At 43.0% G+C, this 144179-nt stretch overlaps 1 protein-coding gene across 1 annotated transcript; it reads right to left on the bottom strand.

Annotated features, from left to right (window-relative positions):
• Positions 1-24661: 24661 nt before the first annotated feature.
• On the bottom strand, positions 24662-60942 carry EMCN (endomucin; the record flags this gene model as incomplete). Its single annotated transcript, XM_084263252.1, has 12 exons — positions 24662-26382; positions 27592-27654; positions 30512-30625; positions 37835-37896; positions 38899-38923; positions 40611-40706; positions 42213-42506; positions 45602-45634; positions 52038-52160; positions 59675-59788; positions 60734-60829; positions 60900-60942. 11 exons carry the CDS (start codon positions 60940-60942, stop codon positions 27596-27598), a joined length of 1059 nt encoding a protein of 352 aa, XP_084119378.1. The 3' UTR covers positions 24662-26382; positions 27592-27595.
• Between the last annotated feature and the right edge of the window lie 83237 nt (positions 60943-144179).

The following is a 144179-nucleotide window of genomic DNA, read 5'->3' on the forward strand; positions in this document are numbered from 1 at the left end:
AACTTCATCCCAATGGGGTATGTCAGGACATACTCCTGAGTATCCAAAGCCAACACATTTTTGGGAAATTTTTCCTTGAACACTTGAGGCATTGGGAGGGTAAGGCATGGTGTGTTCCTGCCCAACCTCCCCTAGCACTGTGGATAATTGCCATCTGTTTTCCAGTGTGCTCATGAGTAAGTAGAGGGATTGGAGAAAAACTCACTGCGTGCCACACAAACCGTCTGGAAAACACCTACCTGGGTCACGGTCTGAATCCTAATCAGCTGTGACCTACTCCTTCCTTTCCAGGAGGGGGTGAAGGTAGCAGGCTTGCAGCTGTGGACACTTCAATTCACACCTCTTTGCTGTGGCAAAGGGACTGCAGTCCTTCACCTGTCCATCTTTGCAGAAGAGCTGGGGGTGACTCAACTGCAAAAATCCAAGGACAGCTTGGGCAGGCCATGAAGGCGGGACCCAAGCAAGCTGTTAAGAGCAGGAGAAAGGCAAAAATCAGAGGCAGAGGAGGGGGATGGGTTGCAGCCATAGCAGTGACTTCCCAAGAGTGACTTTCTGTCTAGGTTTTCTGTAAAATGATCTCTAGATTTATAAGCTGCAAAACTTCAAGTGTTGTGAAAATTATAAAGGTACTACCCTAAACTTTCAGCTGCTTTCATCAGTGTTAGTTTTCCATATGTCAGTCAATCAGAACTTACTACATAAAACAGTATTACATCCCTGTAGTGGCTTCTAATTCCTGCGAAAATGTCCCCAGTTATCTGAAGCCATGATCAGGAAAATATTCCACATACAGGCAAGTCACTCAAATACAGGTAATCCTGGGCCTCCACTGACACATAGCCAAAGCTCCATTGATTTCACTGGACAGGGACAAAACAGGGAGGTGCAAGGTACAAAGTGGTGACTTGAAGTGTGCGAAATGCTTCACAGAGCACTCCAGATGGGATTCCATCCGGGTTTTGGGGAACTACGGCAGTATTTCATGGAATATAAATATGAATCCTTATAGAAAGCCGTGACCCTTCTTATCGTGTTTCTGCCTTACGCATAACAAAGAAGAAAGGTGGAAGCAACTACTAAAATAAGATGCCTTACAAGATCCATGCAGCAGCAAAGCACGACCATAAAGCAAGGCCTTAGCGCGTCCTGCAGCCTGAGCCTCCATTTTATGGTGCGAGACCCTGCTGAGCTGGAACCGAGGCGGAACCGCAAGCGTGGAAAATAAGAGCAATATAAAGCATGATGTCTGCGAGAAGTGAGCTGCTTCCTGCAATGTATCAATCATTGCTCTGACAAAACGGCTCCAAGCCAGAGTGCATGTTATTGGTATCGGAGCAGAAGATAGCTGATGTTTGTAATACCTCGTCACAGTGAGGGTTAACCACATAGTAAAACATCCGTGCGGCATTATTACCTCTGAGACGTAGGCACGTGTTGTGTTGTGCAGCACCTTCTGAGGGTTCAACATCTCCATAAAGCCATCCCCTGGCACAAAGCCACTGTAGCAGTCATTACCAATGGCACGGCCTAAAGCGGCAAGAAATGCAGCACGCTAAAGCGGCGGCGCTGTGGCTGACGCCAGGGGAGGGCTTTCCCCACCAGCCTCGCTGGGCTCCTTGCTGAAAGGAGCTTTTATTTAACTCGAGTTACCCCAACAGCTCAAGACCAGAGTCTGCAGCACTTTATAAACTCCCAAGACAAAATAACACTCTGTCCTCAGGGGATGGAGTTATAATCCTCTTAAGCCAGACAGTGCTACATATGGGGCGAGGGGTGAGCAGCGCTGGTAATTAATCAGCAAGGAGGTGGCTTGCAAGGACGGGTCTGACAGTACTTGAGGTGCTTGAAACCAGTCACCCCACTGCAGATCAGCCATAGGCACTGACTAGACAGAAGTGCCTCCAAAGTTACCAAAACGAAGGATCCAGCTGCACAGGGGTTAATAGCAGACAAAGAGAAGATACTTTATCTGTCTTTCTGGACAGGTATCCACCACATAATGTATTGTTTTGGCCAAGAGCAATGCAACAACACGGAGCCTATGGCTGAGGAAATCCTATTTTAAATAAATCAGCCTCTTCTTCTGAGCCTGGATAGCTCTGCTGAGGGCAGATGATGCTTTAGCTCAGGGGCCAAAGACATAACAAGTCCAGTTCTTCCAGGCTTGGGCAATTTTTCTTTCCCTGCTTAGGGTTTGTTGAACAAAACAAGCTTTGTACCTTGTCCCATGAAACATCACAGCTGAGCCTTCCTTGGCCAAGTGCCAGTCACAATGAGAAGATACTTAAATTATTTTAAGACAGAAACCAAATGTGAGGTCCAGATGCATACTCACATGTCGCTGCTGGTCCACCATCTTCACAGGAGTTCTCTTGGCCCTGGCACTGTCCGGGTCTGTCACAGACCTTCTGGCAAACCTGGTTTTCTTTCTGCAAAATCACTGTCCATCATTCAGCTGTTAGCAAGAGGCACAGGCTACATATGTCAGCGATCATCAGCTATGGCGATGGGGCAAACTGCAGCAAATGCACTGTTTGCATGTGTGTTACAGGTGTGCAGGGACATCCCCCCTCCCATTGCCTGAAGTTTCACCTGGATGCGGATACTTTTCCTTGGTGAGAAGTGACTTGCATGAGAAACCTCAGGTTCACGTCACTGCCCTGCATGACCTGGTGGAAACTGAATACCAGGGACCTGCAAAATCCCAACTGTGTGGGAAACCATCCCTGCCCTCTCCACCGCTGCTGGCTCCAAGCTTGCTCTGTGCCATTAAGGAGGTCAGATCCAAGGTTTTCCAGGTAGCCATATCCTGGTAGTCCCATCCATAGACACAGTACCAGTTCTGCGCTGCTAGTCATAGTTTCACTGCCAAACACAGAGGACACTTTCCAAAACATTGCTTTTAAGTTGCATAGACCCAGTGTCACATTTTAGTGGTACAAAGATACAATCAAATATATTTCTTATATATATGTGAGGGTTTCTATCCATCCTTTTGGAAGAGCAATGTGAGATGGAGGGACGGCTGTGTTGACACGTGGAGAAAGCCCTGGCACAGGGTGAAGGAATCAAGGCCTTCAGCAAGAAAATAAATCAAAATGAAACCTTTCCCCCATATCTTTACTGTGCCTTCCTTTCATTATGAGGTCAACAAAAGGCTTTGAAATATAGCCATGTTATAATTCCTTTCCTGGACTTATTTTGGATTAAATTGTCTCTTCAGAAAAGGCAAATGCCTTGGTGCTGTTTGAAAGCTAGAGGTAAAATTATCCTTTGTGGCTGGGGTAAGGCAGTGGGAAGACATGGGTCCTCTGGAGTACCTGAGGAAGGACTGGTGGATTTTGGGAGAAGAGCCTCTCGTAGCTGGAAAATATTTGCATTCAGGAAAACAAAAAGTTAATTGGGATAGCATCCTCCACCTTTTGCTGCCACCCAGTCAGTGATACTCCTACTCCCTGTAAAGCGGCTGATTAATTAAGGAGTCAGCTCAACAAAATTAGAATAAATGCTGCCAGAGCCTAATGCTGACCAGATCCCTTTTACCACCAATTTTCCTGTGAAATGAATAGCCAGGCATCATGGTCTCTGCCATGGCTGGCTGGCTGTCACCCACCTCTCCTCTGTTTGCTGCTTGCATCAGCATGACCAACAGCCTTAAAAATCAGCCAGTTTCCCCCCTCTTCTGCATGACTCATCCAGCACAGCACTGGTTAATCCTAATTTGTTTCCCAAAATGCCTGTGCACTGGTGTCCAACCTACTACCAACAGGATTTTATGGAACACTTAAAGCAAAACACTAGCGGCTTTGCCCAATCTGATAAATACCTGCTTAAGAATCCATCAGGTTTTGCCCCAGAGTCCCAATTCAGCAGCACACCTAAGTCCACACTTAAATGATTTTATATTAAATGATCTTATAAAGTGGGATAAATGGCTGACTCAGAGCCTTGGGTCCCAGGCCATTTGCTCAAAGCTTGCTCACCAAACAGCAGTAACAATTGTGCTATAAATCACTTCTTCAGAGGTGGTGGTGGGGAAACTCAGGCATGCACATTTGCCTTCTTATGTGAGGTGGAAAACCAGTAAGTAGTTTCCCAAACCCATTTGCAAGATATGATTAAGAATTTTATATATATATCTATATTTATTATATAGATTTATAAAATGGCTGAAGAACTCTAGAATGAAAAGCCTCTTGCAGATGCTCCAGGATTCAGAAATGTATTCCCATCACCCACAGGCATAGGGATAGTGCAGAGGGATGGAAGACAAGCAGCACAGCCACTGAGGACCAGCTGTGCATGGTCCTCATCCCCAGTGCTGCCAGCATCCCCAGTGCTGCCAGAGACAGCCCAGCTGGTCCTTCCTCAACTGCCTTTATACCTGGCCATAGGAGGGGAAGGAGTTTTGCGAACAAAACCCACGCTCGCAACCTGTCAGACATGCAGTCTGGTGCTCTGCAGGTCCTGAGTGCTCGCTGACAGCACGCAAGCTCCTGTTGGTTAGGTAAATACCGATCCGCTGCGGTGTGTTTCTGGGGAAACTTGGCTGGTGTGGTGCCAAGTGTCACTCAGGCATCGCTGCAAAGATCCCCGGGTTTCTCGCACAGATGTAACGCTAGTGCCTGCCTTTCTGCCTTTGCTACTCCCGGCTTCCCCTAGGAAAACGGTTTGTCTGGAAGTTGGCAAGTACTGAGTTACCCAGCAGCATCAGCCCATCGCTCCCTCATAAACGGGCCGCTCAGCTTGCGCGGAATTTCTTTTGAGATATTTCTTCTGTGTTCATCTTGGCTCCTGAGCATGGAAACCTTGTGTAGCTCTCTCCACAGGCCTCACCACCACAGCTCTAGCAGGCAGGTCCCCTGGCCAAATAGCAGAAGCGTGCCACAGACGACGAGCGAAGCTAAATCCAGCCACTGTGGCATTTGGCACAATGCCTGCTGGAAACTCCTCCCAGAGCTTTCTCAATCCAATTTGCTGAGTCAAAACCACCATGGCAAAGGACCCCCTTGCCCCGGGCTGGCACTAATACCAAACAGGGCCAGCCCTCGCAAGCGGCGGGTCTAAGCCATGCCTTGGTCCACAAAGGGCTGAGGATTTTGGGAGTTACCCTGATTTGACCAGATGAAATAACCTAGCCCTGGCGAGCTTTAAACATCTTTCTTAAAAATAGCAAAGACATGTAAACGTCAGAGATGACCAGTATGTCCACTGGCACCCTGTTGCCTCTTCCAAGACGACAGAAAGGCCGATTTTCAACACAGTGGGAGCAGAGTGTGCAGCCCGGGTGGCAGCAGCATCTGTGGGCCAGACACTCTTCCTATATCATACCACAGGAACGATTAATAACTATTATTATATTTCCTAAGTCCCAGCTGTGTACGGCCCCCCACATCCCTGCAGCTCCCCTTCCTGCTCCATGAGCCCAGGCAGGCTGAATGGCAGCCACCATTGCCTCAGCCCCTGCCATGGGAGTTGCACACTTTTTTGAGGTTTGCTTTGACCATCATTTGAAGCCCCGTGGCAAAACTCGAACAGTTTTCCTGCTTGCTGCAGGAAACACACTTCTGAAGGAATTTTTCTTTCCTTTCCCATTGCATTTGTTCAGCAAAGAGGTGGGGGTACTTTTGGTGGGAAGAGCAGGGGGAAAGCAGCTTCAGGCAGAGGGGGAGACACCAAGAGACTGAATTCTTCTGCCTCAGCAAAAGCATTTCTAAGATGATTACAATGGCACTTCCCATCACTAGATGCAACAGCACATCTATGGAGCGGGAGAGCCTTTTGGTCATCTTGGAATGAAAGCTGCTGCAAGAGACCTCTGCTTGTGACCACTCCCCAAAATAACCACCCTAAACAAATTATTTAAATTGCGGTGCTGGCACTGCAGCCCCTCCTTTAGCAGCTCTGTCTGGGTGGAGGCATTGTCCACCACTGGGACAGATTCCCCAGATGGACCCACACATTCACAGAATCGTAGGGGTTGGAAGGAACCTCCCGAGATCATCAAGTCCAACCCCCCTACCAAAGCAGGTTCCCTAGGGAACTGGACCCCCTGACTTCCTTCATGGTGAGAAATCTCTCCCCTGTTGTGGCTGCCTCTTTCCCACGCATTCCTTTTGCTTTCCCCCATACAAGTCAGGATGTCAAGCAGTGCATACAAGTCCCTCCATACACCCCTCTATCTTCTTCAAAAATTGCGTGGGGGAGTTTCTTTTCATCCTTGTCCCACTTTCAAGCCTAGATAATCGCTGCCCGCTTCGCACTTCAAACGTTTGAAGAATTATCCCTACCTGTAAGACAGAGGAGCACACCAGACTATATCAGGTGTCTGATTCGGTTTTTGGAGATGCAACAGCCTTCCCAGTGTCCCAGTGAGCCATGAGACTGGGGCACAGAAAACCCTTGCCATCAGCAACACAATTATTATTTTTTCATGCATGTTGGATTGAGCTCCAGAAAACCCATCTCCCTTTACACACAAGATTGTCTGAAGAAGAGGGAGGAAATAATAAATACATATGGAGCCTTCCAACATGGAGTTGCACAGCCCCGTGACCCAGCACAGTGCTGCAGCTTGCATGGTGGGAGCAGAGGGGAGGTGCAACAAGGATGTCCCTGCTCTGTCTGAGCATCCCTTCACCTTGGCCATCTCCACCATGATGCTGAAGTAGAAAATGGGTAATGAGAGACGGGTACTTGTGGTGGGTCAGAAGGGAGAACGCAGCATTGCAACTGGCACTGCAGCACAGTTCAGCCCTCTCCAACACCTCTTTTTCCTCCTGGGACCTCTGTCTTGTTTGGCTCATGGGGTGGCTTTACAGGGATGAAATACTAAACTTGGCCGGGGAACCATAAATGGCTGTTCTGATCCTTCAGGTGCTCACCTTTCAACGCAAGCAATCTGTTCACACAAAACATCTGTCAAAGATGTCAGCAGCTGACACATCCACACCTCATTTCTCACCCACAAGAAGACCTCTGCAAGGAGGCAGGGACCTTGCTGCTGTTGCACTTCATTACTTGGATGTCCTGGCGACCTCTTCTGGCTCCGTTTTCCTCTCCCCTGACCCCATTAACCAGCCCACTGGCCTGTGGAAAGGAAATCTCCAGGAAGCCACATCAGAGCAGGGTGTCGCTTAGAGAGGTGAAGGCAGTGTAAAGCCCTGGCCCCTTGAGCTGCTCCACCAGCATGCTGCAGGGTAGGCACTCCTGCACAGGGAAGCTCTTTAAAAACATTAACTCAGCTTTGGAGCAATGGGTGGAAGATGGACACAGTGGGTGTTGGAGCTCCAGGAAGATTTTTCTCTGGTTGATGTTTTGTTTGCTGGAAGAGAGATGATGGGTTGGTCCTACCTTGGCAGTGAGCTGTTTTGGTCTTGTGAGCAAATCCCTTTTTTTTTCCTTCTTTCTGATGCTTATGGGCAAGGACCATCACGTCCTACTCTCTCCAAAGGATGAGGAAATGAATTCAGGCTGAGGAAGGAGATGGAGGGACACATCATCCTGGTGGCCAGCTGCAATGACAGGATTTGTTTCTCACTTCCCAGTGTGAGGGCATGTCACATGCTGGTTTCTGGTCCCCAGTACTGGGCACGCTAACGTACTTCAAACTGAAAGCAGGCTCCTCCAAGCTTAGCATTGCTGATTGCTGCAGTCCTCCGTTACCCCAAGGCCTCTCTGATGGGCTCTTTGTGTTTCTGGCACTAAGTGCTGCCAGGAGAGCAGGGAGGAAGGGGTCGGTTCCCAATATGTGGGCAGGATAAAGAGCTTTGGTGTCCTTTCCTCCATTTTGAGGCCGTGGCATTAAGGCACCAGTTTGCCCAGCTTGCTGCCACACGTCTCAACTCTGCTGTTCTTGGAGCAGCGCATTAAGGGAGGAGTTGTGGTCCCCGCTGGACAGGATGACAATGCACATCCTTGGTGGTAAGCGGGATTTCAAACCACAGACACCCTGTGTTGAAATCCCAAACTGTAGGCTTTAGTCTCAACACAGACAGGCTCATTTCTGGTATCTAAGGGCAGGGCTGCGCCAGCAAGCAACTGACACAGCAAACCGAGAAAGACGAGGGTGGCGTAGGCAGCTAGTGGCACGTGGCAGTGCAGGAGACCCAACCTCTGCAAACCTTACCACGTTTGAAAGTGCTGCTCAACTTTAAAACCACTGTGAGACCAAAATCCCCTTGCACTCGAGGGGGGAAATAAGATATTTTCCTGTAAATGTGGCTCAGCTCTGACTCTTTCCCAGCAGCTCCAAAGGAAAAAATAAGGGGGTGGGGTTGAGGGGTGGAGGTGGGGATTGCCAAGATACTTCAAAAACTCAAAGTAAGAAAAAGAGCACCCACCTGCCTGGGGTTTGGGGACCAGGAAGAACAGAGAACCCCCTCAGGGAGGCTCATGGAGGTGTCTGTGGGGGAGAGGCCAAATTACTGCTGCTCCCTGTTGGGGGCAAGGGGTGGATGCCCTGGAGAAATCTGCAGGTGTGCCTCAAGGCCAGAAGGTTCAGCCCCCCTGCTCCAGCAGCTGTCTTTCACTTAGGCCTGTCCTGGAGCTGCAGCAGGGCAAGCTGCAGGGTTGGGGAACCTGCCTGAGGGTGTCCCTCTGACACTGCCCACCCCCCCGCCAGTCCCTCTGTGCCAGGGAACCACCAAAGGATGGGTCCACAAAGCCAGCATCCTCCCCTGTCCCCAGCACCTTGCAGCTAGCTCATCCCTCAAACGTGCTTAATCGAGCTGCGCTTCAGCTGATTAAACTAATTACTGCAGGCTTAACGAAGTTACTTGGCACTTGACTTTATTACAGCCATTATTAAGTATTTACCTTCTCTAGGTGGCAAGAGGTTCACCTGGAAACCCCACAGCGTTAGCCTGGGTGGAGGCAGGGCTGTAGCCAGGCACGTGGTCCTCAGCTTCTGAGAACATCCCTGCATCAGCTCCAAAATGCAGGGAGGGCCTCTGCTGCTGCGGGCAGTGTTGCTACCAGCCACCATCCTGGGTGCATTGCTGAGCATCCACAGGAGTCTCTGGGCTCTTCAGGGTGTTCACAGGGTCTTTTCCCAAAAGCCTTCAGCTGGCTGGGTGAATTACCACTCCTCCTCCACTGAGAACCCTTTGGGTGGATGGGTGGCTCTGAAAGGATAACAGTTACTTGTCCATACCTCATTAGCCTGATCGATAACTGCTTGTCTGGAGCACAGGACTGTGCTCTGGCAGGTCAGGGAAAGCAAACCCCTCATTTTAGGCACCAAAAAGTCTTTCCACTGTGTCCTACTGGAATAAGTGTGGCCACCGAGCAGTAAATCCACTTCCAGGAGGAAATGCTCCGGAGTCCACAGGAATTCGCAAATGTATCACGGCGAAGTGAGCCAAAAAACCCCAAACAACCCCCACATTGAAAGCTATAGGTTTTTAGGAAAATAAACATTTGTTCTGCCTCCCTCTTGGAAAGAGCAGACAAAAGTTTCCTTTAGAACAGAAATAGAACAGAAATAATTCTATTGCTATTTACATAAAACACAGGTGAATATTTGCTCTATAACGTGCAAGCTGAAGAATGAATAGGCTGCAACATTCCCCCCCTCAAATGAAATACCAGGGAAAAATGCCAAAAATCCTGCTGAAAGTCTCCTGGCACAGTGCAGACCCCAGAGAGGAGGGGATGGGGCCACCCTGCTGCTGCTGCCTTGAAAATGGTTCCTGTTAGCAGCAGTGGCTTCTCTCCTCCCTGAAGCCACCTATGGACAACTCCCCTCAGAGCCAGCTGGAGCAGCTCACCTAGTCACAAGTCCAGATTTGCTCCCCTGGCATTAAAATGGGCTTTGCCACCACTCCATCAGTGGGACATTATGCTCATTTTATTTGTGTTACAGTTCTTAAAGGTGGCCACGGTGATCTACCTGCAAACTCCCACTGTGGCCCAGCAGTCTGCCAAGGTCTCCATGCTTGTCCTGGTCCTGGGAACAGAAGTGATGGGCACAAATGCCCAGGCAAGAACAGCTGAGAGGTTTGGAGGGTTTTTTTCCATTTGGTTGGGGTTTTTCTGTTTTAGTTTTGGTTTTGTTTTTTTTAAAAAAAACCCTTTTCTGCTTAAGCCAAAGGAAGAGCTGAAATCATGGCCAGCCCACCTGCTTACAGCGGCTAGACCTGAACCTCTCTCTGCCCATCACCAGGTTCGGGATATGCTGCTAGTTGCAATGAAGCATGAGCTTTCAGGAGGCCTTGTTTGTCTTACACTTTCCTTTCTGTAAGAACAAAAAAACATTCCTGGTGTTTCACTGGAGTCTGCTGAAGTATTTAAGAGGCTGAAGTTGTCAACCAGAATTTCTGACAGTACATTCCAAGCAGGCTGCAGTCTCTCTCTGTGAAGTGTTGCACTGCTGAATTACAAGAAATGTTGGTGCCTTTGGGGGCAATAAAAATAACTCTAGGATGGGACAGAAAATGAATTATAATTCAGAATAATTCTTGGTAGAAAGCATACGCTTTTTAATTACAATCAAAACTGCTTTTTGATTCTGAGATAAGAAGTGGTTACCATAGTGACCCAATCCTTAAAGATAATTTTTGCCCAACACGATATTAAGCACTGTGTGATACCTGCCTTCGCAGAACGCAGTTTAGGAAGATGAGTTTCCCAAGCATTCAGCCTTGGGTGTGAAAAAGCAGCACAGGCAATGTGGAAAAGTAACACCCTCGTGCTTACTGCCCAACAAGCCTGATGTGAACATTGCCCTGCAAGTACGCTCGTAGACGTTGTCTCAGACATGGAGCAAGCTACAAACCTCACTCAGTCTTCAAGCCCATGTGGACTCTGTAGAATTGCAACCCCCTGTGGAGATTCAGAAAAAGCAGAGAGAAGAAATCAAGAGACATGTTCATCCTGCAGAACAAACCACCCATGGGGCAGGGGGCAGGGGGGTGTATATGTAAAAATATCAGGTTTACTTACTTTGAAGAGTTTTGCTATGTATTTCTCTAACAGGCCATCCCACCAGCAGAAGACTTAGGGATGCATTCTGAAATCACAACCACTGTAGTTGCTTCAGTCTGAGCAAATGCACATTTCAATGCACAGTGAAATGCAGTCCTCAGAGAGACTAGTGCAAATTTTTATTAGTTTTTATTAGTTAACAGTATGAAGTTCAACAAAAGCAAGTGTAAAGTCTTGCACCTGGGAAGGAACAACCGTTTGTATCAGTACAGGCCGGGGGATGACCTGCTGGAGAAGAGCTCTGTGGAGAAGGACCTGGGGGTCCTGGTTGATGACAGGTTGGCCATGAGCCAGCAGTGTGCACTGGTGGCTAAGAGAGCCAATGGGATCCTGGGGTGCATCTGAAGGAGTGTGGCCAGCAGGTCGAAGGAGGTGATCCTCCCCCTCTACTCTGCCCTGGTCAGGCCCCACCTGGAGTATTGTGTCCAGTTCTGGGCTCCCTGGTTTAAAAAGGACAGGGGTCTCCTGGAGAGAGTCCAAAGAAGGGCTACGAAGATGATTAAGGGCCTGGAGCATCTCCTCTATGAGGAAAGGCTGAGTAAGTTGGGACTGTTCAGCCTTGAGAAGAGAAGTCTAAGGGGGGACCTAATTCAAGTTTATAATTATCTGAAGCAGGGGATGCAGGGGGAATCAGCCAGCCCCTTTTCAGTGGTCTGTGGGGATAGGACAAGGGGCAATGGCTGCAAGTTGGAGCACAGGAAGTTCCGCACCAACATGCAGAACTTTTTCACAGTGAGGGTGACAGAGCCCTGGGACAGGCTGCCCAGGGGGGTGGTGGAGTCTCCTTCTCTGGAGATATTCAAGACCCGTCTGGACGCCTATCTGAGTGATATGTCCTAGGGAGCTGCTTTGGCAGGGGGGTTGGACCCGATGATCTCTCGAGGTCCCTTCCAACCCCTACAATTCTATGATTCTATGATTCTATGAATAATACCATATTTTTGGGGCTGCTTCTGGTAATCCTTGCCTGTCTTCCTGCATCACTCCTGTGGATTTAGAGGGACTGGTTGCAGGGTTGCGTTGGTGATGCTCCCCATCCCAAGCCATGTGGGCAGCCAGGTGCCGTGCTCCCTCCCCATCCCCGGCAGCAGCGAGGGCCATGCAGCTCTCTTTTGCTTGGGTCCCTCTGGTAGCAAAACCAACTTACCTGTGGCCAGGATCCCTGTGAACAACCAGAGCCACTGTCATGGGGCTGAAGGACTGGGCTAGATGCTGGACCTCTGCTGCACCGTGGAGTCAAGTTGTTTGCCTACACACAGATCAAAATCATTTTGGTTATTAAAAATAGCGAGTCAAAGAGAGACAGCACCAATGCAACTGGGGTGGCAAGTGGGCTCTCTCACGTCATTGTAGAGTTTCTTGTCCTTAGCAATAGCCCTGTGGCAGGCAACTTTGGTATACAACACCCTATATTAAATGTACCCTGCTTAAATTACTTTATGACACTTTCCCTAATCCTCAGGGTACTCCTGACCTGGGAGAGCACAGAGGTGACAACACCTGGACGGTGAGCTGTGGGTTTCTTACTTTCTAAGGTGTCTTCTGCAGAAAAATCCTGCCAAACCTTAACCATCGTGCTGTAGCTCCAGTTGATTAATACACCAAGCCATCTCAATTGGGGCTTAATTTAGGATGTTGGCTTTAATTAACCTTTCATTTTTAGAAGTTAATAGATGCAAACTTCTTCCCTCATGAAATGGCAAGGGGGAGGTGGTGTCTCAGAGGCACTAACACCACCTTGTTCTTCTAAGCTGGCCTGCACAGGAGGAGATAAAACAGGTATGTGGCTTGCCGGTCCCCCGTGATATACAGAGAAGGTTCAGGTTTCTCTCCCTCCCACCACCAAGTGATGAATGTGTTCCATAGCAGCTTTAATTAAAAAGTGTTGAGCATTACAATAAATGCCTCCTAGTCCCCTGCTGCGATTGTCTAGCAGCAATGAGGAAGATCAGGTCTGATCGCCTCGAAACACCCAACTTACTAAAAGCTGCCTCCTTTTCCCCAGCTGTCCCTTGTCCTTTGCCCCTGATAACACACTCCTGCTAAATGTCATCCAGTCCTACCTCAAAAATAGAAGGGAAGCTGAGTCTGCTCAGCCAAACTTAGCTGTCCCCGCCCTGTGCATGGACAGGGTCTAAGCCAGGCTTTTAACATGCGGGGTGCTTCAAACTCCAGTAAGTCCACTCATGCTTCATCTCACTTCAAATGCTTTTTTTCCTTCCTAAAAATGCTGAGTGCAATAGGCAGAGGTTTGGTTAAGAAAATCATAGGAGAAAAGAAATTTACGATATGAAAATGCTCAGGTGCTAGAGCCACTCCAGGTACACATTTAATATATGGATGATTGAGAACCTCACACCTAACAGTTTCCAGACACAGATTATGAGAAATGAAGGATGCAAAAATGATAACCAAACTGAGTCTTGCTTCAATTCCTGGACATGGGGCTAAGGAAAATGGGAAAGTCTTCTCCACCCGTCCGTAAACACTCAGCACTTTGCCAGTGAACTAAAAGCAATGATAGTAAGAAAGGAGAACTCTGCAAGAAATAATCCTCCTCATGTAGAGCACGAACAGAAAAGATCCTTATGCTGCCTGCAACACTGGATGGATTTCCACTGCCCTCCCAGCACCCAAGTGTGTCTGTGGGACCAAAGGCTGAGGAGCATCCTTGCATCTGGCAGGGCTGAGAAGGGCCGACGCTGCTCTTGGAAGGCCTGGTCTACCTGGCAGACTGGTGAGAAGGTAAACTGAATTAAATTTCACTTTAATTTCACTTTTTGTCACTGTGTTGCCCCTCAATCCATGTCCTACTTCACAGCAGGGCCTTTAATTTCATTATAACTCTTATAACCCTCTTTACTAGGGTTAAAGTTAAAACAGCCTCAGAAGATTTTTCAGGCACAGACTACGATAAACATTCGCAGAGGAAGGATAAGGATGGGTTTCATTTTTATTTGGATGGCTTTTTTGGTGGTGTTTTTTATCTACCAAACTCAGATCTGTGTGTTTAGAAAGCACCACCCATTCTACAAGCCAAATCCTTACCTTGAGACCAGCAATGGCAGCTCCAGCAAAGATCTTTCCCTTATAAAAGCCTGTAAGCTTAAACACAGTGGCAAAAATACAGCCATACAAACCAGGGTGTTCAACATTTAGGTTGCAAAATGGAGGAAACTTTAATTAGCAGAACAAAGACCTTAATCAGGCCATCAGGGAGCACACCATCACTATGGTTTTTACCTGTCACTGTCATCTTCACCACCATCTACCTTGATGCACAGGCCCTTTTTTTTTTAATTGCCTGCAGGGCTAAGGGAGACCTCTGTATTTCCCAGGCTTCATTTTCTCTACTCCCAAACATCTCCATTTGCCAGCTGGATGTGGCACTTCGCAGCTCAGGGGCTGTCGCTGCTGAAATACCCTTCCCTGTGTGGGACCCCGTGCAGGGGCTTTGTATCTTGCATTTATCCTTGGAAAAAATCTTCTATTTCATCAGTAGGGTTTTCCAGTTCCTGGGGATGGTCTGTTCTCAGGGGAAAATAAACCAGCACGGACTTCAGGTGCCCTTACCTACCCATTGCTGCTGGGTGCTTGATTTAAAGGGCATTTGCAATCAGAAAGCCAAATTTCTCTGGTTGGAGAGAAGGAAAAATGGAAGGTGGCTGCATCATTACCCTGACATTTCTGGTCTGTTTGGATTACAAGATAAATTCAGCTGCAAGCTGTCCTATGCAAACAGCGCTGTGTTCTTCTGTAAAGCTGCTTTTCAATAGGTATTTCCAGTATTTTCAGGACAGGAACTATTTAGTCCTCCATCACAGTTTACGGGTTTCATAGGTGATATATTTGGTAAGTTATACATCTACTTCTTCTGGAAGTTCCCACAGAAGTTCACTCCAACCATCTGCTTTGATTCCGTTTGCTTGTTTTACCCCTGCTCCATCAGCAGCCTCTCATGCAAACAAGCCTTCACCCAACCTCTGAAACCACATGGAAAGCTGCCATGAACAGAAGTCACCTGGACAGGAGGGGCTGGCAGCACTGGGGGGAGAATGGCCTCAGTCCCACCCCGATGGAAGGTCACTTCAGGGCATCCCCATGTCACAGAGCAGGGGTGGGGGGAGGCTGCTGCCTCTTCAGAGCTGTTTTACTTAGCAAAGTCCTGCTGTGACCCCATCACAATGCTCCCAAAAGCACCTACAGGTTTGAGGGGGCCTCTTGGCCCAGCCACAGGATGAGCCGGGACAGTACTCCCTGTACCTGCTGCTCCAGCAGCCTCTGAACGCTCTCTGTGGAGGGGAGGTGTGAGAAACCATTCGCGCTGGTTGCTCGAGCAGGCGACACAGCTGGAGAAAAAAAAACCCTCTAAACCAAAAAGAAATTGCAAATATTCCCTTCTTGGCAGCCACCAAGAAGGTGGCTTCTTTTCAGAAGACAGCAAAACCCCAGATAATTTTCCTTTCCAAGCAGGAGCCCATCAAAAATGAAGTAAAAAATCACAGCTGTGAGACAGCCGTGGTGTGAAATGCAGGTTGGGAGCTGCTCCTCAGTGCATCTCCTGGGCAAAACCACATGTGGATAAAAACCTCCAGACCCCTCCAACAAACAGCGAGGTGGAAACAGGACACCAAACTGCCTCAGGGAAGGAGAGGAAAAGCTGAAAGCATAATGGTTTAGGTCAGCACGTTACTGTGAATATAACCAGCCGCAATATGACCTCGTCTGTGCTACGAGGTAGCTGTGGAAAAGGGATGTATGCAACATTTCAGCCAAGCCCAGATATATTTGGGATGAGGATCTGCTTGGCGATAGGCTTACAAATAGCTGTTAGGGAACAGAAATGGAGCCTTCACTGCACAACAGCCCAGCCTGCCTGGTTACTGTTCTCAGTTTAGGAGAGCTGAGCTCCCTTAACACAGGTCCACTCCTTTCATCTCTGCCTCAGGGCTGAATGCGTTGGGCTGTTTCCTTGTCACATCCCTCTGGAAGAGCCAAGACCTCTCAACAAGCCTCTTTTGCCATGGTGTTTGTATCCACAATTAGCCTGAAGGAAATCCAAAGCACTCCATCCCCTCCATCACACCTGCTGAATAAATGACCTGAAACGGTAATGTCTCCATCCTGCTTCAGGAGCATTTTTCAGACAGACATGAGGTTTTTTGGTTGTTTTTTATTGTTTTTAGGAAGATGGAAGTGCACAGTGAAGTCCTTGCATGCAGAGCTGGGGGGTCCCTGCGCTCTGAGCACTGACATGCAGCTTGTGAATCAGCTGACATCTCTGGTAAGGGCAGGGGATGATATCTCTTCCAAAGGGACCGACACTTTGTTTGCTTTCCTTTCCTTTGACTGCAGACCCAAAGTATCAGACCTGCTTGCAAAGAAATAGCCCACCGAGAAACACATCAACACCAGAGTTTTGCTGTGCTGATGTTGTGTCAGCTTTTCACTCCTTCACTGCTGTGCTGGTATCTGTACAAACTTGAAGCTTTGATGCAAAAAGAACCTGGACATTTAATTTTGGCTGCAAAATAACGGGCAGCAGCTTCCTCCCCAGGAGCAGGACTGGCAGCGGGGCAGCAGTGCTGGCGCAGCAGCCCCCAGGCTCATTGCCTGGCTTTCGGCACAAGCCTTTCCCGCTTCGGAGCCAGCTCAGGTGTGGCAGAGTGATGCTGGGCTGCTCAGCAGAGAAACCAGGCATCAGAAATCCTCTGTCAGGCCTTCATCACTGTGCCGAAGCAGAGGTTGCCGAACCCAAATCTGGTGTGGCGTGACTGCGAGGCTGGGCACAGGAACCGTTAACGCGTCGGGACCACGACAGTGCTGAGAGAACTTCCTTTTGAGGAGAAAGGGGGGCATAAAGGGTCAGGTCAGAACAGCACCCATTTAACCACCATCCATCCTAGTTCATCTGACATGGCTCAACATTACAAGACCATATTTCCCAGCCTTCATTGGCTTCGGTTAAGTCTGTCCTGTTTCTAACAACCCTCCTCCCATTCGCAGAGACAAAGGCAACACCCCTCCTCAACAGCTGCATTGAAACCAGCATGACACCAAAAATACCAGCAGCTCAACCCATGTAGGTATAGCAAACAAATATGTACCAAGGTTCCTGCACAGCCAAATCCTGCCCCATGGGACCCACACTCTTCCCACAACACCTCTTTGGCTCCAGGCTTTTCCAGCTAAACAAGCCCAGGATCATCTTGTGTCCCAGTAACATTTTTGTCTGTAGGAAGTGGCTGAGGTTAATTTTCATAGTTGGGTATCAGGTATTTGGTGTTGCTCCGGGGGGCTGCTTAGCACAACACACGCAATTAAGGAATTTACCCTGACTGAGAGCCCAGGCCTGACGTGCTGCAGGCTCATTCGTCAGGGGTTTTGGGCCATCGTTAGCTGATGCCAACAGGGATGTGTTGTGGTGCAGAGGCTGTCAGAAACTGCTTTGTGTTAGCTCTCTTGAAGGAGAGGAAGGGTTTGCACCAGAAGGTTTCAGTGTTTCTCTGGTGCTTTGTAGTGGTGTGCTGGAAATGCAAGTCAGCTTAACTAAAAATAGACTGATTTTAATTAATCTGTGAGATGAATGCAAATGGCACGGGAGCTCCAGGGTGTTGGTCTCATCTCATACTGGCTATTGCCCCAGCAAACCGGGCAGCGATGCTCAGGGATGGTGAGAGGCAGTTTGGGAGGGTGATGCAGCAGGTCTGTCTGCCAGGTATTTATGGCAAGGCAGCTGGTGGCCAATGGCACCAGGTGAGCTGCAAACAGCACTCGGGGGAGGAAAAAACAAAAATAAAAGAAGAGCAGTTGACATCATCCTCATATTGTCCTTTAAAATACAAGCAGTGGTTGTAGCTTTCCTGGCATTCTCTTTTCACTCGCAGGACATGAGGTTTTAGATGGTTTCTTCTGGGCACAAGCAAAGCCAGAGCAGGGCCTGGGTGGGTCTGGGTGAGTCGCTGCCCCGTTCCCACCACAGACACACCCCAGGCTTTGGCAACATTTTTCCCTCTTTGTAATGTGGGGGTAACATTACTTATTTCCAGTTAGAAAACACAGATTCTACTAATGAATGTGGTCTGTTTGAAAGGGATCACTGAAAGGCAAGAGGTTATTTTATCTGTAATAGGGCTGCTTCTTCCCCAGATGCTGTCCCGAGTACCTGGAACCCTTGCTCCAGTAATTACGACCATTATCTCCTCCTTAGTTTACTTCGTCAGATATGCTGTTTATACTCTACATTAATTCCTGCTTGTTCCAACACAGATGGGCAAAATAACTCATTCTATATGTCAGGCCCAGCTATGAAAACAAAACCCGTATGTGCCTAATGATGGAGGCTCAGCTGAAGGTAGCACCTTGCCTTTGCATTGCAGCTGAGTCCTGGTGGTTGCGTTCCTAAAACTGACACGGTAAACCAGCTGGCTCGGTGCCCTCTCTTATTAACAAAAGTAATCTAAATAAAGAGAAAGTCTGGAGTATTTTTAATCAAATATTTCTGGATCTCGAAGTCGCCTTCATTCTGCAGTCCATGGCAGAATCCATTCTGCAATCCATGGCACGCCCCTGAAAGCTCTAGTTTTTCAAGGCAAGATTTTTTCAAATGCAAGAAAATGAGGATCCTCCTCTCCCCTTACCAAATGACACCTTGTGACACTCGCCAGGGTATCTGCCCTTCTGCCCCTCAGAGAGGGCTGTGATATCACTCTGGCTGCTACCGCTAAAGAAAACGTATAAGGCCAGGTGCTTCGACTTTGTTCTATCGGAGGATGCTGAGGGGACATAAATACACACTCACTTGCCTCACGGATGCCACAACCCCACTGAACTTCTTGGTGTCAGGATTTCCCCTCCTTGTATTTTGGGTTTAATTTATGACCTGTGTGGGGGTGGAAAACTGAGCACATGGGCAAAGCATCGCCATACCCGACTCGGTCCTGATGTGCCCAGAGGGCCAGAGGTGAGCAAAGCTGCCCCGAGAAAGGCAGGGCTGTGTTTTCCAGCCTACACATGGCACAGGAATGGCTTCAAGGCAAGTTCCTGTATCCTGCACGTAGTGAATGGCACACACCCCATCAGGGGCACAAGCCCCGGACAGTTTGTGCCATCAGGGATCTGTAGGCACAGGAAAATTGTTTCCTTGAAACTTTGAAAGCCCCTACCAGAAAGAGAGCATATTTGCACTAGCTGTTCATCAAAAGCCACCCCTTACCTTTGCTCGCAAGCCACTGCTTGGAGGAACAGACTGGACTCCTTCCTGCCTGCCTTGCTCCCCCTTCTTTCTGCTACTCCTTCCACATTGCTCCACTAAGGGAGGAGAAAATGATCATCTTCGCTCCATCGTGCTCCTGGAAGTCCTACTGCTTCGGCCAGCACAGCTGCAAAGAACTGCTAAAAATGATTCTGAAGAGCTTAAAAAGCAATGATGAGCTTTGAGGAATCATTTGAAGGGGTCAAGCATTATTCCAGATTCTGCCTACAGGCTTTGAATTTGGGCACAGCAAGCAGACAGCTGGGCTCCAAACTTTAACATGGAGTTTAAGGTTTTGACCATACTTTTTTAGGTATGGAGCTTGATGGTAGCTGTACGGAGAGGACCAGGTGGTGCCCATCCCAAATAGTTCTTGGTACGCAGACTGAGAATACCTTGTACATGGCTGTGCAAGGGAAGCAGACACAGCCCAGAGAGATGTGTGCCTTCCTCCTTGTAACACCATGAGTTTTTCAGAAGGGAGCAAAAGCAGACCACACAAGGGAGCAGCAGAACGCAGCTGCTCTCAAAAAGAGAAGAAACATGGCTACAGGATAATAATACTCAGATATACTCAAATCCTGCCCAAAGCCCCAGAAAACCCCTCTTCCCAGCCCCCATCCTTTGCAAACAACAGCAATTACTGCCACAGAGAAGGGTGCAAATCAGTCCCAGCAATAAGAAACCTGTGTGGGTGGGTGGTCTTCAGGGCCAAATTTCCCTCGTGACCACCCAGCAGCAGCACCTGGAGGAAATGATCAGGGTGATGGGGGGCCCAGGTGCCTCCAGGCAAGCTTCCCCATGGGCAAGTGGCCTGGCATCTCTCCCAGCCCCTCTGCCAAGCACAGGATGGCATGAGAGCACAAAAACTTGCTGTGGCTTACCTGCCTTCATCAGCACAAAAGCATGTCCTGGCTCACAACCAGGTCCCATTTTATCTCTGTCTCCCAGAGGTCCAGGATAGGCCTCTTGCACAGACATTAAGTCACTGTAGTGCAATAGAATGAAGTCACCACTGTCCACATCTGCAGTAAATGCCCATGGGTTTTGGGATGTGAGGGAAGGACCTGTGAAGGGTGTGGGAAGCCAGCCTCAGGGTTTGTGCTCACGAGGTGCTTTCCCTCCTCCCTTGCTCCACCTGCCATGGCTCACTGGGGAACAGCATTGAGGGTTTTCTGTGGCTCACCATTGGGATTTGACCCGTGAGTCCAAGCAGCCTTTGTGTTCTCTGGTCCCTGTGTGGAGCAGCCGCAGGTACCTGCAATCACCTCTGCTCTGCCCTTTGCACCAGTGTGTGCTTCCCTGAGGCACATGGTTGATCCCAGGTGCAAAGACTCCTTCCCATGACTCTCTTGATAGCAGCACCTCTTTGCTGAGCTCCCTTGTACCAAGTCTTCTTCGGAAAGGTGCGTGGGGTTCATGAAAACAGGACTGAAAGCATCTGAGCATCCTCACACAAGCACCTGTGGCCACATCCTGACCTGCAGCAAACAGCACCTATCATAATCTGAGGGCTGGAGGTTGGAGATGGTTTCCTGGCTCTGGACTCACCTGGCTACACGGGTTTCATTTAGCATGCTCTTCCTCACCCTGCCCCCATCACTTCACTAGCTAACTTCAGGCAAGGCGCTCGTATGCATAAAGGCAGTCAAAAGAATAACTTACAAGTACAGGAGCTAGAAAAGGCTTGAAGTGTAAAGCTGTCAGCCCCCGAAGAGCTGCGGGGACTACCCAACCCATCTGGTGCTCCTGGGTGCACAGCAAACAGGCTTTTGACTGGTTCATAACCGTGGCACATGTGAAAGGCTCAATTATTGCTTCTTAGAAAGCCCAAATTATCTCCTGGAGTCAGAGACTGACAGCCACAGAGTCTCCGCAGCGTTACGCACGGCTGAGTTTTTGCTGGCTTATCCTGTGCTGCTCTGTACTGCCTGTACTGCCTGAAATTGCATTGCATTTTAATTGTTTAGCATCGTCAGAACTTCAGCCCTGGGGGCAGCGGAGGTGGTGGGAGCTGAACATGTCAAATTACTACCCAAAGAGCAGCCAGACACAAAGCAGAGTGGGGAGGAGGGAGACAAATGAGCCATGTTCATTAGAAGAACAGCAAACCTGAGCAGGGAAGTGTCCTACTGCTGTAATAAGAAAGCTGAAAATTGTTAATAATAATAAAGAGCACAATAATGGTGCTTTTCTATCAGAAAGCACCGCATCTGCAAGAATTTAATTTGCTGTGGAAAGCAACGATCAAATGCTCCTTGGCTGCACAGCCCTGTCTGCCCTCCCAGTTTTGTTTAGGTTTACGTTTCTTTTTTGTGGTGGGGGGCTGAGTCCTGTGGTTGCAGTTCCCTTGAGTGCTAAAACATGGCCCCAAAAGCCAGTGTCTCTGCTGCAGCAACCCTGTTGTGCGAGGCCCCCTTTCCCGCAGAGAAGCTTGAGTTCCCCCCCTCCCTGGAGAGCCAGAGGGCCTCATGCTGCTCCTTTTGCTTTCCAGGAAGATGCGGCAAGTTCAAATCCCTATGGCAGGTTTTGAAGGAAAGGGCCTTTCCCAGAGCTGTCCACTGGCCCAGGGGAATGATGGCAGTGATGGGGCAGAGGCAGACACCAAGGGAGAGGGATGGGTGTGATGTGGCCCCTTCTGCTTGCACAAGTCGGGCAGAAAACACATCTCTCTCTTCTTCTCTGGATGGTCTGTCTGTGGGGACCAAAAGGGGTGGATGAAAAGGCTGGATCTCGTGCTCTTGATGGAAGAAATTAATTTTGCCACCTGTGAGTGTCCCGATGTGCATCAGAGCCCATGTTGGAGTTGCCCTGCTGAGGCACCACCGTCACTTTAACCACAGTGATGGACTAAGCTCCAGATTGAGGACCTGGACCTACTCCATACTCTTAAGTTATAGGACACCCTTCCAGGGAACAGGTACAGCACCACGTGGCAGCCACGTGACAGCTGTGGGATGAAGGATTACCTGCATCTGCTTAAAGAACAGTGCTGGAGTCGCCCACCATGACATGGGGTCCCCATGCCCCAGAAGGACCTGCTTGATGTCCTGTGCAAGCCACCATCAGGCTACTCATCACTGAATGGTTTTGGGTTGGAAGGGGCCTTGACAGGTCCAGCTTGTCCAGCTTTCAAGGTGAAGGGAAACAGATGGGCACATCAACACTCATAGCCAGCACTTCCAGTGACAGTGATACTGGTGGTAGCAGAGAAGCTTCTGGCTGCGGCGCAGCCCAGTGGGGAAGTGCCTCTGCCACGGCTCTTCAGCCAGAGGAGTGTGCGAGGTGGACATGAGGGAGCTGAGAAGATCCTTCAGCTGTCTGTGCTGAATATTTTGAGAGTATTGGCATTTCACGTCCGCTGCATTCGCTGGGGTTAATTAAAGCCTGTGTTTTATAGATTGCCCTCGGCCATAAACTGAAAAGCTGCCTCAATTGGGAATCAATAGAGTAATCTTTAAGCTCATTTATTTTATTAGATACAGTGTCCTAATTTGAAGAAATTGAGGAGTCATAATTAATGGTGCCAGAGAGGTCCTGAGATGTATGTTTAAAGCTTCCCAAGGAGAGCACTTTGCCCGTAGGCGCAGTGTGTTGGAAGTGCCCAGCATGCTGGAGCATAGCAGCAGGGCCGGGGGGTGCTCCATGGGGCGAGCCCTGGGGAACACTCCGGTGCCACGGAAATCCAACAGCAATTTGATGCCCAGCACACTGCACAGTTCCCTCACCCAAAAATTGAAGGTTGAACTGCAAACAGCAGCACTGCCACCGCAGGGCACAGCAGAAAAGCCAGATCCCAGGGGCAGGTGGGATGTGTACAGCTTTCCCACACCAAACACTGAGCCCCTGAGGACAAATGTCCTATTTAAGCACCTTTCGGAGCAATGCAATAAGCAGCCAGTGGCCCTGGGGTGGCGAGAGCTGGAATGACTCCCGGGATCCAAGCAGCAGAATAACGAACAAGAGCCTGGCCCGTTCGTGGCCGGTTGGCGGGAGGCACTCGGCCAAACATGCAAAATAAATATTTAGGTACTTAAAGAGGTAATAAGCTGCTTGGGGGATTTCCTAGAAACAATTGTTTTCCCGTTTCTGTGCTCTTTTCTCATTTCTGTACCTTCTTCCTGTAAATATCAACCAAAGTCGTCTTCTTTCCGGAATTTTCTCTCTTACGTGAGTCAAATAAGTTGCTTGATACAGCACCTTAGAGTAGAGAGACGACAGTCAATACACTGTAACACACCTTTTTTCCCTCGTCCTTTCTCTTTTTCCCCTAGTGCTTACCTGTCTTGTTCAGGACTGGGTCCAAAATCCCAGGGTGCTGCAGCTGATCACACCCAAAGCACTGCATGGCTTTCCGTTGAACAGGGTTAGCACTCTCAGAAGGGCTCAGGGAACCTTTCTTGTCCTTGAAGACCGTGACTCTCTTTCACAAGTTGAGCCTGAGATGAACAGTGCTGAAAACACCTTTCTCCTGGCAGACCTGAGCCCCACAGGCTTTCCTGACTGACAGCAGATCCCCTTTCCTTGGTATCCTCATAGAAACAAACCTTGCATGTGAAGGTCCAAATTTTCTTTTGGGGTTGGCTTTTTTCCCCCATGCCAGTGACTAGAAAAGCTTGAATGGATCTTGTAGCCATGTATTACATGAGAGCTGTTGAGTCAGGAAACTGGAATTGATTTTTCTTTTTTTTCTTTTCCACCTACCTGAGCCACTGTGTGTAACTTCTCTAAACAACTCCTGTCTCTCTGCAGTCAGTTCATCACCTCCCATTAAAACCAATTCCAGCATCTCCAGCTTTGCACAAGGAAGAGCCCCAAATATTCTTCTGAATCCTTTCTGTGCTTTACAGATATCCCTCAAACAAATTTGTCTTCTCTCCTTCATATAAACATCAGTTCCCTCCCGATCCTTCACAAGGACGAAGGTTCATGTTTCCCTTTACCCCAAGCTCTGTTGTCTCAGGGGTTAAGGGGATCACAGGATCTTCCCCACTAAACCCACCTCTCTCGTGCTTCACACCCACTGACACGAGCCAGTCACTTTGAGGTACACTTCCCATCCTCCCGATGAGAACTTGGTTGTCTGCCATGGCCCTTATCCTGAAAAGTTCAAACATCTTCCCCTGTTTTGGTGTTTTCCACTTTTCTGGTATCAAGATTTGCAGCAAGCTCTTTCCCCATCAACTTTTGTAACAGGGAGGAGTTTTCTGTACTCCACTTGCCACCCTGGCACGCCTTCTGCAAGGTTTCATGCTCCTCCTGCCACGACCATGCCCAGAATACCTAACATTGGCTCCCTAGACTCACTGGAAAGAGTTCGTCTCGCTCTGTGCTACCGGAAGGCAGAGTAATGAACAATAATTGTATTAGGTAGGGGTAATGAATTGCATTTCTGCAAAGAGAAAAATAAGAGCCACTTAATCAAGAGAATAACTTTTAATGGGCAGTTAATTTTTTTCTTCTTGACACACCATGGTAGTTTCTGAACAAATTTTGCACAAACATATATATGTATTTCACAATCTTTCTCTGGTTTTTTCTACTTTCCTTTCAGTATGATGCAATATGCTACAATATATATATATTTATTTTAAAAATCAACATGAAAATCCACAATGATTGTTTTTTTCATAGGAAACTTCAGCAATCAGGAATCTGAATAGTTGCAGATGCTAACTAGCACATTTTAGATGGCCTGACCTTTCCAAAGTAGGCATCCAAGACTCATCTGCTCCTGAGCAACCCAAGTGATCCAGGAATACCCAAACGAACCGTGTAAGTTCATCTCCAGGATGAAGGACACTTGTTGGCTCCCTATCTTTTACAGAGCTTCATGAAAGGCTTCTCTTGGTGCCGCTAAGACAGAATTATTAGGCCCATCACAGTGGAAATAAAGGCAATGGTAAAGGACAGGAACATTTTTCAGTTTTGTGTATAAACACAAACTGACAGATCTGCTCAATCTCTGATCATACTGCCAGGTAAGCTTTATGATTTCAGAGACGGAAATTGGAGAGAGAAGTTCCTCAAAAGCATTGTATCAATAGGTATCAAAACTTAGCTCATCACCATGGCTCCTGGTCCTGCACTTACACCATCAGTTGTCTCCTTTCCATTCGCCAACAGAGCAACGGAAGTTCTTGGCACGCTACCAGAGTCAGAGGATTGAGTCTGAGCAGATGCTCACAGTAATATAATTTTCAAACATTTATAGTTCTAGAAAAGTAGGATACATGCAGGTAGAAGCACTACTTGATATTTTTGAATTGCCAGCCCTGTACAAATTAAAAGAGTCTGTAATTAGCACTTGAAACACTCTTTAAACTTCCAGAGTTATTCAATAACCCACAGGAATCCCATGCATTACTCAGAAGAGAGGGAAGAAGGTTCATCTGTAAAACTGCTTATCTTGCTGATCCCTACCGTGCACCCCAGGCTGTATAGGAGACATATTTATAGCACACGTAATGCAATTAGCTGAGGAACAGGTGAAAATAAACCACGCTGCCTGCTACATTACAAGGGCCATATTCAGTAATTTACAGAAATTCAAAGAGCCTCAGTGCAAGGTATATTCCCCCCTTCACAGAAAAAAGCACAGGCTTCAGCCTTTCACCCGGGCGTCCCACCATGTAAACATTTACGACAAGCCAAGCGTGTGCTATATAGTGAGGAGTCACATGGACATGGCTGAATCCGTTTTCGTGGTGGCAAGTTGCCCAGTTCTGTGTCAAGGGCCGGGCCCTGTTTCTGTTTTGCTACATACAATGAAAAGAACCCTATTTACCATAAATTCAACCAAGTATGCTGACATGTTCCTTCCCGGACATGCAGAAAATGTTTTTAGTAACTACCATGCAAACATCACCAGACTTTTACATTCTCTTCAACCTTCTTGAAAGTATTCCTGCTTTCCTATATGTGGAAATAATAAATACATATGATATACCAGTTATTAAGCCATCAAAAAATTATGTGTCATTCTGGAAGGGACAGGAGACACTTGAGATTTAGAAGTCAAGAGCTGGTCATGAATGCAAGTGTCCTGCCTGGTAAAAAGCTTCAGCTGCTCCACATTTCCCATAGAGCTGCAACGTTGGTGGATGTTCCTGCGTATTGGCATAAAGCAGGCTGCTTCACATCTGAAACGACAACAGTATCCCAAGATTATTATTCCATGTAAGGTTGTTCAGGAACATAAGAGCAAACTGTTACGGATGACATAGAGTAAATCCAACATGGGGCAGAGAATAAAGAGTAAATCCACTGTCCAGGACATTGTCCTGCATTCACACAAACAGAACCACCTCTGGCTTTGCAGGAGTGCTCTAATTTAAGGGACAAAGATGTTTATTTAGTCCTTACTGTTAGCATCAGGAAAGCTCTGTACATCCTGGGGGAAATGAGAATAAGCCAAACCCAACAAGATGTTTTAGAAAAGGGTTTCTCCACATTTCTGGTCAACCAGATCTCTCAGCTGAGCACAGTGGGAGCCATTGTAGAGGATCTTCATCTGGGCCCAACATAGCTGCCTCTATACAAGGTCCATCCGCATATGCTGTGAGATGTAATTCCTCAGGCCATCATTCTCCCCTACCTCCCTGCACTACCCTGTCCACACAGGACCCTTCCCACAGCCTACCCCATTCCCACAGCTGCTTCCTTCTCCCACCATTGGCAAAAGGCCCCATTTCCCCACAAATGAGAGAAGCAACTTCATGGGAAGTGAGAATGCAATGCCTGACAAAGCTTTGTACATGCAAGAAAAAGCAGCACCCACGTGATGAACAGTGGGTTTCAGTGGTGCTCTGATGGTCTCTGCCCTTGCAAGCATAAAAATACTGTCAAAAATACTGCTGGTTTTGCATGTCAGCCACCCTGGATTTCCAGCCATAACCCACTGCAATGAAATCACTTGCTTTGGCACAATGTGGAACACACACAGGTATTTTTTCATGAAACTAAAGGAGCTGAAAGCTTCTAGATAGAGACTTCCCTTTTGTATGGGTAAAACGCCTTTGAAAATCTTATTTCTCCAACAAACAAAAAGAAAATTCACCTAGGGATTTACAGCCAGGAAATGCTCAACAGTTAAAGCCAAATGCTATGCCTGTAAAGGTCTACATCTGTGAAGTGGCAGCTTCTTCCATCCCTCGCTTTGCCTGGGACTCTGTTTGTGATGGTGTGCTCCAGCTGAGCTTTGTTTAAGCCACTGTTCCTTGAGGCTGCTACCAACTGAAGTCATTGCTCCTTTTGTTTAGTGACCAAGGCAAATTAATGTGACTAACAAGTATTACCAACACTAACAAACACCAGTGCTACAGGATGGAAGACAAAAGCAATAAACTTACATCTTTATTGCTGGGGTGAGAAGAGTTGCCGAGTTTTATTCTTCCCCTGAGATGAGTGCTCTCCTAAAAACAGAAGATACATTTGTATCAGTTAAACATGCAAAGACAAAAGGACAAATGAGCCCAGTGGGAACACGTCACCGACCACCACACAAACTAGACACTCTCCTTGCTACACTTATTAACCAGCAAAAGCTGTCCACACAATATATTTTTACTTTCTCTGTGATTCATAGCTTATTTCCCCTAAGATCTGTTCTCAAAAGGTGGGTTACTAGCACAAAGTTTTCCCAAGGCATTTCCCAAGGGGTTAGGAAAGGCATAAAACTTTAAATAATTTTTAACTACTATTAGAACATTAAATTACAAAAAGAAAAAGATACAGCCATAAAATTATTTTTTTTTGCTGATATCACTGACAGCAGCTCAGTTCTCCAAAGCCAGAAAATGAACATTTAACAACTTCAGTCAGGGACTACAGACAGTTCTCACTCCTTCCCCGGAGAAGCGGAGCTGCTGCCAGTAATTAAAGGCAGACAAATAAGCCTCCAGATGAGGACATGTTTACAACTGTCCTATTTCCAATGTGTGTCCCAGGAACGGCTGTGGGATTTCTCTGGGTTGGAAATTCATATATGGAGATGAAGAGGGAATGGCATCCCCAGACTGGACAGACTGGCAGCCCCATGGAAACAGGCACAAGGGTGGGAAAACCCAAATGCCTCCAGCAAACTGCCTTCTGCCTCTCTGCTCAGCTGCAGGAGGTACCGTAGCGCCTGCCACATGCATGAGAGGCGAGAACGCGGAGAGATGCAGGGCATTCTAACAGCAGTGAACATGCACTAAAGCGCTTGCATGTGATCCACAGCCTGGGGTTGAAAACTGGAATACAAACTAAGACTAGAACAAATTCACTGGCTCAGCATTTAAATAATTAGCAGTCAAATTAAATAGTTGCACTCCTGAAGAAAACAGAAAACGCTCATCAATGGGTTTTGGTTTTTCTCAGCAGCAAAAAGGGCTCTTTAATTTAAGGGCAGTCTTTTGGAGATGAATAGAAAAGTTGGCATCTAACGGGGTTCAGTGAGAAACACTGAAAGTTGTTCAAGGATAATGTGCTGGAATGGTGCTTGCTTCTCAAGTGTTCAGATCTGGATAAAGTTATTTTAACAACATTATAAAGTGCTGCTACTTCAGAGCTTCGTAAGTGCTGGGAATGTTAAATTTCAGGTAAAAAGGCCTTTAGCAACTACAATAATTAATAAAATAATATTTTAGAGAAAAGGAAAGCACAATTTTCTCTAGAAAAAATGAAACATTTCAACAAGGTTTATGCATTTTTGGTAGGTTAAGAGTTTTTGCTAGATAAAAATCTTGTTTTGAAAAGCTGAAAGCAAAGAGTTCAGGTACTATATAGTTTTGTACTAATGAAAGAATGAGATTTACAAGAACTCTAATGTCTTTCAAAATTTCTTCTTATTTATTCCTTTATTATTTCTTCCTTCTGCCTATTTTTGCCTTCCTTTTTCAATATACAGAGAATTTAATAGGGTGTGAAAGGGAGAAATTGGCAAGATTACTTAAAAAAATAGGTGTAGGAAAGTTTAATTAAGAATTACATTACCATGGAGAAGATAATATTCAGTAGTTGTATTAAATATCAATACTTTGTTCCCAGTTCCATGCTCAGCTGGCTGCTCTGCCTCTGCTAGAAATCAGGCAGACTTACACAGTAGGCTGATACTTTGCACCACAGGAAAAGAACATGTCTAAGGAGAGGCTCCTCATGGCACCAGATTTCCTGGTGCTATGCACACAATCCCTGGAAATAGTGAACTGCCACAAACTATTTCTAGGGTCAACATCAGTGAGGGACCGATAAGGGCTCAATGCAGGCAGGGATGCTCTACGTTGCTTTGCCACTGCACTCTCAAGAGGGCAGGAGCCTGCAAGAAATCTGAAACAAAACCCAAGTTATTGCTGCTCCATGGCTGCAAATGTGTTTGCAGATACCTGCATCACAGGGTCTGTAGCCGTTTGTGCCAACTAACAACCGAGTGATGAAGAGTGAACCATTATATACTGGAGAAGAAATGGTCACCCAGATGCTCCCTGTACAAGAGTGACAAGGGTAACACATGGTGTGAGATACAGGGCTGCAGGACGCCATGAGACTGCACAGAGAGGTTTATAAAACAATTTTGGAGTCTATTGGCTCAGCAGTTTGATGTTGTGCTAAGTATCATCTGCAATACGAAAGGCAGGTTAGTTTCAAGTGGAAAGACATCTTTATTGATTTCAACATAGCCTTGAGTGACAGAAATAAATTCCAAGCCTGCAAAAAAGTCACCTTGCCCCTGAAACATCACCCACTAAATCCAATGGATCAGACCTTGCTTCCCATAAGGAAAATGAAAGACAAATACTTGTGTTTAGTGTTTTGTTAGAACAGATGATATTTTAATTGAATGAAGAAATTATTTCACACTAAACTGTTTGGAGCAAATATGCAGCGCGGTGGCAGCGCTCAACCAGTCCAGGTAGGTTACCTGCACGCTTTCAGGGCAAAACGGCTGGTGAACGTCATCAGTAAAGAAAATAATTGTCTTTTGTTGATTCTGCATTATACATTTGGGGGAGGATGACACACTTAACTTCTACTGTTGCACACTAGGAGACAGAAGGTATCAAAAGAGACCTGAACCATTACCTTCTCACAATACAGTTATACAGCTTCCTGCAAAGAAGTATTGGTTGGTCTGATTTGATAGGTACTATTGCAGTAATTATCTGACAATCAGTTAAAAACGCATTGCAACTTTGAACTGCAAGAAGCAGGAGATGAAGGGAACTGGGAGTATTTGGTGCTGTTAAAGAGTTGCCAACTGCACAGCTGCAAGTGCGATGTGACCCCCTTTACCTGTGGTCCTGCTTTGTGACACCTCTCCCGATGGAGGAAGAGCTGGGGGCTCATATAGATTGGCAGAGGGCAGTGAGAAGCCAACCTCATATATATCACGCACTTCTACAAAAACTGAAAGAAATGATGCACAGTTTGAGAAAGAGGCCTTAGGCAGAATATCTGGAAAATGAAATCAGATTGATACTGACATGGAAGTTTTAGCTGACAAGCAAATGCTCCCATTAAACCTTTTGCTCTCCCTCTCATCCTCCACTGTTGCACCTGTTTGTTGATTTTTGTCTGAAATTGGATTGTAAACACAAAGGCATAGGCACCACAAAGTTGCTAAACAATTTGCATCCTCATATAATACAGACAGATCTGTAGTTAAACTGTCTAACTTACTGCTGCAGGAGGCTGCGGATGCCACAGGGGATAACAAATTCATGGAAGTAAAAGCCACTGAGCACTACGAAGCACCAAAGACATGACCTCTGATTCAGGACATCAAGCCACAGACTGCTGGAAGGCTATAGCGGAGGCTGGAGTACCGTACCCTTCCCTCTTTGGTATCCTTCCCTCATGCTAACCCACCTCACTGGCAGGATTCAGGGCTGCACAGATCCAGGATCTGAGGAGGTACAGCTGGCTCAGATGACAGCTGCTTAGTCTCAGTATTAAAAGAGAAGGTACTCCTATTATGCAGGACAGGCCTTTCATGCACACAGCCTCCCATGTGGCACCCTTCAAACACTTCTGCTGGAGCCCCGATCGCTGATTCACCCCAGACAACTGGGCCCAATCCAATACACACTGCACACATTCTTCTCTCAAACTCAGTCATGCTTAAAGAAGATGAGGATAAAGAAGATGGAATAGGAAAAACTTTGTAACTCCTGATCCTTGAACATATTTGTTTTAAGTGCATGGGAAGTACAGATACTGAGAACTCTGCAAAGTTAAATGTTTAACCAGGAAAGTAATAGTCCTTCAATGAAAACACATTTTTCTTCCTAATTAAAATATCACTTGTGCAGTATTTGATTTTTCTCTCCAACAAATACACTTATTTGACTATCAACATTGCATCCCGATGCCAGTATATGTGAATTAGCAATAGACACACAATCAGCTGAAATTACAGATTGTATAAAATCAATTTTGAAACTCTGAAACAAACATATGTCTGTCTCACCTTTGTGGAAGGCTACTGTATTAATCTCACTGTAATTTTCCCCCCTCCCCCCATTATGTATCAGTCATAATACACGTACACTGCAGGACACGATGATACAAAAGAGAGTTAACAGGTTAGGTCTCTCTCAGTACAGAAAGTCTTTGACCTGGGCAAAGCTCTCTTTGCTGTTATTGGGAAAGCTGCAAGAAAAAAGATACAAAAAAGAGTCTTTGACATCAAAAATTGGTTGTACTGCATCTCTGATTACATTGTAAGAAAAAAACCAACTTGCACTGTTATTTCACTGTAATATCTGCTGCTGAGAAAGTGCTCATAAGTGGCAATCTGGTTTGGAGGAGAAAAATAAAGTAAGTTTTTCATAAAATATGATTGCAGAAACCTATTTTTTTTATAAGAGTATAAAACTACCTCTGTAGATAGAGGGTATCTAAATGTCTATCTTTACCATGCTGAACTAAGAGAAAGAGGGGTGCATTACAGATGCTGGATAACAGCACTGAGCAGGATCCAGTGCCTGGATGCACTGGCGGGCTTTGGTGCGGGCCAGTGGGGCCAGCTGCAGCGCTCACCTGCCACACACTTCAGCCGTGCAAACTGCCCTTCAACACTGTCATCAGGACAAAGGGATCCATGCAGTTCACCTGGAAACGTTCAGGCAAAGGGCAGGAAGAGAGTTGCTGTGGAAATGCTGGCAAAGGGTGGGAGGTGGCTCTCCCAACAGAGAACATCTCAGAAAACTGCAGGCTGGAAAGTTAGCAAATGGTCCATGGATGAAAACATCACCTCAGTGGTCTGTAAGGGACTGCTTCAAAACCTTCTGCAAATATGCACAGCTCACAAACTGAATTAGAAATACAGAAGGAAAAATATGCTATTTAATGTTTTTAACTATAGTTTTGCCCAAAAGTCTCAGCTAGGAGTGCAGTCAGATCTTTGCAGTACAAGTAAACACAAACAGAATCCAGCCATGATCTGCAGAAAGCTGAGAAAGTTTATTTTTCAGATTCTATGAAGAAAGAGAACACAACTTCAGGCCATTATACAATACAAGGTAAAAAAAATAGAGTAGCAGAAAATGAGAAAGGGAAGCAGGTACTTGTACTTGATCTCTCTCTTTGTTGCGAGGGGGCCCTTTTCTATGAAGCAGCTTCTAGGTTTTCTACCTGCAGGGAAAATAAGAAGACACTGAAAGTACAGTTCATAATCTGAAAAAGAAATAATCAATATCATATCCTCACATTAGTAGGAACAGCCGCTCTTACCGCTGCTTCTAAGCACACAGCATGCCAGCAGAGTGCTCTCCGCTGACCTGCATCGCTTATCTTGCAAGGAAGAGGAAGAGGGAAGGGAATTTTCAGTAACAGAGTGCCTCATTTAGAGACCTGGCTTCTTCACCTACTCCACCTGGCATCCACTTGGATCCTAGGCAAAATAGAGAGAGATGAAACCACTAATGCATGTTGAGAAACTCCATGACCTGCTATGGAACCATGCCTCCTGGCAGGTTCCTTTGGTTGTGTCTCAAATGAGGTAAAACCCAAAGATTTCTTACCTCCTTAAACGCCACGGTCCATAGTCAGGTTTGGTCAGCATAATAGAAACCAAGGAGAAATAATCCTCTACCCCAGCTCTGGATTTGTCTCTTTTCTGTAACAGCCACATCTATGGTTCGATGAGTGAGGCAGAGTAATTGAACAGTCTCAGCATTTGGGGATTCATGGAAAGCCGTGATGAAGAAATTGTTATTCAATCACATCCTTTCAGAAGACTACAGGATTTTCCAGGCCCAAACCCAAGCATCACAGCAGACTGTCTTGCCAGGTGCTGAACTTCATGTGTATTCCAATGACCAAGGCAAGTTTTTGTGCTGAATAGAAACAAGTTTTTTTTCTTTGCTCTGTGATGATTTGGGTGCTCTGTCACCTTTGATTTCAAAGGTTTGGAATCCTCAAAGCTTTTGCAAAGAAGACTTTGGAAGTTCACGAAGTCTAGAGGAATGCTGCAGACACAAACTAGGGTAATCTCAAAAGTGACTGAAGTTATGGGGTCCAATTATTCTATGCCTTGAAATCCCACATATCTTCAAGGTAGGTGTCTCATCTTGTGCAAGGTGAGAACATCTAAGAAATGTTATGAAAATCTACAGGGAGTGGAAGCAGCAGATAACAGCCCTAAATATTGTGATTACTGTTAATCAACACCAGCTTTTGGAAGAGATGTGGAGCATAGGCAATGATGGTTATTCTACATCCTCAGTTCATACTATTTTGTACTGCACTGCCACCCAAGAGCAGTTCTAGCTACTGACTGATCCCTTTTCTCCAGTGTGATTCTAGTAAAGCTAAAGGTGTTTCACATGTGACAGGTCAGGTCTTTCCTCAAATATTCACCTTCCTAGCTTTGATTAGTAGCAATGTTTGAGTTTTCATTTGTGTGCACAGTGGGTGTCTTGGGAAGTCGTAATTCAGGCACGTACCATGGACACTTCTGCCACCACCTTCCATTCCAGATGCCTCACCAAAATATGAGCCACATTATCTTTGACACATTTAATATCCTAGCAAATTCAATGCAGAACAGGCAATACCCCTATAAGTTAAGTTGTATCCTACCCTACCATTTCAAAAAAGCACACACTGGTTAGAAAACATGCCCTAACGAATCATCTTAGGCTTAGGTGCCAGGATTATACCTAACAACTCTGAAATCTTATGTCATCTGCCACATTCCTGTAAGACTCCATACTGAATATGGAACTGGTGTACAGCTGTTACTACAAAGGCCCTTGGTACATTTTTCCTGCTGTGGAATGAGAACCCCAGGTAAAGGCCATAAAGGAAAACTATCAAGTCATTACTTAGGTATTAATATTTCTATCACGCATCATCCATCTGTATGGAGTAGCCTTATCCCAATTTCTAAGTCCTTAACCTTGCAGTTACTGAGGAATTTTCATCCCTCAACATTTTTATGAGTCCTAAAAGGTGATCAATACCTTGCAAGAACCTTTATAACAAAAGTAAGGTATGTTTTCAAGACAGGCAATACTTTATCATTAACATCACAGATGATAGTATCGATCTCTTAGTCATCAAGTAGAACTCTCTATCTTATATTCTTGGGAATATTGAATCCCAAATGAGAAATATTTATTGCAGGTAGATTTTCTAGGGCTCTGTATTGTAGATAACTATTTATCATCCCTAGGAAAAGCCAACCTAAATTTGCCTGTATAGTACTGCATTTACACATTAGTGTGAAACTTTTGAGACAATTCAGTACCATCAGCATTTTTATCCAAATTGAGCTTTCACATAAGCAGCATGTACAGCCACTTATCTTGCATCAGGTGTTCCAGTTCACTGGCAAACGTGCATGAAAAAATCACAGTGGTTAGTTCTGTCTGTTTTACTTTATGTCAACTCTCAACTAGTAGAGTGCTTTAGAGCTCATTGCCATCAGCAACTCCATCTTGCTAAGAATAATTTTAAAAAATGAGAATATTAAAGTTCAGATTTACATAGTGTTCCTGATGATACCACTCCATTAAAAAAAATTACTTTAGTCCAGGCACATTGGAATACTGTTCTTTTCCTGTATTCTTGCACATTGATTGTATGTATTTGAAATAACAATCTTGATCAATTTAATTCAGCAATACTTATGAAAAAAGAGTCTTTATTTTTTCTTTTCATTTATAATGAAAGCCTAATTTTAGAAGTCCTAAAATAGGATCTTTCGGAGGTCAATGGACTGCCATAGGTCAGCTCATTCCAGTTTAAGATACACGTCCAAGACAGATGGGATAAATAGCCCTTTGGACACATACATCTCTTTCAATTGACTATGTGGAGCCAGCTTAGTTTTTAGATAGATAAAATAAGGCAAGATTAAACTCACCATAACATCTGATCAAGATCTATCACACGCAACACAGTCACTGTTTTTCTAGGTTGCCTACTTGAGCAACTTGTAAGTCATATCCTTATTTGACTCATATATATGGTTCTTACACATTTTTGAAAGAATCACACCATTTCAAACATCTGTTTGGAATAATAAAAGCAAAAAATCGCATACCATAAGCTACACTTATAATTAAACTTGAACTGAATACACACCAAAGCAGAACTTGGTTATATGCATGCTTGACTTCAGGCAGCTGACAGCCTATTGATAGTGAGAGGCTGATGTGAGTTGATTTTGTAGTTTTGTTGGTTTGTTCATTCAGAGGCAGCTAAAACACACACTTTCTAAAGAGCTGGACAATTAATTAATTTGCAATTAATATGGATTTTATATGTCTATAAAAGAAAAGAGTAAAGAAGTTTTACACAGTGTAATTGGGTTTGGTAGTTGTAAGAGGGATCGTGGGTCTGATATTTCTCAGGTTTCCATCTGTACTATAAGAAACAGTTGCCTTTGTACCTGAGCTTTTAACCAAGCAAGTAGATCTTGTTCAGATGGGCAGGCAATCTAACATATTTGAAAATTCCTGTATGAGTGACAAGTATTTCTGTAAGTAAACAGGCTCTCCTTTCATAATGCTTGTAATTTAAGGAGTGTCTCTAAAAACCCGGGGAAAAAACCCCAGGACTTCCATTTCTGTGAAAGCATGTTTAATTTTGAAACATCTGAAGATGTAAGAATTCAAGAGAAATGGTATTCAGTTTAAATATGAATTGTATTAATAAGAAGAGGGCAAGGATCTTGTCTTCTAAGTGGTTATGACTCATACCTTCCAATTATAGCATGCATACATCAAGTAAAAAAGAAGCATCCTCTGGAAGGAAGAAATTCAGATATGTGGTGAACCAGTAGATGATTAACAGGCACCAGTCCTCATCTTGTGAAGGAAACAGTGCGCCTGTGTCTTTCATCATTTGCCCTGCTGTAAAACACAAATAGTGCTGCTGCTGCCAATGAAGTTACTTTATTGTAGAAACTGGTACAAGGGCAGAATCAATCAAAAAATGTCTATGAAGACCGATTTCTGACTTCACTCAGCTTTCGAAAAAATACTGTTTTGAAGTGTAAACATACATGCAAGTCCATGTGCTTTAAGATAAAGCTAAAAGTACATTCCCAAAGACACACCTAAACAAATTAGATTGATAAATAGCCCAAATCACAAAGCTCTGATGAGCAGTTGCTTAAGTGCCAAAGCATAGTTTGCGTTTCCTCAGCAGCAGCGGAGCAGAATGACGCATGATGCATCCTGCAACGGAGCGTGTTTCTCCTCCCGGTCCAGCCTGCTCGCGTGCTGCTCTGTGCCCACGAGGCTGCAAGGCCCTTGCATGACTCCCATTTGTAGTGACACCTACCAGAGCTGCCCTGGGGATCTTTTGGACTGCACAAAAGCTATTTACACGGCTGAGGAAGCCAATTGCAATGGGGGAAAGTGGGAAGTTTCACCATGAGTAGCTTTACTATGAGAGGTTTCTTTTTTTGTTGTTGTTGAATAGCTGGGAATCAGATCAGGCAGAAATTTTTTCTGCCTCTGTTTTATTTTGTACTATATTTCTTGGAAAACCTATAACTGCATCTATCTCTTAACTTATACTGATGAATTTTGCTTTCTTCTGTGCATGTTATCTATAACCTCTGTTCCCTTAGAGTTTATTACATGCATGTTTTGCAAGAAGCTGGATTGGTGAAGCACAGGAATTTGTAATGAGAGCGGGACGTTTGCAAGGAGCATCTCAGTACAGGGCTGACTGAACACTGCCAACACCAACTCCAGCAGGGCCCTGTTTACATAAAGCACTGACTCCCAAACCTTTTGGCTCCTAGGATACTACCAGTCCTCCAACTGCCTTGTATAGCCAGATCTAGCTGAAAAATACCATGATCGCAATTACTGCTGAGCATGCTTAACTGTAGATCACTCACTATCAATGATGTTAAGAAGTGAGCTTCCATAAAACTGTCATACTTTTCACTTCCAAATACCCATACCACACACAGTGTGGCTGCACTACAGCTCTACAGGCTCCCAATCAGGATCTGCACTGTAGAAGAACTGCTTGCAGTGACTTGGAACTGACAGGTACTGAAGATAGTTTTACTATTGGAAGTGACGTCCAAAATTGCTCCTCTCTGAGCTCAGAGAGCCAGACATACACACAAGAGGAAACACTCACCAGTCTCTGGAGAAGTGGTCTTCACAGAAAGAAGTTTGACTCCTTCTTTATCCGATTGAGCCCTGTTGAAGTCAGAAAACATTTAAGGAGATAATGACCATTCAGCTCAGCATGCACGTTGGTAAGCCAAAAAAACCTCTAGGTTGTGATCTGGAGGAGGCAGCACCTATGCCAGTCTGCACTGGTGAGCTTGAAATAGGCTTTGCACGGGATCTTACATAAGTCTTAGTGCTGGAAAACACCATATACCAATATCTCCAAACCCAACTTTCTCTTAAAATATGTAACTCCAGGCTCAATCTAGTACTCTACAGAAGTAGTACATCTGGGGGAAAAGAGGAAGTAATCTTTTTTCTCTGTCAATACAAGGCTTTTAACCACACTGAATTGCAAGAAGGACCACTTCAGATGTCCAAGGAAGGCAGGGCTAGCAAGTAAATCAGCAGCCCAGATACTACTTTTGGTCATGCAAAACATAAAGGCCACAGCCAGATTCAATGGCCTCTAGTATATACCTGCTAATGGATCTTTCTCAGTTTCACCTTCCTGAAACTCCTTATGCCAAATACTGTTTTAACTGAGCTTCTGCAAATGGACTAGTGAAGAGAAGATGGGACAGAGGAAAATGGAACAATCGGGGACATGAGAAAGAGAAAAATAATCCAGACAAAAAGGAAAAAAAAAAAAAAAGAAAGGAAACATGAACAAAAGAAGGCGTATGGAAAAAGGATAGGAGAAAAAACAATCAATCAATGGGGCAAAAATTGAAGAAAAGAGGAAAAAAGATCAGGCCAATTGGCCCTGTGGCACACCACGGTTTAAACCCTGTAAAGCAGTCAAGAGCTGTCATACTTGTATTCATTCTGGAACCACTGCTTATCACACATGCAGTTATTGTACACCTGTAAGCACATCACTTTCAATGGGATATTTCTCTTTGGGGTAGCAACCACTTACTATGTTTAAACAGGGAAAGATCAAAGAAAATCTCATGCAGAATCTGCTATATTCACAAGTGCCCCATGGCAGATCTTAAAGCAACGAAAGGACAGGATTCAACTTACTGTTCAGTGCCGTTCTCTTGTCCCTCTGGAAAAAGGAACAAAGTTAATAAAATTTTGACTCTTGGAACTCAGATAGCAGGTGACTTAGTTGTGGTTTTGCAGCATTACTTTAAGTAAATTAACACAATCAATCAGGTTCAACTGGTACCTTTCTGGTTTGTCTCCCCAAAAAACAACTATGGAAGTGAACTGATACTGCTCAAACGGATACTTCTAGAAACTAAGGAGAATGACATGCAACTTTTGCAAGAGCACCATTGAAGCACGTTTTTTCCCTGCAGCTCCCAAATCTCCAGGTAGCTGGCACAGAGGTGGCAAGCATGCAATGGTTCTAGAGTACCTAACAACTGGCTAGTACCTAACATCCAGGGTGAGGGGAGTGAGGGAACAAGCTGCTGGGCTGTACACTCTGGGAGTTTTAATGTGGCATGACATCTGAGAAGAGAGTCTCTCATACCTGGCAATGAGGAATGGTTTTCTCCCTAGAGTGAATCATACACCAAATATATTTCATTCTTATGTGCAAGTGCAGGCAGATGGATGGGGCTGAGGAGTTACATCAGAGACACAGAGCCAATTCTAGCCCCCTCTCTGTCCACAGGGGAAGCACACTGGATAGAACAGAACAAATCCTGCAGGAAGCACCACAAATATCCAGCTACTCTAGCTTCCAAGTGAATTAGTTACTACTGTGCCTGCTGGCATTTGTGCATGGAGGACGCTGGCTCACCTCATCCCTTTACCTCTTGACTCCAAATATTGAATAATTTCCTAAGCAAGGATCACACCTTCCTCTGTTTACTGGGTCTGGTTTTCCATGTCATTGCTAAACTGGCTAGGACACACAGTTTGCCTTGGTCTACAGCTCCAACACCCTGTCGTGATCTCATATTTCCAAGGCCTGGTGACTTCACAGTTGAAGCTCTGCACAGCTCTCCTAACTCATGCCAGCTTGAGGAGAGAGGAAAAACACAGTCTGGATTCAGATCTGGGTTTTCATTTAATGGAGAATTTCATTTGCCTGTGGCCCACTCGGACAACTCTTTGAAACGTTTGCCAAATGGAATTTAAGGGAATTACACCCCCCGTTACCTGAAGTATTTCACGGACAGCAGCAAAATAGATATTGGCTTGAGCTGATCTGTCAAAATGACTGTTTCTGAAAATACCATTTGCTTGGGGATTTTGTTCTTATGTTCATTATAGTGTTAAGTGGAAAATTTTGCTTGTCTAAGATGCATATGCGCATGTGTGTGTATGTATGTATATATCATGTATTTCCTAAAAGAAAGCACTGATATTTCTTTGCCTTTATTTAGAACAGAGATAAAATAAATACAGTGATTTTGTTAAACAGTATCTCCAAACAAGGTTTCACTGCATTTTTCTACCTGATTGACTGACTGTGTTAGCACAGCTGTTTGTTAGCTTTTTATAGCCGCAAAGAGCGAACAGAAAGCTTTACGGCATTATATATTCTCAAAAAAATCACAGACATTTTTGCTCCCTCTGTTCTTCCTACTGATTTTGAAAACGAACTGTTACTTTTCTACTTCAGGCAAAATACTTTGAAATACAAGAAGCCTTCCTGTAAGACTACTGCAATGTCTATGGTTAAGATAACCTAAATAGACCCCTGAGATCTTTTAATAATAAAAAGCACATTGATCTTCCTCCCCCTCCCTACCTCCCAGAGAATGTAAACCAAATACCTGGAGTTTTCTTCTGGCACATTCTGTACAGAGCCACCAGTGAGAAGACAGAAAGGGTAATGACTATCAAGGTGATGACAACGGGCAAGATAACAGCTGCAAAACAGGGAGAACATAACTTCGCCTGCTGCCCCAAGCTTGCATCGCCTCCATGTACAGGGACTCGTATGCACAAAAGTGAGAGGCTCCTCCAGCTCCACTTCACCAAACATTAATGATTTCTGTGGTGCGGGGTAACCTGCTGCTCCTGTTATTCCTTCTGCATCCACCTAGCCTAAGGCTCAGCATCCTTTGTGGAGGAAGGATTTAAGCATTTTCCTCACCTTAGCCCTTCCCTGGCACCCACACTGCCCCATGGAGCTGGTATCACCCAGATTTCTGTAGGAGAGTGGTGTTTTAGCACTCGCTGTGCTGAGACCACCGTAATTATGATCAAAATACTCACTATTCACCCCCAAAAGTTTTGCAAAGCAGTTGTGTTTCAGGAATAAACTTTTGATACATGGATTTTCCCCCCTCCTTTTTGAAAACAAGACTCATTTGAAATTCAGCCACTGAAGTGATTATTTCTCTTTTAACATTGTATGCCCAGAAAGACACCAAGGAGTTACATAATTCAGTAACATTCCCCACAGCACTTACAACCAGGGATAGAAAATGCAAGATCTCCTTTTTAAATGAGGACATTTCTTTCCTTTTATTATTTCCCACCATCTGCCATTTCCTGACAGGTGTTTCCCAGCCAAGAAGCAAAAAGGAAAGAATTATGTAACGAAGGGAAGCTTTCCCGGGGAAATATATAAGCCCAGTTTCTCCCCATTTATCTTTTTTCTGGCAGTGATCAGCCACATTCGGATTCAGCAGGCGTTCTCTCTCCTGCTGGCCTAAGCCCTGTGTTGGGAGGGCCTGAGACTGCGCTCCTCCTGCCTTTCTCAGTATCAGCCATCGTGCCCACGCGGTATTTAGCAATGGCATCCTCAATGGCTCTTGATGCAGTCAATATTTAATATGCATGTGTGTGCGCCTCTGTGGAACTAGAGGCAGTTCATGGAGGAAAATCATCACACATATTTTACTAGGGCGGTACTTAGGGCAGTACTTTTCTATCTGCAAGCAGCACTCTTGCCCTAGAGATGCATAATATTAAAATAAAAGATGCATTGTGCAAATATCAAAGGTATTGAAGAGTTTGCAGAAGACTCCCTCCTAGTCCTTCTCTCCCATGACAATATGGCCAATATACTCATATAATACATTCATAACAATAGATCCATATAGTACATACTCAACAGTATATACACAACATTTTAATATGTTTTCTTGTGTCTTTTCCCATAGGAGATGACTCAGTTCACATTTTTTTCAGTTTTGTCACTTTGACTTCAGTCCTGAGCAATAACTGTGCTTCTCTCCAGCAAGAGTGGTGTCAACTTGTTAAGCTCTATTTCTCTTTGAGAGGAGTTTTATAACAGGTAGTTAAACTGGGCTTGTAATAGGGTCTACGTCTGCCAGTTTAATTTCTCTGCTACTCCAATCGCTCATAGAAAACCGAACTGATCAACTGAAATCTCAAAAGCCAGACAATAAAGCAGGAACACTCACTAGAGTAGTGGATAGTAGTCTCTGACACCTTCTTGTTTCCAGGACTGCTTCCAGGACTGCTTTCAGGGCTGCTTCCAGGGCTGCTTTCAGGGCTGCTTCCAGGGCTGCTTTCAGGGCTGCTTCCAGGGCTGCTTTCAGGGCTGCTTCCAGGGCTGCTTCCAGGGCTGCTTCCAGGGCTGCTTTCAGGGCTGGTTCCAGGGCTGTTTCCAGGGCTGTTTCCAGGGCTGGTTCCAGGGCTCCTTTCAGGGCTGGTTCCAGGGCTGGTTCTAGGGCTGGTTCCAGGGCTGCCAAGTGCTAGATTTGCAAAAGAAATATTGCCTTTCAGGTTAACATGCCATTGCAAGAACTCCCCAAATAACTCTTGCCAAAAAATTATCCTCCAAAAAACCCTTCTGTGTCTTCAGTTCTGGAGCCATTTGGTGCTCCATGGCTACAGCTCTCAATAATACCTGGATAACTTGGCAAGAGGGTGGAAAAGTCTATGTCGTGTGGCCTAGAAAGAAACACACGCTTTGCACCAGTGCACTGCATAGAATAATCTGCTTGTCCACTCCCAAGCTACACGCTTTTTCACTTTTAGAAGGTTAAGGTTAATTCAACATTAGAAGAGATCTCTTGACAAGTAAATAAACAAGCAAGAGAGTGAAAATTAAACCTGCCTCCAGAAGAAGAAAGACAATTTTTTTTCTCTGCTAATTAAAGAAAAAGTGCTAATACCAGAAGTCTGAAGAGGTGCAGTATTAGTAGCTACTGATTTTGTAGCTACTGATTTTCTCAAGAGTTGAGTGTTACATATGGATGTGTGTGCTCTCTCTGCCACATTTGGGGAGAGCAATGACTGTTGGGAACCTCTGGGCATTTTTTAGGGTAAGGTATATAGGAATACACTTCTACCTTCAGGTGCTAATCTGGATTTAAGTCAAATATCAACAACAGAAGATACTTACTATCTTGTCATGTACAGTCTGTGGAAAAAACAATCACTGAACTTTGAGGGAGAAAAAAGAAAAAGCAAACATGGTGCTTCCCTGGTTACACCATACAGAACATAGGATTGTATTCCATACTGGATGGAAGATTGAGTAGATCAGTGCTTAATGCCACTGAAGAAGCCAGCCAGCTGGACGAATGGGTAGCTCAATGCCTAGTATTGAGGTTGTAATGCAAGATCAAGCATTTCCACTGCTCACTTAAATATCAGAAATGTCTCTCAAAGGTGCCCAAGGAAAGTGGTCTGTTAAGCAGGGATCCCAGTAGAGAGTATAGCTCTGTGTATAAGCAGTCAGAACACAGTAGCATCACTGAGGCTCGGTTGCAGGCTCTGATCCATTGCTCATGCCCCATACACCTCTGGGGATGCCAGAAGAATGCTCAACTTGATGGGCAGAAACTGCAAAATTAACTGGGTCATTAAATTCCATTTCCCAGGGCCATTTTGAGGGTTAGAATACCATTTTGTTCTCCTAAGTCTCTGTATGACAGGACCCTATTTTTAATAGATAGATTTTTTACTTTTTTTTTTTTTTTTGCATAGGCAGTACATGTAATTCTAGTTTGCTGAATTAGAGTAACAAACAAGGTTTATTTGTCCCTGTAGGGGTTCCTTGTGGCATTAATTCTAAAAACTCAGGCCCACTATTGATAAATGTTTTGGCAATTGTTTTTCCTCCACTGTTCTCCTTTTGCCCATATTACCATTCTTATGACACACTGGTCTGTTCAGATATGGAAGAGTACGTTGTAGGTACATTAGAGTACATTGTCTCCTGATGCAGCAGGAATAAAGCAGAGAACAGCTAGGGGCCAGTTTCTCCATGAGTTTGCTGGATATGGCATTATACTGGATTTTCCAGGTAACTAGGAGCCATGTGGTCCTGCTTAAAAATGTATGTGGATAGACTGGGGGTGCAAAGGGAAAGATTTGAGAAAGCCATGCTTTCGTTTTTGTTCTGCTGTTGTGTGGCTGTCAATTTGGGGCAGATTGTTTAGCTTCTCTGTTTCCTTTCTTTTTTTTCTTTTTTTCTCTTTCCTTTTCCCCTTCTCCTTCATGTGTCTGACTAAAGACCAAAACCTCCTGGGGAAAAATGATCACTTACTGTGTCCTTCTGTGGTGCCTAAACAACACAACCACAGCTGAGATGTTCTGATGCTGGAGTGTAGGAAACAATCATTGTCTGAGACCCTTATCTCTGAAAAATCACTCTGTTTCTTTAAAGCAGAAGTTCTCTCTCCATGGTGCCTGTCTGCTGAGGGGTGATAATGTAGGATGGAAACTGTGAGCCATCACCAAGTGACTGAAATAATTCTCATGAATTTGTAATTCCATGTGGTTGCTTTAGATTTCCCAGGGAAATACTACTGCCCTTTTCACTACCTTACCTGATATACTGCATGATACACAGGGCAAGCAGGCAATTACCACAGCAATGAGTTATTCTGGATACTGACTGAAAATGTCAACAGAAACAAACTACACTGAAAACCAGGATCATGTATCCCTGCCTTTGTGCAGCATCTCCTTAGAAGTAAAAACGAGAATTCAAATTCACTGTTCATTTTCCTAGTTATCTGTTAAATGACCAAGATGTGAGTAATGCAGGAAAGACAAATCCATAGGTTAGCATTTTAACTACTTGAGGCCACAGATGAGAAATACAACAGATAAAAAAGAAGCATTACTGAATGAATCAAATGGATTAAGGGATTAAAACCTTTAACTCAATTACCCACTTCATTCATTGATGTTTCTTTCAAGTCAGACCATCCTGTCTACTTTTTCTGGAACTGGAAAGTTAATCTGGAAGATATTTTCCAGGTATGGAATGATCTGGGATCAGAATAACAATTGGAGTAATACATCCATCATGGTAACAGGAGGGAAAAAGTTTTGCTGGCGGCAGCAGCAAGAACTACAGGGACCAGTACAGAAGAGACTGTTTCCTGGTAAGCCCAGAGAAAGGAAAATAGCACAATACAGAGTGTTCACTAGCACAGGAAACTCTTGCCTTACTCTGGGACCTGCTTCTTTGTACCACAAGACGAGGAATGAGAGCCACTGACAAGAATAAGCTCCTTGGTAAACCGTACTTGTGTCAATTCCCCATTGCATCATGCAATACGGCCGGCCTGATTTTTTTTATGTGCTCCCACCCTGCTTTCTTTTTACTATCTGCTAGTCCAACATAGCATTCAGCTGAAATCACAGCAAAGTTACTCCAAAGTTACTCACCGCTACAACTTAAGTATCATTCCTCACTCCTCTCCTTCTCTGCACTATGCTTCAAGTTCATTCTGCCCCAGGGCCCCCTTGTCCCCTGAACATTTTCTTTTGTCAGACTGCCCCCTCCCACCCCGCAGCAGCCCTGTTCTTCAGTGTGCACAGCTCTTACTTGTCAATTCTGTCAGGGAGCTCATGTGAGGGCCTGCAATAAAACAGAAGGAACAGGTTTGTTAGGAACTGTTTTAAGGTTAGATGATCACAGTCTTTACATCTTAGGAACTGGCAGACTCTAGCAACGTGCTCAGTACCCCCTAAGAAACGCTGACCCAAAGAGATACAATTGACTGTTCCCAAGCCTGCAGACATCCCTTATAGATGGGAGCAGAATCCAAAGCACAGCCTACGCTGGGTTGTTATTCTGCTTAAGAGAAGAAAATCCTGAATTAATTGATACATTCCTAAAACATTCCTCCTGCCAAAAACAAGTGCCTGGGAGTGAATAGCTGGCATTTAACTGACAAATAAGTGTTTTAATAAAAAGAAACTCAAATGCCTAATTGAGACATGTCTTCGAGTGTCACAGTACCTTTTAAAAATGAATCTTCATTAATTACCTTGGTGCTTTTGGCTAGCAGACTGTCGAGCAGCAGGAATAAGAGGCATTTGTAATGAAGAAGAAATGGACCTTGCAGAGCGCTGTGAACAAAGCTTACTGGCCTGCTACCGTCAGCTTCCCCAGCTTCACAAGTTTTTTGGTGCAGAACACTAATTTTTGTTAGCTTTTTGTTAGTATGCTGCTGCTTTTGTGTGTCTAGACTGTAGCATGCTTGGAAATGAAGGTGGCTGTGCATACTTCACATTTGGAGGCTAGCCACAGACAACCATCACTCCCACAGTAATTTTTATTGCACCGCATTAAATCTTTTCTGTGATCACTCTCGAGTCAAAGGGAGCTGGGCACTTTACTCGTCTGCCTCTCTGAGAATATCCACCTGTGTGAACTGGCAGCAAAACATTTATCTGTTTGTACAAGACAGACTGTCTCTTGCCAGGGGCGAGTGACTGGCACCCTGCCCGCCTGGTGAGGCCTCTCACACTGTATTAATGCAGCTATCATGGAAAAAAAAAATCCCTCAGGTACTATATCCTCAGCAGTCACTCATTATTTTAAGGTATAAATTACAGCATGTGGTCACCTTCCTCTAGGTTGGAGGGCACCATAAAAAACCCCATGTTGAGTCTCTGCAGGGTTCACTGCTGCCACAGCATCTGTGGGGAACATGATGCATCTGACCCTGTCCCAAGAGCTCCCTGGGAAGACATGACCCACTAGCATGTCCTCTGTGTCTCATCTGCACCAGGCTGGGAGACTGCAGAGGGAATGGCATGAAGGCAGCCATAACTTCAGACAGGCATTGAGCCTCTCTTTTAAGTGCCCAGGATTGCAGTGCTCCTCTTCTGACCAGGGTCCCCAGAAGTATAAATTCACTCTTCTGCCCTCGCTGCACTTTCTGGGCTGTGGGCTGATGTTTTGCACAAAGACAGCTCCAACCAGCAGAGCTGTAACATGAGCAAAGCATATTATTCTACTGCTGTGGGTGTAGTCTTTGAAAACCAGAATGGCTGTGCTTGTTTTCCCTCCTCTCTACATACAATTAAAACCATGGATCAGTTGCATCACTGGGGTGCAAATAACCACTTTTGATAATGATATATGTGACAGAGCTTCAACTGTGTTTTAATCACAAACATGCATGAAAAGCACATTCAGGTTGAAAACCCAAGTACTTAAAAGTCAGCAGTAAGAGCTCTTCTTGAACATACTAAATATTAGCAACGCTAAGTACTCTGAAGGCATTATCTCACCCTGCTTCCTAGGATCCAGAGGAGACCTTTTTTCCTAAGCTTTTTATCATTTCATCAATCCATCTGCAAAAAGCAGTGTCACCTTGCTCACAGAGGATCTCTGTGATGATTCATTAGGCAATGTTTATAGCACGTTTGGGCAACATTAACGACAACAGCCAAGAAAAAGCCTTTGAGAAGTCAGTACCTTGGCTGTCAAAGGAGGTTTGGAAAAACACACAAGGAACACATACCTGGCATTGAGGAAACACCCAAATATGATTTGATGCTTGTTACCCAAATACTGCCTTGCCTTCAGCTTATATGCAGTGGGATCCCGTGGACAAGAAAACCACGTGATCACAGAGCAATAACTGAACAAGAACAAGGTAAAGCCCTGTGTGAGCATATTCTTGGAGAAAGACAGAAGACCTCATCAAGTCATAGGTCACTACTCTATGAAACATCAAGTCTTGTCTCCAAAGCCTGAGGAGAATTGAGCCTTCCTAAGAAAACCCCACAAGATTATGAAGGTGTATAACGTAGTTATATATTTTCTCTTAACTTCACTCTTACAAAGAAGGTGAACCATTTTGGCTCAAATTAGACCAAATAAATAAACAGGAAAAGTGAGTCATGCCTGAGACTGATATCCAGGTTCAACCCAGAGACTTTAGGTTTGTCAGTGCTATATGTTGGTGACATTATGTTCTGCAAAGGGTCAAGCAACCTGTGGTTCAGTACTCACAGGAACAACCAAAACCCACGCTGCTGTCTTGGCCAGACCTTGTCACTACATTAAAGCCGGATGGCAGAAATGAGCCCAGGGTAGGAAACATGACAGCAGGCCCCTGCCCTTCCTTCAGGGACTGTAAGAGCCTCCTGAGCTTTTGTTATTTTTTAAAAACTGCCCACACCTACACACAATAAAACTACAAGCATCTTTCCCAAAGCTATCTCACCCAGATTCTGCTAGAGCATGAAAAATTAAGTAAGAAAAATCTTCTGCCCTTCTCTCTCCTCCCTGTCTCCAGTATGCAAGCAAAGTGCCAGCTCACCCTCTATTCAGAGATTGCTCAGCCCTGCCACACAAACAAAGCTGTGCTTATCCGAGCGGTTCAGCAGGTGATTTCACTTTGCATTTTCTACATAACCATTCCATGCCCTTTTTGGTGGTGGGGTCATCTGCTGCTGTTCTGAGGAGGACAGAAAGAAAGGCAGCATTTCACTTGCTAATACAGTTACCATAGTTGTTCTAGCCGCCTGTTCAGAGCTTACCACATCCTTTGGGGCTATGAGTTAGGGGGCAGATGCTCTGCATAAATAATCTGGGAAGATTTCCAGATTCATCATGAAAAGTGAGGTGTGCAACACTGGCTGTGCTGAGTCCTTGTTGTGCAGTAAAGAGGACAAGGATAAAAATTTTGGCACACGACTGTAGTTTGATTTGAAAATACCTGCCTGAGTCAGTTCAGTGCTGGTTAGAAGCTTGACAGATGGAGAAAGAGACCAATAACTAACCTCTCCCCACTCTGTTCTCCAACAACCGCTAGCTAAGCTGCCTGGATACCCTGCAGTTTGCTGCTTCTGTTTTTGGAGGGCAGCCACATGAAACTGTGTTCACTGGCAAAACAAACGAATAAATTTGGCTGATTACTCAGAGGGGATACCACGATATAAATCAAAGCAAAATTAAAAACTTTAAAAAGCCCTCCTTGCCCTGACCACGCTATAGATCTGTAATTGTGTTATCTGAGGCTTTGCTATATTTTCCATCTCTCAGGCAGTTTGATTTTTGTCTCTCTCTCTTCACGAAGAAGCTGAAGATACAGTGGGTAATTTTTACCTAATATCACTATCCAGAGTTCCTACACAGTTTGCCTAGAGAAAGAGTCAAACCCTCCTTGTCTTACTCATAAGAATTTTTTCTTAGAGATGTCTCCTGTGAATCAAGGGAGTAGGATTTATAATTGGAGGAGTGCAATAAAGATATCAATAGATGCAGCAGGTTGATTCATCTGACAGTTTATTATAATAGATCATTTGATCTTACCACCCTGCTGGGTGAACCTAAGCTCATACCGCTTTATGGATTTTCTTATTGTTTAGGTCACAGAATAAAAAGCTACAATACTTGCAGTTTCTCAGATGTACTTAGACCCATGCATTAAATCTCCAATTTTTCATTAATTAAACAAAAGGAGAAAATTAAACATTAGCAAGCAATCCTCCATGGAGGTGGAGAATGAGTAGGAGCTACATTATACATGACAGCCAAAGTTAAAGAATTATGTGTGTCAATGGCATGCATACAGGTTTCTCTCTCTACTAAAAACAGTCCCTACTGCCTTCTCCAGCCTGGATGAGCACTACACAGCCCCTCCTCCGTGGCTGGTGGTTTCAATCTTCTTTAATACAGCAATACTGTTCTCTGATGTTTCTCCAAGTTCTTTCCTAGGCTCCCCCACTCATTTCAGTCACTCTCCAGCTCTCTGTGGCACTCCTCCCACACACTGATCTTTTGATATGGCTGATTGGAAATTTCTCTTCAAAATGTGTGGTGGGTTTTTTTTTTTTCCTTTTTCTGCAGCAAGAAAAGAAATTTTAACCAAAATGGCTTTTTTTTTTTTTGTAAATGGAAAATGGTCTCAAAACTAAATATATTCTTTTGCATTGAGGTTAGCCAGCTGAATTATTTCAGTTGAGCATACCAAATAGAAATTATCTGTTTTGGATCAATTTCACATTAAATTGTCTCCCCCTCAGCTCCCACGCAGAAGCTGTGGCTTGGGTGGCTTTGGCTCTCAGGCTCTGCTATCTCCTCCGGGCTGCAGCACCAGCCCCAGTGGGCACACACCAGCCTCTGCTCTGGTGAAGAAAAGGTATCCAGCACCTAGAGAAGCCCCTGAATGTGACGTTTCAAAATCTGACAGCAGTGAGAGAGTCAGCATTTCTTCTAGTCTCAGCATAGAATGAACTAACTGGCTTCACACTTGCATTGCTTTAAAAGTTATTAGGGTGCAGCATATGGCTTCCATTGGCCCTGAGCAATTGCACATAGGAGAAGAAATCTGTTTTGAAGGAACCAAACTATTTTTTCCTGTAAGTCCTTGATGTATACAGAGAATAAGGGAACAAGGGTGTTCTAAAAATGTACCCATTTGGGACCAGCTACCTAAATTCATCAGGGTGAGCAATGGGATTTCTTGCATATTTAAGCTGCAAGACAGAAGCAAGGAGCTGGTGCTGTGAGGAGACAGGAAAGGCGTAAGCATGGAAATCCTGGTGTGTGAGGAAGTGTTTTTGAAATGGCAGTTTTATGGGAACACAGAGTACTGGCTATGCCAAGCACCTAGACTGACTCTCCCTGGATATATGGGCCCTTTCTTTCTCAGCCAGGCAACTACAGTCCTGTCATCATGGGTAGTTCCTGAGCTGGAGAAGATTTATTGGTTTTACAGCAAAGTGAGCTGATGACTTTCACAAACAGACCCAAGGAAGGTCGGTTGTAAAACTTTCTGGGAAAATTTTAAGTGTAAATGTAATTGTATAAACAACGTAACAGGTAATTCAATACATGTGATCCATTGCCAGATATGTATTACAATTTCATTTTAACCTGGAGAATTTACCTGTGTGAGAGAACCTTCAATTACAAACATTGTAATTTACTGCTTTATTGCAGTGTACCAATGGTAAGGTTTCCATACCATGTATGTGTCTGCCAAAAGACACAAAACCTAAAAGGGTAATCAAGTAACTACATCTTACAATATCTACATTATGGGGCATGGGCTTATTGAAATAGTCTCAAAGAACTCTCTCTAAATCACTGGCCTTGGTTTAAAAATTAAAAAATACCAACTTCCTTAAAATGCTTATTATTATAATTTTTTTACATGCTTCTAAGCATTTCAGTGCATGCTAAGTAAATTACATTACTCCACTCGAAACCCCAAAACCCCACAGTATACCTGCGTGCTTATCTCCCACAAACACAATCCAGAGGTTGTAAAAAGAGTCTTGTATCCCTTGGGAGATGTTAAACACTAACAATAATTGGGATACATAAACAGAGTCAGTGTCCCTATTGGACTTACACAGGTAGCTGAAAGTAATTATTGAGTGAAGTAAAGGCTCAAGAGACCATAAAAAACTGAATAAGTGTTTCTTCGAAATCTAGTAAAGGTTAGCCAGCTAGATGCATAATAAGTGATCATTCATATGATCTGGCATCTCCATTCACCACAGTGGCTCCTAGTGGATAAACATGCCAAAACACACCCAGAAAATAAAACTAGACTGGAGTTTGGAAGGATTGATATCTTTCTGACCCTGCATGTGACCATATTGTACTTTGAACAATGTCACTTAATTGGTAATATGCATTAACTTGCCCTCCAGATTTATTAACAATTGTAATAAAAATATTGCTGTTTTCTCCTTTGTCTCCTTGCTTTGCAGCCAGAAAATTTATCTCAATGACCTCCTCAGGCAGTCAATGCTACACAACGACCACATACAGCTTATATAAAGATTGTTATTATCTTCTGTAATTTATAACCTTCTGTAATGGCATTGAGTATCCTATCTGAACGTTTTGAAGATCACCCATCACTCATCATAACTTCATAGCTAGATGACATGGACAGAGTGTACCCTGCATGAATAAGGAGGTGGTCCTCATTCCAGGGCAATGCATGAGATTTGAAATTATACTGTTTGTATAGGAAAATAGAGTCTGTGTTTTCAAGACTTACTTGAGGTTCCAGGAGCAGAAGTGTTTTTATGAAGAGAGGTTGTGGAAGAAAAAGTCTGCGTCTTCGTAGAAGTAGCATCCAAATTCCCATTTTGTGTCAACTGTGTTCCACTTTCTTGTGGAGCTGAAAACGAGACAGACATTCAGGTAAGATACACCCATGTAAGCATTGCCTTAGATCCTGGACTATTATCCAGACAAATGCTTCTGCCACCATCGAAGAGATATAAGGTCCGAAAGCACTACAGCTCCTGGTAATTCTTTGTCAAGTGACAAACCATCCCTACAGAGTTGTTACTACTGGCATAGTTAAGGCATCTTTAAAGTACATCCTAGCATCAGAGACAACTTCACATCTGTGCCAGAAGACAGCCTAGAGCTCTGACTTGGGAGCCCAAAATAACTAGACAGTCTTGCTCCAAGAGCAACATAAGCAGAAGAGAGGAGAAGCTTGCTTACTGCTACTATCTTTAGCCTTCTATCTTTAACCTTCATTTTGAAAAATTAAAACATAAAATCAAAGCAATCTTCAGCCACAACTGTCACATAATGGGATATTGCAAAAAGTTTTAGGGATTGTAATTAAGCAAAGAGTTAATTATTTCACTCTGTGCTGTTAAGGATGAGGAAATAATATATCCCTGAAAAATCAATGTATGAAAAATGAAAGTGTCTGATTTCTGCTCTCAGAGTGTCAACAGAGGAGCAAGGCCATCTATGTCACAAGATTTGCAACCTAGGGTGGGCTCAAGACAGGGTGCAGGGTACCGCTCAAGTCTGTGGAACTGAAGGTCAACAAATGACAGTGAGAAAGAATTTCAGCCATTCCAGCACAGCTGATAATTCCTACTTCTAGGCTCAAACGTCAACATAACAACAAGCAGGCAAGCCAGCATCTACTGAATAAAACATAGGGGTGCTCAAGAGTAACCTCATACTTCCTTTCTGATATAAATCAGAGATGCGACTGAGTTGTAGACTATTTTCAGTGCTTCTTCATATATATTTCAAACACTGGATCTAAAACAACTTTAAGACATGTTTTAGACAAAGAAGTACATCATCATGCACATGCAACATTTGAATGTTGACAAATTCTTCATCATACAATGTATACAGAAAATCTGACTATAAATTTGACTCCTCAAAGAACTTTTCTCAGGAAAAATCCCCACTGCAACTGCAACTCCCTATTCTACCACCACACACTTAACTTGGCCCATCCTTTTTCCCGTTTTGCCTAACTGCAATACCTTGGAGAGGTAAGCTTCAAAAAATCAATGAACTAAGAAAGGGTGAGCTTGAGTCAGAGGATTCATACAACTGAGAACGAGGTGGACAGCCAAGGCTGGTATCTCTGAAGGTTGTCACGGAAGGAAAACTTACTGGAAATTATGTTAAACAAGCTTAAATACCTAAAAGTTTCATTGGGATTCTAGTGAATGAACAGCATAATTTCACAGTCTACTCCCTCCAGAAACCTCAGCGTTGTACTGCTTAAGTACACAAACCTATTCTGCAGTACAGGAGTGTAAAAAGCCCTTTTACATTATTTTTTACTTTAGTATAATGCAAGGATCTGAGAAGTTTAATCATTCCTGCATTCTCATCATCAAAGCTTTGACTAAGGCTTTAAAAGCTAGCTTCCCCTTTCGGTTCTTACTGTGGTTGCTTCAGATTCAAATGTTGAACTTTAATCTGAGATAATTGAAAAAAAAAAACCAAAACAAAGCAAAAGCAAAAGAACCTCCTTTGCTCTTTTAAGATGTAACAATAGTCTTGTAACAGTAACAGCAGCCATCTTGTGTCTTTTTATCGTGCTAGTAAAAGCTTGCCTAAGAGAATGAAAAGTAAGGCTGAGTAACAGTAAATCTTCACTTGCAAAGACATTCGAGCACAAATACGCTCTGTGAATGCTGCAAAACAATCAGGTGTGTGGGAGAGACAAAGAAGGAGGCAGCCAGTTGCCTTGTAACCCTGTGGAGAGCTGTTTTCCCATGGGGATCACACGTTCCAGGCATCCTATCAGTCCTGGCAGCAGCCCAGCCCTGGGTGCTCCTCTTGAGTTTGGGAGCTGCAAGAACAGATTGTTCACGGGAACACGGTCTGTGCTCTGGATGTGCCTCGGCGGGAGATCAGGAGCAGAGGGATGATAGCATTTCCATTTAATTTGTTTTTAATTCAGTCTGGATCAGATCCTTCATGCAACTCAGGGGTAACACCAGATATGACTCACACCTTTACCTAGGGCTAGGTGTGAAGCTAGTTCTGCAGAACAGGGTCCCTGCCCCTGGTTTTGAGGAGTGAAGTAGACGTGCTATAGTGCGAAAGTCTGTGTGTCAGTTTTTACCACTTCCAAGACGAAAAACGCAAACTGGCAGGGAAGGTTCCCTTAATTCCACTGTACCACTCTAAGATTAAATCCTAGCAACCCAATTCTCTGCTGACTTGTGGCTTTGAAGCAGCTTTTAAACAGCATCCAAGCCTTACGCCTAATACACAAGATAGGCTCTACCATCAACACACTTAGCAGATAGAATAGCTTCTGTGCCAAAAGCCTATGGGAGCAGAAGCATCCATATCCAGCCACTGCTCGTGTACGTGACGGCAGCACTGACAGCACAGCACGCCTGCTGGAAATCTGCCTTCTTGGTGAATCGCATAACTCATATCTATGCGAGGTTTAATTTGATCTCAATAGGAGGCGACAGCACTAGTCCTTACTGTGGTGCCCATGCTCTGCACGGGAACAGGCGGGGGACTCTGCGCGGGCACACGGTGACTCAGTTCTGCCATCCCCACTGACACATCGCTGCAGTAATTCATCACGCTCTGGCTCAGCCAGCTGCAGCAAAGATTTCTCTGCCTGCCTGGCAGGGGGGCGACTGGGCTCACAGAAGAGCAGCACAGGAGAGGAGGGCGGCTGCTGCTGCTGCTGCAAAAGCGCTCACATCATCGGTTAACGGTTTTCTTGTCAACAGCTGATTATGAATAAAAATGGTAAAGCAGTGAAGATTGTAAAATAGCTGTCCGAATGGGGCTGATTGCTGCAGCGGCAGAACTCCCTAGTGGTGATGCAGCTCTCCCTGCTGATATTTTGATAAGATAAATGACAGTGTGTTAACACATATTTGTCAAAGGGATAATCAACAACAGGGAACCTGAAGCTGCTCTGCAAAGCTGCTGTCTGAGCCTCAGGTATTTCCTTACTCTTTGTGCTCTGAAAACCCTTCATTTTCTTTAACCAGCTGAAATTTGACACATATCCTCACTTCATCTTCTACTTAACCTACATATAATCCACATATATTTTGTTATTTCCCAACAGTACTTCAAATTTTCTTTACAGTAGCTTGTTACCTAACCAGCTTTAACATCATAAGGTGCTTTAAGTGAGTGGCAAGTATTCTGCATATACTCTATGCACTGCAAGAATATAGATACCTGTACATGTATTAAAACCTTACCTGGCCAATCAATGAATCAAGGAAAAACCTTTACAGTGCAGCAGGAACTGCACCCAAACCATGTTTACAGGGCAGCAGGACCTGCACCCAAACCACGTTAAAGCATCAGCATGGGGGCTTTGTAAGACAGAATCACAAGGTTGGAAGAGGCCTTTAAGATCAAGTCCAACCATTCTTGTCCTATGCTGAACCACATCCCTAAGCACCCGATCTACCCTTTTTTTAAAGCACATCTGGGGATGGTGACTCAATGACCTCCCTGAGCAGCCTGTTTCAGGCCCCCACAACTCTTTCAGTGAAAATTTTTTTCCCTAACATCTAATCTGAACCTGCCCCAGCCCAGCTTAGTGCCATTTCCCCTTGTCTTATCTCCTGTCACTTGGCTGAAGAGACCATCACCCACCTCTCTACAATCTCCTTTCAGATAGTTGTAGGCAGTGATAAAGTCTCCCCTCAGCCTCCTCTTCTCCAGACTGAACATCCCCAGCTCCCTCAGCTGCTCCTCATATGATTTGCCCTCCAGCCCCTTCACCAGCCTGGTTGCCCTTCTCTGGACTCGCTCGAGGACCTCTATGTCCTTCTTATGGTGAGGAGCCCAGAACTGCACACAGTACTCGAGGTGCAGCCTCACCAATGCCAAGTACAGGGGCACAATCACTTCCCCAGACCTACTGGCCACACTATTTTTGATACAAGCCAGGATGCCATTGGCTTTCCTGACCACCTGGACATGCTGCTGGCTCATATTCAGTCGACGAGACTAAACTTTCTCCATTGAGCTTGTATCTTTAGCATAAACACACACACGTCTCACCCCTGTAATCAGTAGCCTGAGAAACCATTTGCTTTGGCAAATGCTTTCATGAAAGCTTTAAAAAAATCTCAGTGCAACAAAACCAATGCAACTTCACGCCTGTTCAGAGGAATGGAAATTGGAGGTAACCAAGGAGATTTCAGTTTTAATGTTTACATCCATAGCTGATTGTATCTGCTGTCTGCCAGCTTTACGTTTTCTGGTAAGCAAAAAACCCAAGTATTTAAAAATATGTTTTACAACATCTCTCTGGCTGACATATCTCTGGAGTCAACTATAATCAGTGTTTACCTATAGCGTGCGGTAGTCACCTGAAGACAATTGAGCAGTACCTGTTACCATAACCCTCTTCCAGTAGTTTTACTGAAATAAAGCTTCCTTCTTAATTCACAGTAGTTTCATAGAGAAAATATATCTCTTCCACTCTTTCCTTTTCTCACTTTTTAGTATTTAATATTTCACTGCACCATGATATATCATCATCCAGGAGAGTGGCATGTGATAAATCAGAAAACACAACAGCCAAAAATCCACTCTTACTTGTAATTTAGTACTTTGAGCACTGGCCTCGCTTAAGAGGCTTGCTCTGTATCCGAGGGAGGAAGAATGCAATCTGCTGTTGCATTTCATTTCATATTCTCTTTGATAACTCCAAGTGTCCAAGGACATGAAATCCTGCAGCAACTTGCTGCAGTATGGCACCATATAAATTCTTGGTTTGGGGCACACTGCACAAGTGAGGTCACTCTTTTGACTAAATGTGAAGTATTGGATTTGACTCCTTACACTAATAAATAAGAAGGTTAAGGAGACAAGTCTAATTGTTGTCTTCCAATATAATAAACAGGGCAGGAGGGCAAAGACCAAGATTGTACTTATGGCCTGCAGAGGAAAAGAATACCAAAGGCTTTAAAAACAACAGAAAAAGTACCCCAAAGTCATTTGCATGATTTCACAGCATGTGAAGCACTGGGGGCTTTTCCTGAATCTATAATAAAAGGTGACAGCAGCCACAGAAATTGCAGCAGGGACAGGAAGCCCTGTCAAATCTCTGCTGTGTGAATGCGATTATTCTCTGGTGCTTTTAGCAGGCATTGAAGCAGATAAAGCCATGGCCTCTATTACAAAACAACAATGGCACCTGTGTTTTATTAAGAGACAGGTATAGCCAAGGTAAATTTTGAAGTGCCATAAAAGCACTGCAAATTTTTGCCTCCAACCCATATGACTAGCCCAAAACAGGAGAGAAGTGAGTACTAGTGGAAAAGATAAGAGAAGGTAGACAACTTTCATCTCCCATCCACTTTGAGAGCAGAAGTTTTGCTACACCTGTGCTCGCTTCAGGGAGAGTGATTCCCCCAGCCCTGTGCTGATGCTGGGAGGAGCTGGGAGTGTGCAGTGAAGCCAACAGCACCTTGCTGTGCAGATGAGGTGAAAAAAGAGAGGTGGCTGTGACCAGCAGTCAGATGGTGGTCAAGGGGTCTACAAGGACTGGCCATGCATCTGCACAGCCCCTGTTTCCTGTCCCAAAGCCACAACCTTGTGCCCCGTCCCACTTTGTTCTGCCAAAGCCAAGGCTATGATTTTCTTGAAAGGTAGACCAGACTTTTAACTTAGAAAACCCACTGACATTAGTTTTCACACAGAGATTTTTTTTTCCCAATACTCCTTAGTGTTGGAAGAAAATAGAACATCTTTTAATGCAAGGCAGTTCCCAGTGCCATCTTTAATTTTCCTGTTTACAAATGGGAGTGAGAGGCAAGAAAATCCTGATTTTAGGTTCATTTATGAACCATTTTTTATCAAAAGTTTGTTGAGGCTTTTTAGCTTATACAAAGATATTTAAAAACTGATCACAACCCAAGAAACTAGGGACTGAACTCTAGCTGGACAGAAGAAAACATAAGAGAATTAGAAAGTAGGTGCATTAGTGAAAACTTCATGCCCAGGCCCATTGTACCTCCAGCACCAGTTTTTTAGGACTTCAGAGCAGAGCAGTGGCTGGAGCTAAGCTGCACTGGCAAGTATGCCTTTCCTCATTAGCTTTCCTTTCCCTGCTGGAAGCTCTACCTGTCACCAAGGCTTAGTTCCAGGTGGTTGTGCTGGTCTGGTACCCGCAAGTCAGGAGCTACTGCCAAACCTAAAGGATTAGGAATTGCATCCATGATGCAATGCACCATGCTGTGGGCTTTGGACAGGTTCACAGGGTCACAAATGCAAGCCTTCTGTATCACTCCAGCAGCTTGTGAATCCACCAGACTGTGTCCTGTGACTCACCGATACTGGCATTTAAAAGCCAAGCTAAAACCCAAAAGACTTGGGGCTGACAATCAGACTACTCCCTGCACCAAGCACAGTGGGGAAGCTGCATCAGTAGAAGATGCCCTAAGTGAAGGGGGAACTGCTCTCCAGGCAGCTTAGCAGGCTTGAGTAGCTTTAAAGGAGAATCTGCGCAGAGAAAGGATGCAGGCCTTTTTAGGCATGTAAACCAAGAGAAGAGAAGTCAAGTTGTCATAATTTGTCACAGTTCAGTATGCTCTAAATATCACCTCTGAAAACACTGGTGTACCACTGACTGCTGAGTTAAATATCTGGAGTATTTATTTTTCCTTTTTTTTCGTCAATTAAGTATAAAAAAGGAGTATTTCAAAGCTCCAGTTCAGCAAAAGACTTGAGCAAACATTTACAGTGTAGTTCACAGACAAAAAGGAGATGGAATTTAATCTTATATTTACCAAGTGCCTTCTGGATGTTATTCTACTTGTTTAAATTAATCCAACTATTTATTGGATATGTAGGATTATTTTTAATTTTCTTTGTCCAGAATCCAATCTGATGCATTGGGCCAACACACATGTTATTCTGAAGATTTATGGGGAACAAAGTAGTTCCTAAAATTGATGAAGGGTAACTCTGCTCTCAGTACCACGACTCATAATAATATAGAACATAATTAACAGAATATTGAAATTTAAAAAAAAAACCAAAGGGGGCTGTTCTGACACCACTCTGATCCCTTGGAATCATTTATTTACTATGAAATACTTATTTAAAAAAAAAAGAAAAAAAGAAAACTCTTACAAATCAGTCTCTCCCAGTTACAGGGAAATTTATATCCTGTGTAATGGCTTCAGATCACCTCTATTACAAACTAAAGATACAATATTCTTTGTGTAAGATTCTAGGACAAGACTCATTAAAAATATGTTATATGGTGGGATGAAGTGTTCTACTTCCCCAAACCTCCAAATCCACTATCCAAAATACCGTTGTTGACCTCTTTTCACTACTCCACACTGTTGTACAGAAATATAGCATACAACAAATCAGAAATCTCTCAATGAAATTATCACTTACCATTTGTTGTGCTATCATTTCTATCTGCTGTTGTAGTGGTCGCTTTCACTGGTGGTTGTGTTGTTGCACTTCGTGGTGTTTGTTCCACAGCACTAGGTGAAAAAGGCTTGGGGTCTATTAGAAGAAGAGCATTCACATTATTTACTCCATTTTGTATACACACATATGCACACACACAAAACACACCTATTGCCCTGCTTGCCACCTAGTTTTAAATTTTCAAAAGAATATTTAATTTAAATTGAAGCTCAACAGGCACAGGGTTTTGCACTTTGCTGCAAAGCCACTCCCTGTCCCACAGTGGGTAATCCCACTGATAAGAAGCCTGTGATAATGCAGTTACAGGGCCTGGCTTGGCACTACCTTGAGACTGACAAGCAGAAAGCTCCTGCACATCCCTGCAAGATTTCACCATAGTTCACTATCTGTAAAATAAATTCCCAAGCCAAGAGGCACTGCTGCTTAATTTCCTGAACAACTACTGGAACAGTATAGAATCATAGAATCATTTAGGTTGGAAGAGCCCTTTAAAACATCAAGTCCAACTGTTAACCTAGCGCTGCCCAATCATACCTCTAAGCGCCACATCTATATGTCTTTTAAATATCTCCAAGGATGGCAACTCAACCACTTCCCTGGGCAGCCTGCTCTTCTGTTGGACAACCCTTTCGGTGAAGAAATTTTCTCCAATATCCAATCTAAACTTCCCCGGCACAACTTGAGACCATTTCCTCTATTCCTATTGCTTGTTACTTGGGACACCAACACCCACCTAGCTACACTCTCCTTTCAGGTAATTATAGAAAGAGACAAGGTCTCCCCTGAGCCTCCTTTTCTCCAGGTTAAACAACTCCAGTTCCCTCAGCAGCTCCTCACAAAACTTGTGCTCTAGACCATTCCTCAGCTTTGTTGCCTTTCTCTGGACATGCTCCAGCACCTCAATGTCCTTCCTGTGGTGCTCTCAAGGAGTGACCTCATCAGTGCCAAGTGCAGGGGGATGATCACTTCCCTAGATCTGCTGGCCACACTACTTCTGAGCTCAAAGAAACTTTCACTTACTGATTGTGTTGGATTCAACTTTAGCACTGACTGGAGCTGTTGCCGGCACTGGAGCTTGCGATGTTGTTGCTTGTGAAGTTGTTACAACCTCAGCCTCTGTTAATGCAAGAAAGGTATTAGTGTCTTTACTGATTTCTTTTGTTATGAATAAACAAACATGACATACCTCCAGCTACCTCTTGCAAAGCCAGTGAATTTCTCTTCAACATCTGGCCCTTACAGAGCTTTCTTACCCAACACTTAAAAGAGGATTCAAAGTCTGTATGTTTGGTACAATCAAATCACAGAATGGTTTGGTTTGGAAGGGACCTCAAAGACCATCTAGCTCCAACTGCCCCCCTGCCACAGGCAGGGACACCCCCCACTAGACCAGGCTGCCCAAAACCCCATCCAACCTGGCCTTGAACACTGCCAGGGAGGGGGCAGCCACAGTTTCTCTGGGCAACCTGTGCCAGTGCCTCAGCAGCTTCAGAGCAAAGGATTATTTCCTTTTATCTGATCTAAACCTACCCTCTTTTAGTTTAAACCGATTACCTGTTACCGTATCAGAGGGAAGGTTTGGCCTGTGGACAATCCACAGGTTTCCCACTGAAAGTTAGCAGCTGTACCTTCCAGCTAATATCTAAGACAGAGGCATATGTTTTCTGGGATTATACAGAGGTGACTGGCATGACTGCCAAGGGAAGAGTTGACAAGAAATGAGTCCGAGATGGATGGATGGGTTCACTGTGCTGCTGAATTGGACTGTTGACTAGCACTCTGCTGCATATTTAATAGGAGGATGGATGTAAACTCCCCAGAAAGAAATGCAGTGACATGCAGGAACACAGCTCATCTATTACAAGTAAAGAACTGAAATGGAAAAGTTTTGTGCAACTTTTTCCTCTTCTATCAAGTGTCCACACTGAGCTCCTCTGGGTAGCGTCCCCAAATCCTCTTCCTCTGCACCCAGAGCTCTGGGGAAAAATGAGCACCCAGCAGGCCCTCCTCTCAGGTGTCTCTTGGATGATACAAACATTGATACTCCCCAGTGTGAACCTGGTGCCCTCTGTATAGTAGTTCCTGGTAGTTCTTTTCTCCAAAAGGGTGAAACTTGGAGGCTGGAGGGAGGGAAAAGGGCTTCCTCACACATAAAGGGTTACTTTCCAGTAAGGAAAGAAGGCAGCAGAGTTGCCCAAACATCACTAAGGCAATATTGAGGTTTAAATCAGTGTGCCTTGCTGTACACAGGTAGTATACGGTAGGTCCTGCAAGTCCCTGGCATGTGCCCAGAGAATGGACTGGCCAAATTGCTGCCAAGTGATGTGGGGTATAAAATTTTAAGAGCCCAGTTTTCAATCATGTGTTCTAATAAAGACAGAAAGTGCTACTGTCAGCTACAGAGGCTCTTTTCAATCCCTGACAACAACTCAACAGATGTCCTCCTACCTCTTCTAGTACTTTTCATGGGCAGGAAACATGCTAGCATCATGATATGAGAGATAATTTTCCCCTCATATGACTTTGAGTGCTTCTAAATGTAATGTTCACACCAGAACTTTAAAAATATACTTTCTTCCTCCATTCTTAGTTTGCTGGATGTTCACCTAGAAGTGCGTCAAACGAATGGACCTCCTTGGGAGCTTGCTCCACACCCACAGAGTGCTTTAATCTCACAGTGGGCTTCTGATGCTTTTCTCATAGGCATAAATAACAATATTGCTTTTCCTTCTGCGACAAAAAGCTGCAAGAGAAATTTCAGTGAAACACTTGAAGAGTTCATTCACTGTGAGGTGTTGAGCCTTTATTAAATGTCTTTGAAACAGACATGAACATCAGGGATTTTGAATCATAAAAGAACTGCAGCACATTTTGAAAAGGACTAATTCTTCTGCTATAATAAGCATAACATATGCATCCTTCACCCGGCTGCGTCTTACCTCCATTACTAGCACTTCAAGTGAATACATCACCATCTCAGTGCTTTCAGCTCCAAACCAGACTCATTAGTATCTCTAGTTATCAAATAATATAAACCTATGTCCAAATTTTCCTGTCTCATCACTTATTAAATGCAATAGTCTTTGACATCCAAACTAATTCAGCAGCTGATATTTAGCTTACATGAATAAAATATGGTCAATACTGATTTTTCATACCTAAAAAGCTACAAATTAAAGAGAACCGACCATGTCTGTTGAAGGTGTAAACTAGAATCAGAGACTTTTACCACATGAAGTAAATATTTTCTGTGTTAAGTCTTCATAGTTTTAGGACTTTAAGTTTGATCTAGTAAAAATGTTCACAAACAAAAGAGAAAGAGAATGCAGCTTTTGGAACTGAGGACACTGGCCTCAAAAGTGAATCTTGACATCAGTAGTTTCAATAGCATTTTTGTAAATGATACCTTTATGCACATGTATTATTTCCTAATAACTGAGGACCAACATTGGCATATATTGTGTAATTCTTTACTATTGAAGTCCATGTCCTCCTCCGTCCCTCCACACCTGTGAAATCAGCTACTCCCTGCTGTCCAATCCCTTAAATGATGCTGTTTTCCAATCTATTCCCAATCTGACATTTTGAACTATACATTTTAGCTAATTCTTTAATATCTGATCACACTTGAACCACTCCTTGAAAGCTCAAATTAACCCTCTCTTTACTAAGATTCCTCAATCCTTTCTTCTCAATAGACTTTTCTAAGAGGCTCAGGGAAATCTATTGCTTTACAATCACCTTACATTAAACAATTCACCTAATGTCTTCCAGAAGTTGGTAAAGCTAAAAGTTAAATAGGCAATGTAAGCTTCAGAATACCAGACAACAGACAATTTGAACTCAACCAATTTTGCTGTTGATGAAGAAATGGTTGTACTAGCAGCATTGGTTGAAAAACCATTTCCTGAAATAAACATAGAAAGAATCATATTACTTCACCCAACTCCTAGATTAGCACTACATAGGCACATAAGGTATTGAGCAGCAAGGACCTTCCTGGAAGATTCAGGTTCAGAAGCCCGTTAGCAGAAGCAACTAAAATCATACACCTCTGCTAGTAACCTTTTCAACCTGTAGCCTACATCTCTTAGCTTTACTGCTGTAATGGGGAGCATCTGCTATGGCCTCCCCCGTTGGACTGCAGGTTGTTTTCCAATGGGTATTAGTGTCTCTGCAACTGGTTTGGAAAAAGAAAAAACAAACCCTGAAGCAGTTAAGGTTTTGCTAGCTCTTCTCCTTTAGTACAACCACAGCTGCTCTGGGTCCTCAGGGTGGAGGATTAACTAAAATAACTGGCTGCAGGCCTATGTACGCATTTTCCCATCTGAACGGACAAAGCTGTACTAGTTCCCTTACTAGTACAAGTACTTCAGGAGAGGTTTTCAGCATCACCTTGATCCCTATATGTGAGGGAAAGAGGTGAATTCACAGAATATGGCTTGGGAAGTACCAGGTTGAGTAATATACTGACTTTCCTCATTGCTCTCAAAGCAGTGCTCCAGCTGTTGGAAGTTTATTGCAGTAAACAATGCCAGTCTTAACAATCCTAGGTCAACTTAGTAGGTGAAATTCTCCAATATTATAAAACAAACAAATCATCCCATGCCCTCTTTTCCCACAAAACCAAAAGCAAAATAATTTCTGTGTCTTTTGGCAGTGCTGAAAAGTTGTAACAGCATAAGTCAACTAGAGTTTTTGTTTTAAGTAAGATTTTCAGTCTTATTTCTGGGATGTTCACATTTTTCTGCCAAAAGGAGTTAAGGGGGAAAAGAAGCGTGCGATGAAGGGGGTGAAAAAACCCTACATTGAGTCAGAAACAGTTGCATTTCACAACCATTTTACACTGCTGTGAGACAAGGATAGGTACATTTGGAGAGGAAGAGATCAGCTCTTGCAAATGAACGGAAGAGCAAAATGGCACAGACTAATCCTCCAGTGCTTTTGGGTTTGGAGTGTGACATCCTGTCATGCTGTATTAGCATGCTGTAATGCAGACATCGCAAAACTGAGTCAGGACAGCGTGTCGCTATTCTTGTGTGACTCCATTCATGGTAATATCTGCAGGCATTCTCTTTTTTTGGCTACAGGGCAGAACAGTCAGCTTTGTTCCCTTTGCTCAGTATGCTGCGTTCCGATTAACATTTCACGAGCACCACCCGAGGCCTGCCAGAGTCGCAGATCTAACCCGGAAAAACCCCCAAACATAATACAATTGCAGGAGCTCTGCAGGCACACGTTAAGGCCTAGTCAGATGATCCCTTACAGCTCCTCTTCAAGCAGTGTAAGGTGTTATCAGCCCTTTTGGCACCTACACATTTCTGACAGGCCTCAGCTGGGTTATTGCCCCTTCCCAGTGAGCCCCACTCTCTTGGGCATCGCTTCTAGGTAAGGTGCTGCCTTCACAATGCTGTGTCACAGCATGTGCTGGCCCAGTTTGATACAGTTATATCCCATATCAAATTAAATCAGTTCCCTATGGGCCGGCTGCTGCTCCCCTGGACACATGGATACACTCAGGCTATGTGCCCTCTGCACAGTGCATTTAAAATACTGATTTTCCTGCCATTTAGTCACCCAGCCAGAATAACGCTTCATTACCTACACTGGAAATACTCTGAAAGCAAATTTTATCCAAATAGTCTGAAAAGCAATCTTGTCTCTCTAAACCACAAGCATCTTTCCATCTCTCACATTCTCATTACGAGCTGCTGACAACGCTCCTGTAAATCCCCACACCACGAGGCCACAGCACTAAAATAGAATGGGTTTTCAACAGTGCCTACATTTCATATAGTTTGTTATAACTTCTCTCAGTGACTACCATGCCTGTAACACCAGCTAAATGCACTAGCTGGTGAAGTAGTTCATTCCCTAACTCTTCCCTTAATTCAGCATGACTTTGTGGAAAGCCCACTTAGATTATTCATCCTTTAAAGATGTTCTATTTAATAGCCATGTTGCTAGGCCGAGATTTCCCCAAAACTAGGAAAATTAAAAAAAACCAACCCAACAAAAAGAGATAATTGAATTCACAGTTTTGTTATGAATCACAGTTTTCTGATTTTAGCACAGACTAGAGATAAACTAAGGTAAATTGGATTAACAGAGTAGAATAAAGTGGAGTTTTAGGAATTGTTTTCCTGAAATGGTGGATAATTAAGTATACTTTAAAAAGTTGAGAGCAACAGGCAAAAATGCTTAAAGCCAGGGTTTTTGGGGTAAGTAGTTCATTAAAGGAAGCAATACAGCTGGTGGCTTATTATGCCCTTGTTTGCAATGTTAAATTGTGACTAAGGAGAATCCTGTGGGGGATAAAAGCAAGAGATCAAAAACGATTGAGAAAAGAACTTTGACACACTAGAGACTGTTGCTAGACAAATAGAGAGGCAGAAAGACTCATTTTTCTGCTCATACCAGGCTGCCTGCAGCCTCAGATGATGAGCAACCAATTAAAGTTACAATTGCATGGTTTGGGGCAAATTTAGATGCAGTAATCCCTTTGATACAACAGCACCTTGTTCTACTCTGATGTGGGAGTAGCCAAAATCTACTCGGCAACTTCCCCCCCTTTCCCAAACCTCTCCCATTTGTTATGTTCCCAGCTAGAAGAGCGTAGGTGAGCTGTGATGAAGCACCCTGGTGTCTGGTGAACACACATAGAACTATAAGGTACTTAGATGTTGCACTGGGCTGACTAAAGGAATGATGGTGGTAGTGGTAAGACCCAAAAAGAAAAAAAAAGAATATCTAAAAGTAAGTATCAAGGTGAGAAGAAATCAGAACTGGCAGAAAGTTAACAGGACAGGAGGAAGATGAAAGGGAAAAGGCAGGAAGGCTCAGAGAATGTAAGACAAGATGGATGGCAGGGAAAAATAAGAAGGAATTAAGAAAAGCTTAAAAAACATTTAACCCAAAGCCAAAACCAAACCAAACCCAAAACCCCCAATGTTTTTTCTTTTTTTCCCCTTTTCAGATTCAGAGAATTTTGCTTTATTGTCTTTTCTGTCTCAGATTTAAACAGGTCTTTTGTTCTAAAATTAAAGCATCAGTAAAATAATTTTTATATAGTCTTCAGATATGATTTCAAAATGAACAAACTGAAGCCTTGAATTTTCTTTTTTAAAATTCAGAAGTCCCTGAATTCAGGCAGGGCTGACCAACAGCCACAGTTGTCCTCCAACTGCAGCTTTTGATGTAGTCTTCAGCTCTCATCATCTCCTCCCTCTCCCTCTAATTATTTTTACCTTTATCCTGGGAAGACTAAGATAAGCGGGTTTTGACCTTGTGTTAATTAGGTGCCCGCTATTGCTATAATCAAGACAGAAAAAACACAGAAATGACTGCGTGATATTACATCAGCAGCTCTGTTTATACACCACAGGACACAAACCACTAAGCATAAGGCACTACATGAAAAAGCTAATACAGAAATTAATGCCAAAAAGTAGAATAAAAAAAACATTTTAAAAGACTAATAGATTGTTAAAAATATATATTGATTATAGTAATTACATTATATACTAAATTTAAATACTATTCAGTTTGGCATTGATTTTTTATTTTGAAAAAAAAATTACTTTTATGGAAAAGTCACTACCACTCTGAAATAGCTAGTGAAATGGCTTATTTGACATTTTTTCATTTGACCTTGCACTAGGTAGATAGGAGCATACATTCATGATAGAATCCATCCATTCAGATGAGCATGGGTGAGGCTACGGTTGAAGTGCTTGGTTCAGCTTCAGAAGGGTGCTGAGAAGGGTGTGGATGCTTGGAAATGGGGTGGGGATGGGGATGGGGTTGGGGAGGGGGTCGGGCTTGTTAATAGAGAAGCATAAAAATCATTGATTCTAGAGAAAAAATAACATCTCAGGCAGGATTGGAAAACTTGTATTTCTTTAGCACAGAAAAGGCATGTTAATAGCACTCAGGTAGGTGAGGGGCTGCAATAAAGATAAAGGAATAAATGTCTCATTGTGTCCACTGAGGGTGAAACTAGAGGTAACAGACAAGGGAAATTCGGACTAGAAACTTGTGGGTTTTTTGGTGCCTGGGTCAAGCTGATGGTTTAAGATCCAAAAGCTAGTGTTTTAACTGTTTTCCTGATGAGAATGTAAGATACTACCCTTCAAAACTGAACCAATACCTAAAAGATATTGTAGCTGGGAGTAATTATGAAAGAGGTGTCATGAGGAAACCTGTACATGTTAATTTCCTGCTTCAAGGCTACAAAGCAGAATCTACAGGTGGTATCATTGTACTATGTTTGTTTATTGTGTATTACATTAGTTTGTATGACCCTGGGCCTTTGCAACTATACACAACTCATAGAGGAGTCAACGTTGCTTTCTTGCTTTCTGTCTTTCTGCACCATCAGAAATAAAGAGCAACCTTGTCCCAAGAAGCAAATGATAATTCTGCCAACGCCCATGACCGATAGACTCCTCTATCACCTGCTTTTGCAGTATTCATGGGAAGACTGCACACTTCATGTAACACTTTGTCCTTTCTGGAGAAAGTTATAGCTGTCCTTGTGAGAAAAGCTGGTACTGATAGTGTCAGAGTTCCCAATAAATAGCTGCTGCCTGACAAGGTACACAACCTGTTTACTCTTACCCTGGAGCTTTGTTGTCTGATTTCTCTTTCATTTTCATTTATTGCTGCTTCATCTCTTCATTCTCTTATCTGATCTTTCCCCAGGCCCAGTGTAGTTTATTCTTATTTCTGCTTTTACTCCTCACTCATCTTTCTTTCCTGCTTCATGACCTTCTACTCTAAACCTTGAGATAAATTTGCTTCTTATTTCATAATGCATTTTTGTGTAAAGGGTCCCACAATGAAGAAAAAAATGTTTGCCTAGATGAGTAGTTCATCTCCCATCAACCAGTCATTGCACAAACACCGCTTCCAGATGTGGAAAACAAAACCAGCTTTTGGACACTGCTCAAGCCCTACTCAAATCCTCCAAACAGCACTGAAGTGGAACTGAATACACTAATTTAGACATCAAACTTAAGGTTTGTACAAATAAGCCTTCTATACGGGCTTTCTACCTGGTGACACTTAGCACTCAGTGCTTTTGGGCTTTCCTCCTCAGTGAAGGAGGGCGAGGCAGAGTGCTACAAGCAGTATCCCTCAGTAAAAAGCGGGAGAAGGCAGAGTGCTACCATCAGTGTTCTGGAAACCTTGGCTCAGTTTCCTGCCCAGCTACAAGGTAATACTCTGCCAAGACACATATAAAGATGCTTTAAAGTAGCTGCCACTGATGCTTATGGCTGGTTTGTAATGATACAGCGCTGGCCAGTTCTCCAACCATCTGACTTCCTCCAAGTCTGTGGCATCCACGTTGCAATACTGCACTACCATAAATAGTGTGTGAGCTTGCCAGTTTACAGTTCTGCTGGACGTATCCTCACAAATAATATAAATGGCTACAACTGCAGAGGTGAGATTACTCCATCCTCCCTGGTATGTCTACATAGAACAATAGAGTTTAATTAGTTTAGATGGAGTTTCTGGTATCTGCCTCATTCAGATCAGCTTGGGTATTTCTGTGTATTTTGCCATGTAGATGCTCTCTGTGTCCCATTTTCCAACTGATAAGAGAATAATAGTATGTTCTTATTTTCTAGAGGACTGCAAACTCCAACATGTAATGGTACCATACCCTAGCATTAACATAGTTAGGCAAGAAACAAGAGACTTGCAGGTCAAGATCTCAACTTCATCTGCAGTTTTATCATTTGGATCTTGCATAATAATAATATGAATATAAGCTGCAATGTTTGCATTTTCAACTGATCTCAGTTTTCTCAATATTTTACTTTTTTCTGGACCATGAGTTCAATGGAGAATCAACCTTCTGAAAATACTGCAGAAAGCTGTAACACAGGAAAGAGCAAGGAACTGGATTAATTTTAGACAACTTATTTCAGTCCTCCCTCTGCATTTGTGCAGCTTATGTTATTTCCACTACATACAGATTCCTTCCCTCCCCCCCCCAGCTGCATAAATAAGAGCTACATAATACTAAGAGAAATGCATTGGCAGGAAATCTGCAGCTTCAAGACCGGCAAGTTTCTAAGAGCACAGGAGTTTATCTACAGTGCTTCTATAAATCTTAAGAGTCACCCCTGTAGTACTTAGAATTTCATCTGGAGCAATTTAAGTCTGAAACTGTGAACTTTAACTCCCCAAAAATCAAACAAAAATTTGATTTGATTCAAATTCAACAGTTGAATTGTTAGTTGCTTGTTGGTTAAAAATGACTAACCCAAACTGCCAATTATTTAGAAAACCAGCAAGCACTGTAAAAAGAAGAAAAAAAAAATCTTAGATAAAGCATATGTGCTTCCAGACCACAAAAACTTCCTTTTGGGATGCACTGTTAGAAGAGGCTTAAGTGCAATTTTAACTGTATTGTTCGAAACCATCAAAACCTTGCTTCCTATTCAAAACCTCTAAGATCACAAATACAAAATTTCTTCAGTGTGCTAAAGCAATACACAAGGCATGGCATGCCTCACACCTATATTCAGGTGTGTTTGTAATAGCATCTGCACAGAACTATTTTCACACTGCGACAGCACTTGGTGAAAGGAAAGCTGCGTCCTCACGCTGGATCACGGCCACTGCAATATCATCATGACTCGGAACTGCAAAGTGTTTTTCCAGCCCGACCTCACAATGCTTTTGCACTTCTGCAAAAGCTCTTAACAGTCTTCTGCAACAGAAACCATTTTCCTCCTCAAGCTTTTCTCTGTTGTGAATATCTTAGAGTAGCAAATGGAAGGACTACGTGGACCCTGAACTAAGTAACACCAGTCACATTTAAGGTGAACCCCTGTGAAATATAGTCAGGTACTACAGGCAATGCTAAAAACCATAAGGATGGGAAGAGGCTGTGTTCTTTGCTGTCTGATGCCAACCAGCTGGAAGCCTGTGAGTCCTGCTGCCTCGGGAGGTGGGAAACCACCTCCTGTTTGCCAAGCTGTTACCTTCCTTTCAGTCACATCTCTCTTCAGCAGCAAATTGAAAACATACTACACAAAACTCTGCATTGTGATCTTTCATTTAAGTTCAAATTTCTACTTCTCCACTGTAGCTCCTGATCCTGGTTTACAGGCAGGTGTCACAGCACAGAGCTGACCTGGTGTAAAAGAGTGCGAAGAAACATGGGCAGGAGCACAGGGAAAGACACCAAGGCAGGAAGGAGAAGCTCCTGGGCCAGAAGTGCATAGCAGCCTCCCTGCAGAAAGCAAAAGCATCTGGAAACAGGAGAGAAAGGAAGACATTAGAGAAGGGGGACCATAAATGCAAAGCCCTGTAGCTAGAAAGTGAGACAGTGGCAGGGCTGGTCTCGCGTGGCCTGGGCATGGACACCAACAACTGGGGCAATGTGGAACTCGGGCTTTGCAGAGGATATGCAAACCCGGTGGCCTGGAGGCACCAGGCAGCCAGAGCTGAGGAAAGGAAGGAAAGGGAGGGAGCTGGTGCAATTTCTCCATGAGGGAACAGGGAGAAGGCAGGAAATGTGCCAGCCCTGCCTCAGTGCTCCTCCATTTCACCCAGGCATGTGGCTAGCACGACCCAACACCAAGCACTAGCTCTTGGGAATTACTAATTCCCCTAGCAAGCAGTGCTGTTTCCACAAAGTCTGCTCAAAGAAACCAAAACAGGGAGCTACCACCACACAGAGAGATACTGAACAAGCAGCTATCAAGAACCAGCCTCAGCTAACATGGTCACAGGTTGCTAAAGGCTCCCCTTCAGTGAAAACTGTAAGAAGCAGCATTGGACAAGTTTCCCAGTGTTTTACTGAGTATCTGAAACAACCCAAGCACAGACAGCATCCTTTGTCTCTCTGCATATGTGGGCATAGAAATCTGGGCACTCACCAGCTAGTTTCATGGTTTCTTTTACTGACCTAGAAATACAAACTCCCTATCAAGGGCTTTTAATCACAAGCTGGATGCACTTTCTGCTCCCACATGATGCCTGGTAGGTATCTTTATTACTGTGTACTACAGAGGAATGAGAACATTGTTTGCACTCCATAAAATAATAAATGTGCTCAGCATGCTCATCAGCACTCCAGCCTGCCTTGGACAAAGGCTCCAAGTTCTGTGCTTCTCTTTATTTAAACCTGTTAAACCTATTTAATAGGCTTTAATTAAACCCTTTAAAGCTATTTAAACCACCAGATTGTCACTCTTTGATGGTGATATATTTGTCTGTCCATGTGTAAGATAAAAGGTAGGAGTTACTAAGGGTTATTTTATAGTATGAAAAACAAACTGCCACCCCCTTTGCGTTAGTCATGCTAAATCAATTTCAAAATGTTTTTAATGGGTGCAGTTTTATATAGAAAGAGCTTTTTACATATTTTACATTGCTGAGTAGAGCAAGAAAAAGAAAGGAAAGCCCCTTCCCCTACAACAGGAAAGAACAGGATTGTTGGTGTAAGTAACTCCCACAAGAAAGCAGAGAGAAAACTACGTCTTTCTGTGGGTAACACTTAGCGTACTTTTTCCTTACCATGCTATTTGAAAGCCTATTTTTGTTTCCCAGGAAAGACTGTGTTTGGGTAGGGCTGATATGAAACAACCAGAGGGGAAGCCGAGCCCAGGTCAGTCAGTGGCTCTTCTTTGCAACGCCTTGCAGCGGTTAGTAAAATCATAGTTCTTCTCTGTGTTTGTGATCCAAATGCCTCTCCAGGAACATGACTAATTTTATAGCTCAGGAAAGGGTCACTGCAGTGGCTGCTATGGTATATTTATTTTTAGCACATCCCAGATCAGCCTAGGCACCCATTTCAGCTACACTCGCCCATGACACTGTTCCTGACAAAGCTCTGAAAGCCTCTGGAACATCAAAACCCTGTTCCCATCAGAAAACTTCAGTTGAAACACTGTAAATTGCTTCTATAATTAACGTAATTCCATGCTCAATTGAATGCTTCTTCATCTTTTCCATATTTCCCAGACAAAGGTTAAATGGTACAGAATATCCCAAAGGGAAAGCCCGAAGTGGAGTACAGTCTTATTGGAGTTAAATTACATCCAAGGATGAAGGATATACTTTAAAAATATCTGATTTCTGTAACTGGCACATATGGCTGATGAAGATCTCCTTGTCCGTGAGTATTTTGCAAAGATTGGTAGAAATTCAAAATAACATGAGTATTCAATCTGATACAACTGCTAAGCTCAGATGTGAAACTGAAATGCTTTTCTTGCATGTTTAAGGTCCAAAGTAGAAATTAAAAAAACAAAGTCTTTACTGGGAGAGCACTTGAAGCACAGGGTTCCATGCTATCAAAGAGCAGTAGGAACTACTGTGATAGCCATGCCAGCATTCACATTGCTAATCAGGTGCCTAGTGGAGCACAAAGTGGACCATATTTAGGATGCTCAGGCTTGTCAAAACCCTGGGTCCCAGACAGTGCACAGGGAAGTCATGGAGAGCTGGAGGCTGGTCATCTCATGTTGGTGAACAGCTGTAGACATCACTTGTACTTCTATTGGCAATTAGCATAATTTTATTCAACTATCATGAATGAGCTGTTCCATCCCTACTCAAACCCTTCTACTCTTTTCCCTTGGCAATTTCTTCCATAAATGATCAATTCTTATTTTCCAGCTTTTGCACCTGAAAACAGTATTTTCTGCCAGTTCCTAGAAATGCAAGGTGAACACAATTAGGAAGGAAGCAGGCAGTGCATTACAAGACAGTGTCACTAAGCCAGTAAAATAAATTGTACACTAGTTCACCTATATTCAACAGCTCTGAGACACATAGCCACATGATGCCATTAGCACAGGGAAAGGCTTGCAGAGGAAAACAATTGATTCCTCTGAAGCCATTTGAACTAGACCAGATAAAACGTGCAGAGAAACAAAAAAAAGACCTGCTCCAGGAGATTTGTTTTTGCCTCCAATACCTGTGTTGTGCCCTTCTCTTGTTGTCATCTGCACATCTCATCTATCTTACTTGGCAAAGATCTCTAATCTACTTGTTACATGTTGGATACTACAATAGTGAGTTGTTTGCTGCCTTCTGAGTCACAGCAAATGTATCAATACACTGCTTTTGTATGAAAAAACTTTTCTAAAGAGAATCTAAAGCTGCTGCACTGTAGTAGCCTTTCTGGGCAGCCAGCTTTTGGTGCTGGCTGTAATTTCAAAGATCTGTGTGTTTTGTGGAAAGCAGAGTTAAATACCATATTCTGGATGTCCAGAAAGCTCCATAATTCAAAGAATTCAGTCATTTTCAGGAATAGATCTTAACACTCCTGTGCAGAAATGAGTAACTACAATTGACCCACATGCTAGTCCAAAAACGCTTGTTTCGACATGCCATAGAACTAAACCTAAAAGGGAAGTGAGGTCTGGACAACTTGGGAGGAGTTTGAGGGAGTCTGTAATTCCTGGGGAAAAAAGAAGAAAGCCCAAGTTTTGGCTTTTGGGGACTCTGAATGACAGTAGATGCATTAGCTACCCCTCTCTACTGGACACATCACAAGGCCTTTTAGGGGTGAAAACATTTAAACTTCTCATTTCTTGCCAGAGCAATCCTCAGATTTTTTTGCCATTTCGTCTACCAATATTTGGTGATATTTTTGCTTCCACAGCCTTTCAATGAGTTTGCAAACACTGATATTTACATCATCTATATTGCTGTGATATATAGCCCATGCCGAGACGAGGAGGGGTAATTCATCTGTCAAAGAAAGATGATTTCAGACTGTCCTCACGCCGGGATAGACAGCACCACACGCATTAACATTTAGAAGGTTATCAACACTGTATTTCAAATAAAAGCTTAGACTCAATGTTGAGCATGTGAAGAAGTAGGAAAACTAGAAAAAATGAAGAAATATATGGAGCTCTGACCACTTCAAATAATTATCATGCAATGAAAATGTGCCTCAACAAATAAGTAAGGTATTTTACAGACAAAAATAATGTGAATCCTTGGCCAGGAAGGCTAGTAAATCTCCTGGCACTGTTTTCTTCAGACTAACTAAAATTCAAAGCTTTTGCCATTCTTATCAGTTGTTGCCTCAATATCCAAACCTTTTCAAGCCCAAATATGATATTAATCTCCTGCTAAAGGTTATGAAAGAAGTCTGCAGGAAGCATAAACATCTGATTATATTAATCAGGGATTTAATTGATTTAACCCTAAAGTTCTGATGACGGTGACACTCCTCAAAGCAAGTACCACACTGAGAAATCATGACATGAAGACAAACTGAATATACTTTTTAGAACCATCACATATCTTGTAGAAATCTTCAGCCAGCCAGGCTGGTGTAGCCCTCCCATCCTGGTGAAATGCGTAATTTCATTAGAGTGATAAGACAAGGCAGAAAGGTTACAGCAGATAGATAAATACGATGCCAAACTATGTGCCACTTGCTCTGTGGTTTCAGCAATGTGAGATGCGTTGCTATCTACAACGTGCAGCTAACACCCAGGAGCATGTCAGCACCACTGGAAAAAAAGAGATTAAAAACTGTTGTAAAAAAAGCTGCATTGATAAATAGGCTAGGATTGTCACCTGTATCAAAGTCAAGCAAGCAGCCACTTTCCACATAAAAGCAGTTCAAAAATTGCTTGCCCTGTTACTAGTTTGAAACACAACCTTTGGAGCATTAAGCGAGTTTAGTCCGGCCTGAAAGGGGCCCCAGCCTAGCCTGGCTGCTGAGGAAAAAAATGACTTGGAATTAATTTGTAGCCCTCAAAACTAGCCTCTAGTACATGTGTGGATGGCCTCAGAGGGCTTCTGACACCCCTTCTACATCTCCTGCATGGGAACAATACACCAGCAGATCACACAGGCTGAATTTTGTTCCATTGGAGCCGTTACATTAGCAGTGATGATCAGAGCACAGCTTTCTCACATAGGGATGCAGGTTCAGAAGGCACAGTGTAGTGATAGCATTGTATCGAATTGTGTCAAACCACTTTTCCCTGCACAGGTAGGTCTGGCTGATAGACCATACTGCTCTTAGGGCATCCAGGGATCCACTTTCAGAAGATGAATGCCAAGGTATCACGATCACCTGATAGCTCAGGTGCTGGGACAATAACCGTGGTTTGCATGGCAGGACATCGAGTGAGGGTTTCAATCTGGGACACCTATTTATTTTTAGAGTGCTAGCTGAAACCAAAAGTAAATGTTTGTCTTCCAGGGGAGCCAGGTCTTCACTGTATTTGGAAATAACAGCCATTACAACACAAAAATCCAACACTCTATACTCTGCTTAGAGAATTGCAAAATAAAACCATTAAAAGGTCTTCCTTGAGTTGTCTGAGGAATAAAAACCACAAACAAACAATACCCTGCCTCCCTTCTTGAGGAACACGAGTGATAAGGATGTCTTTCCCATGTGATTTAACTGTGGGACCTTACTCATATTTAGACTGTGAAGTTAGCCTTGTAACTGAATGGTACCAGTTAAAAATACTCCCTTCCCTAGATTAAGAGTTTCCGAAAGATTACATTCAATTTGCATTTTTGCAGGTTTTTCACACAGGATTCAGATGTATAAACAATCAGAGACCAAATTCAAGGTCCTTTCCTATTTAGAAAAAACTGAAAATCAAACCTAAACATAAACCTCAGCAGGTTCCCCCTCCTCCTCACCCTCCAAATTTATAAAGGAGTAAAGATTAATAAGAATTCTAGGTTTCAATCCAAATAAGAGACAGCTAAATAAAAGAGAAAACATTCTGGTAAATTGTATAACATGCCCAATAAAGGGTTGTCTTTTCTAACATTATTATGTATTCTCAGATTTGGAGTGAAATGCTGCAGACAACTTGTCCTTCAAATTCAGTTTCTCTCTTAGTTTGGCTGCAAATTGTAATGTCTTTATCAGGCAGCTATCAAGCCACCTGCAGTAAATTTGCCTTCGGGTTTGGGGCTAGAATAAGTCCAGTAATAAATACACACAAAACTGGCCCAATATGAGAAAGTTCTAATGAATGAAAGAAACGTGGCAGCAGTGGGAAAACACAACAACAAACAAAGCAACCCCACCCTAAAAAAATCTGTATAGGAAAAAAAGCTCCAATTAAAGGCTATGGTAAGCTCCAGCACCACTGGTTGATTTAGCTAGCCTTGCAAACTACTGGGAACAGCAGCAATACACCAAAAAAAACCCAAAACAATACAACAGGCAAACTCTCAAGACATTCAATGTTTGGGTTCAAGCAAGCTAAAGGTGGTAAAAAGAAGCTGTTTATCTAAAGTCTATTCACATTTCTTAAATTTTCAGAGATGAGACAGCAGTCCAACTGTGACAGTCTGTGCCTTGATGCTTTCTCCCAGAGCATAGCCATGAATAACCCAGAATGAGGAGAGACCATGCTCAAAAGCTTTAACTCAAAACAGTTTAGTTAGTATTTAATATTAAAAATGAATTTTCAATAAAGGTTTGAAGGCTGGTGAGCTGAGAGCATAGGCAGCCTTTTGCTTTTCCATCTTCTATCTCCTCTACTTAACATCAACAAAAGCGGAGTTTAGGCAGCTGCAAATGTGTGTAATTGCTGCAGGAGCACTGGTGTAGTGGGTTTCCTCAAGCTGTCAGCCTGGGAGCTGGTATTAATCTGCTGTGTTGTAGGGTTGGGATGTTGTCCCAGGCTCCAAAGCATCCCCTTAATGGGTTAGGAAGCACATAACCTAGGGCTGATCCACAGTGTAATGGAACAACTCCAAATTGCTTCAGTAGCCTTTGGACTAGGCTCTTAATGCCAAGATTTGCTTCTACCTTTCCAAAATGAAAACCACACCATATCCCCCTCCCCCCCCCCCTTTTTTTTTAGTGCCATCAATTTTGTCAAGAGCACTCTTGGAGAAAGGTACTGCTAGCTGTCAACAGGGGTCACTAATCAGACGTTAATAAACCCACCCACCAGCATGTTCCAGCTCCTACATTTGAGCGCATCCAGACTGATGCTGAGGAGCACAACCCCACTCCTTCCTTCTGTCATTCCCGCAAGAAAGAAGCATGGGTGTCTGAGTGAAAAGGAAGCTGTGGGTGTGCTACAAGCACTGCGTGGAGGACATCTGCTATGCCATGTAGCCATAGCCATGCTCTATTATACCACCAAGTCACAGGAAGATGAAGCCTCTAAGCACTTACATTATACACACATGCTAATTCCTCTCCCCTCATATTTTAGCAGAACAAATGTTACCTTTACACATGTTAAAAGTAATTACAATCTAATGTAGACTCAAGAGCTTTTATATTTTATTAGTAGCCTTTGGTAATTTTTTGACCCATTCCAATGCTGTCTGTTGTTTAAAGCTGAACCCAGAAGGCATTTCTATTTGAGATATATTTTGGAGCAAGTAAGAATAAAGGGCAGTATTCCAGAAGGACTGAACACCTTGCAACGAGCATGTAGGAACTACAGCTTTATGTATGTCATTTAGCTCTCAAAGTGTTGAGAAAAGCCTCGAGAGGAGGGACGTGTTGTCAGGAGGCTATTGGCCTCCCCATCTGCACATAACAGCCTCTAGTAATTTCCTGACAGAGGGTAGATCCCACCAAAGCATTAGGGACTTCTGAGGCTGTGAGATCCCAAGATGAATTAGAAAATTACCAAGAAAGCAGTGCCCGCAGACAGGCTAAAGACAAAGCATGAAATTTGGAAGCCCCACAGGAGACTTGCTACATTCTTTACTAACCACAATGGAAACATCTTTGTCCACTTCTGCATGATTTACAAAAGATACCAAGACAAGCAGCTTATCTGTATTATGTGAAGAGGCTGCGAGCCCACACATTACTTGTCTCTGTAAGCTATGAAGACAAACTACCCCAAAACCTGGGGGAGAGAGTATTAAAACGCTGGGGTGTAATTTGACCTTCTCCAAATTTTACTGAGCATAATTAAAAAAAAACACCTCAAAGTGTTTCTAAGCAACTGGAGAAATATCTTGCTGCTGTCTCCAATGTTTAAAAAAGGGAGACTGAGCATAAGGGAGACTGGTGTCAGCCTCTTTACCACCCGTTCTTCTCTGAGATGATAAGATCCTGCTGTTACAGCCCAGATGTCTAGGACACTTTAGAGAACACAAACAGTAGAAATCCCAAGAATTTGGTCCAGCTTCATATAACAGAGAAAAAACCTGCTTCTGTCTTAACAGGTTGATGCATAGGGTAACCTGAAGGAAACTTGACCAGATTATATACTTTTACTTTCACAAAGTAGACAGAGGCATCCTCCAAATTTCCCAACACATAGTCTTCATTTTCTAAGCGAATTTCCCAACAGGATTTCACTACTGTGTCTACCTTGCAATAGAGCATTTTAAGAAACCCCAGAACTTTTACAGAACCAAAATTGTCTGGACCAAATGTATCACACACAAAATTTGCTTATTCACTGTCATCAGTTCTGTCCTGTTCATATCATGCAGAGGAGGGAAAATCCTTTTTAAAGAAAGAATTGTATAAAATTGACAGAATTCCTCCCACCTTTGCATGTTACTTTCTGATAAGCTTTATGGACTGTTAAATTAAATATGCTCCTTTTGATCCAGTTCCACTTTGCTTCTGAGAAGTTGTGAAATTAAAGGTTTAACAATGACAGGAAGGCTATTTTTACTAGAAGTAGCAGACAGAGAATAAATAGTGCCTCAATGCAGATTTTTGGGCTTGTACTTAACGTAGTTTTTAAAGCAGTTCTTTCTGAGGCATAACCTTATTTTTAATCTCCTTTATTGAATAGTTATTTTCTAACAGCAGCCAGCCCAAGCAATAATATAAGCTACACCACTAAAGACATTTCTAAGTTGTAACACATAATTTGAACATTTCTTAACTTTTTTGTAGATCAGTTAATCTAGGATCATCAGGTTTTTTAACTTCTGATTCATAAAATCCCTTACAGGCAACCTATAGACATTTGTGGAAATTTTGATTGTAAGTATTCGCACCAGAGGGCCAGCTAAAGAAAGTATAGAAAAAAAGCAGATTTGACATCAAATTTATCTTTTGAGAAAGGTGATGGCAGACTCTGGCCCTTGCTGCAGTTTCTCCCACTCTTTCAGCTTTTGCTCGTTAATTACACTTTAAAAGCACCATCTTTCAAACTGGAGAATAATCAAAACACCAATTAGGTGACCACACGAACACCACAAAGTTTGATTAAATCTGTGCATTTGAGAATAGCTTTTAAAAGATATCACACTCAGTAACTAATATTGCCCTAGGCTTGCATCCGTCATTATTTGACACTTGATAAATGCTGTAACCCCCTGTATCTTTGGGTGGGGCAAACCCAAGATAATTTCTGTAAAATGTTCTTGGCCAAACATATTGCTGGCATATTGCCAGGGAAATCCATCAGGATAGATTTGATTTGCAAGAGCGGTATTTGCCAAATCTGACAGACATTTCAATTGCCCCATTAAAGCCACCTCTACAAAAGATGCTTTATTTCAAAGAAGAAAAACAGAACAGAAAACCTTTGTAAATATACCTCTGCTTTTAACTCCTCTCAGATTGAGGAGCCTCATGACACCTAGAAAGAGAGCTGTCACAAAAAATACAATGGCAGGAAAGTTTTTCACAGAACACATATAACTCAACTACCAGTTAGTACCTTCTCCTCCAACACATAGTCTTTCAATCACTAAACTGGGGAAAGGAAAAAAAAAACCCATCCAGCTACTGACAGCTAAGCTTTTGCTCACAAAACACCCCACAGATATGACAACTCTATCCAAAAAAGCCAAAGAACTTACCTCGCACAGTGCAAACACAAAGTAAAACTAGGAAAAAGGAGGCATTCCCCAGGAGCTTCATGTTTGGTGCTGGTGGTGCTGTCAGCTCTCCCTTGCACAGCTGGACAGGGAGTGCTCTCTCACTTTGAGGCAGGCCCTAATTACTCCATGGAAAAAGGTGTGTTGAGACTGTGCATAGCCACTGCCCATTCCTGCTTATTTTGGGGACTTTGATAAAGAACAGGAGGAAACACAACATACTCCCTCTGGGAGTTCAGTACGGAGGAGATTTATTGTTTCAGTCCTCACAGGAACTCCTTTTCTTTGGCAGTGAACTGTGTTTTTGTTAATGCATTATTTTGTTCTTCTTCGGCCGTGAGGTCAGGCAGGTTTCTGAACAGAAGCAAATCGTTCTTTAGAATATAGTATGCATCACCAACTTCCCTACTGTAGCTGAGGATACTTTTAGAGGGGACATTTATAAGTAATGAGGAAGCCCAGGTAGTGGGGGATAATGCAGCTGGGAACAAAGGAGCAAAACAAGCAACAGAACCCCTCACCTGGCTTTTCTTTGTGTTGTTTAAAGTTGCCTTGGTGAAAATCACAGCTGCTTCACTCCAAAGGCAGAGAGATTGTCTCCCTGCAACTGAGATGATGCAATGAAAACCAGGCTCTTTTTTTGTTTGTTTGTTTTAATTTTTAATTTGAAAGTTGCAACTGGCTTTGAGCCTGTCTGCTCCATTAGTAATGGACAGGTTTTGTTATTCTTCTGTATGGGTGCTTGCTGTGCCATAGGATGGAAATACAGTCCCCAGAGTTGAGCCTCTAACCTGAGCTGTCTAATGAGCCAGCACAGCATCACTCCACTCCTCAGAACCTGCTGATCTGGGAAACTCTGTTATCCCTCCTTCTCACACCCCTTTCTCTGATTTCTATGGAAGAAACTGGAGCAGAGCTCTGGAGTTAAAGGCAATCTAAACATGATCTCTTGTTCTCTGTGCCTTAATGATTTAAGGCAGCTGATGGCAATTAATCACAAAACTTCAACCACAACAAGAATGCAGTGCAGTGCACTTTCAACTCTCAGGAATATTTTGCGGAAAAATCGACCTCACAGCCAGCCTTGCTCATTACACAGTCAACCCTACTTTCTGCAGTAATTAAAATATTTTTTTTTTCCTCATGACTGTTTCTCACTATAGGGGGAAGTTTTGGAATGGCTTTGTATGCCGGAACTCCCAGGAGCTAAGCCATACTGCTTCTAACAACATTACTGTTTTATTCATGGGATGAGGAAAACGGTAGCAGCTCTGCACATGTGTGGAATAGCTTTTGTTTAGTCAAATAAATTACATTTCTAGATGTTAAAGTTATGATACATCCTCTGCCTATTGCAGGTGACAGAACCTGGTGCTCAGCAGAAATCTGATGGTAGACGATGAAATTCTGGTACTTCATTTGGACAGACTTAAGTATTTGCATCCACGAGAGATGTAAACATCTAAGTTCTCCTTAGTGAGACTGTTTTCAACATCATTGGAAAGAATCACACAAACTTGACTCAGAGTAGGGGTGGGCCACAGAATGACACTTCTGTCAAGTTGACTGGAGCATATGGCAGGGAGTTAGCACCAGTGCTTTGTTTTTATGCTAGTTTTGTGCCGACGTAAGACCTAAAGTTAGAGTCTGCTAGAGAAACAGTAACTACTGCAGCAGACAGCCTTCAAACAAAAAGATAAATCTGAACACCTCATCCCAGGTTGGTGCTGTTTCTGATGTGATAAGAACTCTGCCATTTTGTTTCCTGCACTGCCAAACCACCACCTGAAATGTTAATTCTTTAGAAGGATACAGAATTTAATATTATTTTATTGACTGAAATGAAACCTCTGCAAAATCTAAGAGGCCTGAGGACAGGACCCCTTCTTTGGGTTTTGAGACCCAGGGAAACTATCTGAATGCTTGAGTGTATTGATTCATTTCGGTGCCATTCATCTGAGTGGCACCATCACAAGGAGTCATCAGTCCACTGCTGCTGAAGATGATGACTGTGGTGGTTATCTGCAACTCATTGAAGGCAGAAAAGGCACGAAGTGTTGCAGCCCAGTAGTAGCTACCCATACCACAGGTACTGAAAAGGCTCTCCAACCTCATGCAAGGAGTTGGGAGGGAAAAAAAAAGAGAAAGGGCCGAGTGTCTTTGCCTTAGACCATGGCATGCAATTTGAGTTGTACATCAGAGAGTGCAAGGCAACTTACTGCCTCCCCGAAGCAGCAAGAGAACTGTGCCCCTCTGAGATACTCACTAACATCAGTATCAAAGGCAGCTAGATTCTGCTAGATCAAACTTGGTATGGATAGCAGCAGTATGCACAGGGAGGAATAATGGGATCAGAAAAGGAGCAGCTCAGAGAAGTCACTGAAAGGAAAGCTGGCCAAAGCTGAGCTGTAGCTTCTATCTTGGAGAATCTGAGCTGCAGATGCAAGATACAACCCTTGTCTATGGAAACATTTTTTCCTTAAAAAAGAAATAATTTTAAAACTTCCAGCAATCTTTGTAGCATAAGATTATTCCTCTATGTGTTCACTGAATGGAAATCTTCTCTTTTCCTCCCTACCAGCAAATAAGTTTTCATTTATTAAATAAATGTTTTTCTTTCTTTCCTCAAACCAAGAAACTTAGCTTCAGTGCCAACGTGTGCTTTGTTTTATAAAGAGAAATTTGGTCATCGGTACAGCTGCCAACTGTGGTATTACTGCTGGTGCTGGATTATCTGGAGTTTCACTTAGAGCCCGAGAACAAGTGACTGTGGAACAGTCTCAGTTTCTACATTTTTTCAGGTAATATTTTAGCCCTCCTAGTTGCAGAAGAAAACTTGAAACATAACCAAAGAGCACTCTAGAGAATGAAAGGACTCTCTGTTTTAAAATACTGTTATTTTGTAGTCCAATAATGGTTGGGGTAGCCTGAGTTATATATTTATTTTTGCCAGTGTGGTATTTCATTATTAAAGGGAAACCATTTATTGCCACAGTGGATTTGCAGTTACAGATTTATTGGTCTCAGGCTGTATTTATATATTCTTTCTTAGTTCACATTGCCCGGAGCAAAACATTGCCTTTTTATGCACAGTTCTCCTATGAGGTTCCAATAATCCCCTTCAGATTTACAGAATGTAAAAATTTTACATATTGTTCAATACTCTTGAAGCACCACTGCATAATACCAGGAAATAGTATGGGCAGCCGTGCTGCCTCGCTGTCGGCTACCAGCAATTTCCAATGTAGGTGCAAAGAGGAAATCTCTCCACGTTTACAAAGGCAAAAATAAAAGGATACAAAGATACACAGTCTTCAGTGATTTTCTGAAGTGAAGGAACAAACACATTGACTAAATTTGCCAGCCTTTCCCATTGATGCTTACAATCCCTTCCACTGATAGTTATTTTAATTCTTGCAACAGAATGGGAGAAAAAGACCAAGATATTCTCAAACTCCTATAGTTTTGTTACATCTATATTTCAGCAAATAGATCTGAAATGATATTTTATCATAAATTACCTCCATATTTGGTTATACTCCCATGAGCACTCTAAATTTACACTGAAAAGTGCAATTGCAACAGTAGAAAAAAACATTGCTTAGTTATGTTTTCTGTTCTAAAATTATTTTTTAAAGTTCTTGCTTTAGTCTATTACATCCTTGAAAATTTTAATAAAAAGTAGAACTCCAAAGAACTTGAGTATAGCAATATGAAACCAAGATATTTTGATGGTCACGTATAGAAGTTACTCTGAAAATTCATGTTGAGGGACACTATAAAACGTAGGTATTTTGTTCTGAATTTTTTATGGAAGCATTGGAACATCTCAGGAAATAGAAATGTCAGTGCCCAAATTCCACAGCACACAATAATATTAAAAATATTAAAGATCAGGCTTGCAAATGTTTTCAAGTGCTTAAAAACCCAAGATAGCTACCTTTTCTTTGTAGCACGGAAATGTTTAAATGTCATTGATTTGATTCAGAGCCAACCATTAATGTGAAAAATTCCACTAAATCTCTAAGTGCCTAGAATCGCTAAGTGCCTAGATGCCTTTACGTAGGCACTAAGGACCAAAGTGCATTGAGTCTGTATTCAGTACTCCTTTTATTGAAGATATTTTCAAGGCCAGATCTAACAGAGTTACTGCAGCTCTAGCTATCAGGCTCGAGTATTGTTTATTTGCAACATGAACAGACTCTGTAAGAATATCTACTACTACAGAGCGTATTTTTCCTACTCTTTCATACCTGGAACACTATTGATGTATTACAGGAAGTGAAAATATGTTTGAAGGACCTGGCTCAATGTTTATTCACTTCCAGATGATAACAAGTCAGGACTGTATTTGTAGAAAAGTAGTTTCCACTCTACTAGAGTACCAGATTTCAAAGAATGTTTGAGGTATTCAGTAGATACATGGTGCTGTCAAAAGGGCGCAGCAAATTGATGCTCTTGAGCTACTTCTTTCTATCTCTCCCTTACTGTATGGTCCCATTGCTGCTGCCAGCAAAACACAAGACAGAAAGAGGGCTCTTGTTGCATGTTCTTGTTCCCAAAACTGTATTTCTATTCTAAGCCATGATTTATTTCACTGTCTCATGAATCTTGGGTATCAATAAAGACAGTCTCATTCTTATGCTCTGCCCTGATTTCCTAATCCAGTAGACAGTACATTTTATTGGAAGGATACCAGTTTACCTGGTGACCAGTTTCATTGGCTGCAGGAGTTACTCATATCTACATAATGTACATGAAAAGCTGTACTTGGCTGTTTTTGTTGACTAGTCACCCATGTGGATGTCTCTTGACTTTGTGAACTCGTCACTTAGAGTTGCAATGTGCTACTTAACAGCCAAGGTCCTTCTAAGGAGACCAGTCTAGGTTCACTCTTTACTGGTAAGTTACTGATGTATAGATATTTTGCTCTTGCTGGTCAGAGAGAAGTTTAAGCGTAACTACAGTGGCAGAGAGAAGAAAGCTGGAGAGAAATGTACTGCTGCCCCAAGTCATAGTTCATGTTTATGTACAGGCAGTCAGGCGAGCTGGAAAAGAGTGACCATAAACAGTCATTCTAGGGATATAAAAATATGTGGACTTACAAACTTCAAGCTAGGAACTTCATGTCGTGTAAAGACTCACACAGAATGTGTTTATAGGCTTTGTATCCTGTCCTGAGCTAATGAAATGGGAAACAGTGAGTCAGTCTCAGTTTCTCATGTTATTTGAAATGCATGGAATGATTATACGGTTGGCTGTCTCAGAGGAAACAAAACAGAAATATGTGTTTGAACCATGCCTTAATTTTCCAAAAGACTGAATAAATCTAGCTGCTATCTATCCAGGCATCTATCTTGTCTTTGTTGCAGTAAACTGCAATAGCTCCTTCATCCTGGGCCTGGTTAAAAAACAGGCAGCACTATGAGACAGCAGTGGAACTCAGTGCTGAAAAGCAAGATGTTACTTTCTGTTCCAACCATACTTGTCAGTTTTCCTGGGCAAGATGTTGTCGGACATTCAGCTTCTGCCTAGCTGAGTTTCTGTGGCTTCTCTTTTCCATTTGGTTTCCTCTGCACAAACAGTGGAAAATGCATCAGGTTTCTCATCAGTCCCATGAGGGGATACTCTGTGCATTGGTCTAAGCTATATTTTTTAACAGTGACAGCTTTGTTTTCAGACCACTAGTGCCAGAAAAGAATATCTTAAAACATTATAAAATATCTGATTATAAAGAGCCTATTGTACTTAAATATAAGTATTATAGCTTTCTCAGCTGCCAACACTAAGGCTATGCTAGTATCCCAGCATCTATTACAAAGCTATGTTTTCATCCACTCATAAAAGCAGTCACCAAAAAAACCAAACGTGTCCAGATTCCTCATTGTCCAGTTTTGTTTCTGTTTGTCAACACTGTGAGATTTGAGGCTACCTTAGAGAACCCTGGGAGCTTCATACCTGTGCAATGTGGGGCTGGCAAAACAGAGAGTTACAGGAGATTTGGCAGCTGTGCAGAATTTAACGTTGGGCAGATAGACGGTATGCAGGAACTGCCAGGCCAGTACGCTCATTTCCTGCATCTCTTACTCCATCACAAAAGTGAGGTAAGGAGACAATTCATAATGAACAGCTTTTTCTGGAACTCATTAACAGGAAGACAGAATTCACTTATAATGAATTTGAGACTAAGTTATGCTCCAAGACAGTGTCTAGGAGACATCTTTGTTGCACAGAGCTGCTCTTGAAATTAAGAGAGATCCTCTCTTAGCATTTTTCCTCATGCCTTTTTTCCCCCCCCGCTATCTACCATCCCCTCCAATCCAGCTTCCAGCATTGATAGGCTTGAACTCTTTGTGGCTTAACCTCCTTATCCAGAATAGCTATTACTGCTGCTCCTCAGTGTCTGGCTTCCCAAGCCTTCATTCCTTTGGTGTATTTCAGACTTCCTGTTGTCGCTATCAGAATGAGTCCTGCTGGCAAGCACTTTTTGACACATGCAAAATACAATGCATGTCCGGTCTGATAAGGAAACAACGTTGCCAAGAAAAGTGGGTAAAATCCCTGTGCCAAAATATACCCCCAGCATTTCAGCTTCCCAGCAGACTGTGTATCTACCCCTTCACAGATATCATAAACATTTTCCTGTTTCTACTTTCCAATTTATTCAGCAATACAGAAGGGACTAAATGCCTTCCACAGCATGTAATAGTTACCCAGCATTTCAGCCAGCTGAAAATAAAAGCATCTTGGGCACCTGCTAAAAGCAGGTATTTCAGATCATCCACAGATAGCTGGAAAATGTACAAAAATTTTCACACATACATGCTTTTGGTAATTTTTTATACTGCTGGCAAGTTTATCATCAGGAATGCATCAGTTCACATCCATCTCTGCTTACAATAATCTAAATTTTTTTGCCAGACAGCTGGGATAAGACTAAAACTTTTTAAAGAAAAAAACCAAACAAGTCAACAGATAAAAATGGACTAGCAGCATTCTGGGCTGCCATGTACCATATGTAGGACTGTTCTTGAACAATGGAAAATGTTTGTAGTAAAAAAGCTGTTAATAAACTACTACATATTATACCAGTCACCTCTTTTGATTAACTCTATGATATACACTGCCATGTATTTGCAGTTAAAAAACTATGCTCAGGGACACTAGCATCATGGATGTTTGTGGCAACAACACTGTACCTCAATGTAACATTAAAAAACACTCATTTGGAGCCAAGACCTATTCACGCAAGTTTGAGCTACCACGAGAGGAGGGCGAGGTGAAGAATAGTTTTTTAAAAATGCCTTCTTTTCCACATCTCTCCATGAAGAACAGAACCTCATACAACCAACTTATTATGGTCCAAGTTAAGACAACATGTTTTCCTTCACAGTTGGATCAGGTTGGGAGACTGCTAATCCCCGTGGCTCAGCTGAAAAGCAAAACCCCAGTGAGCTCTCATAAATCAACTGGAGCTCAGCACTTCAGATGTTGAAGTTAATACTTTGCTTTCATTTTTGTTCAGTGCTGGGAATAGCAGATGGGCATCAGTTGTTTCTACAGACGGTTTTTTCCTTTTTTTTTTTTTCCCTCTGGGCTGAGAAAAGAAGGAGGAACAATAGCAAGGCTGGAACAATGCAATCCACACAACTAAAGTTTCAGGCAGAGTACCCTAATCACATTCATGAAGGAAGCAAGCACTCAATAAAACTACAGCATATTGTTTTCATTTGACTTTCTACTGTTTTAACAGTTTGGCTGAAGACAGGGAGTATCACCATCACCAGGAACATGTGAAAACAGGTTAAATACCTATTGGAGATAATGCACCATGGTTTGTAGCAGAGATCTGACTCCCATTTCCAGTAGGGCCCTTGCAGACCTGAGAGTCTGTGATGAGCATTTGAGTCTGGAAAATGTATCATCGGTTTATTAATCGACTGGTTATCTAACTTTTGTTATCACCCACAGATACAGACACTCATTTTCAGCCTGCATGTGCTGACCAAAGCTGGGGAGCCTGGGCATTAGTCCATTAGAGTAAGACAATGAAATACAAAGTCCATCAAGGGCCAGCTGAGGTGGCAGTTCCACCTACACAGACTATCAAATCTGTGTGCTAACAAAAGATGGGTAGAAATAGCCAAAATTGTGAAGTGACATGTTGTATCATCACATATACTGAAGTACATGTAATAGTAGCACAAAACTCCTCCTTTGTAGGGCTACTACTGTACTGACAGAAAGTTCAATTTTGCAAAACAGCTTCATTCACATTAGGAGAAATGTAAAGTGTTGGCAATTGTTCAAGTAATCATTGAGGAAACCTAAGCCTTTTATTTAATTTAATTGACATAACCTTTTTCTGTGATCTTCATTGTACAACAGAGCTTTACAGGAAGAAACCGTTTCAACATACCTTATAGATGCTGGAAATCCCTGTATAACACAATTCTTGGATCAACTGTACAACTAAGACTGGATCAGCTCAGTACTTGGAGAGAATAAAGCATCAGAAAGTTCACATGTGTTTCAGGAACTAATATAGACATCAATACTGCTCTAGCAGAATACCGATGTCCAAGGGCAAGGGGAGCAATACCTGGATGACAACCCACAGCCAGCCCCTCCTCTGTGGTCCCCTTACTTTGATCAGCTACCAAAGAGCAATCACTTCTTGCTACTTCTTTTCTTCTTGGTTTTTTTTTTTCCTTTTTTTAGGGATGGGAGGGTGAGTTGGGGGGAGGGAATGTTAGGGCAGGGATGGGAAGCAGGAGGGCTCCTACACTTCAATCCCTTGGTAGCAATTGGTGTTAGAAAGACTTTCATTTCCCCGGGATCCTGTTGTTTGGCTGGGAGGCCCTGGGGTCAGTCACTGAGCCACCCACCGCAAAACAACAGGAAGAGTCACAAAATCCTTCAAGAATAACAATGACTGGGAGGTGTCTTCATCCAGGCTAGATTGCTGGTTACTGACAACATTTGCAACTGCATTGGAAATATGCTTCTTTCAGGTCATATGTTTATTTTACTCCCTCTTCTAAAATGGATTTTTTTTTCCCCAAAATCTTTCAAACAGTAGAACTGATGGACTACAATGTATCAAGCTGACTATTTACTGAGCTTTTCTACTTTATGTTGAAAGATTTATTTGATAAAGAATTTTTTTAACATTTGATCATCTTCAGAGCTGGTGATATATATCCTTTCAGCATAGTTTTTGGAGAGTAAATAGCAATGGCTGCTGAGGAATTGCACTGAAAATAATGTTTTCTGGTGTTCAGCCAGACCTGATCTGTGCTCAAGCCAGGCCAGATCTGCTCTCCAGCCAGTTACAGGCAGATTCTTCAAACCCTTCCAGACCAGCCTAACTGTGCTCCCAGTAAAGCCAATTAAAAATCCCAAACCCACCAACTTCAGTGAGCAGTGTATGGGATCGTCAGTTTGGAAACTTGCTCACACCTATTCTACACTTATTTTTAGTGACAGGATGGCAAATCTGTGCTTTGAGTGCAGAACCTCCCATAACACCATGAAGCTAAAGACTCTGCTGAACACTTCTTTTTGTCTTGCTTTCAGTATTCTGAGGCTTTTAACATTTTGTTTCCCGGTTCTCAACAGTTTTGACATGACTCCCATACCCCCGCAAAGAACACTGCTTCTGTTTCATTCCTCCCACCCCCCTCCCCGCCTCCCTCTCCCCCACCCAGCCTCCCCCCATCCCCCGACCACTGCCCCCTCGTGTTGCATCTTCATACACTCAAATTTCACCTCTCCCTTTGTACCTGCTCTGGTAACAAGTAACATTTTCCTTCTTTATACAGGAACAGGCAACGCAGTATATACTCAGCTGGAGTGAGTTCTGGCCATATGACTACCTGGCAAACCTACACATCCAAGATTTCACTAACCAAATTATTTGCTTGAAGATCATAAAATAAGAGAAATAATTGTCTAGGAGATACAGATAAAGATAGGGCTCACACTTCTGTAACTTCTCAAGTTACTAGGGAAAATTACTTGAGATGTAGAAAAACTGGGGCTATTTTACTGCTAAAGTCCTCCTCTGCTTTAATGCAGTTATCACATTTTCCAAATACATTTCCTTGGTCAGTGAAAGCAGAGAGAGTGGCTGGCAGTCTTCAGCCAACATTTCTGAACTCCTGCAATGTATGACGATGGGCTTTGAGTAGGTGAAGGCAAATGTTTTGCAAATGCTATTAACACAAACATGAAGAGGAGTCTCAGGCTTGCATTTGGGAAAAAAAAAACTTCACAAAAATAAAAACATATACATCAGGAATGACCTAAAACTCAACATCAGCATGCTTCAAAAGCAGGTGTCTAATGTTAGGCTCCTAAATCCTTTTTAGCCACCAAGATTAGTAGCTTGATCTTTGCTACTGGTAATCACCCAGCAGGTTCAGGGAAAGTAGCTTATTTAGGTATATAAATGTGGTGTTTAGGAGCCCAATTTAGTCTCTGAAGCCTGAAATCTTGGCCATGCATTCTCAACCAAGAACAAATAAGAGGACTAGGATTTTCAGTTACTATTAGAGTTTTACTTCCAGGTTACACACAATCACAAGGGCTCTAATTTTCTAGGTCCATTTTAGGCACAATTTCAACATTGCTGTAGTTATTCTGTAGGTGGAAGAGGGACAGGATGGCAGGTTCCATGGCAGAACCCCAACCACCAGAACAAATCCGGGGCAGGAGCCTTGCTTCCTTTCCTCCTTCCAGCTTCTTGTGAAGTTGGCATGGGCCTGGCTGCATTTTGCCCAGTTGCTTCCTTCCTTCCCTCTTGTTATCTTTACAAAAGCCACTCACAGCTGTCTGTCTGCCTAGCCTCCAGCAAGGCTCCATGGGCTCTCACGTACTTTTCAGCCCAAGCACTGACACCATTCCCTCCTCCTGCAAGACAAAGGACCTCAAAGGCCCCAGATCTCTTGCACTCCAGCAGCTGACACTACCTGCCTTTTTCTGCTGAAGAAGTGGATTTGTCTCTGCTGTGTAACTGGTAACAGGATGCCCTACAGGGAATTGGAAGATAAAAATAAAAATAAGCTATTTTAACTGGCTACTTTTAAAGAGCCTTTGTTTTCCTTGTCAAGACCCTGTGGAACACATAGAAAGCATAACTCCAGGGGTATGGCTACACTTGAAACCAAAACCTAGGCCAAATCTTCAGCAGAAGCCAAAGTCAAAGCCAAACCAGAAGCACAAATCAAAACCAAATGTTTAACTATATTCCTAGAAAGTCCTCCTTTTGAATAAAAATGTAATTGCACTCTTATTTTCTTAGGCCTTGAGTATACACAAAAGCTGTAACCATTTTAGAAGCTGATTTTTGCTTTGATTAGGACAGCCCTTTTATATCCTTTTAGGTTACTCGCAGAACACCTTGCACTTATTTGTCTTAATTCATTCCTCACAGACTTGGGGCAGCTTTTGTCTCCAGAGGCTTCAGAGAGAATATACTCTATACTTTTATGTCCAGATAATTTTTTTTTAGTGACTACATTGGAATAATTTTACAAAGAGTAAGAATCTTTCTGAATTCTTTAAATTTAGTGTATGACTTGTATGTCTAAATGAATTCATGTAAATTACTCTCTGCAGGGTTGCAATGTTGACTGGTCATAGAGAGGGAGGGAATTAATCCAAAGGGGCACTAAAAATAGTGCCAGGAAGAAGCTTTGTTCAGACTGTAGCCACTCTACTCAGTGAGTACAGCAAGGTGACAAAAGTTTGTCTTAGAAAGATTACACAACAAAGGTTAAAAGACAACTGATTTGAGGATAAAACCTTAAATACCCCTTAGATAAAAAGAGAAAACATTTTCACAGAAGGGAGGAGCTCCTACTTTGTAGAATGGCTTTGGATTTATCTTCTAGAACTGCTGACCCTCTGAAATCCACTGTAGCAGAGCTAGCAGGGTGATGAAGAAAATGAGGAGGGCAATGTCAGACCACATGGATTAAGCGTATTCACTTATTCAAATGCAGTGTGCTATTAAAGCTGTATTTTCAAGAGCTCAACCATACACAGTTCTACACAGATTTTAGTGCACATGTGTGCCCAAGCACAAAGTTCAGCAACTCTGCAGCTCAGTTTTCAAGTGCTTCCCCTTGAAGCACTGCCATGTATGTAAGACTCACATCATGAACTCAGGGATGGCCATATCCTGCCTTTAGTTGCACCATCCTTGTTGGTAAAACAAAGTTAGCTTGGTAAACTGTTAAGAACTACTTAGTGGAAGATAACTGCAGTAGCAGAAATGCAAGATGAGCTTGTTCTTTGCTAACATGGATGATTTTGTGGAGATTAAAGAGTGTTTTAATATTGCAGCAAATTAAGCTGTATGAGCAAACAGTATTACAAACACTTCACCTATCCTTTGCTTACAGCAAAGTCCCACAGCAATTACCAGGGCCTTTTGTGTTTTTTGAGTTCTTTTGTTAGTCAGAGGCTTAACGAAACCTCTCAAAAGAGAGCAGGAAGGGCTGTGTGCCGATTCTTCGTGATTCACTGATTTCCTTCCTTTCATCCCAAGCTAGAGCTTCACTGGATGAGTATGCATGGTACTGTGTGTAATGCTGCAGTCAAGTAATGCCCAGCACAACACAGACCCACCTCCATCCATGGGAGAGGAGTGGCAACACCAGCACCATCCTCAACAGATGCTTCCCGTGCCTCCTGGCAACGTGTAGGGCTCTCTGAGGAAAGTCTCCCATTTTAAGTGGCACTCAGCATTGAATCAGCCTAGGGGAACTCAAATGTGTTCGTGGCTTAAATGAGCTTGTAATACCTGCAAGGGTAGAAATTGAAACAGTATTCCAAAGTGTGCAGAAATTAGCAATAAGCAATAAGCTGGTTTATCCAATTGTACCCCAATGCCTGCTTAAAAAAAATAAAATTCAAAACCAGGCAAGGTTATGCTCACAACATAGTTCATGGCCATGAAATACACCAGGATCCTCATGTCCTAGCTGAAGGGTTGCCTGAGAGTTCAGTTGTGTGCCTGGAACAGGTGTTTTGACCCGTGTCTTTGGAAGGCCTTGATTATTTATGGGATAATGTTAACAAAAAAGATCAAGACCGTTCAAGGTGACTGGAATAACTTTTTCAAGCCCCTTGCACACTAAGCTGTAACTACTGACGTGTTATTATTACTGGTCAGAGCAAGATTGGCAGTTAGACGTGTCACTGCAGACAGACACAGAAACATTACAGACATGGTGACCTCCTTTAAAATTTTAGTCAAAGCAATTGACATTGGGGAATGACTCCCACTGGACTGGGGGTTGCAAGTGGGTTTTTGGTTTAGATTATGCTCTCTCTATGGAGCACTTCACTGACCTATCAGTGTGGAAATCCAGTTGACTTGAGAAGGAACAGGGATAAATCCCTGCTGAAAATGCCACCCTTATTCTTCCTTTTATCTTCAAACAATCCTTGTAAGCTCACTGAGACTATTTCAAAAGAAAGTTTTAACATCTAAATACTAAAAGCAGCTCCACAGTTTCACTGAATTGCTTTTTAAACTCGTTCCTTTTAAATCTTAGTTCTTCTCTTGCAGCAGTTTTTACACAAAACAAACAGGCTAAATATTATTTGTGTGTTATTACAAAATGAGAGCCATAATTCCATACTATCAAAAGTCAATTTGAATTTTCTCAGTAATATGGAAAGGGCAAAACCTGGCCTCTAATGACTGTAACACCCTGTTAAGAGCCATGGCAAAACAGCTACTGAGTTTAATGGAAGCTAGAGCTGCCCTGAGGTTCCTACATTCTCTACTTACATTGCAAGAATGATCCAGCCGCCCTGCTTTATTTTCCCTCTCTTGAGCAAAATCAGTTCAACTGTTTCCAGAGATCCCAGCAATGTGAACCAGACACAGATCCATAATTGTGTACCTTCCTCCATGGCTTCTCTGCTCTCTAGCCTTGAACTCTTGCAGTCTTTCAGGAATTCTCTCTGCTTTTTCTTCCAAAGCTTTCAAAACAAAACTGATAATTTTTTTTTTCTCTCTGCAGCTCTTCAAGGTTCTTTAGACAGAGCGACTGAATGGCAAATTAAAAAAAACAAACCAAAACAAAACATTTGCCATGATGTTCTGTAAAACAGAGGTCTCAGGAGTGATAAGAAGATAGGAACTGCTAAACTAGGATAGGCGAGTGGTGCCTCTGGTCCTCTGTAATTCTGTGGATTATGGATCATACCTAATTGTCAAGCATTATTTCCACATATTTTCCTTCAAATCACTAGCTGAGATATTGGAATTGCTATCCACATGAGGGGTTTTTTTGTGATTGTGAAAGGTAGCTATAGCTCTGGCCTGAACAGGAGGGCAGAGTACAATGAAGAATCATATACCCATGGGTTTTTAACACAACTGTCACAGGACACTGGAGCCACTTTTAAGATTCACAACTGACTTCTTATCCATCAAAGGTCCAGCAGAGCAGCAGGGATTAACACAATACCACTGAAGTTGTTGAAGGGGACATAGAGACCTGAGTGCACTCTGTAACTGTATGTGCGTCTGTGTTTTGCAGCTCCTTGCTCCTGGGAAGCAATGCCTTGCTCTATTCTTACTTCTGACTAACACAACTTCAATTAAATTACTTAGTAAAATTTATGTCTGCTCCAATTCCATCACTGAGATGTTTTGTAGAGAGGAGAAAATTGGATGCTTTTTCTAAACATGAGGAGCTCCTCACTTATTTAAGTTAGCTGCTTGATATCACCCTCCCAAAAACTTGTTCAGGGTTGCAGTACCAATACTGTCTAACCATACAGGTCAAAGTCCTGAGTCACACATCATCTCTCATTTCCAAATCCCACTGAATTCCCTCACTGCAAGTGGCTCATGATGTGATGCCACATGTATAGAGCATGTGTGTCATTGCATTAATTTGTATGTTAATAATTTTTAAGTAAAGTAATGTTTCAGGACCAAAAACCTGTTTCAAAGGCAACTTTTTAGTTAAAATGATGGTTAAGCTTCATTCTTTCCTTCTTCCTTTCCCGTTGCAACCCTCCCATTCCAAAATCAAACATTCCAAGCTTTGTCCTGAATGAATTTTCCTAGCAGAATTGTGTCCCATATACTAATAGTATTAGTATTGTCCAAGCTGAGTAATTGACAGTCCCCAAAACATTTGACAGGATCTGTTGCCTATATATTAGTAGCTCAGGGCTATGTAATGGCTAGTACTAACTGATTTTCTTTCTTTCCAGACATACAACTGTAAAATATGCTTAATAATTGTTTCAAGTCATTTGTAAGATAGTAAGTGTCTACAGTAAGCATGCGGCCACCGGAAATAATACCTGTGATACACTTTCTTCCTAGGACAGAGAGAAAAGCATCATTCTTCATCCTGCCATTAAGCACAGACCAGAGATTTAAACGTTAAGCCAAAACTCAGACTACAGTGGTACATGATATACAGTAGAAGGGACTGCATACACGTGACTTCCATTAAAAAAAAAAAAAAAGCAGACACTATTAAAATGTAATGATCAAAATGCAGCCTCCCTGACTCCCACTGCACTCAACTATACCTCACAAGTCATACCACGCAGTAATAGCTACCCTCACAAAGCTTTGTATAGAAAGTGTGGCGTGACTGAGGTGTGGAGTTCCAGGACTTTTAAAGCTGGTTAATTGGACCTTTAAAAATTTATTAAATGTCTATTGAAATGCAGGCTCTAATAGACCCCAAAGGAGAAGGGCTTTAATATTCTTCATGTATTTATGTATGTAAGCATATCTATGTATTAAATGTATAATAGAAACATTGCTATACAAAAGTATTAAATAGGCATAGAGTGAAAAATACTTTTTACAGAAATACGTGAAAGCAAGAGCACCATGGGTGAGTGCAAGATGCACGTGTACAGCAGATTATTTTGCACAGACTTTAAAAAATAGGTCAAAGCTTTTTGTTTAAAGAGCATTCTGCAACATCCCCAAATGGGATATAAACAACATAGCAGCCACAATGAAATGCTCTATCTCCTCAAATAAACAAACGTTGCTAGTTAACAATTGTAAGAGACAGACAGAGACTGAAATAATGTCCCAGATATTTTAGATGGGTTGAGCTGTGCTGGGTGTGTATCACAGTAGGAAAAGCAAGCAAATCTGGCACTAACCCAGCTCTCCCAGACCTGGCTGGTATAGCTGGAGAGATTCTGACACTACTCTGCACCATGCCAAATGCACACTGCCCTCCTAGGCCAGAATGACAGTGAGAAACTATCTGGATGTAAGAACGGCTTCTTTCTCTTCAGCAGATGCTAACACAGGACTCCTTGGCTGTTACAGCCAGGATTTGATCCATTTAGACCAATGAACTGAATGCATCCACATGGGTATAACTACTACTCTGTATATAATCAGTATGTTTCTCTATAGTAACTTCCTTCCATATTTAAATGGAAGTGTTTATGACAGTTGAGGCAGGTGTACCAAAGCCTGACTAAATCTAGAATATGTAGTCTCAGATTAGGCATATGTCCAGCAAAGCTGTTATTTGTGTAACTGCAGAGGTATATCACTTCCACAACTTTTTTCTTTTTATCTTTCTCACTCTTTACTCAGGGAAAGCTAGTGGGAGTTTCTCCTGGGGCAAGAAGTGAGGTGAGTGCAAAGTTAAAGATCGCTTTGTTTCAGGTGGTGTTCATTTTAAGAGATGTATCAAATGTATGAACACTGCATAAACATCCCCACACATATATATGTAAAAGTTGCAAGCCATTTCATCACAGTTCATCAGGAGGAAAGAGGGAGACAGCCATTACTATTGCATAAAGCAATGTGCAGTAGTAACGACTGCAGCACAACTCTCCATTTCCATCATATCAGCACATCTTCTCATAAAAATTGACGTCTTATCAGATGACTTATCACAAAAAAAATGACAGTGGGATTTTCAGATGGTCAGCCCTGGCCTGCTTCTAATTGGTGGGATCAGAGTTAAGATAATGCTGAAAATTGTCTCTCATTCAGGTCAGTCACCCAGAGATGGTTGCTAAATTGCATCGTGCTTCCAAATGAGGAATGAAGTCTCTGAAAGGGGTTAATGCTGCAGAGGGGTAGAGTCTCTGCCCATTGATTTCACAGTAAGTCTGATCAGGCTCAAAGTCAAATGAGGAGAAAAGTGGTCTTGTGTACTTTTGAAACTTCCTTTTGCTTTCAGATCTCAGGGTACAGAGGTTTGGATGGGTGAAAAGGTTGACCATAAACAATGAGCTCTGCTTCCATATTTATTTAGGAATGCTATACTTGGCAGAGCATGTTTCCAGTAGCAGTAAGCTCATTTCCTGATGTCAATATAGTATTTGGCAGTTAGCATATACTAACTGAAGAAAACCATGGCCCAGTATGAACACGGTGTACAAGGTTCTACAACACTGAGATGCACGCTAAGCTCTTACTGACAAATCTTACACGTGCAATGTAGAAGAGAGAAGGCTTAGGCATACAACCCAAGGACACTGTGGGTTGTTGTTGTTCTCAAAACGCTGACAGTAACTATTAGCATATTTTCTTTGCATACGAATAAATTGCAATAATCCCTGAATGAAGACAGGCTTTTGGCTATTTTGTGAAATAAATATTTTCTTTGTATAACATTGCTTGGTGGATTAAAAAGCAAATGAAGTACAAGACTATGCCTACATTATATAAGGCTCCAGGATCGCAGAAACCACTGTCTTGTACAGCACCACATGTGCACAGCATCATTAAGAAATGTCAAGGCCATTTTTTGCTTTACTCCCTTCATATACGTAAGAGAAGAAGCATTGTAGTCACAAAAACATCTCCCTATTATACCTCAAAAGTATGCAGTTTCCTTGGGAAAAATAATGAATTCTAATTTATTTTTGAAGGAAGTAATCTTTTTTCTCGACAGATCTGATAAAAATAACAGCCCATGATTATCTAATCTGAAGGTCGTGTCATACTCAAATAACTATCTACACAGTGGATGGAAATTCTGCTGTCACCACCCATCATGACAACTGTCAGCAAAATAAAAGCAATGCTGCTGCCTGCTTTCCTGGTACTATCCAAAATTGTCTGGATGGTAAAAATAATTCCTAAGAACAAACAAACAAACAAAAATCTGTACTATCTGGATATGCCACAAAAGTTTCAGACAGAAGAGAAACAGAGGTCAAGAGGAAAAGGAACTTCAGTCTTGGCAACTGCAGGAATTTAGCCATGCTTCATTTAGGAAAGTAAGAGTGGAGGGTGGTATAATTCTGAGGACCCAACATGTCATGCTGTGAGCAGATGTATTTGCAAAGCCTGGTCTTCCAAGGGTTTGTGTATCATTCTCCACCACCTCCCATGCTTTTCCCTCACTCTTACACCACTTTAATGTCCCCACTCCAGTTCCTACCCACATACCCCCACTATGCCAGAACCCCCCCTTACTCGCACTACCTCCGGCCTGGGCACCTCTCCTTGGCCTGCATGTGGGGTCAGCAGTGACAATGTCCTTCATGAGGGACATGACTCCGGGGGTTTCTGTCTTCTCTCCATCTGCTAGTTTTCATACAATTCTTCAGGGCCTTTGCTGCCGGGCGTGGGTGAAGTTAATTCATGAATCCAGGAGCTTCTGGGTGAAGAAGGATAAGAGACAAGCATGAGGCAAGACAGGGCAAGCCGTTCTCCTGAGGAGTACCAATGAGTGGAAACCCTGCCCAGGGTTCGCCAACAGGCCCTGCCAGCGGCCTTGAACGAGCCACCATTCATCCCGGTAGCATCTTCAGGCACTCCTCACAAAACAAAACCATGACATAACTATATTATCAAATACATCACTTGTTAATGAATAGCAATGACGTTGAAGCATACCTTAACAGTGGTGGAAGCTGTGAATATCCAGGGATGCACAGGCCCTTCTGCCTGACGCCTCGGAGGTCAGATGCCGCCTCAGCCCTAGCTGGGACCTACTCCCTCCAGCCTTGCAACATCAGAGAGGGTATCAGGAGGAAATATCAGGGTGCTCCCCACTGCGGGGGATAACACACAACGACTATCACATTGTAGGGTGTTGCTTCTCAGGAAAAAACCAAACAATTGGCTTCTCACAGCAGCTTGCAGAAGGAAGGTGCTGCCAAAGGGAAGATCCCTGCTACTTCCCCAGCCCACAGCAGATGGCACCAACATTTAGTTAAGATCACAGCCATGCTTTTCCTGCTTGAGGCGGGCAGGAGGCACTGGCCGCTGAGCTGAAGCGAATGCATCATAAAAAATACAAAATAAAAACCACGCTCCTTGTCAGCATTTCAAGAAACGCTCTGGGTTTTATTCTACACACTGCCTTCTCCTTTGCAACATGGAGGGAGCCAAAAACAGCAGCTAGCTGTTTCTACCAGACTCATTACTTCAGTCTTTATTTCCCCTTAATCTATTACTTAGATTGATTAGCTCCCTCTTGCTTAACAAGTGGTCTTTATTAAGTTGCTGCAAAAGGAAGAGCAAGACTTGATTCATTTAAATCTTTTCAGAGCAAACCCAAATCGTGTGATTGCTAATTAAATGACCTGAACTAATTAAAATATTTGGAAAAATTAAAGGCATTAAAAGGAAGTAAGAAAGGGAAAACTTTTCCCCTTGTGTTGTTTGACTAAGTGCCCACCTGAAATCATAGCTTTTCCTTTGAACTTTTGCTGCTTTAAACACAGTATTTCCACTGATCTTTTGTCTTTGCAGTTGCAAACCTGGCAAGGAAATAGCAAACAAGAAAGAAAACCTTCTCATCATTAATGTTTATGTAAACATCAAGTGTTTACCACACAGCTGCAGCAGCATGGGTTTTGTGCAAGGGCTCAGTAAATGCTGTGTCCTGCACTGGACTTGGAAGCATGCTAGAAAGCCAGTTTTATTTGTATTACTGCAAAGACTGCGTGGGAAGCAAATAGAAGACCAAAGGTAGAACATTCATTTTAACAAAACACACTTGATTCTTTGTTAGGTCCTTCTGCCAGGCAGCTCCTGAAGCAGGGCCCCCTGAGCAGCAACCTTAAGAAGAAAGGAGAGGAGATACTTCCACCTCAGCAAGGACCCAAGTGGCTTCATCTCAGCTGAAAGCTGCCAGTGTTGCCCAGGTCACTTTGTTGATCAAGCCTTGAGTACTTCATATCAAAGAGCAGTGGTTTACATTTAAGTGATAGCTTTAAACACAAAGGGCTCCACATGTCTTTACAGTCGTTGTATCTATATTATATCACCTCCTGCTGAAATTTAAGCAGATACATTTGATATGCAAAATAGCTGTAGTCTTATTAAAAGCATTTCAGCTAGATTGCTCTGCATGCCACACTTGTATCCAAAGATGATTTTATCCTATATATTTTTATGAGTTAAATGCCGGTTATATGGGAGGATAACCACATCATCAGGGCACAACTGCAAGGCAGAAAGACAGATCACAATCTAATAATAATAATAAGAAAAACAGTCTAATAATAGTAAATATTAGTCTTAATTAATTTGTAATTAATATTAATGTCCCTTTTGAACCAAGACCAGAACAGTGCTGTCACAGCCATGTCCTGTTCAGAATTCCAGATACTTTGGGAGGAAGACCACAATTTGTCTTCTGAAAGGACTGAGAGGTGTTTTTGCACAGAACTAGTCAGAACAGGAACAACTAGCAATGGTTTACTGTAGTCAGTGTAGAAATTTCATTGCTCGTGGTAACAGATTGTCAGGTATAAGACAGCATGCAAATGGACATGACTGACCAAGGAAGTTTCAGAACAAAATATTGTTGGAAGTATTTTTGGTTCTAGGAAAAGTGAAAAAAAATGCAGAAAACATCAAGCCAACTGCTGCAGAACTAATGAAGTGTTCCTAATCCTATTCATGTGTCACTTGTTTATACAAATTAAATGGAACTTTCCAAGGACTCATTTATAGCTAAAGAGATACTCCTAGTAGAAGAAATATATAGACCAATAACAAGTTTGGTCCTCCTTAAAATAAAGATTTCCTTGTGAAGGCAAATTATGTCATGGACGTTAGTGCCTGAATTCATGGGAATATTTTTTTCTATTATTGTATTCCATATATTATGTTTTTTAGTGTGTACATATATAACTGAAAGGGGAAAAAATCATTGGCAGCTTGATTGCTTTGATGATGAGCAAGTAAAATCACATTCAGAATCTTGGAAATGTTTGAAATGCAATGCAACAAAAGGACAGTCACTTGTGGCTGATAATGCTAATGCTCACTTTAGTAACCACCAGTCTCTTCAAATGAACGATAAACAAGGATGAATATTTGCCCCCAACTAATTCTTAGTTCACCTTCATTGATATGATTAGTTGTTCACAGATAAGCAATCTTTTGTTCATGGGAGTATGTAACAAGATCTTTTGAATATTTTTCCTTCCTTCTCAAAGAAGTTTTGGAACTACATTTGATATCTTGTTCCATCTACTTGGAATACGTTTTCTCACAACTTGGTAAACTTTGCATCCTCCTCTTAGAAGATCTTCATTATGGTCCCTGTATTGGAAATTACTTTTTACATTAAATAAAGATTGTGCACTTGCAGTTATTAAGTAATTCAGAATGCAGAAGAGCCCAACTACTATTTCTTTCAAAATGCCCTTTAAGAATTTTATAGGGTGGCTTTGAAAAACAGAACAGGCTGGTTTCATATATGCTAAAGTTCACACTAATAGATTGACTGAGGTAATTGCAATGAAGAATTAATGACTAATTACTTCCTCATAAATAAAGTCTTGCTTTGAAAAAACCCACAACATAGTGAAGCAGGAAAACCAGAAAATATATTTCTTTCAATGCAATTAATTCTTACTGCCTGGTTAGTGAAAAGAAAGTTACCTAGAGATATTTAACACATGCAGAGACAAAAAAATATTTTTAGGACATTATAATGGTTTTTAACATTTCAGTATCATTTGTATGAAGACTATCATACAGTGTGTATGTGCTCATACTTGAATAAGGAAACAGTCTGATATTCCATGGTTTACAGATAACTATATAGTTTTGGTTTCTGGAGTTTTCCCATTTCGTACAATTTAAGAAATCTTTTACTTTTGTGAAAAAATCTGAACAGATCACAGAAATCTTCTAAATATTGATTCTTTGAGAGCAGAGTGAAAAAATTGAAGTTGGGTCCAACCATTTCTGTAACAGCACTATAAAATTAATAACGCTTATGGCTGAGCTGAGGAGGGAGGGACATAGAAGGAGGTGAGACTGTAGCCAAAGGCATACCTAATATGACATCAGAAGAGCAGTGTTAGGTATGCAAGAAAAACTGAAGCAGACTGAAGTCACTCTGTAGTGAGCTTTGAGACATTCAGTGGAGCAGTCCGCTGCTATCATGGGCCATCCGTTCTTCATAAGGTCAGGAGCCACTGAAGGCAGATAAATACTGTATTCAAATACAGAAAAATATCTAATTTGGTATGGATAGGAAAAGAATGGTGTTTTTTTCTTCTATCTGCAGCTTCTATGAAAAGGCTTTTTCCACTTCAACTTGCCAACATGCAAGCCAAATAAATATGTGGGCAATGACATTCCCCAACCTACAGGGAGCACACTGGGAAATAGGTTTGTTCAAAAAACAATCAGTGGAACGAAAAATATATTTACCTCACATTTAAGGGCCTGCAGAGTTCAGCCACATTTGACCAACGTGCCACGTGCTGATTCAAGCTTGCCGAAGACAATGTGTTGAAGTTCAGTAAATACCTGACAAACGACAGCAATGCAGAGTCACTGCTATATGCATCTGTCAGCTGGACTCTGCTAAGCAAAAATTTTACACTGTGAATGCACCTTGGTCACTAACATTTCCATAATATTTTGCATCCATCACACCTGATGCTCTAAGCTCTATTTAAACTAAAGTAGACTCAAGTGCTGTGAAAGTCCTTGTTCAGCTTTTGCTGAGACCCAAAAGCTTTGGAGAACAGGGGCCTGGAGTGCTGCCTTTCACAACACTGGGAACTCCCCAGTGCTGAGCGATGGTGTGTGCATGGTTCTTGGGAAGAGCTGCAAGTTGCTGGTATATGGCAGGCAGTAGAAAATGGGAGCTTTACAACTACCTCCCTATTGATGTTTCCAAAAAGAAGTCACTAGTGCCACAAAGACATCAGAGGCCAATGAGTCTGGCAAAGAAATTTACTCTTGTGCCCAGCATAAATCTGGAAAGAGCTGAAGAAAACTTCATGCTGATTTTTAACCACCCCCATGAATCACCCTTGGATAGGAACTACACTGGGATGGAAAAAGAAAATAAACACTTGGCATAAACATAAAAGAAGAAGGAAAAACTCCCTTTTCTCTGTTTTTTCTTTCCTGTTCCATTAATTTCTTGATGTTGTTACAGCATTGTGTCCTGGTAGTCCCTGCTTCTGTGCCACGGTCCTCTTTTAATTCACAACTTGTTACCCCTCCTCAGAGCTTCCGGTTTTCCCAGTCTGCCTTCAGATTCTACCCAGTAAGTTTCCTCTCCTTCCAAAATCTCCTTTGTTGCTTTGGCTATCTTTTGTTCTTCCCTGGCTCTCATTTTCCCATCTGATTGTTTCCTAAATCTCCCACTACAGGCTGCCTGGTGTAATGTACTGGCTGTGTCACTTCGTTTGCATTATGTCATCCCACTGCCCATGGCCCCCAATCCAGAGAAGACATCACTACTCAGCAGAGACCAGAGTTTTAATTTAATTCAAGTGGAGGTTGCCTGAAGTCCCAACTCTGAAGTCCCATTGTCCACTCTCTAGCTATACCTCTGCATGTAATTGAGAGGTACCTCCTACACCATGCTCAACACTCTGCAGATGGGTCCATGGGGAAGGGATCTACACCCTACAGAGCTTCAAGAAGGGGGAGACTTACGGCACACGTGGCAGGAACAAATCTTTAAGCAATGCAGTCATAACCACCAAAGCCTCTGCTGAATGCAAGTGTGCTCCTGCTTGTGCTTTAAGGCTTTATTGTTACTATTTTTTATTTTGGCTAAATGTGCTATGTGCCATATGTTCGGCAAACAGCACTGTGACCTAACTGCTGCCACCATGCCAATTTTCAAAGTGAAGAGATTGCAGTGATCTTTTAATATAGAATAAAACACTTTACCTGCTCGGCTTCGATCTGGGGAAAAAAATCTGTATCGCTTTATTTTTACTTGTATTTTGCAGGCGCTGGTCTGCAGCTCCCCAACATGGTCAGTCCCATCCCAAATGGTTAATGTTTGGCTAAACTGTAACCATCTAAAAACAGGATATTACAGCAGAAAACCGGATAAGTGCAGTAATAGCTGGAGCTCCAAGGCCCTTCTCAGTTTACCCCTCCCCCGCCCATCAAAACAAGCAGAGATAACATCTGAACACATTCAGGTCTAGTTAAAACCCTGCGCAAGTTTACAGACAAATTACATGCAGCTTTCTGGAGAGTTTTGTTTGTCATTGCCAGTGCTGCAAAAGTTGACACAGACATGGAGGACTGCAGTGGAAAGAGTGCTTCCCAAAGGCGTTCACATCAGCACCACAGAAACAGCCTTTCCCTCTCTCCCTACAAAATAGGGAATGGCTGTGACAGATGGCAATTGAGAGACTGCAGGCTCAATGTGTCAGCTCCTTCCCCAACCATTTTTTCCTGTCCAGCTAGTGGGCTCTTCTTCACTGTGCACTGCAAGGCAGAAGGTAACGGTGCATCCCACGGGGGACAGGTCCAGAAGTGAGAGGGAAAGAAGTGACGATTTCTGCCCTAATTCCCTTCCACACTGCTAGTTCTCAAATGAAGGAGGAGGGGGCCACGTCTGCCACTGGTCTGTGCAGACTACCTCACCTGGATGAGCTCATTCACACATGAGAGGAAACTAGCCTAAAATTTGCACAGCCGTAGAGGGACACGGTGACTTTAACACAGAATAGTTCAAATCGTCCATGCCTCCGTTCTATGCAGTGATGCATGTAGGAAAATGAAGGGGACAGTGTTTTCCCCTGCCTCCTTTCCTCCCCTGCAAGGTCTTATTTTCAGCCTTCACAACTATCTGGACAGGGAGCTGATTACTCACATGTGTTTAGAGCCAGAGACCCTTTGGTGGCATAGGAACTGCTGGGATGGCTGTGGATGAGCAAATGCAATCAGCACACCAGACCTAAACTTATTCTCCGGGAGACTTTTATTTTATGTGACTTAAGCCACATTTGTTTTTGCTGTTCAAATCTGTTTGTTGTGTGTTCATTACATCACCACAAGAAAGGGAGAAAACTTGTAATTCTCTAGAAATCTAATCTTTCCGTGGAAATTTCTGGAGTTCCTTTCTTTATTAGATTTCCATTCAACTTTGTGTTTTGGGTATTTTTCACGTAGATGTGCCTAGAGCTGTAAAGCAAGAGGCTGGTCTACTTTCACATTGCATTTGGCTGCTTCTGTGCCAAATGCCAACATGTCCAGAGCCATGCACACTTCCCTGCTTTAAAATAAGTGTTTCCCAAAAGAGTAATGAAAAAAAGGAAACCACTATAATAAGCCACATTTCTTCCTGAAAGGCAGAAGTAGCAGAGAAGGGAAGAAGGGAAAACACTAACGTAGGAAGTGTTCATCCTATTAGCCTAGCAACAAAACACACTGGAAGGCAACAGCGCTTTCGGCATTAGACTCTCAAAGTCCTCATGTCAACAAAATAAAACAAAAACGTATCCGTGATGGGGAAATTTCACCTTAACTTGATGTGTGTAATTTTTCCAGTGCCACAACTAGGGAAATAAATCCTGCAATATCCATTTTATGTAAGGCTCTATTTACCATAACAAGATAAATTTGTTCTGGAAATTTTTTTTGTCAATATATCCTTTGTTAGGCAGTACCTTCATCTCCTAGCAACAGTGTGGGGAAATCCATCAGAGGCACGGAATTTAACTGCAAAACTGGACGACTTGCTACACCCTGTATGCTTTTGGAAATCTTCACTGACATGCAAATACTTTCACACACTTACAGTGCCTGTGTTCACTGACTGACTGATAAATCAAATTAGAGGTTGGAAACTGAAAAAAACAAAAAAACCCAACCCACTCTCCCTCTCATTAAAACCAAATTGACCAAGGCACATGAAATGCTGAAATAGTTGCTCTACCTCTTGGTCTTGAGAAGACTCTTTTACACCATACATGTTGCCCACACCTCATGGGAAACTGAATACATATACACCACATTTAACATGCTTCAAGGTCATCACAAACCAGTTTTTCCAGCCTCTGAGATTTGTAGTGTCATATTTCAAAAGGTATGCCAGCAACAATAATCCTCTGGTAAGCAACAGAGTCACTGAGCAGGCGGAGGTGCAGAAGATGGCAATGCTCTTTGGGTGCCCGTGTTTTTCAAGGCATGTCCCAACCCCTGCTTTTATTTTACTTTATTTTGCTGTCTTCCCAGAGAAAACCTGTGCTCCATTTTAAAAAAGTTAAGGATGAGCTAAAATGCTTTTAAAAGCCTCTAAGGAATCTCTTTTAGTTGAGCTCTGCAATACCCCTTTGATCTGCACACCATTCTTCTGGCTGTTTTTCAAGGTTGAATGTGTCCCTCAGGTCGGTCCCAGCTTCCCAGGAGATGTCTCGCCTGGGACGAAGCTGTCATTGCTGCAGCTCAGCATCTGCAAGCGCAGAAAAGGGAGGGACGGTACTGCAGCCTGGTGGCCTCTCTGTGGCATGAGAAAATGGGAATTCCCTGGCTGTCCCGTCCTGGCCACATGTGGACCCTTGTCTTTGATGGAGCTCAGCCTGTGTCTTGGGTCACTCCACAAGGAGTATGAACCCCTCGCCCTTCATCGGCTGCATGGTGCCAGAAACACACGAGTTGCAAGAAAATGTCTGGGATGTGGAAACAAGCTTTGCAAAAGAGACATTGCCAGAGACTTTGGGAATGAGTTTGAGGCTTTCTGACTAGAGGTGTCCACCAGCTACGCCTGCTTTCCTCCCCAGCTCCCTGTGCACATTTCCGCGCACAAAACCCTCCATGCAAGCAGTGGTGGGTGATCCACCCCAGTGCTCCCTATCAGACAGCACTGTCTGAAACAGTCCCTCACCTACAGTGAGTTTTTAAGGGCACAATTCAAAGTCCAGTAAAGACTCCTGAAGTTTTTTGTGGGCTTGTACCCACGTTTCATGAGAAACCCGATTTTAAAAGTAACTTGTACATTTTAATCTCCCACACTAGTGTCAAAGCAATTTTTTTATTTGCCCATCTGATAAGAGGAATATTTCTGTGTCCTTTTACCACATTTTCACAGAAAGGGCACAAAAGAGGTAAAATTGCATTTATATGTTCAGTAAAATGTCCCTTGGGATTGGGAATCCTCCCACATATGTTGTGGAGGGGTTACTTAATGAAAGAAGAGGTGGCCCAGAGGTACAATGAAGTGCCCTGAGGGACTGAGGTAGTGTCATGTTGTTCTCACAGATCCTTATTATTTCAGCTGGGGAGACAGAAGCGAGCTGAGGGGGCATCTCTGCACCACTGAGCCAGCCTGAGACTGCGGCTATTCCTGGGAGGACATTAACAGCATCATCAAATCAAAAAGAGTTTGTTTTTAATTATGCCTTGGACGTGCAAGGGCTGTAGGGGAGGGTTAATTGGCGACAAAGAGAATAAATAGCTCCCGATACAAAAACAGCTATTCAGGTCTCTGCTGAACTCTAGAGAGGCAGCTGAGGAGAAAGCCACTCTTCAGCAAATTTCTGCGCTTCCAAGAGAAAAACAGCACCCAATAATTGGGTATTGCCGTTGTACGGGGGAGATCTGAGCAGGGACCTGAACACACTTCTGCCCATCCCTGGAACTGAAAGTCTCTTGCCTCAAGGAAATGCCAAGACCCTCTGTTCTTGCTGCCTGACCCTCCAGCAGTTGCAGAGGACACAGGAACCACCCCAAGTAAACCTCTTGCTTTAAAAAGACATTTTAAACAGGTGTTTCACTTGCCATCTATCCTTTGATGAAATTAGCTTTCTGACTTGGGCATAATGATTTCAGTCACTGTGAATTTATTTCCACCTAAGCTGTGTTTGCTCTTGAACTTTTTGCTATTGACTCGCACACATGTTCAGTATATAGAGCAAACACTTTGGTGTGAAACAACATCATACACAATGAGTCATCTGTGCTCTGGTCCACAGCCATCCCACAGAGAGCTTGTGCTGTCAGTCACTCTGTCATTTGCAAACATAGCTACAAACACTCAAAACCAGACAGTTATCTTGTATAACACCTTATGGAGAATCTGCCTTAAGCAAACAGGAGCCATGTTAATATATTTTTGGAAGAACTAGAATAGAATGATAGATTCTTTGGTAAGGAATCAAGTTTTGGACAAGTTCTGTCTAAACTGATGCATCTGAGTGATACTATTTTAAAAATAATTATAAATTAACCTTTGGCTTACAGCTGAACCTGTCCTGGTTTCTATGGCAACGTGCAGCTATCATCAAACATTAGCTTCTAGTGTGCAGAAAAAAAATGCATTTACTCATCCTGGGGAATTGCGCTAAATAAATTAACAGTACTAACTCCAGACATCCTGCTGCCACCGTATTACTGACTGATAAACCTTAAATCCCTTCATCATGTATTTACATTCATGCCAGAGCTAACACCAGTCAAAAATGCAGCCCAATATTTGAGAACTACAGCATTTGCAAAATTTGGGTGTTACCATTTTGTCAGTTGTTTGGTGCGTAGCAGCCTTAGACTGATAAAACAATGTGACGGGAAGAACACATGCCTTTATAGAAAAAAATAGCATCAGGCCCATATTCTCCTTTGAGTATTTGGAGATTGAAGTAACACGTTTGCATGTCCTCAGCACCAGGGCAGGCATCAGTCAGCGTCAGCAAATAGTTCGCTTGACACGTCACTGCAAAATTTGGCAACTCTTATTCCCTGAATAAGCAGCTTGCCACTGCCACAATTCTGACTGAGAAATAAGCACAAGAATTATTAGCACTGAGTATCCTAGTGATATACATTATTTTATACGAAATGTCTGCCAATACCTGGTTGTAGAGTGAACATAGTAGGTTAGATAGCTCACTGCCACAAAATACAGTTCAAAAGCTTTCAATCCAGGATCATCCTGTGATGGAAAGGAATCCAAAATGCACAAATACAGAATTACAGGCCCACAGTTAGGTGCCTCTTCCTATGGATGCAACCTGCAGAAGTATCAGAGGTTTGTTGGTCGAGGTCTACTACAAAAAGGTGATACAAAAACTCTGATAGTTTTTGCCTACCTGAGCCAGATGGGACATGTGAGAGTCCCTGGATATTTTATAGTTACGTTTCAGCAGATGCTGTCATTAAACAGGGTTAGAAATAGCCAAAGCAGTGCATAATCCTCTTTAAAAACGTGATTGCCCACACAGATATAAATACAGGCTGGTGTGCAATTATGCCAGCCCCCAAGAAAGAGGGAGTCACGTTCAGAGCTGCTGGTTCTCCCCTTGCTTTGGGTGGCAAGGAAAGCAGTGTGAGGGATTTCCTACCCCAAACCCTGCTGAGCACAGCTGTGAGCTGTGCTAGTAGCCCTAGGCTAAGGTACCCAGCCTTTGCCCCTCAGTTCCCTGCCCCTGAAACAGCTATTTTCCCCCACAGATGCACTGTCAGAGGACTTAGGAAGCCAGAAGCATCATTCAGCCCTGAATCATAAGCCCCAAATGCAGTGTACACTACCTCAGTTGTACTAACCGAGGCTGTGGGCTGTCAATTTTAACCCATCATTGATTTTTTTTCTATCAGCACATACTCTGGCTCCAGGGATAAAATCTGAAATACTTCAAAGCGCAGATGGCCCAGCTTCTGCTTAGAAACATGGCTTTTCATTCCTGTGCAGCCAGAAACAAAAGCTCCGCGTCTCTTCAGAGAACAGGCATTGCTTCATGACATTTACAGTTTTTCGACTCAGTAACCAGTTCCTCCCTGGGGGACCTTTATGTCAGGAAAGACAAAGGGGAAATTGTTTAAAACTTCACACTTAAGTCCATATTGACATACAAAGCCCATCTGCAGAGCCTTGTGCTATCTCTGAGGGGAGAGAGCTGCTGCCTCCCCTGCAAATTAATTCGAGTGCGTGAAGATTGGCCTAGATCGAAAGAGAAATCCAAAGTCATTGCCAGCAAGACTTTATTCTCAGACCTCTCTGCAAAGGAGACAGCCTCAACTTCTGCCCACGTGGGTCCAAACAAACAGAGTAGATCCAATTACCCGATACTAGAATCTGAATCGATTCAATTTTTTTGGTCCAGCCAATGCGCCCTTGCTGTTGCTCATTTATCTCGTTCACAGTTGCAAAAATTAAACACTCAAACATCGTAAATTCACTTTCCCAGGATTGACACTGAGGTTGTACTAAGGAAATTCATCCTGCAATTAATCAGAGTTGCTTAAGTATCCATGATAAGCTCAATGAGGCTCATTTCCATCAATAAAATACACACACACGTACATATATATCTATATATATGCATTTTTCAATCTGAATGAGAAATGTGGGAGTTTTGCTCTCTTCTTTCCCTACCCCACCCCTTTTTGGTCTGGGAACAGAAAATTCAAATTCCACTCAGCCCTGTCACAGCAAACAATTTCCAAACCATCTGCTATCTAATAAAACAACCCGTCTAGACAAACCCCAAGCCAGGCAACAAATCTGATATTGTACTTGAAGTCATCATAAGTATTAACAACCTGCCATTGCTAACCTGTCAAGCTTCTTCACTGGGAAAATGACTCACATTTACAGTCTCAGACACAGAGACTGGAAACCGGAAAGATTTTTTTTTTCCATCATTAAGATACCGAAAAGGTGCCTAGAAGATGGGACAGGACCCAGTCAGCTCAGCTTGAGCATCTGCTTACACCCACATGGTTGGTGCCTAAGAGATCAGTGAGCAGTGGAGAGGTGGATGCCTTTGAAGAGACCTGTAGTTCCCCAAGAAGGTTCAGTATGAGTTAAAGTTAAGTAGCTGGGGTCCCATCAGCCTTGCCTACTCCAATACAAGGGATAGCCCAGTATATTCAGGAGTTGCTGGCAATATGCCTCCAATTTGCTGCCTCTGAGACAGTGGAAAGGGATCCCAGGTTTACTGAACTCAAATTCACTTGTGAGAAATGGATTAAAAATATTGTCTGTCTCCAGCGACATGAGAAATTAGCTCTGTGCTATGTGAGCTGAGAGCTTTTCCTTCCCCTTCCTCTTGTGTTTTTGTTGGGTGGTTTTTTTCTTTTTTTTTTTTGTTCCTAAGTGAGTTGATTTGAAAAGAAAGCTGTCATCTCTCCTTGATGAAAGAGCTCTTAAATACCCAGAAGCACCAACAAAACAGGGCTCCAGTTTCTAGGCATTTCAGTGTGCAATTCAGAACCAAAATCAGAGGGCAGCACTCTTTCCAGGGAAGGGTCACAGGGCCAAGAAATAAGTTTAGTTCCAGCTGTTTCAGGGAAGACGTTTTGAAGCTGCTTTTTTGTTAAGAAACCTGGGAAACCAAGGCCTGGAAGTATGTAGGCTGTCAAAAGGCTTTCCTGAATCTCATTTTACTCTGTTATGCAAGTCAGTTATGGGATAAAAAAAGCATGCAAATAACAAGCGTAGTGCTATGGCAGACACGGGTTACCTCTTTTTCCTGAGTCTTTAGCAGTCTGGTCCACTAGAGCTACATCCAAAAAGAAAGGTGGGGTCTGACCCAGCACCTCCTTTAAAGCTTCATCACTACAGAGCCACAAAAATTAAGTCAATGGGAAAGCATCTATTTTCAGTGAGAGCTTTTGCCTGGCCAACAAAGTGCCAGCCTGCATCAGGGTGCCGGATTACATCTGATCAGTGGAGCAGTATTTGTCTGTCCAAAGTTTTGCTGAAGCATGCAAGGCCAAATTCCCTCTCAGGTGTGTTAGTGAGAGCGAGAGTAGTTCTTCAAGTCTCTCTTGGGTGCATTTGAGCAGTGGCTGAGGCCAAAGGTATGCCCAAAAAGCACCTGGTTGTTTACATGAACAACCTGTCCAAACAAACAAACAAACAAAAATCCTGGTCTACTGCAGCTGGTTTTCCTTCCTGCGAGAGGGGAAAGAGGGAGGTGTGGGGTAGGGACTGGTGCCCTCTGATATGGGAGCAGGGTGTGTCTGAGGTACACCTAGAATCACAGTGGAGTCCTCAGCTGAAACATAGCCAAAACACTGGCAAAAATAATTATTCAAGGTGCAGGCCATGTCACTGCAATGCTTGCAAGTTGTGTCATTGTGTCGTAGACCAGCCTGAAATGGAGGATAAATTCCTAAACCATGAACTCTGATCACAAGCACTGTTTAAGACTTCTCAGGTATGACTGGTGAGGTCAGAGCATCGATTTTGCTACTCTGAGAAAACTGTGATCCTTGTTTGCAGTGCTGAGCTGAGTTTGTACCACAGCTGTTCCTAGTGAAATCTGGCTTGATTTGGAGAAAAACCAGTAGAGACAAATCTGGAACGGAGAAGCATATTTGGACCATGGAGCACAGTGTGGAGTTGTATTCACTCAGACAGGGTGATAAGAGAAAGTTAGTGACCTGTGGGAACCAGAGGTTAAGGGAGGAGTTGTCTGTCTGTACCCACCAGCATCTCCTCCACTGAAGTAAGCATGGAGACGTTATGATGTTGGCTTTGATTGTTAGATGTTTCAAGATTTGCTTTTGTGATGCAACATCATCACTCATTAAGCCAAGGCCAGGTGAAGGAAAGGCAGTGGGAAATGGGAAAAAAGAGCCTGTAATTAAATTTTGCTGGTTTTGGAAACTGGAAGCAGAATGAGACAATCGACTGTTTGGAAATGGATTCTGCAGTAGCTGGGTGACAAATTACAGGACAGCCATGTCACCTTTAGCTGCACAGGCAAGACCACTTAAAAACCCATTTAAATTCTAAGAATTATAGCTATATTGATTAGGAATTATGGTCAATTTAGTGGTTTCCTTCTAGTAAAGAAGTAGTAAGCTGTTAATCTAAACTGCAGTGTTACAAACACATCCAATTGTGATTGAACTGTTACCGATGTAAACATATCATTATAATGAAATTAAAGTAGTAGCAAGAATTGTGGTATGAGGTTCTAGCCAGATGTCACTGACAGTAAGATAATAGGTAGAAGAACAGAAAGTATCGATCTTATGTGACTAATAGGCTGCTTAATGAAGGCGGAAGAGACTTACACATTGAAGAACTGAAGATAAAAAATATGAATAGCAAACCTGAAGTGCAGCTTCAGTGCATGCTTGAAATATCACAAGATGTTAGGAAAGCTCACTTACAAATTAATATTCCTTTCATATTTATGAAGTATGAGAATCTAGTGTAGCATATCTGCTATTGGCACACAGAACATTGAAACAATATAAATTAGACATAACTATATCAGGGAGGTTATATACTTATATATGAATATAAAGGAAGAACGCAGTTCTGTTTAGAGAGAGTGCAAAATACGGTTTTTTTCCTTCTCAATGTCATAAATCAGAGGTTTACAACCCTCCATTTTTCCATTTGTAAGTTGAAGCTAATATTGCTGTGACATTTAAAAGGACTGTTCTGAGAAGAGTCATAAAGATAAGGGGGAATTCAGCTATTGGAGCGCTGATTACCATCTTAATTATATATTTCTTCTCATTACATCTGATAGGATGCAAACGCTTGCTGTTTATTTTCCATCTGTGAAAGCTATGCCCAGTTCAAATTCAGATTTCTGCCACGAGGATAACCCTGGGAGAAACGCTTCCAGCCTCCACATCCAGCAAGTGAGAGGTGAGGGGACCCTTATCCACTCATAAATACCAGCAAACATTGCTCCAGGTTTCGTGGTGCCGAGTGCGACCCAGCTGCAAGTCAATCAGTCACAGCAAGACAATAACTGCGCTCAGAGGAAGCCATCAAAGACTTCCAAAAGAAACCTGCTCTGAGATGAAAAAGAAAATTATTATGGTAATCAACTTTGCTAAGAGAAAAGGAAAGCTGTTTCTCTTTGGGAAAATTTCCAGTGCTGAAGAAAGGGGGGAGAAGGCGGGGAGGGAACATGATAAGGTCTCACACATTCAATTGATTGTTCGCATCTAACAAAAATAGCCCCAGCCTGTTCCCATTGTCCTGCAGCTGCTGGCTTCATCACGCTCATTGTGCATTTCCTCGTGGCTGAGCAGCACGGTTGCCCAGTTTCCTCTCCTTCATTTCCTAACAAGATCTGCGAGATGAACTGTAGGAAAAGCCAACAGCACTTCAAAACGCCTTTCAAGTTTCGCTGGGGCTATCCAAAACCCCAGGCTAATGCCTCACAGTAGAGCAAAGCAATTTCAGGCAAGCAGCAGTGCAGGCCTTTGGGTCCTGTCCTGAATCAGGATCCCATCGCTTGCATTTTGGGGGGAATTTTTTTGATTCCTGGGGCATGTTTGCATTTATGTGCACTTCAGACTTGCTTATTAGATGATAGGAGAAGCTTCCTGCACTCAAGGCCAAAAGATCTTAATCTTGGGAAAAGAATGTGCACTAAGATGTGACCATTGTATTTAAAAAGTTCCTCACCTCTATGTATTTAACAGCAAGTGTTAACTCTCCAGGGAATCATTCATCTATATGCAAGCAGCATTTGGATAAAGAGCAAGGTTTCCTTTTCATACCTCCACCGGTCCTGGAGCCATTTAAACTGAAATATCAAGTTGACCTGATGTGGTAGGATTGGTTGTACCACAAACCTGCCCAGCCCATGTGGAAATAAGGCACAGAAATCAAATTATCATTGCAAAGAGTGATATTCTCTGCATACAGATAACATCGTAACTGAACACCATAAGAAGGTTACAAAAAACTCCTATGAATATTTTGGAGTTGTTTAAACCCTCTTTAGTTGAATTTCTCCCCAGGAAGTTACAGAACACTTTTCTATGGAGAATTACAGAGACCAGTATTTTGTATCTATGCCCTTCCAGCATGAATTCAAGATTCAAGCTCCTTCTTATGCCCCATAATTCTTTTTTTTTTTTTAAGAACTGTTTTCTTCATCGAGGAGTTCTGTTTATGCAGAAATAATTTCAGATGTTTCAAATAAAATCAGCTGAGGGAAAGATTTGCTCTTCCAATTGGTGTTTTGTTGTTGTTATCTAGTGTTTGTCAATACCTTCACTGTTCCAATGGACAAAGCAACTTGGACAAAAGTCCCTTAGGTGAAACAGAATTAACTTCTGGTGAGAGGTGCTAAATAAGAAGTCCAGACACCTATGGACTTGGGGTTATAATCTCAGGGCTATTGTGAAGCCCCCTACCCTGATATTTCATCAAAATTGGCCCTTCGAGAGCAAATTGTTGGAACCCAGATGTAGATGAACCTTGCATGTAGATGAAGGAAAAAAAACTGTTTGGGAATAATCAACAACAGGGAAAAGCACCTATGAAAGCATCCTCAGTAAAAAAATATATTTTTCCAGCCCCACTCCTCCCTTGGCAATCAGTCTGCTTCCTGGACGAGGGACTTGTTAGCCCTGGAAATCCAGCCAAACAGATAAGCCACACTTCGGTTCACCTTACTTGCTGCCAGATCTTCAGTCTCAAAAACACTTAGTGCTCAACAACTCTTAATCCAAATGTCAGCCTCCTCCTCTCTCCTGTGCTCAAATATTTCGCATAGCTTGGAGCAAGGAAAATCTTTGCAGGCGTTTTCAGAGCTGCTCACAGACCTTTCCTGCTCCTGGTCTTTACTGCACACACTCAACCCTTGAAACATTTATTTCATTGTTTAAACAGGGATTTAATGACACATCAAGTCCCTAAGAAAAACTGAGATGGTGAATAAATACTTTTTGTGTTTTAAACAACAAAAAAGGAGCAAGTATAATATAATGACTCAATATAAAGTAGAGTCTGTGAATTACCCATGACTTCAGGCAATACCTCACACAAAGCTCATTTGAGTACCTGGAACCCATAAACTAATCAGGGTCTTAAAATTGTTGATAGGCTCTATTTAGAGTTTCTTTTTACTGTAGCTTGAAAGAACCTCACTTTACTAGAGACAACATAAAATAAGCTTACTTCAAATGCTGCTACTAATGTTCTGGCCTGTATTTTAGCATCTTTTCTAATATTTTTGTTTGACATCATAGCGATGCAATAATTCTCTCCAAATCAAGTTCCTAGAATTAGTACCTCCAAAGTAAAGCTGAAATTGGAAAAAAACCTGCACTGATTAAGTAACACCAGAGAAAAACAAAGATTGTCATACCTACCTCATTAGCTATATGATTATTTCAAACATGGAATCATTGATTTGTTTATGTTGGAAAAGCCCTTTAAGATCAAGTCCAACCATTAACACTGCAAAAACCATCACTAAACCATGTCCCTAAGGACCACATCTACACGTCTTTTAAATACCTCCAAGGATAGTGAGGTATTCCCTTGGCAGCCTGTTCCAATCCCTGACAACCCTTTTGGTGAAGAAATTTTCTCTAATATCCAATCTAAACCTCCCCTGACACAACTTGAGGCCATTTCGTCTTGTTCTGTCACTTCTTACTTGAAAGAAGAGACCAACACTTGGTCTCTTTTATAAGAGGCTACACCCTCCTTTCGGGGAGTTGTACAGAGGGTAAGGATCAACCTTGTCCTACCTCAGGTGAAACAGTCCCAATTACCTCAGTTGCTCCTCACAGGACTTGTGCTCTAGACCCTTCTCCAGCTTCATTGCCTTTCTCTGGACATCTCAATGTCCTTCTTGCAGTGAGAGGGCCCAAACTGAACCCAGCACTTGAGGTGTGGCCTCACCAGTGCCAAGTACAGGGGAACGATCACTTCCCAAGTCCTGCTGGCCACACTGTTCCTGATACAAGCCAGGATGCTGTTTGCCTTCTTGGCCACCTGGGCACACTGATGGCTCATGGTCAGCCGGCTGTCGACCGACACCTCACCTCCAGGTCCTTTTCTGCCAGGCAGCTTTCCAGCCACTCTTCCCCACACCTGTATCATTATATGGAGTCGTTGTGACCCAAGTGCAGGACCCAGCACTGAACTTTGTCTGCAAACTTACTGAGGGTGCACTTGTCCCCCTCATTCAGATCACTGATAAAGATACTAAAGAGAATGGGCCCCAGTACTGAGCCCTGGGGAACACCACTTGTGACTGGTCACCAGCTGGGTTTAACTCCATTCACCACAACTCTCTGGGCCCCGCCATCCAGCCAGTTTTTTGCCCAGTGAAGCATATGCCCATCCAAGCCATGAGCAGCCAGTTTCTCCCAGCAAATGCTGTGGGAAACAGCATCAAAGACTTTACTAAAATCCAGGTAGAAAACATCTGCAGCCTTGCCCTCATCTACAGGCACTACTTCATTAAGTTGCATTAAGAACAATAGTGGTTAATTTATATTAATTGATATATAATGTGAGGAAAAAAAGATGTCATTAAATGAATGGCAGGTCAGTTTCTACTGCATAAAAAGTGAACTGGGAAGAATGCTTAAGCAAGACATTTTCTTTCAAGTTTGTCAAAGCCTAGTTAAAGAAAAAGCAAATTTATTCAGTAGGCAATCCTTGTTGATCTTGAGATGTGGATATAAGAGCAAAGATCAGGTGTGCAAATGAATGAGGTCTATGGTTAAGTCCTGATGTGCATGGAGAGATACCATCCAGAGAAGTAATCTAGTATGATGGCCTCCTAATCACTTCTTTCTTGGATACTCCTTGGACTAAATTGTGCATTTGTTGTCCCTAAAAATCTCTAAATCCTCACAGCTATTTTTCATTACTATGGTAACTGTTTTGAGAGGAGCTGGTGATACAATCAGAGACAACTGCCAGTGGACAAACCAAATCAATCATTGTTTTATTAGTTTTATTGGCTCCTTCATACTCACACACAGAGCTAAAATAGGAACAACGAGAGTCTGCTTGCTCCCCATCCTGAGGCACTTTGCACCTTGAATAGGATAGGCTTTATGTAATGAGAGGGAATGGTCTTTATATCCTGCCAAAACCAGTCCCATCAGCTGTCTAAAAATATTGAGTCCTCTAATATTTAGTTTTCCTGCTGCAACTTACTCCTCAGGTGTGGCAGGGTGAGCGTAAATAGGGCTTGAGATTCCCAGCTAACTCTGCTTGAGCTAAGCCAAGCACTGGAAGCTGCTTGTGTGCAGGAAGGGTCTGCATCTGGGCATGAGTCCAGCTGCCATACCTTGGCACCTTGCACTTGTGCCTCCATCAGGCTTAGGAAACGAAATCAGCAAAAGGCGGCTTCAAGGAAAATGTCCCTTTTTCATCATTTTACAGCTTGGCAATTACAAAACTCTCTTTGGAGATTAAAAATGTGACTTAAACATTTCTTAGGCCAACAGGGGGATTTGAGCGACATACACCCAGTACATCCAAAATGCCTTCAAACAAAAGTTACCACAAGTGCTCTTCACATTTTCCAAGACACAACTGTAAGTTGTCTGAAAGAGCAACGGGGAAAAATGCCCTGTCCTTAGGAGAGGTGGGCAGCTGTTGGCCTTCCTGAGAAGACCCCTTGGAAACAAGAGTGATTCCAGATCTTTAAAAAAATACCAAGCAATTGTTTTTCCCAAGGACTACCTTGTGCAGTGTTACTGTAACATTTTGTATCCGAACCAAAACTCAGGCAGGCTGACATCTGATCCTTCACTTATTACTTTCTTACAGTTGTGCTCCTTTCCTCACTGACTCACGTGTTTGAAAATCATTTCATGGTTCTTAGACAGGATATCTTACAGACTACCATCAACCCATGAACCAAAGTCTGAGAAACATCTCAAAGTTCCCTACTCCGATGGCTACTGATTCACTCTGCAATGCAAATCACCTACTCTGTCCCAGGCATCTTGGTTTCTTCCCCTGGGACCTAGGAGTCAAGATGCCTGAAAGCATTTAAGCTGTTTCTTTGCTCCAACTCTACAACAACCACAAAAGACTTTGCAGTCCAAAAACCATTCCAGTTTTAATCAGTTCTTCCTCCACCAGGAGGAGAAAGATCTATTTTGGAAAAATTAATACATCTGTCCTGATAACAGTTTGATAGTGTTCTGAAATACTATAAATATGTTAGGGAACCATGCTACTGATGCTCTCCCCACTAGTAGCAGCCCACCTTTTCGTATCCTGTAACAACTCATAAAACTCCTGCACTACCTTTTTGGGACTGAACTGAGAATTTTGTTTAGAGAGAGGCACTCTTCCATTCCTCCACAGGCTGCTAAATAAAGCCAAAGCAGACATGCAGACCCTTGCAAAGACTCATGCAGCTGTATTCATGGTTCATATCAACAAAAGGGTTTTTCCAATCGATTTTCTGTTCAAAACTGCTGCAGATCCCTGCGATTGCCAGTGCCACCTCCTGGTACCGAAAAGTACTGAGATCCAGTCATGCAGGAACGATAGCATGAAGAAACACAGAATATCCCAGTCCTTGTTTCCCACTAAGTTTTTGTTGTCCTTTATAAAAAGCTATCTATTTTACAGTTAATCAAAGAGTTAAATGTTCTTGTAAGCTATAAATGAATGCATGGACAGGGGAGCTGTGAAAGGCAAGAGGTTACAACAGCTTTTCCTTTCCAGGGTATCTGTAACGAAGCTAAACCCAAAACAGATATATGCTCATCAAAAGAATGCTTATGAGTTTAAAATTTTATTTAGAAATGCCTGCCTTCGTTACAGGACTAAGGAAATTCTTTCAGCATTTATGAACCTTGGATACAAAACCTGAGATTGTGTTTTAGGATTTGAAACTGGGGGTTTTGTATGTTCCCACAGCTGAGGTGTACAGTCTACACCAATTTATTCTGGCAAATGACAGGGAGAGAGGCAAGGCTACAGGTCAGGACAGGCTGCTGGAAGGAAGCAGAAAAGGACTCTTCTCAAGGCTCTGCCAGTTTTCTTTCTCAGAGTGACCAAAGACATGCCATTTCTTCCCATGACCAGTCAGGTATTGTCCACTTCAGCATCCTCATCACCCTCAAGAAAAACCCTTCCAGCAGTCATTCCTGAGCCCCTCCACAGGCACTGCTCAGCACCTGTGCTGGGTCACACTTCTGCCAGCCTGTTTGCAGAAACCAACTCCCAAAAATGCAGGTAAGAGGGAAAACCAACATATATCCACAAAAGCAAATGATCTCAAAAGTTGAAGCACTTTTTTCCACGACACCATGTCATCTCTGTCTTGCACAGTAAAAGAAATCACAGCCTCAGGTCTGAAAAAGCAGAAGGTCCCAATATTTAATACATTTTTGCCAGTGCTGGGGTACCAAAAGGCCTAAAAGGCAGCAGAGCAGGCAGGATCTCCTTCCAGGAGAGGGCAGTGAAACGCGGCTTAACTTGGCTAGGAAAGGACAAATGCACCTTGACCGGCACAGCAACACCTGCTTAGTCAATCCAAACACTGACCGCAGTGGCACACATCTGGGCAGATTCAACAGGAGTTGTCATCAGTGGGGTTTCACATGTTGTGAGCATCTTAAATTGATTTGGGTCACTATTTCCAAGGAAAAAAATTATGCAACCACTTGCTTGCTCTCTACCTACAGAGAGGAAAAAAACTATCATGAGGAGGCTGTGTTTGCTCGTGATTAGGTTAATAGGTCTCATTTGTTCTGCCAGTGTGGAGGGAGGTAGAACCAATGGAAGAACTTGTAATTCTCCTTTGTAATTAAGATAACGTGACATGCCGGCCCTCAATCATATTTTTGGATGCTGTAGTGTCCATGACACATCTTGGAGAGACCGCAGCTGTGATTAAACATTTTTGATAACCCATAAATATAACATTAGTTGCCTCAGTTAGGTTTCTGATAACATCATTCATTTCAGATCATTCAATTAGTGGAGACAAAGGGGCTCTTTCCAGGAGACATAATGTCATTGTCTCTGGAAAGGAACGTACTTCCCAATGACTGTTTATCACTGTGTAATTACAGTGCTTCAGCAGCCATGCTCTATATTACAAGGAGTCCTTTTTTGTGCCCAAGGATCCAGCAGTTCTTTGTTTTAATTTATTTTCCTCTTAAATACCTCCCGCTATTTAAGCAATAATTCCCTGTAAATCAATTGTTAGCAGCAGTTAATGACTGGTTGGTTAATTAATAGCTGAAAGCAAAGCTGAGGGTGTTCGCCTCTAACAAACCAGCAGACGTTAACTGTGGGATTATTGCTAACATACCCTATAATCAATTACTTCTGGCGGCGACGGGGTAGCCTATGTATCATTTAAAGAAGGGACTGACTGGGTTGGAATAGGTGGTGGCATTAGGAAAAATAATCACTGACTTGTGAGTTGAGCCACAAGCCCCAAAGCGGGCAGCAGGGTAACAGTGCTGGTGCAAACACAGCTCAGCAGTAGGGTCCGGGGCCCGAGGCCGCCTTTGGAGATGTTCATGCCACCTTCTCTGATGGCAGTGCAGATTTGGCCGCAGCCTGTGAAGGACAGTGTGCAGGAGGACATGCCAAACACTATGGGTGAAGTTTTCATAGTCTGTGCTTTCCTCACAGTGAAGAGAGCGCTCTCCCGTGGGACAGGCTGCATGGAAACAGTGAAGCCTGAGTGGAGGGCTGTGGCAGAGATGGGGTTGTCCCTGTGCTCCCCCCTGTTGCCTCTGCTTTTCTGCTCAGAGCCCCACAGACCCCTTAGACCCATGCAGGGGGTCAGCAGGACCCCGGCAACCTCAATCAGAAGCTGTACCCTTGCCAGCCACACAGCAAAAACTCAGATTTTTCCTGTGTCCGGATCTGATTATTCAGAGTGTTGAGGGTTGTCTGTGTTCTGCTGGAGAGCTGCATTAAGATGTTTTTAATGCAACAGTCTGCTCTGCTGCTCTCTTCAAGGGACAGATTCTCAGATAATCTCTTTTCACAACATTCTCAATTAATATTTATATAAGCCTGTTTTGTCTCTTATCTTCCATGAAATAAGGTTTGGAGTGATGCTGCCATGGAGAAAGAAGGAGAGTCTAAAGCAGGCAGTAATTGATGTTCACAAAGAGAGTATGTGTAATGGACCAGCTGGCTTATTATGAACTAAAATACTGCAGTATCTTCAATACAGAGGATGGTAACGGAGAATAAATGTTGACATTTTCATGGTGAGCAATGCAAGACCATCAAATCAAACAATTTCTGGCATATAGTCAAAGCAGTCCTAAAATGGAAACTAAGGCATATGAACATTTTTGCATTTTCTTTTCCCAAGTAGAAATGTGTGGCTGTAGGAAACCTCATGGGATGAGTTCTCTGCACTGACATAGAGTCAGGGGTTCCCAACAGGCACCATCTGACTTGTCTTAAGGAAAAAGGAAATAAAAAAAAAAACCCGACCAGCAAGGATCATCCTTATATAACTGTGACAACTCTTCTCACCCTGACATTAAGTGGTAAATCAAAATAATTTCTGCTTATTATCCTCTCCATGACCAAAGAGAACAATTGCTCACTGCCCCATTCACAGCCACCACCTCTACACGGGATACCTGCTGCCATCTTATTCTCTCAGCCTTCTCCTTATTGAAGGGAACAAATCCTTGGCATCCCCTTGCAGTTTGTGCTTCCTGGCATCCTACATTCTGACTGCTTCCTCTGGATTTTCCCCAATTTCTCTTTATCTGCAGGAAAAGGTGGCACCCACAACTGGGCCCAAGTTCCTCAAGTATTTTACAAACATGTTGCTGACTGGTTATTCTCCAGCCCTGCCCCCAATACAGAGTCTGATCCCAGGCACAGGACTTTGGATTGTTCCTGATGGAATTTCATTTAAATATTTGGGAGTCATTTTTCCAAGCTGTGAATTATTGTTTCAAATTCATCTCTTCAAGCTCTAGGACTTGAGGCATCTCTTAATTGTATCATCCACAGGTTGCATTTATAACTGGCTGTAAGACAAACTGCTGAATGACCTGCTTGAAATGTCCTCCCTGACAGTCATCCAACTCTAGCTGTTGCTGTAGAGCTGTTTTTTCAAGTGGTTGTGCACCTACCCTATTGTAATTATATCTATACCATATTCCTTAGCCTGTCACATATGTCAAAAAAGCGTTAAAAAAATCAAGCACTACTGCATTTGCTGCTTCCTCTTTATTCACTAGATAAGCTACTGTGACAAAGAAGAAAATTAGATTGACATCAACCATTCTTGACAAGCCTGTTTTCCTCTACTTTTTCCTCCTTTTTTTCTTTTTAAACTCTATCAGCTGGCTACTTGCAAATTGATTGTTTAATGATTTGTTCTTGAATCTTTAAGGACCTAAGTTAGACTGACAGATCTGTAATTCCCTGGATCCTCCTTTTCCCCTCTTTAAAATATAATATACTGTGTTTGCCCTTCTCTTGTCTTCGGGGACCTCCTCTCTCCTCTGTGAGTTCTTAAAGATAATCACTAATGGCTCAGAGATTGCTTCAGACAGCGCCTTAAGTACTCTGGGTGAATTCCATCAGGCCCTGCTGACTGGAGTACATCCATCTTATCTAAATATTCTTTAATCTATTCCCCTCCCCATCCAGTCTGTACTTTTGCCTCCTTGTAAAAATTACATTTAGACAACTGGTTGTGTTCCCTGGTGACGGATACACTTCATAGTGCAAAGCAATTAAACATTCTTCAATATATCCTTTAATATTTACCAAGGTTTATATTTCCATTCTCCACATTACAATCCTAAAAAAAAATCAGCTCAGAGAGACCCCTGTTAGGTGGCTGCTGAACTGAGACACCATTTTTAAGGACAGGTTTATGACTGAGGGTGGAGCAGAAAGAAGAAATGTGACTAAAACATGTTTTTTCATTCTAAACTTTAACATCCACTGACAGACCTGTATTGATCACAACAATAGAGGTTTTCATGCTTCCCCTGGCTCCCTAAAATATAACTAGCACCTTCATATCTTGGAATGCTTCAGTGTCCATGAGCCATGGACTCCTCTTAATGAGCAACTATGGTACTTCGAATTTGGGAAACTGCAGGGGCTGTTGTCTAGATGCATTCTAAGTTACAATATACTAAGCCTATGTGTTTGCTTTTGAGTAAAACATCTAGATCTGCCAGAAGTCATGGTGGGTTTTCTATCTCCAACATGCGGAGATCCACGTCCTTTTCTCCATCAGTCACCTGATGCTGTAGTGCCCAGTGGGAAGAACTCTTTTTCCACCAGAGATACCCATACAGAACAACCTCTACCTCTATCTTTAATAAAGTTGGCTTTTGCCCACCTTTCTCTTCTGTAGTTCACAATCATTATGGAGCTGAGTAACAGACCTTGCATACCAAGGCTTTCTGTGAAGTAAGGTGTTTGTATAGTCAACGCTCTCAGGTTTGTTTTCATTATTATTTCAAGGGCTTTCTGCCAGAATAAAAGATGTTTCATAACAGCAGTTACTTTTTAGAGGTCTGTAGGTTTAACCCCCTCCTAACAAGTCAAAATAATTGCAAGAAATCAGTTTCTAAATGAAGAGTACTTGGCTCAAGTGAGTTTGACAAAAAGCTAACAGGAAGCAGGAGAAAGCCAGAGAAATGGTGAAGACACTCTCCTGTCCTCCTTACCTCCACTACATGTCCAGGTCTTGCAATGCACACTGTCTACTTGCCCATACTAAGCCTACATTACCAGGCAACATTGTTCGTGGCTTGAAACCCTACTCACAACTCTCATATGAGAATTTACCCACAGCAAATCTGATATTTGTGACTCATCTGCAAGCATCCTCTTTACCTGATGCCAGTTATGAAGAGTATGTTAGGGTATGAGTTAGGATGGGGTATGGGGTTGCTCACTTCCTTGCCTTCTTTCTCTGTGTCAAGAAAGATATTTAAAATCTGTCCTCAAGCCCTTCTGTTCCTCAGTTTCATGTGTGTGGTTAAGGCTTTAAACTCAAGGTCCAGATAAAAGATATTTCAATTTGTACTTATAATTATCCACATACTATATGAATACAATGATCGTCAGACCTGCCTTCTGAAACACACAGAAGATTTTCAAAACCCCCCACAATACACTAACTCACTGTCACTTAAATCAAAATAGATCGGAAATTCTCATGTCTCAGATATTGCCATATGGAAAACTCAACTTTTGAGCAATAATTGAAAGAATTAACTGCCAGATACAACTTTCCCCTAACACCTCAGGCATTCTTTCACATTTCCTTCTTGGTGTGGACACAGCACTGTTGGGTTCCTCAGCTGGGACAGTTGGCCGATATCTCTTCTCTGCTGTCTGTGTGAAACAGTGTTTTATGAATTTGGAAAAATCATAAGAGAAGTCATTTCTGTCTCACGAATCTTCTATATCTCACCTGATATACAAACAACGGCCTTTTTTCCCTGAGCTTTACTGCCATCATCCTTTCTTACCCCATCCTTGTTCTTTCCCCTTTTATTTAAGAAATTTTACTTTGAAGGACCCTCACCAGTCTATAAATGTTCATTATTTCAGATTGAAGAATCTGTCCAACCTACACTTAGGTTATTATCTCTGAATTTTGCATTTTTATAATCTATTTGAGGATGACTGCATTTTCATGCCTAATTTTAAACTCCTACTTGCAATTTTGTCTTCTGTGATAAAACCCACTTCATAGCTCCTGAAGTGAGAAGATGATAAACAATATGCTCTCCCATTGCCATCTTCCTCAAAGTTCAGTAACTCAGCAGGCCAACTTCAGCAGTAAACTTCAACTTGTGAATTTTCTAGCTTTTGAAGCCCTCAGGGAGCCAAGACTATAAATCATCTTAAGAATGGTTTGATAATGACCTATCAAACCGACAGGTTGGCCTTAAGCAAATGTTGAATCAGTTTAGAAGCATTCATGATTTTTTACCCCTTGTCTAGAAAAGCAGTAAACCTTTGAATCAGGGTTTTCATGAGAAGTATTAGCAACAAAATTAATCTCACTGGAATTAGGAACTTCTCATTGTGTATTAATATCTTTGGAGAGCATAATTATTTCTGGGAAATTAGAGATGCCCATGGAGCTTTGCTCCCATTGAAGACTCCCTAGACAGGCCCCTTATCTTGTTTGCATGAATTTGCACACCAGCAAGAGAGGGTAAAACGGGAATATTCTCATTGTCTTGGGTAAACAGCACTGCTTTAGTGATTTTTTTTCATGCTACACTTCCAGTCCTTAGGAACAGTAAATTTTCCAGTAGAATAAATTCCCTACTACTGCATGAAGGAGTCAAAGCTTCCCACTGAGCTGCTCAATAACTGTTAAAAAAAAAAAAAAAGTGTGGGATTCACTGGTATTTTTATTAGAAAGAAGAAAATGCAGCATTTGGATCAAGGACCTGTTCATGTCGTCCAATTATTTGTTTTCACCACGGACACATACACACAAAAAGATTAAAAAAAATAATTAGCTGCATCGATCCACACATTGATTGCTGGCAGGGATTTCGTTTTGGGTTGCCCCTGGGACTGCAGCATCAGCAGGAGTAGTTACTTGGTCATGAACATGTTACATAGGAAGTAACTGGATCACTCCATGTGAGGAGCACTGCTTTTTTCTGGTCTCTCAGCTGTGAGAGGAGGAAACCTGGCTCCCTGTAATCACAGGCTACCACTGCAGGGGACAAATAACCTGCTCTTACAGCAGCTACTACAGCCTTTACTATGTGGTTCCTCAAACTGAAGAGAGTCTTTAGATCTTGCCTGTGGGATCCTGGAATATAATCCAGGATACAACTCTAGGAGATCACCTTAACACTGCTTTTTAAGCTTCTTTGAAACCAGGGCATTTTTACCTGTATCTTGAAAAATAATCTATCTATAATGGGCTCCTGATTACAAAAATCTTATTATAATACGATCCCATTTGAAAGCTGTGATCACACTCAGTTTCCCCTTGTGCCAGAAGCACTATAATGGAGGGATAGTGTCCGTTCTCAAGTAGTAGTCATACAAAGACATAATAAAAAAATAGAGTCTAATCAGGAGAAAAGGAACAATTCTGGATCAAGCCAGGAGAAAACATCAGGGCGGGTCAGAAAACCAGTTAGTTAATACACTGGTGACTGATTCAGCCAGAAAATACCACTAAACAATCTCACCTTATTTAAAAGTTACCTCACTAAAAGTGAGTTTGCAACTGTTTGTAAAACATACTGCAATTAGCCACTGATACTACATTCTGACGAGCCCTATTTTTCTGTATGTCAAACTAATCATTAATGATTACAGTCACACCTGAGCAAACTCTCGATTCCTATGCAAAAAGGAAATTTCTGTGTTTGATTAAAATGACTTTAAAATACAAACTTTTATTGCAAAGGCAACATTTTTTCAAGATGTTAATTTTGACCAAAACAAAATATTTGAGTTGCGTATGCTCAGGCAAATCAAAATGTGTGGCTTTGGCTCTCTCCAAAGTGAAATAGTATTTCTGCATGGCCTAAGAGTGCCTCCCTGAACTGTGGTTTCCATGTTCTCTGCATCCTCTCCCACAGTGGAGCAAATTCATTTCCTGGGGTGCAGCTTTGACCTCAGATAAAGAAACACATGGTTGGTTAGTTCTTACCAGAAGGTCTTCCCAGCGCCCTCACTCCGATCCCCCACCAAATAATTAAAAAATGAGGGCATTCATGGCACTGCAGGATACAGCTCGATCAGCCTGCTACATGCACTGTTTTGTTTCAAGAAGCGCAGGTAAGGGATGGCATGGTTTGGGGAGCTGTGGTAGGGGGAAACTGGGTGCATGACATGCATCGCCCAGAAAAAATTTTAGGGGTGGTACAGGTCAATGCTACACTCCCTTGTAACAGAGTGTTTTGGTTCTGAGCTATAAACGTGAATGGTTTGGTCTGTGCTAACCCCACGGCAAATGAATGATCTGGTTAGCATTTTCCTTCCTGGGAAGATAGAACTCTTCCTTTGTAAAAGTTTCATCACAGAAAAATCTACATTTCAATATGAAATTCCTAAAGAACAGTATTTACAAGAAAATGATGAAACTGGGTGAGCCTAGGAGCTGCTACTCAGCTCTTAAAATATCTGATAACAGTAGTTTTTCATAATTGGAACACTAATGTTGAGTACGAGAGGGCTAAACTGATGGCAGACAGTTGAGTAAGGTAGTACCAGCTCACAGACCCTTACACAGCCCTTCCTTTGTAAAAAACAAAGATTTTTTTTTTGTTTCCCTCCAAGTGAAAGCCTTTCCTTGGAAACATTCACATTCCTTAAGGCCCAGCTTGGCTCTCCCAGGCATCCCCAGTGACATCACTCTTCCCTGGCACTGCATCACTCTTGCAGAAGACCTCGCAGTCAGCATGCTGAGACTAAATAACACTGTCATCTTTTCTAGCCAGCAAAAGGTAGCTGCTACCCCAGAGTCTGAAGCAGTATTTTTCCACATGATGAGCTGCATGCAGCGCATCGCCTACAGCAGCTCGTTTGAACATCCTGTCCTTTGGGACAGAGATGCTCACAGGGTGCCACCTCACCCATTCCTCTTCCTCCTCCTCCCTGCTTATCTGAGCAGAACCAAGGGACAAACATGGCAAAACAAGGGACTGTGGTATAGGCATAGAGCCAGTGTGCCTCCAAACTGAAGGGAAAATAAACAAGAGTAGCACAGCACATCTTAATCTTCACCACTGGTCGTGACAGCTTTACTCAATTTTAGTCAGCTATCGAGTAATCAGAACAAATTAATCGGCAGGAGGAAGGACTGCACCAGGATCTAATAAAGCAGTGGGCACTAGAGTGCTTCGGGGAGCCACTGCACAGCTCCGTCTTTTCATTACCACCACAGGTTCCCCACTGCTGCCATCAGACAGCATCTCTGAGCCGCTCCTACCCGCCAGCTCCTCCTGCCACAAGTATTGCACAGGGTTTCAGAGTATCATTCCAGCTTGTGTCCTCAGGATGGTTATGCCTGCATGCCTGCCTGCCTTTATCTGCTTTGAAGAGTCTAATAAGAAGGCCTGAAATTGTTATTAATTCCCACCAGGTCCCCCTTGCACCTTTAACTGAGAGTGATGCCTGTACCCAGTCAATGCTCCTGACCTCTCCTGTCCTCCATCAGTTGCGACAGACACAGCAGGATGAATGGTCTCTTTGCAAGGTCAAAAGCAATTTTTCCTTCGTATGTCCCAGAGGAAAGGAGCAGCCCCAGACACACTTCATTCCATGTTTGCACTTCTCAAAAAATTAGTAGGAGCTTTCAAAGGACTTCAGTCTCAGAGGCCATGTCAGTTCCAGCCTTCACATATGGAGGGGTCGGATATTGTTGGCAGCAATAAGGAGGGCCTTTTTATTGATGTCTAGAACCTCCTTGTGGTCAGAGATTGACTTTCAGCCCAAAATTCTGTGTTTTGCACATTGTAAAATGTGAGGGTACTGATACCAACAGATGCAAACTTCCAAGTACATCATTAGGGCATGAATTAGGATAGCTCTCCTGAAGTCTCTGACTTGAACTGCATTTTACCACTGCCATTACACTGTCACACATGGGTCGTGATCTGCAGCCATGTCACCTAACTGTACATCCAAGGCAAATGGTTAATGTCTCCTTCATAAATCCTAACAGCTGGGCAGTAAGCAGGCTACCAACACAGACTCTGCTAATTAAGCCAAGTACACACCTTCTCTTTATGACACTAATAAAAATTATTTCCCTGGGAACAGGACTGGCAGCACACGATGGAAAAGATTCATGGTGAGCTAGAAGAGGACAGCTAAAGGAAAGCAAGCTTTGCTGCAAGGCAGCTGTTACTTGTGGCTGCAGCATCTCACCTCACGCAGGATGATCCTGGCCCACGTTAACTGGCTAGAAAATAGATTTAGTTCTCTGATGGTGAAATTTATCCTGAAAAGGATGGAAAACACTTCTGAAAAATCTGAAGGACATGCAAACAGCCTTTAATTATGGAGCATTACAAAACTTCCCTGATCCAAGGCCCTAATTTTTAGTTTTCTTTTTTTCCTCCAATCGTTATTTGCCGCCTCCTACCTGAAACACCCCCACCCCTCGGCAACTCCCTCTTGCAGCTTTTTTGCAACATCTCAAGAAATTCAAATGCCTGCTCTTAGAGGAAAATAGTTTCTAATTAAGCATACCGTGTGGGTGTGAATGAAGCAGAGCCCACTTCTTGCCTCGCTGATGTCAACAGAAAAATGTTTTTCTTCTTTACCACAAGCATCAGCAGAGGCAGGGACACTGGAGCTTTGCTCCTAAACATGGTTTGGAAGGGACAGAGGTGCATTGGTACCAGAAGTGAACATGTTTTTTTCTTTTGGTTTGGTGAAAGAACCTGAAGTTTCCTAAATTTCAGATTTAGGGTCCAGACTTGACTGGGAGCGTGTGTGCTGGAGAAGCCTTGCCAGAGGTCAGAGCATGCTTGCTGGGCAACAACTAGCCAAGAAGCTTGATTGTTCATGTAAACATTAGCTACTTACAAGTCCAGTCTGGTTGTAAGCATCAGAGTCTTAAAAATGTCCCTCTGTACTGTATCAGAGAATGATTTTGGGGGGGAGGGGGGTTGGATGAAATTTAAGTATTCAGGGAATGCTACATGGCATTCTCATGGCAAAATAGGTTATTTTTCAGACAAAAAGTGTAGAATTCCATTGATGATCTGAGGACAGAATTCAAAATATAATCCTGTATTTCTTTATTTTTCTATTATATCCCTTCCACAGAAACATCCAAAACATAAAAGCAAGTGTAAGTGCAGGCAAACAGGTAAGACACAAATCTTGCCAACATCACAACATAATGCGGGAAGGGGAAGACAGAGCATGCTTCCCTTTCATCTAGGTGGCACTCCTCTCAGGCCAGAGTAGCTCTAGATGGTACTCAGGCTCCTGATCATTATCATTTGATCTGCACCTCCCCAGTTCCACACACGGACCCCCCCACATCTGCTTTCACACTACCACCACAGCCCTCTGTGCAACTGGAGCAGTGCAGCAGCATTTTGAGCAGCGTGATTAAGTTTGGTAGTAACTCACAGAAATTACCCATTTGGAAAACTGGAGGAGAAAAAATAATGAGCTAGAAGTTTTGCCTGACACCAGTAGGAACCACATTGTTTGTTTGAGATAACTTGCCTTTACAACAGCACGATGCATCCCAGTGGTGTTAGAAGAGAGGTTCTGCCTCTACTCCAGATAAGCCTCCTGTGCTGCATGCAAGAAAAGCTGAGTGTGCCAATGGATTATAGCACCTCATATTCCATTTAAATTCTCAGTTATGAACACTAGTTATTTTTGCTACAGGAGCTGGTAAAGTTAGGGCCTGTGTGAAATAGGAAGAAATGAGAAATTTATTATATCTCAGTAACACAAAATTGCATTTTCCTTGTAGGGCTACAGTGACTATCGGGGGAGGGTGGTGGTGGGGAAATCAGTAGCTGATCTCTGGAGGTCCATCCCATCCTATGTGCTCATCAAAGTTCATATTCCCACACCTAACAATATATTTTCCTTCAGAGCTTAACTTGTCTGGAGATGGGGAGAAGCGATACGGTTTTTCATTTTGATGAGGCTAGCACTTCTCAAAGTTCACCTATGAATAATGTCGGCAGGGAGACGTGCATCTAGCTGATTCAGAAGACACATTTGTGTCAAAATCCATCTCTCCTGATTTTCACTGAAGTGCTTCGATATGCTATGGTACTTCACAAGATTGAAATAAATGCATTTCATAGCTCTCCTCTCCCCCAGCTCCTACCTTCCCTATAACTATGCTTCCATTCTTTTTTTCCTAATTTTTTTTTTCCAGGACTATCTGAGGCTGCTTTTGTTTTTCTTGACACAAGACTCAGGGTAATTTGAAGACTTCTGTCTTGGACTTGTTCCCCACAAGCCATAGCTCATCAGTATGGCAGCATCTCCCCTGTACAAGAGCAGCTCCAGGGCCTTTCAGGTGTTCATTTCCCAGTTGAAGAGAGTGGTGCCAAGACAGCATTTTCTTGCAATAATTATGCTTCTTTTTTTTTTTCATCCCTCAAATGTAAGTGTGTCACATCAGTTGCTTTCATTTATGGTTCATCCTGGTTTTGGAAATACTAATAAAAATGTATATTCTCCCTTCTCTGTAATGGGCACCATGCTAAATGTGTGAATTATCACAGGATATAATTCACTTTAAGCACTTTTAAAAATCTTACAAATGAGAGACTAATCACCTGAAATTGTGGCTCCAGCTGTTTTAACTTCCTACTCAGCCCCTTGGAGGAGCTATTAAAGCCGAAGTTGGAGTGATTTAGGTGCAAAGCTTAAAGGTATTCCCTTCCTTAGCTGCCATCCTAGCAAACATTTTTGCTGCGGGAAAGGCAACAGACCAAGTTCCATGATCACCCTTTAGCCATCCCAGTTCACAGTCCTGATGTGACGTAAACCAGTGGTCTGTGGGTTTATACTATGTTGGCAGTACTGGGAGTGTAGGTACATTTTCTTCCCTCACCCCTAGGAGGGGGGCAAAGTAGGGGCAGCCAGCCAGGAGGTGCTGAAGTGAAATCTGCCACAGGATCTGATAAAACTTTAGGTGGAAAGCCCTGTCCCTGAACTGCACGATCTCATTAAACTAGCCCCTGTGTAACACAAGAAGGACATCCAGAAGAGATGACTGTTGGAGGCAAAGCATCCTTTAACCTTCAGGTTCTCAGCAGCCACCAGCATAGTTGTCAGTGCACTGGAACCAATTACCCATGCTTACACAGCACTTCATACTGACTGCTTGAACTCCACGGTATATAATGTTTGTGACATTAATACTTCTTACTACAGTAAGTTGGAGGATACAAGTGGAATAAAATACATTTTTTACTAGGAGAATTTTTTTTTCCACATGTAAGGGTGAACCTTACATACAGCATAGAAATGCTAGAACAATATATGTAAAAGGTACAAAGCTATTGATAGCAAAGAACAAAAGTTTAACTGAATAGCATTGGGTCTCAGACTTATTTAAAATTGAACCATTTCTGTCTGGCTTAAAGTGTCCTCCAATACCACGTTTCTGTATTGTGCCAGAAAAGATTTTCTGTGCCACTGGGATAGGAGCTGGACTCCTACAGATGTCATGTAGGAAAGCAGAACAATGAGTATAATGGGGCAAATGAGAGAAAAAGAACAGAGGTGTTCTCCAACACATGCTTTAAAAAACCTAAACCAACAACAAACAAACAAACAAAAAAACAACTAAATTTGAATTTTACTTATATAAAAGTGTGGAACAGATCTTGTTTTGTCTCAGATATCTGTGACCTTGTCACAGCAGAATGGCTGGGCTTTGCCTGTTTACTGCCTTCAGTCATCATAGGACAAAACGAGTACCAGAAATCCCATGCATGAACTTGGGGGTGTGGAGGATAAAATGTTGGCTTAATCTTGCCAGTTGAAGCATTCTAAATAACCACTTGCATTGCTGGATTCTTACTCAGCATAGTCTTCAGCAGGGTGACTACTGGTGTGCCATACTCACAACAGTTCAGTAGGGTTACAGGTGTGCTACATGGAAAACAGGTTCCCACCCTGCTCTCCATATGCCTGAACTGCTCCCAACCCAAGATGCCATCTGTGTCATGCTGATCTGGGAGGAGAAATTTGCCCCAGGCACAGAAGATGGTACTTCATCTCTTCAGTAGAAGATAGATTATTTTTTTTTCTTCCTGAAAATAGTTTAGGGTTTTTTTTAATTAAAAAAAACCCCAAACCAACACCCAAAAAACCCCCCCACAGAGGACTTGGGCTGGGATATTTCCAAGCCTGAGTAATATAGATTCTTCATGCAATAGCATCCAGCCCCCTTAGGAGATTTTGAAGACTGCAGGCTTGCTGTCAGTGATAGCCCAAAAACAGCCACACGAAGCGTTGCTGAAGAACTTGAGGTTTCTCTGGTCCTGCAGTGAATTTCAAGTGGAAAAAGGGTCTGGGGAAATGAAAGAAATGACAAAATGGGGGCAGCTTTTCAGTTGCAAGAGCTCTGCCTGAGGATGCTCAGGTAACCTTCAGACAAGCCTGATTTCCTGAAAACAAAGAAGGGTGTAGAGAGAGGTGATGTAACAGGCAGAGGAATGGAGGCTGATCCCTGTTTTGGTATCCCAAGAAAACACAAGGATATTTTTCATTGGGACCCTCATTATTTCTCATCCTTACAAAAGTTTTGTCATGTCAGCAAAATGATTTGTGGTATACGACACTCATCATTTTGATCTGATAAAATAGCCCAAATGCTGCAGTAGCAATTTGATCTAAAGTAGCATAAACCAGAAACAATCCACTCACAAATCACTTAATTTTACTTTATCCAGAGCACCTTTTTTCACCACATGGATGTTCCCAGATGACACAGCACATATGCAGACGTAGGTCCTTGTCATTGTAACCCTTCTGCAAGGTGTCTTCACCACCCCACATAGCTGCCTGTTGCAAAACTACTTCACATACAGCCCTCCACTTAAACCTTCTGGGTCTGAAGCTATTCAGGGGTTTTCCACTGAAATGCTGGAGAGGAATGAAATTCAACACTGGCAGAGAGTTTCTCTCTTTTGGCATTAGTCCTTCCCAGTGCACAGCTTCCTGCTCTCCCTTTTTCTCCCCTCCATGGGAGAAGAATAGCCCAAACAACTTACACAGAAGTTTAGCCATTGAGTAAAATTTCACAGCTTGCTATGGGTTTCACAGAATGACTCAAAGAGCCTATCAATTTGCTTTTCAGATTTTGTAGGTTTAAAAAAAGAAGTGTCTAGCAAGTCCTACAATCCTTCTACAGAGATCTGCTAGTTATATTCATCTTCAAAGAAAGTCTTCATGTTCCTCTCTGCAGCTAGAAACGCATCACCTCCTCCATCTTAACTTAGATTTTACTGAGGGAGCAAAGTGAGATGCACCATGGCTTCCTCAAAGGGCTGTGCTCTGGTCCTTGCAAACAGCAGCACAGTACGAAGTCTCCCACACCTGGGGAGAGCGCAGGATGAGCTATACACATCATTGCCCCCCTTGGATTTCTCAGTTTCCTTTGTTCGAGCTCAGGACTAGCACAGTCGTATTTTAGCTCAGGCACTGCTGTTAGAACTAGACTAAGCAAATGCAGAAGATTCACCCAGTTTTGAAATGAACTTAATTTTACTTTAGAAAGAGAAGGGGAGGAGAGGGGGGGAAGGAAAGAACCAGCCCGCAAGTCTCTGAAAAACACTGATTAAATATAACTCACTCCACAATGATTTGTTGCCATCTCTTGACCAAGATGATCTGGTTCCACTGAAGTTCACTCCTATTGTGGCTGAACTTGGTGTAAGTGAAAGGGGAAGGATATTAATATATCTCAGGGCTGAGAGTGAGCTGTTTTTCAAGTGAGACAGAGCAATGTGTGCTTCGAACACCTCATACTTCAGGGAAATTCAATTTTCTGTCACAGGTTCCGCATTGAAGCAAGAACACACTGGGAAGTCAGAACCTGGGATGCTAAGTGGCACCTCAAACCTGCATAGGAGATGAATGCTTTCTGTGCCTTTGTTGCTCGCAAATGTACCCTTCGGTCTGTAGCAGGAGCAAGCTTTAGCAAGGCTCTGTGCTCAGAGGGCTTTGCACAGAATCCAAATTGCAGCTTACAGCTCCCTGTGAAGGCTGAAGAAAATGGCTGTGAATTCCCATGCTCAAGCAACTCAGAATAACACACACGTTCAAACGTTTTGAGAAGGTAGGGCATCTTTCCTGAGACAACAGCTCATGAAGGCAGGCTTGGCCATCAGCTGATACTATCTGGCCAGCAAATCTATGTGTTTAACCCTCAGAGAGTCCTCCTGCCACATCTGCTTGCAAGTTCCAGTTGACTCTAAGGGAGACATGCACGAGCCAGAGCCAAGGAGTGGATGGAAGGAACCCACATTGATGGGCTACAAACTCGAATTGTTTGGGATGGGAAAGCAGCCCGCACTCCTTTGACCAAATTTGTCCTGGCAAAGAGCATGATAATAACAACAGCCCTCTTAAAAGGATAAAGGCAAATCCCAGCTCTGAGGCTGGTGGGATCTCCAAATTCTTTGCAGCTTAATCATCGCAAAACCATCAGCCATGAGGCTAGTTCCTAAAGGTTACTTGCTGAATGTGCTGGCCTTGTAATGCAGCAAACCTACAGCTACTTGTTATTTCCTGGCTGTTCTGTGGGCAGGACCACTGTGGCAGTGGCAGGACGCCTTGAAGCTATTAGTGGAAGGACTCCCATTGAGGGCAGTTCCTTAGGGCAGAGGTCTCTGCTTCTTGGACTGAAATATTTCATTAGCTTCAGCTGAGTTAGATATAGTTAAGCCCTCGGATTGTGTCCAGAAGAAGTAATATGCATTTTACCCCCTGCCCATTTCACCAGTATAAACAAATTAGAGATACACTTTAAGCATGTCATAAACCACTCCTGGCTTAAATTTATGCAGCCTTAATAGCGGTGCATTTAGAATAAACTCCCAAGCGAGATAAACACGGTTAGAAAATAGGGCTTTTGCTCTCCTGGAAACAAAATATATTCTTTTGTCACTACTAAATAATGAGAACATTAGTACAAAACATCAGGAAACATTTAATAGGGCATAAGCAGAGGATTTAGTAAAAAGAATACGTAATGGCAGTTTTTTTCTGTCCAGGAAAGAAAGAGCTTGGGAGAAGCCATGCCATGCCAGAGACCAGTGCACGGCCCTGCTTGTCACTTCTGACTCCCCACCCCAGGAGCGGGAATCACATACGAGCACAAAAACCTCTTCCTTAAAATAGGGTCAGTGACCTGAATGCAGGAGCTACTGGAGCTTGAAGCTTTGTTTTATTAATCAGTTTTCATGCATTTAGTTGAGGATTAGCATAGGCTGCCAGCTTTATCAGCATTAATTTAGAGTACCTTGAGGTATTGAGGACAGAGCTGTCTGCTGCTCACACGATGTCAGCGCATCACCCCCACCCCCTGCACTCCCCGCCTGCTCAGGATTAAGAAGCCATTAGGCCACAATGAACACTTCAGAAAGGCACCATTTGTTACAGCTTTGCAGTCACAGTGGAGGGGAAAGGAAAACGCACCAAAAGCAGCACTCACAGGTTACTTTGCAACCAGAGGATGGCTGGGGCTGCAATGGCAGGGCTGAACAGCAAGCCCTATGCGCGTGTACTGCCATAGTCCCATCCCCTCAGCAAAACTGATGCCTCCCCAGGAGAGCACAAGCTCCTGACAGCACAGAAGACTCTGATGCTCATTACTGAAGCATCACTTCTTTAAACAGTGAGGCTCAAAAACAACCAAGTGAGATGAGAGATGTATCCTTCAAGCTGCAGCACACAGACTCAGCAGGGGCCTGCATGCTCGCTGCCCCCCAGCTCACCTACCTTACATCAGGCTAACCACCTCTTGCCAAAGCAAATTCAGCAAACCCCTTCTGTCCTGCTGGTACTTTTGATGGATTTTTTTCTGTAGCAATCTCTATAGATCCTGAAAACCATCCTGGAGGGCAGAAAGTACCATGGGACAACTGGCCTATGCCTGAAATAGTCAGCTGTAACAGCACAACAATTAACACCTTCCTGGCTAAGCAATTAATGTTTCTCTACTTCAGAATGACACCTGGGCATAGATCTGCTAGAAGAGCTAAACATCTCTGCTCATCATCTAAACCCAAGGAGGCCTGAATCAGTAACCAACTTCTGCATCTGCAAATACTTCCTCCTGGCCAAATCCAGGCAGTGGGTCAGATGTTAGCAAAAAGTCCACAGGAAACCTCTGGCAGCATCTGAGCAGGTCATATGGCTGTGCAGTGTAACTACCTAGTCTCAATTTAAAGCACCTGCCTCCCACTGGGCTTGTTCTATGTGGTGGAAATACAGACAGGTGTCTTCAAGCAGAAGGGCATGAAACTGTGATCAGATCAGAAAGACTATTTGGCTCTAGGGGTAACTGAGCACTAACAAAGTCCTCCTGCCAGAGAACATGGGAGACCTGGAAGAGTGACTGTACTCAGGTTTTTCTGTAGTACGCTCAGCGTTTCCTCTGGGACGTAATTATGAGATAAGAACAAATTAAATTCAGAGCTAGGTGCACCACATGCACAGTGATATTGACACCCTACCATAAAATAAAAGACACAGATCTCTATAAAGTCAAGGTAAGGAGGAGGTAATCAAAAAGTAACTATGATTACTTAAAACCAGGATTCTTTAGACCAAAGCCCTACTTGATCTTGGTCTTTTTGTCAATACTGAAGCAGAGTATAAAGACCTACCTTGGGCCTGACACATTTCTCATATGAAAACTGTAGTCCCACTGAAACCAAAGTTTTATCTGGTGCATCCATATAGCCAGAGACTATGGCCCTCCCAGAGGAGTGGCCTCTCAGCATCTCTCAGTTACCATCAGCTGATTGCTCTGCCAACAGACAGCTGTTGCTACTTTGGCTCCTTTGGATGGAGAGAATTCAAGAGGACCTGCCAGATCCCCTGTGTTGGGAGTTTGGATGTGGCAGTTACGGTGTGTGAGGGACAGTGGCCTCTTCAGCCAGTGTCACAAGAGCTGAAAAAAACATGCGATAAAGCTGTGAACCAGGAGATATTTTCCCATGCTGGTGTACCTTCTTGGCTGGTCATCCCCAGGGCCAATATGCTAGGGCTGCCTACTTCTTAGGGACTTCCTATGGAAGACTGCCATGCATTTGTACCACTTGTAGATTATGGCACCTCTTAGTCAGAGAAATGGGTTCTCAAGACATGACTGTGATTTTGTACTGATCTTAGAAGTGAGAGGTTTACTGTTTGGGTCTAAGACAAAAGCTCTCTTGACATAATTGCTCATGACCTACGGAAAGAGTATGTTACATACTGTTGGTCAGACTGGTCTCTAGCAGGAGGGGGCTTCTACCTACAGGAACGAACCAGTGGGTACTTAAACTGTTTATCAGTGTTTTGTATGAGCAGGCGGGATTGTAGACATCTGCCTTCATCCATGCTTGAACAATGGAAGATGCGTTGCAGAAAGATACTGCAGTTCTCCAGGAGCAATTGTTGCAAGGGTATACAAAGCACTAAAGCACAAGGACAACCTCTGAACCTGCTATGTGATACCCTCCACACCATGTAAAGAAACTAGTTGAGGTCCTTAAAAACAGCTCACCCACAAATCAGCTACTTCATAGGGCTGGGGCCCACCTTAACAGAGCTTCTGAAATGCAGCTGGTTCCGCTCCGTCTGGCTCAGGACATGGGCAGTGGCCCATGTGCCTGTACCTCACTATGTCATCATGCTGTGGGAGAGGCACCATCGACTTAGAGCAGGGACAGTGCCTGGTGCTCAGCAGCAAATACAGCCTTCTCAGGGATAAGCTTCCCATTAATTGTTTCTGTGAAGTCCTATCTGGGGAGGCTGCCATGAAATCCAGCAAGAGACTATGATGATTGCTCTCATGCTACCTCGTGTGACTCACCAGAGAGACAGGAGCACAGCAATAAGGGAAGATAATTACTCTTCTGTGAGTATGTGCCTGGTTTCAGTTTGTTTAAGTGTCTAGTTCTTGGCCATTGTATTCAATCTTATTTTTATTAGGGTCTTAAAACTTGTACAGCATGGAGAAGTTGGTACCTCAACAGGAGCTTTCCTACTACAGTAAATACAGCCATAAGTGGCAAAAGCACAGGTTGCTCCCTGGCATTTACATATAGCACTCCTCCCTTGCCTCATTAATTTTGTAAGCATTCGGGTTTGCTAGGAATCGGTGTAGTTTATACCAAATGGGTAAGCTGAAATACAAACATAACAAAGCCACTCTTACTTCCATGTTGCGTGTTGCCACAGACGGAAACCTGGCTGCTTGAGGGAGGGAAAGCTGGCAAGGCCGCTGAGGCTGTGCTTTGTCACTGACACGCATCTCACCGGACTCGTACCAAGGGGAGTCGCGGGCAGGTATGTGACTGGGAAGCAGGGGCTGCAGCCGTGACGCAGGGATGCTGTGGGCAGGAGCACCGCATCCGCAGCCCGAGATGTATGCCAACCCATGGCTACCAATGTTGAGTAGCGGTGTACAATACTCTGCCTCTGGAACACTTTCTGTAGTTATTGATTTCTGCCCCACCCCCTCCCCCCGCCCTCCCCCCCGCCAATTGTTCAAGCCGTTCAAATCTGAGGAAAAAAGGCAGCCAGGCTGTTTTGCTTTGCGGGCTATATTCCTATGGGATGCTGCTCCTTAAAGAGCACAGCTGCATTGCTGGGAGGCAAACAAGCCTGCCCCACCAGGGCTCAAGTTTGTTCTCTGTGGGTGGCCAGATTATATTCCCTAGAAAACACACCCCCACCCCCAACCTAGCAGATAAATTACCAACAGGCATGTAGCACTTCCCCACTTTCCACTTGCTCTTTTTACATAAACAGCAGAATTTTATTTTTCTCCCGCGTTTCCATATGCATTTTTAACCAGCTGCGTATCATTCCTGCTTTAGAAAACATCACTTGGAAAAGAGGGTGCAAAGAGACTTTGCTTTCTTTTTGCTGCAGGAGAAATACATTATAAATTGTGATCCACAGGCCTAGTCCCCTTGGTCCACCAAGGAGGCCATACCAAGTCTTCGCAGATTTGTTTTCATATTTCCTTTGACTGAATCAGTCGCTAAAATCAGTATGAATCTATGAAGTCCATCCAGTCTGTTACCCTCTATTCCCCTAGGAAGCACAGTAATGAGTGCCAGGGAAGGAACTGAAGGAAATGAAAAAGAGCATATCTATGAGTGATCCTACCTGTTCAGCTTCCTCATGCTGGAGGGTTGCCGTTCACATTACCACGTTTGCTCCCAATGGGCAGTCAACACAATATTGCTTCTGAGCAGGAAAAGTAGATTTTGGAAAGAAGCATTCAGCATTCTGATTATCATTTTACAAACAGCTTAGCTAGCAGCACGTTTAGCTCCTCAAGCTAGATGGCACCAGTGGGCTCCTCCACACCACAGGTCAGAAGTGCTGGGTAGCACTGCAGAGAGCTGATGGAGATTACAAATCAGTTGGCTCAGTATTATGCTCTGAGAATCCCTAATTTCCCCAATTCTAAAAGCAGGAAGGAGTAACAATGCCCTAATTACCTTGGAAGGGCATCAGAAAGCTTAATGAAGTAATGTTTGTTGAGTACGGGAGGGTCCTTGGGTGTTTTGAGTGGTTTTGTGGTGTTACACCATTCAGTGCTGGTCTTTCACAAAATGACAGAGACGAAGGGCAGAATTTTCAAGTGACAACTTCCACAGACCTTGGGTTCCCAACTATGCAGGCTGTGCCACAAAAGCCCCCCTCCCAAGCCTGCTTGTTTAAGCTTGCTCTGAGGCAGTTAATATTTCCTAGGTGTTGAAATGCTCAGACACATTTCACCCCGAGGTATTTAGAGCACAAACCTGTGGAGGCAAATGAAAGGGACGTACTAGGAAACACAGTATAGTACATCCTGTGATCTTGTGATTCTTTCCCTTAACATTTTTGCACAGTTTCAAGCCAATTATTAACTTTCCATTAGAAAAAGAAGGGCTATAAACGACCTGGGGAACTTGCTAAGCGTGCTCTTGAAATAACGGTTTGGGCTGAGATGGCTTCTGCGCCGCTCCAGTCCTGATGCATAGTGGGAGCACGGAGGCTATAAAACGTGCTATTACGGCAGTTAAAAGCCAGGCGAAACTTTCGCTCAAGGGAGCACAAAGACCAGGGTTTTTTCCTCCCTGGTAAACGATCAACCAGGTTAGGGAAGGTTGGAATCAGCTGCCTGTGTGGTGGGATGGCTGCCCACTGGGCAAGAGCCAGCAGCCTGGCGGCAGGAGTCTGCCTTCCCGAGGTGCGAGGAGCTCAGACCACATCCCCCACAGCATCCCTCAAGCCAGTCAAGAGCAAGGAGCCTCAGGTGGAAGAGGAAAGAGTTTTGCAAAACAACCTCCCAGTCCAAGCCAGAAACCTCCAAAAATAAAACAAACCCCCAAAAAAACCAAGAAGAGAAGAGCTACTGGGGGTGTCGAGCTGGCTGATGGCTGTAGCTGACTGCCGTGGGTGGGAGTGGGGAGAGGTCCCTGGGGATGACAGGGCATCAAGATGATGCTCCAGCATAGTAGGGAGGAGGACGTGGTTAGCTGGCTCTGCACAGAGAGCCACTGCATGGTCTACACCGTCTGTTGATGCTGAGCACAGTGGTCTTGGCAGCCTCTGGGATGGTGAGCAACATGGAGGGGTGACACAGGCAGCATGTTGCCCATGCACCGTAGTTTGGTGATCAACTGATCTCAGCTTTCTGCAGTTGCTAAAAACACAGAGAGCTTCGGTATGCAAAGCTCAGTGTTTTTCCACTTGCACTGAGCCACAGCGGTGCTCAGTTTCTGCGTGACGGCCCTGGATACAATGGGTGGCACGTAAATAAAATTGCTCACAGGAGCAAATGTGAGTAGGTGAGGATAAGGATGGCAGAATCAGGTTCTTAGCAATCTTGATAGAGACTGTAAGCAGCCTAAAGAGAAGCCTAATTCAGATGCCTCGCTATGCAGCCTTTTTTATTACACCCACAAGCCACCCACCACCTCCAAATTGCTATTCTTTAGAAACACCCTGCAGCATTTTCTGGTTTCCAATATACAGCAGTGCTGTGGGCTTAGCTGCTGGATTTGTGCATGCACACGCAAAAATAACTAATGGAGAGCTTGATCAGACAGCAGGATCTTTTCTCAAATGACACATTTTAGTATTAAAGGCAATGTATTCTGTTATCCTGCTAGCATGGAATAATGAAACCGGAGCTTTTCCTTCCCAGCTTTTTTCCCCTCCTCTCCTTTGAGTCTTGCAAAGCAGAAACGATCCCTGGCTTGTAGGCTGCAGCAGCCCACAGGAGCTTTGAGAACAGTGTCAGAAACCCACAAACCCGCGCCGTTAATTGGAGACTGGATCACTGGTGACACTTTAGAGAGCCAGGCTGTCATTTCAAAGCAGCGAGGTACTCTGCAGATGCCAAAGCCTGACATTTTGTAGCAGAGGGAGGAGGGTCCTGTACCACTGAGAAATGTTAGTTCAGCAGCTTTTCCAAGCAAAGCACAGTCTGGGAGCTCAAATCCCTGTTCCTGCAGGTCTGTGCCCATAATCGCTGTCCCTCTGTGCCTCTGAGGAGACACATGGCCGTCACGAGGAATGATGAACACGTGGCTCCATGTTTTCCTTGCAAGATGTGCACACTCTTACTCAAATTCCTGGCTTGGCACTGCTGCCCATATTGTCCAGTTACAGTGACTCTCAAAGGAGAGGACGGAAGGAAAACAAGACAAGGCTGATATTTAGACTGCCCTGTGAATTTCTGTTTTGTTTCTTGGGCAACTGGGCTTTTGTTTTAATTGCAATCTCAATTTAAGCCACAGGAGAGAAGAAGATTGAGGGGGAAACAAAACAAACAAATTTTCTTCCCTTTCACAGTTCTGGGTGTGGTTTAAGAACAAGATCTTCCCAGAGAGCCCCTGTAATAATAAATAAATACAAAAGCAAAAAGAACTGTGAAGCCCTGCTCCTACTAACAGCCCCTGTTGAATGCACTTTAAAAATATTTCAGTGTTTTCTTCTTCCTATTAATTTCAGACTTCCATATTACCTGTTGTAAACACCATCAACACACAGACTTGTAATGCAAAGCATTAAAGCCTCCAGAG

This window comes from Gallinula chloropus, assembly GCF_964237585.1.
Source record: "Gallinula chloropus genome assembly, chromosome: 4".
Classification (NCBI taxonomy): Eukaryota; Metazoa; Chordata; class Aves; order Gruiformes; family Rallidae; genus Gallinula; species Gallinula chloropus.